The 143,482-nt window shown below is 50.4% G+C and overlaps 1 protein-coding gene across 1 annotated transcript; it reads right to left on the bottom strand.

Moving 5' to 3' along the window:
- Positions 1 to 39,465: 39,465 nt before the first annotated feature.
- On the bottom strand, positions 39,466 to 108,102 carry SYT17 (synaptotagmin 17; the record flags this gene model as incomplete). The annotated part of the gene is made up of 8 exons (XM_080703439.1): positions 108,018 to 108,102; positions 107,798 to 107,820; positions 107,013 to 107,161; positions 99,476 to 99,624; positions 94,610 to 95,229; positions 72,738 to 72,858; positions 70,619 to 70,774; positions 39,466 to 39,662 (listed from the first exon to the last, which is right to left on the bottom strand). Exons 4-8 carry the CDS (start codon positions 99,621 to 99,623, stop codon positions 39,466 to 39,468), a joined length of 1,242 nt encoding a protein of 413 aa, XP_080559565.1. The 5' UTR covers position 99,624; positions 107,013 to 107,161; positions 107,798 to 107,820; positions 108,018 to 108,102.
- Positions 108,103 to 143,482: the final 35,380 nt, after the last annotated feature.

Below are 143,482 nucleotides of genomic sequence, written 5' to 3'. Positions count from 1 at the left end.
GCCTACCGCGTGTCAACAGTGACCACCTAGGAAAGGTCGGGGTTTCTGCGGGCCGTCACAGGCTGGCACAGTGACACGCAGATATGACAGGAGACACAAACCCCGGAGTAGATGCAGCCCCGATGACCTGCCATCGCCAAGGAAAGGCAGGGCCTCTGGAGCATCTTCTGCCTAAGGATGCAGGGAGGTGGAGGACATGGCTTAGAAAGACTTCCTTCTGCAGTGGAAAATAGATAGCTGTGCTTCGAGGAAGACATTGTAGCTTTCTGAAGGAGTCACCTATGTAGAACTCCTCATTTCCTTAGTAAGCCAGAGTTAGAGCTGAGAGGGTCTGTGTTTCCATTTTACCTTGAAAATGAAGCTGGAAAGTCAAAGTCACTCCCCTGAGGCGGCACAGTAAGAGGCAGTGGTGGGATTCGAACCCGTGTCTTTTTGAGTTCATACGTGGTTAACGTGGAGAGGAGAGGGCAGAGTCCCAAGTCCTTTGGGATCAGCCTCAGCTGCAGAGAGCCACCGTAAGAGCTCCCTTTCTTTCTTTTTTTTTTTTTTTTTGCGGGTCTGGGGATGGAACCCAGGGACATTCGACCTCTGAGCTACACCCCCCTGCCCTATTTTTTATTCTTTATTTTGAAACAGGGTCTCATTGAATTGCAAAGGGCCTCACTCAGTAGCTGAGGCTGTCCGTGAACCTCGAGCCTCCAGTCTCAGCCTCCCGAATGCTGGGATTACAAGCGTGCCCCACCATGACCCTTTCTGAGAAAGCCTGTTTTAGAGACTGAGTGGCGCTTCAGAGCTCTGGGTCCACACGGATGGACAATATTCTCCCCGATCTCCTTGCCAGTTTGGTTGGGCGTTTGTCAACAGCATCTCTTCCTCTGCCTCTTCCTTTCACATGTATTAATCCCTAGTACACATCTTGCCCCCCACACCGTCTGAGCAGCTGCTTGCAGAGAAGCCCCCGGCAGTGCTGACCCCGGGAACAGCCAGAGGAAGCAGGTGAGAAGGAGGGGCGGGAGCTGGGCCGCTGGCTGCCCAGCTGACTATCAAAATCTCATCACTTGGCTCACACCTATAACCCCAGTACTTGGAAAGCTGAGACGGGGGGGATGGCAGGTTGAAGGCCAGCCTCAGCAACTTAGTGTGACCCTCAGCTACCTAGCCGAGACCCTGTTTCAAAACCAAAAATAAAAAGTAACTGGTAATAGGTGGAATGCAGACAGCCCCTGGCACAGGGTAAGGGTCCAATTGTGTTAATTTTCATGGGGTGAACTGGTGTGGAGGGTACCAGGCAGAGAAAATAAATGCTCTAGCAGGGTGAGTAGAAAAACTAGTAGCTATGAGAATGAAGAGATTGGACAGCCATCGCTGAAAGGCTTCGGAGCTCTCCGGGAAGAGAGTTAGCAGGCAAGGCACAGGGTGGATGATGGCTCCATGGCTGCCACGGAGCCCCTCTACCTGCAGACAAAGACGTGCTCCTCCGCGGGACAGCAGGGAAGACCAGGACCAGGGCTCCTAGTGACCGAACCTTGAAGGCATTGAGCTCCCAGCCAGAGCCGTGGCCAGACACATGGGAGGGCCATCTGGGTGGTGTCCCCCCAAACCTTCACTCTCAAGTCCCTTCAAAGCTTCTGAGGCTGCAGACATGGTCCTTGGTCCTCTGGCTTCCGGCTGGGTCCGTCCAATAGAAGTCACGGGGTGAAGGAAGGGAAGGAGGCGAGGCTGGGGGTCTGTTTCCCCAGCGCCCTTTCTGGGCTGGAGGTTGGCAGTGGCCCTTCCAGAGGACCCCGCCTACAGTGACAGCTCTCTCCCCTTCCCCTTCAAGCCCAGGGGTAATATCTTCCTGCTCTAGCTGGTTCTGAACCTCTATTGGCCCCCTTCACCCTGCTCCTCCCTTTGAAACATGGCCTCTATTCAAGCGTCTTCCGTGACTCTTTGGAGAATTCCATCTATTCTCAATCAAGACCACATAAGGGCTTTGGTATCAGAGAACCCGGGGTTGCAGTCCTACCTTCCTGGCTCCGCCATTTAGCTAGCTGCTGCAACCCTGCCACGCCCTCTGGATTCCCGGTCTTTCTCTCCTTACTATTCTTACTAAGTGAGAGAGCTTATGTCCAACACCAAGCATCATGTTGGCCCACAGGAAGCACCCAGTTAATGGCATAGCTACTTTCTCATTGTACCTACAGCGGACAGCATCACTTCCCCGACTCCGTGGGATCCCTGCAGCATTCCTGGGAACCAGGACAGTGTTCTACAGTAACTAAGTACTTCCCACCTTCCCTCATTGTCGGGGGTGACAAAATGATACACGCTGTCTCCGCTTATTGGGAGATTTTTTTTTTTTTTTTTTTTTGGTGGTACTGGGGTTCCTGGAAGCCCTCCTTCCTCCGGGCTACACTCCCAGACCTATTTTATATTTTTGAAACAGGGTCTCTTACGCCAGCACGGCTGGCTTCGAACCTGCGCGATCCTCCTGTCTCCGCCTCCCAAGCGCGGGGATTACAAGCGTGCGCCACCACGCCCGGCTGTTATTGGGAGATTTTGACAAATGAAATCCAAGGACTATTGAAGAGTATAGAAATATCAAAGTTTATTTGGAAGCCAAGGAAAAATAAAAAAACAAAAATAGCTCCCCCCGCATAGGGGAGAGGGTCCCCCAAAGAGAGTAGCCATGGAAGTTCTTGGGAGGTGAGCCTTTACACCTTCGTGTGGTTCCCCCACCTGCTCGTTCGTGATTGGTCAGTTGGGGTCTTGCGGGCCCAGTGTCTTTCCCCAGCTTCGGTCCTTAGTTTGAATCTCTCTTCCCCAGGGCAGCGGGCCCTCCTCACTCCTGGCTCATCTGTCTGCTTCACTCGTCCTTTTTTCTCTGGTCACTCTTAGGCTGAAGTGTTGCATTAACTCGCACTGTCATCCCTGTGGCGACCCTGGCTGCTGGCTGGCTGTCAGAATCTCCCCACTGGTAATGGGGAGAACACAGACAGCGCCTGGCGCACGGTCGTGGTCCAACTGTGAAAACCTTCATGGGATGAACTGTCCCTATTTTTGTTCTTTATACAGATTACTTTTTATTTTTATTTTTTTGTTTTTATTTTTTGGTGGTACTGGGGATGGAACCCAGAGGCTTTCTACCTTCGGGCTCTACTCCCAGACCTATTTTATATTTTATTTGGAAACAGGGTCTCACCAAGTTGCTGAGAGCCTCACTAAGTAGCTGAGGCTGGCTTCGAACCTGTGCGATTCTCCTACCTCAGCCTCCCCAGCGTTAGGATTACAAGTGTGCGCCACCACGCCCGGCCAGATGACCTCTTTTAACCCTTCCTACTCCCAGGTTCTCTGCCCTGTCTCTCTGTTAAACCCATTTGTCAGGTGAATAAGCTGAGACTCAAAGGGGTTTTCCAGGTACACGAGATCTCATATGAGCTGGAACAGAAGGTTTCCTGGAACCCAGTGACCCTGAAATTCATTCTCATAATTTTTTTTCTCTTCTGCCTTCCCTCTCTGCTTTCCCAGTGTAAGCCGTATAGGATGAAGGTCAGGAAATTATGGCCAAACCTGGCCCACCACCCGTTTGTACATGGCTTGAGTTAAGAGTAAACTTTACATGGTTGGAGAAAAACCTCAAGAGTCAAATGTTGTGACATGTGCTTATCCTATGAAATTCAGGTTTTAGTGACCATAAAGAGAGTTTTATTGGGACACATGGCCACACCCGCAGTGTCAGTGGCTTCACCCCACAGTGTCAGAGTTCAGTGGTTGCCATGGAGACTGTGCGGTGCATGAAGATGTAACGATTACTCTCTGTCCCTTTATAGGAAAGGTCGCTGATCCCTGGGACAGGAACTTGCTCCTCCAATCCTCTTTTATGTGTCGAGCGCAACCTGCATTTCTGGCGAGAAAACCTAGGAAGGCACACGTCGTGACCTCCATTAATGACAGCAACAGCTCCTGGGTACCGAGCTCCTGTCGCTGCCAGGCCTTTCCACTCACTGTCTCATTAAATCTTCACAACATGAAGATTCCTACCTACTGAACAGAGAAAGAGACTAAGGTTCTCAGAGGTGCCAAGATTTGCCTGAGGTCACATGACTGAGGGGAAGTAGAATTTAGGATTGAATTCAGTCTTTCAGGCTTTATGGCCCTCTTTGGTTTGTTAGAGCCCCACCCCTGACCCATACAGAACCATTCGTAACCTTTCCAAACATTTTATGTTATCTCTCAACCCAGGGCGTTATAAACAGACACTCCCCCAAAGACTTAGAGCTCTCAAGCACATCCAACCCATCTTTCTGTCCCGCCGTGACATCTTGGCCTAATTCCACAGCTTTCTAGTGATGTCCAGTTATTAAAAGGACAGAGCTGTCCCAGCCAATGCTTGAGAAGCAGGCTGATCTATGTATTTCACCTTCTCTCTGCAGCATAGGCCAGGCCATGGTAGGTGGGGCATGTACTTCTCCTCTGTGTCCCCATGGTCCAGTTCTGGGACCCCCCCCCCATTCCTTTATCCAGGCCCCGCTCCTCTGGCTGCACACTGGGAAGGCAGGTGTCTTCACTGACTCACCTCCTCCGGGTGGTGCAGAGGGGCCTGGCCTCTCTCTGGCTTCATCTGGACCCAGCAGGGCTCTCTGATGCTGGGTTCATTGCTCGGTAGATGGTGTGTGTGATTTTCTCAGCAATATCAGGTTTCACCCAGACCCGTCCATTCCTAAAGACCCCTCAGAGAGTGGCTCTGGTTGTTTGTTCCCTTCTTTGCCCAAAAGCAGAACATACATGTTTCTTTGTAACTGAGACAAAATTTACCTGTAAAAGTGTCCCTCTCCTGCTAGGCGTGTTGGTGCACGCTTGTAATCCCTGTGCTTGGGAGGCTGAGGCAGGAGGATCGCACAGGTTCGAAGCCAGCCTCAGCTACTTAGTGAGGCTCTCAGCAACTTAGTGAGACCCTGTTTCCAAATAAAATATAAAATAGGTCTGGGAGCATAGCCTAGAAGTAGAAAGACCCTTGGGTTCCACCCCCAGTACCACCAAAAAAACCCCCAAAACATCCCTCTCATAAACCAGGACAAAGTGACTCTGGATGACTTGAGTCAGCATAATGAATCTTCCTGAACAGCCCTCATCTGCCATACATTTCCTAGTCACCTGCCCACAATTCACGGGCACCAGAAATCCACCCCTAACCTTTTTCTTTGTCAAGTTGCTTTTCTGTCATTTATTGCCCTTTGTTAAAATGGTATATAAGCCCCCAAGGCTCTCAGCCCCTTTGGGTTTTTTACTTCTTTTCTTCAAAGCCCCTGCATACGCAAACGCATCAGTAAAATTCCTGTGCCTCGTGGGTACTGTGGTGCAGTCCTTGGGGGACTGGGTCAGGAAGATTACAGGTTGAGAGCCAGCATGTAGTAATGTAGCAAGATCCTGTTTCAAAAATGAAAAAATAAAAAGGGCCGGGGGTATAGCTCAGAGAGGTAATCTACCCCTGGGTTCAATCCCCAGTACTGAACATAAGTTTTTTTCTTTATTCTTATGCCTAGCTGAGCAAAGTGGCACACACCAATAATTCCAGCTACTTGGGAGGCAGAGGCAGAAGGATCATGAGTTTGAGGCCAGTCTTAACATAGCAAGACCCTGTTTCAAAATAAAAATTATTATGCCCTTTTCCCCATTAATCTGTCCTTTAATTCATAGGCCCCCCAGAAAAGAATAGAGAGGATATTAGAAATTATTAGAATAGAATATAGAGGATATGTAGAATTAAATTATTAGCATTAGATATTAGATATCTAATTAGATTAGATATCTAACTAGATATTAGATTATTAGAGGAGATTAGATATTATTCCTCCCCTATGCTCCCAGACTCCCAGGGGATCAGTGCAGAAATCTCTGGTGCAGTTCCTTTCTACTGGAGAAAAAAGGGGGTAGTAGTGGCCAAAACATAGTCATCCTCCAGCGTGAGAGGCCAGCCTCCCTTTCTTGTGGGCACCCCCAGTCTCTACAGCGCTTTCTTAGGTCTCTGCTGACTTGACATTAGAGGCATCCGCCCTTCTATGAGAAAGGAAGGTGAAAATCTCCTCCACTGTGAACACTCCATTCCCCACAAGGCCGAGGCCCTGGTCTTGGCTATTCCCACTTATGTGTTTGACCGTGGAAAGGCCCATCGTACGAACCATGGCAGGAACTCTAAGGGAAGGGGCCGGGCTGTTTGCTCACTGCTCCGGACAATGAAGGGTGATCAGTTCTTCCTGCGGTTTGAAGATGAGCAGTGTTCCCCAGGCAAAGGCCGCTCCCCAGGGTGGTACCACTGGGAGGTGCTGTTGACCTTTGAGGATGTGGGGCCCACTGGGAGGTCTACCCTGGACTGTGGGACTGGGCTGTACTGGCTCCTGAGGTGAGCAGTCTAGTCTACTCCACCGTGCGGATCTACCATGAAGTGCTGCCCTCGCCAGAGCCCAAATAGGGCTGCACCACCTGGGCCTGTGACCTCCAGAACCACAGACCAAGAGAAACCTTTCTTCTTTATACGTTAATTGCCTCAGATATTTCAGCATAGCAATAGAGAGCTGACCAATAGAGTGCCTGTCACTTCCAACTATAGGTCCCATGGCCTACCCTGGATCAGTTGCAAAGCTTTGCTTGCCTGCCTGCTTTCTTTCTTTCTTTCTTTCTTTCTTTCTTTCTTTCTTTCTTTCTTCTTTCTTTCTTTCTTTTTTCTTTATGGTGGTTCTGGGGTTCCTGGAATCCCTTCTAACTTAGGGCTACACTCCCGGACCTATTTTTATATTATTTTTTTTATTTGGAAACAGGGTTTCTTAAGCCAGCGAGGCTGGCTTCGAACCTGCACGATCCTCCTGTCTCCACCTTCCAAGCATGGGGATTACAAGCGTGCCCCACCACGCCCGGCTTCAAACCTGCACGATCCTCCTGTCTCCACCTTCCAAGCATGGGGATTACAAGCGTGCCCCACCACGCCCGGCTTCAGAAGGCTATTCTTACAAAAATATGAGAAGTAGCATAATTTACTAAGTATTAGTCGATGTGTTTTTGCAGTTTTCTTCTCCCTTTGCCCTCTCGTTGGTCCCCAGGGTACCGGAATTTTCGTTTTCTTCCCCCTCACTCCTGCCCAGCCCAAACCAAAGCAAAAACAAGGCTCAGGAAATCAGAATAGAAATAAGTCCTCCTGCCTCCCTGACCAGTATTCTTCCTATTAGTTTAAATATTTTTTCCTGTCTGGCCATTAATTTTAAAAAATTGAGCTAAGCAAGGCTCTGTGGCTCATACCTGTAATCTCAGTACTTGGGAGGCTGAGATGGGAGGATCACAGATTTGAGGACAAACTTAGCAATTTAGCAAGGTCCTCAGCAACTTAATGAGGCCTTGTTTAAAAAGAATTTTTTAAAATAGGGTGGGGGGATAGCTCAGCAGTCAAATGCCCCTATATTCAATTACCATGAACACACCACACACACACACACACACACACACACACACACACACACACACGGAACTAAAATTCATATAACATAAAACTCATCATTTTAACCATATTTAAGTGTACAATTCAGTACCTTCTGCACACCCACAATGCTCACAGCCATCAGAGCTTCAGAATGCACTGGTCTCTAAAAGGAAACCCCGGGCCTGTTGGCACCCATTTCTCATTCCCTCCTCTCACCTCCACAGCTGAAAACTAATCTACTTTCTGTCCCCACAGGTTCATCTCTTCCAGACATGTCACGGGGAGTCACACGTAGCTGGATGACGGAAGCATTCTGGGAAATCGGTCATGAGCTGATTCCATCAATGTGTGAACATCTAGAGTGTCCTCACCCAGACTGAGAAGCTATGATGTCACCAGGCAGTATACGCCATAGGGCCTCCATTGCCTTTGCGGTCCACTGTGGGCCAGAACTGCGCCACACAGCACAGGACTTGTTTATGGACATGTGCAATATGCAGCCCTTTGTGACGGGGTTCATTCAGCTGGTTGTAAGGGTCAGTATTCCACACCGTGTGTGTGTGTGTGTGTGTGTGTGTGTGTGTGTGTGTGTGTGTGTTACTGGAGATAGAACCCATAGCCCTATTTTATTTTTTATTTGGAAACAGAGTCTCACTAAATTGCCGAGGCTGCCTGCAAACCTATGATCCTCCTTTCTCAGTCTCCCAAGTACTGGGATTCTAGGTGTGGGCCACCGTGCCTGGCCTCCATTTCTTTTATGCCTGAATAATATTATGTTTTGTTCATTCATTTATCTGTTGGTGGACATTTGGGTTTCTCTCAATTTTTGCTATTAGGAATAATGCAACTTCGACCGTTTATGTCTGAATATCTGTTTTCAGGTAAAATGCTAGGAGTAGAATTGCTGGGTTACATGATAATTTTGTGTTAACTTTTTTTCTTTTTTTGGTACTGGTGATTGAACACAGGAGTCTTCTACCTCTGAGCTGAGCTATACCTCCAGCTGTTTTTATTTCTTATTTTGAATCAGGGTCTTGCTAAGTTGCTGGGGATGGTCTCTTTTCAAGGAAGTGACAAAGAGCTTCCCAGTCACCTCATTGCTTCACCCTCTCCCCAGCCACGCCTGAGCGTGCGGTGTGTTTGGCCACACACACACACACACACACACACACACATGCACACACACACGCATGCGCACACACATACACAAACACATATACACATACATATTTAACCATATATATATTCACACACATATATAGTCAATTTGTTTATTTTATTGAGATAAAATTGGCAAACTTTGTATATACAGTCATCCCTCCCCTAACTGTGGGTTTCACATCTGTAGATCCAGCCAATCGCAGATTGAAAATATTAAAGAAAAAAATGCATTTGTACTGAACATGTAGACATTTTTAGTCATTATTCCCTAAACAATACGGGATAGCAACCATTTACATAACATATAAGCAATCTAGAGATGATGTGAAGTATATGGGAGGATGTGGGTAGGTTTTATGCAAATGTTATACCCTTTTGGTGTGTGTGTGCGATACTGGGGGTTGAACTCAGTTACGTACACCCTCAGCCCTATTTTTTATTCTTTGTGTGTGTGTGTGTGTGTGTGTGTGTGTGTGTGTGTGTGGTATTGGGGATGGGACCCGGGGCCATTCTACCTCTGAGCTACATCCCCAGCCCTGTTTTTAACTCTTTATTTTGAAACAGAGTCTCACTAATTTGCAGAGGGCCTCACTAAGTAGCCGAGGTTGTCCTCGAACCACGGTCCTCCTGTCTCATCCTCCCAATTACTGGCATCATAAGTGTGTGTCACCACCCTGGGCTCAAATGTTACAAGCACCATTTTATATAAGGGGTCCTCAGAGTTTAGATTCTGCGGGAAGTCCCAGAACCAATCCATTAAACTGTATAATTCAGTGTTTTGATACACACTGTGAGTGATTGCTGCACCACGCTAGTTAATTGGCTTATCCGTCATGTCTCAGAGTGACCTTTTTGTGGGGGTGGGTGATAACACTGAACGATCTATCCTCTTGGCAAATTTCGGGTACACAGCATGACAGTATCCTGACCTCCCCAGGCTCCGCCCCGGGTGACGTCAGCTCCCAGCTCCCAGCCCAGGCGCTCAGCCAATCAGGCGGCGTCAAAGTGCCGCTTCGGGGAGGGCGGGAAGCCTGCGCCAGGCCAGTGGGATTCAACCCAGGAACCAGAGCTGCTGCCCCTGGACTTTTGCTACTTGGCCATTTAACCTCCACCCTTTCTGTGCATGAAGCCAGCTGGAGTTGGGTTCTTAAGCATTTTTGTTTATTAAGCCAGTCACTCGGCCAAGGGATGGCCGAAATAATTAAGGCTTGCTCTTGAAGGCTTGAATTAGGTTTGCATCTGGGCGATTTGCCTCCGGAGCCTTTCACAGCTCTTTGGCATCAGCTCCACATGGCTACAGGGAGAGGCAGGAGCCGAGTCCCCTCCTGGGCAGCGTCAGCGAGGGCTCCAAGAATGGGGTCTTGTAGACAAAGGGGGACTTCGACTGCAGGCGTTGGCACTCCACGACCTCAGGGCTGGGGGGGCGGGAGGAGCAGAGACCCTGGGTGAAGATCTGTGTAGCACAATAAAAGTAACCTCACTGTCCACTGGAGTGAAAGCCCTCTCCAGTAGGCCTCAGGTCTACACTGGCAGCCCTTTCTTGCCGTGTCTGGCAGGGCTGCTGTGTAGACTCACTGTCTCCCGAGGCTGGGCTTGATTTGTTCATGATAGGCCGGGCCAGCTCTGGTTATTGGGCTGCAAGATGGCTCCCAGGATAGTAAGTTACTTTTCCAAATAGCCCTTCTCTAGCCAGGAAAAGAGAAAGGAACCAAGAAGGAATCACAGTTAAATGCTTGGCCCGGAGTTCTGGAGATCTGGCTTTGAAACCTAGCTCCATTAGGTGCTTGCTGTGTGACCTTGAAGAAGTCGCTTGACTTCCCTGAGCCTCACCTTCCTTATCTGCAAAATGGGACTATTAATAGTTTTCACTTATTAAAATTGGTGCAAGTATTGTGATGTTGGTAATTACTAATGCATGCTAACCGTGGTAGCAATTTTATGTATATTATCTTCTTTCTGCTTCACATCGGCCCTGTGAGTTAAATATCCTGAGCCCCATTTTGAAGGGAAGAATCTGAAGAGGTCCAGGCATTCACCACGGGCTACACAATTCCCAAGAAGGGGACCTGGCGTCCAGACAAGGGCCGGCGGCCCCAGAGTCCACGCTGTCATCGCTTCATGTCAACTAGACCTGTCTTCATCCTCTTGACAGTTCTGTACTTAGGGACAATATTATTAAGCTCATTGTACGGGAGGGGAGAGAGTGTCCACAAGAATAAGTAATACCCCGCAAGGACACAGAGCTAGAGAGCTCTGTGAACTCTAGTAGCCCGGGTTCCTGCTGTTTGCCAACTGTGCGTCCCTGGGTGCAGCTGGTTCTGACATAAAAAGCACCTGCCTGGGCCAGGGGGTCAGCTCGAGTGTGTTGCAAGCTGACCAGAAGCAGCACCTTTGCTCTCTCTGAAAGTCTCCCCGCGCCCCATACTCCTACCTCTAATATATTTTTATTGAAAGCCTGCCTATTAACAACGAACCATTCGGTACTTTTTTTTAAAAAATCTTTTAGGTACTGGGATTGAACCCAGGGGCATTCTACCTCTGAGCTATACCCCAGCCCCATTTTTTTATTTTGATACAGAGTCTTGCTGAATTGCTGACGCCGGCCTTGAACCTGCAATCCTCCTGTCTTATCCTCTCACGTACTGGATTACAGGCATGCACCACCATGCCCAGCTTCCTTATCATTTGAAATCGGTGGAGGCTGGAGATGTAGCTCAGTGGTAGAGCACTTGCCTAGCATGTGTGCGGCCTTGGGTTCCATCCTCAGCACTGGAAAACCAAACCAAACCAAAACACACACACACAAAAGCATGTCTACTGTGAAGAGTGGCCACGCCTCCACGCCAGTGACCTCTTGGTCGCTCTCCAAGGTGCTGAAAAGCTCTCCAGCCTCCCTGTACCCCGTGGTCACTCCCCAGCACCCCTCCCTGCAAGAGCCTGGGTTTCAGGGGCACTCACCGTTCGTGGGCCAGTACCACATCTGCACACAGTCCTCCTCTTCCAGGAGTCCGTGGACACCATTGTCCAGCTGGTTTCCATCCCAGAAGCTGTAGTCATAGGAGAAGCTGTTGGTCCACTCAAACTGCCCTTCCTGTGATCCACGCAGAGGGAGAAAGCCGGCCAAGGAGAGGAAGGTCAGGCATTTAAGCCAGCTCCAGCTTTGAGAACACAGGCTGGCACCCCCATCCCCACCCCCTCTGCATAGACGCCCTTGTTTTAATCTAATACTATCGCTATTGCTGCTGCTGTTCTGATGACCTGTCGAGGGCCCCTTCCAGGCACTTGGCTCTTTTACCCCACCATCCTGCCCAGGAAACGTCATCAGCTCCATTGTACAGATGGGAAAACAGACTCAGAGAGGTCCACACCAATTTGTACAGCCAGCGAGACAACAGTGCCAGGGCTCAAAGCGGGCCTGGCTCCCTGGCTCCGGTACCCAGGACCTCAGCTACTGCACTCCACCTGAGCATGGCTGGGTTCCTTCACACCTCTGGTTCTCACTGTCTCTCTTACCGGGGAGTGAAACCAGAGGTGGTCTACCTCCAAGCTACACCCCACCCTGTTTTATTTATTTAACATTTTTGAAACAGGGGCTTACTAAGTTGCTGAGGTCCTTGCTAAATTGCTGAGACTGGCCTCAAACCCTCAATCCTCCTGTCTCAGTACTAAGATTATGGGCATGCACCACGGTGCCCAGCTTTCATCTCTTTACTTTTTTGTTTGTTTGTTTGTTTGTTTGTTTGTTTTTGCAGTACTGGGGATGGGACCCAGGGGCATTCTACCTCCAAGCTACACTTCCAACCCTATTTTTTATTCTTTATTTTGAAACAGGGTCCCACTGAGTTGCAGAGGGCCCAAGTAGCTGAGGCTATCTGGGGAATAGTCATCCTCCTGTCTCAGCCTCCCAAATGTTGGGATTACAAGTGTGCGCCACCATGTCTAGCTTCATCTCTCTCCCCCCCCTCTCTCCCCCTCCCTCCCTCTCCCCCTCCCTCTCTCCCCCTCCCTCTCAGTCCAAATAGCCCGTGTTTTTCTTTCCTGGTGGGGAATTACTGTCCAGTTGCAAGAAAAGTCCCGTTGGGAATTTGATTGATGTAGCAATAAAAGTGCAAATTAACTGAAAAGAACTACCGCGTCGCAACGTCCAGGAGCAGCAGCCATTCTCCATCCAGTCAGGGTTTGAGAAAAGCATCCCTCCAGACACTGATGGTTACCGAGCTCGTTTTGTGGGATGGGAGGAGCTACTTGCTTGGGGGGAGAGCGAGAGTCCGGAGCCTGCGGTTCCACCTCTTCCGCCCACTTCCGACCTCTGCAACCCTCACAAGTTGCTCGGCCTCTCCAACTCTGTGTCCACACTAGGTCATGGAGCTGCTATCTCCAGAGAGCCTGGAGGGTTGAATGAATGAAAGCATATGAAGGACTTCACAGAGCTTGGCGCATGGGGTGTACTCCCCCAAAGAAAAAACCAGGCGAGCACTTTTCATACACACACACACACACACACACATATACACACATAATATATATATACACAAAAATATATATATATACAAATATACATACATATATATACACATATACAAATATACATTTATATTTGTAGCACTGGGGATTGAACCCAGGAATGCTCTCTCTCTGAGCTATACCCCAGTCCTATTTTACTTTCTATTGGAAAAACAGGGTCTCTCTAAGTTTTTGAGGGTCTCACTAAATTGCTGAGGCTAGTTTCAAATCTGCAATCCTCCTGCCTCAGCCTCCCAAGTACTGGGATTACAAGCATATGCCACCGTGCCTGGCTTGAGAGACACTTTAAAAATGCCCCAAGTTACCTCCCAGCCAGTAAGAGGCAGAATAGGAACTGAAACTCTGTTCTGAGGCAGACAAGAGTGTCTGCGCAAAATAGACGTGAAGGCATTCGGCTTGTCTGGGGGAAGTTTAGGAATAAAACCTCCAGGAGGGGTGTGCTGTGATGTTGCTAGGTGACCTCTACCCACCCCATTCTCCATCCCATCTACAGTCGTCATCTTCAGCATCCTTGAGTGTGCTGTGACTCTCTCTACCACAGGACCTTGGCTTATGCTGTTCCTTCTACCTGGAATGCTCTCTCTCAGGGGCTGCAGCAGCCATAGACTTGTGCTGCTAGGTCATCTACGGCAGGACCAGCTGCAGGGGGTGGGGGTGACTGACAGCTGCAGGCTCCGCCTCTTTGTGTCTAGGATGTGCTTCTGCCCCTTGGGTCCACCGTGCACACCGAGGCCATGCTCCCTAGAGGCTGCGTTCAGCCAGTGGCTCGGCGTGTCAGGGGCACTGGTGCTGGCCCTTTCCCGCCTCAGACTCCCCACTGACCCCGCCAAGACGTCCTCAGAACTTTGCTGCGAGCTGAGACTCCTCCTGCTGGTGCTCCCCTCCCTCCCCTCTCACAGGTCCCAGCTTCCCCCGATGGCCTGAGGTCCTCCCTGTCTCCTTAGATCCAGTTCCTCTTATTTTCCCCTCAAGAATCCCCGGCACATGGAATCATGTTGGGGTGCCTGTATTTTTGGAGAACCCATATGTTCCCGTCAATTCCTCTGTCATGACATTTATCAGGTGCCCACTGTGCGCCATGGGGTCCGGTGTCTCCCCGTATCCTGGGTTTGAGGCACATATGTGACAGCTTTGTTCAGTAAAAGCGAGGTCTTGGCTGCAGTGTGCAGCAGCCTGCTGGCCAGTCCTCCGTCACCTGTCTGCAATCGTGAAGGCCCATCCAGATGTCAGTTGGGATGCCGGGGACACAGCTGTCCACCAGGTCAAACACGAAGGCAATCTCCTCCCAGCTGTGGAGGTAAGAAACAGAACAGCCTGTCACTCCTAAAATGGAGTTAGAAACAGACCACATCCTTGCTAACCTTTCCGCACCAGAACAGACAGAGAAGCTCAGATGCCATCCTGCTTTCTTTTTCTGGTTTCTTTCTTAATTAGGACACCCCATGTGGTCAGCCCCACGTGGGCATCTCTGGATTTGACCCAGGCCAGCTCAGAGAAGAACACAGCACAATTGCTATTTTTCTAAAAACTTCAAGCCATCTCCACAGCACGAGCAAACACGGTGAATTCTACTGAAGACAATCACGAGGAGACATGAAAGGAGCATAATTACATTGTGCGCACATCAACTAAGGAAATCTGCCGCCTCTTTGCTTCCCTCTAATGGCGCTCCTTGAGCTGCCCATCCCTACACACCCTTCTCTTCTAATCTTTCCCTGCACACGCCAGGCTCAATGGAGTAAACGTGTAGGCCCAGCCATTTGGAAGGCTGAGGCAAGAGGATCCCTTGAGCTGGGTGTGGTGGTGCACGCCTGTAATGTCAGTACTTGGGAGGCTGAGACAGGAGGGTCACTAGTTTGAGACCAGCCTCAGCAACTTAGTGAGAATCTCAGTAATGTAGCGAGACACTGTTTCAAAAATAAATAAATAAGCAGGGCGTGGTGGTGCACGCTTGTAATCCCAGCATTCGGGAGACTTAGACCGGAGGATCGTGGTTCACAGACAGCTTCAGCTACTTAGGCCGTTTGCAACTCAGTGAGACCCGGTTTCAAAATAAAGAATACAAAAATAGGGCAGGGGGTGTAGCTCGGAGGTCAAATGCCCCTGGGTTCCATCCCCAGACTCGCAAAAATAAATAAATAAATAAATAAATAAATAAATAATATCCTGGTGGGATGGCACACGCCTGTAATCCCAGCACTTGGGAGGCTGAGACAGGAGGATCGATGGATGGCCAGGCGTGGTGGCGCATGCTTGTAATCCTAGCATTCGGGAGGCAGAGACCAGAGGATCGTGGTTCGTGGACACCCTCAGCTGCTTAGCAGGGCCCTTCGCAACTCAGTGAAGACTTTTGTCTTCCGTTGGCCAGGGTTGCACAGAGAGTGTCCACAGGTTTCCTGGAAGGTCTGGTCCTGAGTCAGGATCCTGAAGGACTGAGAAGATTAGGGGATGAGGACATCAGGTGTCCCAAATGGAGGAAGCCGCGGGAGACATCGATGGAGAGCTTCCCACCTGTGTGATCTTGGCCAGGCCACATCAACCCCCCAAGGCGAAGGGCCCTCACCTGGGCATGGCAATATCCACTCTGACCTTTAAGAGGGAAGAACCTATGGTGCCGGGGTCCAGCCCTAGCAGAGTCGGGGTTCATGTGTTGGTGAGGGGGAAACTGAGGCCGATGAAAGAAAAAGCCACACGAGATCAAATCTTCCTCCCTCTTATTCAGGGTTTGTTACAGGTTTTTTTTTTTTTTTTTTTTTTTTGGTGGTACTGGGGTTCCTGGAAGCCCTTCTACCTCCGGGCTACACTCCCAGACCTATTTTTACATTTTTATTTGGAAACAGGGTCTCCTAAGCCAGCACACACGGCTGGCTTCGAACCTGCGCGATCCTCCTGTCTCCGCCTCCCAAGCGCGGGGATTACAAGCGTGCGCCACCACGCCCGGCTCACAGTTTTTATACTTTATTTTTTGGCAGAAAAGCAAGAGCATAGTCATGCAAGCAGGATTGCCAAGGACAGTAAAAGTTATTATTTTCTATAAAGTTTAGGGCAAGGGTGCCGGACATAGTATATTTTGTCTCACTTCCCAAGGCTGACTCAAACTCAATCTTATACAGTGGCTCTAACTAAGGTCAGTTTGAACTATTTGTTTGACCCAATAACTTTATCCTTGGGAAAAAATCTTTGCACAAGCCACTGCCCATCAGTTTTAGTTATAATGTTTATACATAAAATTTCAATTATACATATTAATCCAAATAATCCTAAAATAATTTTTTGAAGAAAGGAATGCCAGACATACTTCATGGGGGATCTGCGCCGTTGCGGATCCCCTGAGCGAGCTTTCTCAAGATCTGTAGAGATGTGGTAGCACCATAGCCTTTGAACTCCATCCAGAGCAGGGGACGCGGAGAAGCCTGGGCAGCTCTGGCAGGGCTGGGACAGAGAGGAAATGGACTGGGGGAGGTTGGTGGTGCTGAAATTGTTTCTACAGCTTGTTGTATATTTTCAGGAATGAAAACGAAACATACCCCATTATGACGAATGCAACGGTATGCCTGAGATCCAAACACCGCATGCATGCCTAAAGTTTTCAAAATAATGAAAGAAGCTGGGTGTGGTGTGCACACCTATAATCCTAGGACTTGGAAGGCTGAGACAGGTGGATCACAGGTTCAAGAACAGACTCAGCAATGTATCGGGACACTCAGTAACCTACAGAGAACCTGTTTCAAGACAGAAAAATAAAAATATGGTTGAAGGTGTAGTTCAGAGGTAGAACGCCCTGGATTCAATACCCAGTACCAAAAGGAAAAAAAGTAATATATGCTCATCACACTTGGAAGTTGTTGATACTTTGCCACATTTTTCCTGATGTTGGGTTTGTATATAGTGGTAGTAGTTTTTAATGCAATTATGATTATATATATATATATATATATATATATATATATATATATGTGTGTGTGTGTGTGTGTGTGTGTGTGTGTGTGTGTATCAGACATACATATTTGCATGTGTGTGTATATAGCAGGCACACACATATATATGTGCCAAGACATCCTGCTGCCTCGGCATCTATGTGTTGAGACCCCACTCCACATAGTAAAAATCGGCAAAAAGCCCCGAGAAGGGGGTGTCGTCTCTGGCCAAAGTACCCCCCACTTTTACTATTATCCTTTTAACTTTCTACACGAATTGCTCCGGTGATGTGAAATTAGGACTATAAAATTGAGTCCGTGGAAATAAACTCTCTAATAATTTGTCTAAACGTCCTTGGCTTTGCTCAATAGTAAGGAAAAAACTGGCCAGAACTCAGATGCTGTGATAAGCATTCCAGCTGCAGCAATCACAAAGGGTCTCCGACCCTCACTCCTATCACTAGGTTAAGCTATTAACTCCGGTAACCGGTAACCGATAGCTCAGTTTAAGGAAACTTTGTTTACCCTTGAGATCCTGCCTAGAGACAGAGAAGATAAAATTTTGTGTGTGACTTCGAAGCAATTTAGTTGATGAACAACTTAGTTGCCAAAATACAATAGAGCCAAGGAGAAAGATTGTTGACCTTTACGCCCAGTGTGAGCGTTCCCCGAAACAGGGAGAATGCAGCATGGCTAGAAATGAAAATGACAAAATAAAGGACAGATATTCTAAATATATATGTATGAAGGAAAGGAAATACCGTAAGAGTAAGAAAGCACTTTTTCATGAAGAAGAGCTTATCATAAGAATGTCCCGACTTGGAAAGAAAGGAATTATAAGGAAATGGATTATTAGAGACCAATAGGCCTTTAATAGGCTTTTTGTCTAAAAAAGAGTGTTCAGCAGTCAAGGAAATACATCTGACAACTAAATCCAAGAACTTCACAGTGTTATTTGTGGTGTCTTATTTGCCAAGCTGTGTTGTGAGTTTTTGTAAGCTTTCAGACTTCAGAAGGCAAAGCGGATGAGATCTGAGAGACTCCCATCGCATCTCCCTGGACCGCCACAGCCCCCCATGCTTGTCATATGGATATAGATGGAAACTTCAAAAAAGAAAGAAAAAGAAGATTCCATGAGAAGGCGTATTCTCCAAGCCCTGGGCCTTGGGCGTGCCTGTATTGCCTTTGGAATTTACCTTTGGACCTGCCCTGCTGCAATATCGGAAGAAAGATCCGGAGCTTATCTCCTAAATGCTGGACTAGTCATTTACTTTGTTTATATGTAATTCACTATTGTTTTGCTGTGATTGCCCCCCTTCCCTTTCCTTTTTCTCCTATTATTAATCTCACTGGTGAAGGGTATAAATTTTTCGGGGTTTTTGTAATAAAGTGTCATTGGCTCAAGAGGCCTTTGTCCATCTCAGATTCTTTCCCAAGCGCCGTACCTAAAAACTTAAGGAATTCATAGAGGGGAAAGAATTGCTGCAGATAAGTTTCTGCAGAACTCCACCTGCCTTTTGCCCCATCTTTCTGAGGATTTGACCGGGAGCTGACAATAACGACCCAACTGAGATTAGTCGGCAACATATATGTGTATAAATATATATCACAGTATTCTGAGTTTTAAAAATTAAAGCATATAAGCATCTCCTCCTATGTCATGATACCTTTTGTAAATTTATATTTTTTTCTTTTTGTAGTACCAGAGATTGAACTCAGGAGCATTATATCCCCATTCTATAACCTGGGATTTTAATATTTTTATTTTGAAATGGTTTCCCTAAGTTGCTGAGGGTCTCACTAAATTGCTGAGGCTGGCCTCGAACCTGCCATCCTCCTGTCTCAGCCTCACAAGTACTGGGATTGCAGGCATGCACCACTGTGCCTAGTTAAAATGTTGTTTAAAACAGCTCTTGAATACTTTCCTGCATGCTCCCCCTACTATTTATTTAATCATTCTCTTATTTGGGGGGATAATTAGATTGCTTCCCTTTTTTAAGAAACTATTACAAATAATGCAGAGATGAACAGCTTTGTGCATGAAGCTTTTTCAGCATTTCTGATTATTTTCTTTGAAGGCTTTGATCCAATTTGCTAAATTGCCTCCTGAAAGCAATTTATACTCCCACGGTCATGTCTGAGAGCGCCTATTTCGCTCTGGCCCGGCCAGCACCGAGCATCCTCCTTTCATGGCAATCTTTGCAAATTTTATAAGTGAAAAATGGTATCTTGTTTCCATTTGCAATTCTGGGCTATCTGGTGAGGGTGCACAGTTTTCCACATGTTTATTGACAAGTTAGAGCCAAGACTATATCTTTTGCCTATTAAGCTACCAGGGTTTCAGGACTTGCTGTTAATTCTAAAAAGGAACACATTAAAAAAAAAAAAAAAACCCATGTTTGAGACATAAAATGCTAAAGTCTCAGCCTCTCTGGACACTTCTTAGGAGAGGTTTTCTTGGAAACCACACCTGTGATGTCTTGGACAGGCAGGCATGCTGAGAACCTTCCTCCCCATGGACTGGGAGGCTCATCCTCCAGGACACACAGAAAACTGCAGGAGTAGGGAAATTTGTAGGCCTGGAGCTGGGAAGCCCCAGCCCTGTGCCTGACTTCTGAGACCTTGGCTCCATAACGCCTTCTTGGCCACCCAGTGGTGTAGAATCTTTGCCTCTAGGCCACGACTACCATGGCTGGCAGAGCCCATGGAAATATAAGGTAGAGGACTGTAACATTGAAATTGAATCAGGGGTTGCAAAGAAGGCAAAAGTCAGCCAAGTTTTTGTGTGAGACTAAGCCTCTTTAATTGGCACCTTTGGGCAAATTCTGCTGACCGTGGGGGAAGGACTGATGGCCAGTCAGCAGAGTCACGCCGCAGAGAGGACGTGAGGGTATTTATGTATCCGGGGTCTCAGGGTGGGGCCAGTAGCGTGGGAATGCCGGTCCTCTCACGACCTCTGGAGTCTTGCGACCTCTGGAGTCTCGAGACATCTTCGCTTCTGGCTTCCGGTGTCCCGCCTCCTGCCCTCGCTGCAGAGTCCCGTGGGGAAAGGGGAAGGGAGGGACCCGACCTATCAAGGATGACATTCACTGACCATTTAGGACGTGCCGAGTACATATAGAGAGACTGAGGCCTCCACAGGTTACGAGACTTGGCCAGGGCCATCCCGCTAGCAAGTAAGCGGCAGAGGAGGAATTCGAACCCAGGCCTCAGACTCCAAAGTCTTTATTTGCAAAGCGCATCTGATGGTTCCTCTTGAAATCTGCAGAGATGGGAACAGGAGCTAGTCCTTTTAACACCTACTTCATAGGGCTGCTGGGTCCAATAAATTCATCGAGTGCCGGCATCTATGGGTGGCTCCATAGTGGGCCGGTTACTAATGGCTGCCTGGGGGGTTTCATAATGGGCTGAGAGGCTGCAGGGGTCTCATAGTTTCCCTGAAATCTAATGCAAAGCCCAAAGCCTCTGTGCATCTTTCTGGGGGACAGAAAGAGACAGCTACTTTAACCGAGAGACCTATGCTAAGCAGGCAGGTTCCCAGAAACCTTTCTCAGGTCAGAGCCACTGGGTTTTCCTGTTGACCAGAGCCAGCCCCCGAGCCCCCTAAGAGCTGTGCCAGTCAGTCCTGGAGAATCCCGCCTTCTTGGTCAATCTAGTCAATTGTCTTTCAACCAGTGCCAGGATCCAAATTGGAACCTGTTGGTTTCGAATTTACTTTGTGGGGTGTGTGTGTTTTACTGGGGATTGAACCCAGGGACATTCTACCTCTGAGCTACACCTCCAGCCCTTTTTACTTGTTTTGAAACAGGGTCTAGCCATGTTGCTGAGGCTGGTCTCAAATCTGCAATCCTCCAGTCTCAGCCTCCCAAGTATGGAGATTACAGGTGCGCACCACTGTGCCTGGCTGGAATGTACTCAACCCTTTTCTACGGGAAAAGAAAAGGGCGATAGTTGGGGCAGTAAGCACCTCAGCCTGACCCTCCTCCCCATCTCTGGGTCTCAGTCTCTTCCTCTCTCAATAGAGAGCCTTAGTCTGGGAGGACTTTGCCTCAAGGCCTTAAAGTGACCTCAGTTGAGATTGTTGAAGGGCTGAGGTTTGAGCTTCTCCTGGAGACTTTTTCTGCACCAGCTACTCCATAGACAGAGCCAAGGGACTGGCCCTGGGTCTCCTTGGGGAGCAGTTTCCCCCTTGGTGTGAGTGAGGAGCAGGAATCATTCCCAGACTCATTCTACCTATCACTTATAGCCAAGGATGTTCATTGGTGCCCACAGCCTCCTGTTTACCTCCTGTCCCCCATCCCTTGTCTCTTCCTACTCTTTGCTCCAGATTCGTCCAAACTCCTGCCCATCATCAGCATTCCCTGGGAGCTAGCCGGAAGTGCAGGCCCCTCTTCATGACAGCAGTGCAGAAGCTGGACTTTAACAAGATCTCCCAGGTAATGGCACCGGGGTGCTTCCCTAGAATCCCAGTAATTGGGAGGCTGAGACAGGAGGATCACAGGTTCGAGGACAGCCTAGGCAACTTAGTGAGGCCCTCAGCAACTTAGCAAGACCCTGTTTCAAATTAAAAAATAGAAAACAGGGTTAGTGGTTGTAGCTCCGAGGTAGAATGCCCCTAGGTTCAATCCTAAGTACCAAAAACTAAAGAAAGAAATCCCCCAGGTGACTAGAGTGGAGGCGGAAGTCTGGTCTGCACTGGTCTGCAGTCTGCCAGATGGACAGAGCCTGTACAATTGCTTACCCACTCCTTCCTTCCTTCCTTCCTTCCTTCCTTCCTTCCTTCCTTTCTTTCTTCCTCCCTCCCTCCCTTCCTTCACTCGCTTGCTCACTAATAGGGTCTTAGTTAAGTGCAGGGGGCTGGAGAGGAGGCGGAAAGGGTCCTTTGTCCTATAGCTGAGTGGATACTTCAAAAAGAAGCCTCCTCCCCCTTCCCCAGTGTTGCAAACAAGCTCCGGATCTATTTGTACCCCTCCGCCAACGTCCCTTTCATCTTCTCCACTGGGCAAATGATGGTTCCGGATGCGGGGGTGGGGGGGGTGGGGGTGAAACCTACCAGAAAATGGGGCAGAGACGGGTCACTGCTCAATGGCTTCCTTTGCACCTGCACCTGGGCAGGCGAAAGCTTTTAATTAGGAGGGCCTGGGAGGCAAAGTGAGCGCTGGCTGGCTGGCGCGAGACTAGAAGCCCCCACCTGCCTGCGGCCCTCCTCCCCTGTACCTCCGGCATTTCAGAGGCTGGGGATAAAAGGCTTTTCATCCACCCGGTCCCCAGCCAGCCTTTGCTAGCCTGTCCCTTGTGCAGGGATGCCCACTGCTTCCTCGCTGGACCTCAGAAAAGGACGCAACACAGTGTGCCTGCTGTTAAGTGCTTTTCACACATTCATGGACTCTTTACACACCCTAGGATAGGGGTCACTTTACAAATCAAAGCACAGAGAGGTTGGCCCACTCCCCAAGGCCACCTTGCTCCTAAATGGCAGAGCTTTTTAAGGCCATCTACTGCTTTTCAACCATTTCTTTTGTATCGGATCCTTCATTCGTCCCTTTGCTTATTCATTGAGCACTATTTGAACACCTGCTTGGTCTCAGCAGCTGGCTACATTGTAGCAGGAGATGCTGTGGCCAGGTACCCAAATGCGGCTCCCGGCCCCGTTTGTCTTACTGTCTGTGGAGACAAGCATGAGAGAGATGGACGGAGAGATGAGGATGTTGTTAGGACGTGGGCTGTGGAGGTGTCGAGCATCTCCTATTTGTACCAGTATTGGGAAGAGGCTTCAAAATGTATTAATGTGCCAGTATTGGGAAATATTTCCAATTTTCAAAATGTATCTTTGGTAGTAAAAAGAGTCAGGAGCTTCAAAGAAAGGGCTGCAGATTTCCAGGTAATTAGAAAGAGAACAGAAGAAGCCCAAGAACCTAGGGCCTTTTTACATTTCTAGAGAGGCAAACTCCCTCAAGGATGTGGAGAAATCCCGGACTCCAGATAAGCAACTTAATGCACTTTGGAGTATAACAAAAGGGGTCTGGGCTGGAGTAGATGTGTGGAGCAGGTGGTCTACACATCAAAGGACCTGCCTGGGAGATCTAGTCAGTCAGAAGACTGGTTATAAAGATATTCTGTGTCCAGGAATCTCACCCCCTGTATTCTGTAATAGTATAGGGCTGTACCTGTATCCTCTATTTCTATCTTTATACTAATAAACTCATTTAAGTCTTCAACAAGAGTTCAGACTCGCATATATCAATCTTGGGTCCAGAACAAGAACCCACAGTTACTGGAATAGTTTCCAGGAGCCTAACAAAGGCCTCCGGGGACAGTTACCCCCCAGATGGCAACACCTACTCCAAACTGTAACGCTATTAGAGACTGGTTATAGGACCAATTCCTGGCTAGGACTAGTGGCCACCCTGTCTCTGTTGTCAAGGAGCCCACAGATGAGTAGGACACGGTATGTCACAAGCGTCCTTTCTGGCTGGGGGAATTATGGGGTGCTGCCACAGGAGCCCTCAAAGTGGCACATAGGCCAGACTTGAAGATCTGAGAGGTTTCCTAGAGGGGGTGATGTCTTAACCAAAGGGTGGTAAGTTAAAACAAGAGCATTCCAAGTGGTGTCCAGGTGGATCGCAGGCATGGTGGCACATGTCTGTAATCCCAGGGCTTAGGAGACTGAGACAGGTGAATCACAGGCTCAAAACCAGCCTAGGCAACTTTGTGACACTCTCAGCAACTTAGCTGTTTCAAAATAAAGAATAAAAAGGGCTGGGGGAGGGGTAGCTTGGAAGTTGAATGTCCTGGGACTCAATCTCCAGTACCTAAAAAAAAAAAAAAAAAAAAAAAAGGCAGTGTTCCAGGTGGAGGGCAGGCATGCGCAGAGTTCTGGCAGTGTGAGAGAGCGTGGAACATTTGGAGGACTGGAAATGGCTTAGCAGGGCTGGGAATTTGAAAAGGAGAGATCAGGTTGGAGGAGGGGGAGGGGAGGAGGGCAGGGAGTAGGGAGAGGGGAGGAGGGCAGGGAGGAGGGAGAGGGGAGGAGGGCAGGGAGTAGGGAGAGGGGAGGAGGGCAGGGAGGAGGGAGAGGGGAGGTGGAGGCAGGGAGTAGGGAGAGGGGAGGTGGAGGCAGGGAGTAGGGAGAGGGGAGGTGGAGGCAGGGAGTAGGGAGAGGGGAGGAGGGCAGGGAGTAGGGAGAGGGGAGGGGAGGAGGGCAGGGAGTAGGGAGAGGGGAGGTGGAGGCAGGGAGTAGGGAGAGGGGAGGTGGAGGCAGGGAGTAGGGAGAGGGGAGGAGGGCAGGGAGTAGGGAGAGGGGAGGTGGAGGCAGGGAGGAGGGAGAGGGGAGGAGGGCAGGGAGTAGGGAGAGGGGAGGGGAGGAGGGCAGGGAGTAGGGAGAGGGGAGGTGGAGGCAGGGAGTAGGGAGAGGGGAGGTGGAGGCAGGGAGTAGGGAGAGGGGAGGTGGAGGCAGGGAGTAGGGAGAGGGGAGGAGGGCAGGGAGTAGGGAGAGGGGAGGGGAGGAGGGCAGGGAGTAGGGAGAGGGGAGGTGGAGGCAGGGAGTAGGGAGAGGGGAGGTGGAGGGGCAGGGAGTAGGGAGAGGGGAGGAGGGCAGGGAGTAGGGAGAGGGGAGGTGGAGGCAGGGAGTAGGGAGAGGGGAGGAGGGCAGGGAGTAGGGAGAGGGGAGGAGGGCAGGGAGTAGGGAGAGGGGAGGAGGGCAGGGAGTAGGGAGAGGGGAGGAGGGCAGGGAGTAGGGAGAGGGGAGGTGGAGGCAGGGAGTAGGGAGAGGGGAGGTGGAGGCAGGGAGTAGGGAGAGGGGAGGAGGGCAGGGAGTAGGGAGAGGGGAGGTGGAGGCAGGGAGGAGGGAGAGGGGAGGAGGGCAGGGAGTAGGGAGAGGGGAGGGGAGGAGGGCAGGGAGTAGGGAGAGGGGAGGTGGAGGCAGGGAGTAGGGAGAGGGGAGGTGGAGGCAGGGAGTAGGGAGAGGGGAGGTGGAGGCAGGGAGTAGGGAGAGGGGAGGAGGGCAGGGAGTAGGGAGAGGGGAGGGGAGGAGGGCAGGGAGTAGGGAGAGGGGAGGTGGAGGCAGGGAGTAGGGAGAGGGGAGGTGGAGGCAGGGAGTAGGGAGAGGGGAGGGAGGGGCAGGGAGTAGGGAGAGGGGAGGTGGAGGCAGGGAGTAGGGAGAGGGGAGGTGGAGGCAGGGAGTAGGGAGAGGGGAGGGAGGGGCAGGGAGTAGGGAGAGGGGAGGTGGAGGCAGGGAGTAGGGAGAGGGGAGGTGGAGGCAGGGCTGCCCAAAGAAGCTCCTTTCTTTGGAAACCAAGAGGCCCAAATCCATGGTCTTTTACTTCATTGAGCAGCACCAGAGACCCCAGGTCTCCAGCCGGAGTGGGAATCAAAGCCTTTGGGAGCTCTGGGCTTGTTAGGGAAGGAAAACACACCAGTGGAATTCAGGGCCCTTTCCCCCCAACTCCCTCTCTCTTTTTATAAATTGTCATCTTCCTACTCAATTGGCTGCTGGCTCCCTGGCCCCCATCCAGCCGCCCACAGATGCACTGCTCCACGGCTCCTGCCCAGATCTGCCTTGGGACCCAGCCAGGGGAGGAGGTGGGGATGCTTGGGGGCCACATGTGTCTGCGGATCCCCTTAGAGGTCGGGAGGGTCAGTCATCTTCCTGTGCTCTTGATGCCTGGCTTTCCCACTGCCAGACAGTCCTTTGCAGGACTAGCCCTCTCCTTCTGAGCCCTGGCTTCCCTTCCCAGGGCTGCTCCTTGGACCACTGCTGACATCGCTTACAAAAGTGACCATTAGCTGGGCACTTAATCTTGAAACCAACCTAGGAGGGGCGTGAGTACCATTCCCATTTGACAGTTCAGGAAACTGAGGCTCAGAGATGCCGTGCCCTTGCTCCCTGGGCTAGGTGCCAGGGCTGACATTCTGCCCAACAGACTGAGAAGCTCCTAACTGGTGTATAATGCCTCTAGAGGATATTTTTTTTTCCCTGATTTTGTTTTTCTGATTTGTGAAATAAAAATCAGAATTTATTATGGAGTCGGCCCTCCGTAGCTGTGGATTCTGCATCCATGGATTTAACCAATCATGGGTAGAAGATATTTTGGGAAGCTGGGCGTGATGGTGCGTGCTTATAATCCCAGTACTTGGGAGGCTGAGACTGGGGGATCGCAGGGTTGAGATCAGCCTCGGCGACATAGCGAGACGTTCAACAACCTAATGAGACCTTGTTTCAAAACAATCAAAATAAAAAGGGCTGAAAATGTAGTTCAGAGGTAGAATGCACTTAGATTCAATCCCCAGCATCAGCACGCACGCTTGCGCGCACACACTGGTACTGGAGATGGGACCCAGGGGAATTCTACCTCTGAGCAGCACCCCCAGCCCTATTTTTTATTCTTTATTTTGAAACAGCATCTCACTGAGTTGCAGAGGGCCTCACTAAGTAGCTGAGGCTGTCCGCGAACCGCGATCCTCCTCCCTCAGCCTCCCGAATGCTGGGATGACAAGCGTGCGCCACCACGCCCGGCTCAGAAGTTCCTTTCTACAGACATGGAGCCTTTTCATCACCAGGGAACCGTGTCCTGCCCACTTCCACTATAGCATCAATAATGACAGAGGAAGATGTGGTGCTAGGAATAGCTTTGATTTTTTTCAAGTGCTTATCATGTGCTTAGCGCTTTAACCTGGATGATCTCACCCTTGGTCGGCACGAATGGTTATCCCCACTTTCTTGGTGAAGAAACTGAGGCTCAAAGAGGCTGGTGGGGCGCAAGCCAGGAGAAGGGGAAAACTCCCTTGTTCCCATTCAAACAGTCTCAGCTCCTCCCTGGTTTCAATGGGCAGAAAGGCACAATCCTGGGATATATAAGACAGCCTGTCGGTGTGTGTGTGTTTGGGTGTTTGGTGGTACTAGTGATTGAACTAGAAAACCTCTACCTCTGACTTACAACACCAGCACTATTTTATTTTCCTTTTGAAAAAGCATCACACTAAGTTGCTGAAAGCCTCACTAAGTTACTGAGGCTGGCCTCAAACCTGCGATCCTCCTGTCTCAGTCTCCCAAGTACTGGAATTACAGGTGTATGTGCACCACCATGCCTGGCCTCCAGGATATTTTGGCCAGTTCCTATCCTGCTTTCCCATGGCGTAGAAAGCCAAGACTCAAGAGAAGGGAAGTAAACACTGCTTTGGACTGGATGATCGTGACTCATTCCAAATTCAAATGTTGAAGACCCAACCCCCAATGCGATAGAACCAGGAGGTCAGGCCCTTGGGACGCAGTTAGGGTAGCCGAGGCTCGGAGTGAAGCATGCACGATGGAATTATAAGGAGAGGAAGAGAGACCGGAGCTCACTTTGCCTCCCGGGTCTTGGCACCGTGATGTAAAGTAACATGTGAGTCCGGCACAGCGTAAGGCACGGGAGAGATCCAGTATGCGTGATACCAACCTTTAATGGTACGGCTTTCCAGGGGATGGAGCTGGGCAGTTCCGGGGACCACGCCCCTCCAAGGCTAGAAGGGCAGGGCCCTCCTTTTAAGATATGCATCTGGGGAGGGACAAATGATTCTCCCCAGATGCTTCTTGGGAGGCAGACTTTTTCTGCCTCTGGGCTTCCAGCTCCTCCCCTGCCTGTGCAAAGGGGACCTCGGCTTATCAGAAAGGATGTGCCGAGAGAGCCCCCACCAGGAGCCAGATCTGCCTGCGCCCCAGTCTTGGACCTTCCAGACCCCAGACGTGAGGAAGCAGTGTCTGCGGTATTTTACCGTGGCAGCCCCAGTAGAGGTCAGGTGGAAGCAAAGTCCCTGCTCTGGTCTGTACACACCACTATCTCTCATCCTTATTAGGAGGAGGGGGGCAGAGTTGAAATAAAAACAAAAGGTTGCTTAGTGAAATTTGAGTTTCAGATCAACAAAAAATAATTCTTAGTATAAGTAGGTCCCATGTAATATGTGGGATATACTTATACTAGGAAGAGACTTACTGGTATCTACTGCTGTTTTAGCTGGCAACCTTAGCACCCACACTCTAACAGCACAACAGCTGGCCTCATAAGAATCGCCACCCAGGGACCTCATTATTAGTTTTACTTTAGTGAGGGCAAAAATGAGTATCTTTGCTAATAAATAAACAGCGCTAATAACTGTGGCTGGCACATTGAAAGGGCTGTGTCCGCCTCAATCGATATTGATAGTATTCTATATTTCCCACAATGTTTGGAAGAACCTAGGGAGAGGTTTGAGGCAGGAGCCTCAGCCACAAGAGAGTGTGGGATTGAGGACCCTGCCCATCCAGGCTGGGGTCCCCCTGGAGCCAGAACCCTGGCCAGTCTTTTTAAAAGTAGAATAAACCGAGCTCATCCGATTCTCCCACTCTTTGTATGGGACACAGGGAGGCCACATGCCGGAGGCTGAGGGGTCCCAGTACTTGGGGTCATCCTGCAAAACCCAAGTGCTGGGTGTCAGTGGCCCCAGGAGGATGCTAGGGGGATGGGCACTCTCTCCCTGCACATCCAGTCTCGAGTGGCCAGCGGTGGATATAAAAGCTGCCCTCTTGAGATCTAGCTGAAGAAAGGGCCCTATAGAAGAGCAATTAGGGTGACCAATCAGAGGGGATGGGATGGGGTAGGATGGAATCTCTTTAAAACTCATGATGTACGTAAACAAATGTATCAAAGTCAATCACCAATCAAGCATGGGATCGAGGGAGGGGAAGGGAATGGGATGGGGATTGGATGAGGGCTAATTGGATGCTGTGTGCTTGTATATCCTCACAAGTCTTGTATCCCTTTGTGATGCATGACTATAATGCACCAATAAATTATATACATATAAAAAGGTGGTCCCCCTGTGTTGAGGCACCTGGGGCTCACCGCTTTTCCAAGGGCACTGTTCCAGTGGCCCTCCTGGCCTCACGTAGGCCATGGTCTGATTGGTGGGCATGGCCTTGCCCCACTTGAAGCAGGCTCCTGGAGGTAGTCATCGTTGCTGTCCTCCACTCCTAGGTGGCGCTCCAGAGCTCCTAGGTGGCGCTTCAGCTTCCGACCGCTGAAGGGCAACTACCGGGGATCTGCCTTTTGGCGAAGTCGGAGTGTACACTCCATCTCCGCCTGTCCTCTCTGGAATTAAAACTTTAAATGCCTTGTTAACCAAATCTCGGATAGGCGTTTGAGGACCGTCCTCATCCATTCTAATTTTTTGAAAAGCCTCCTGAGTTGGTTCCTTAAGGGAGGATGTCAGGGAGAACAGAGAGGGTTAGAGTGGGAGGCTGTCCTGGGATAGGATGGTGACTGGGGCGGTGAGGAGAGAACCTGTAAACCAGTGTCCGCAGAGAGCGGCTCCTACAAGCCAGCTGGGTCAGATGCTGGCGTCCACGAGTCACCATAAGATGGTGACTGTGCCTGTGACTCAGCAAAATTGCAGGCTGGCGCAGGCCAAGATGGCGACTGCGTATAATATCAAAGATGTATAATGTCCCAAGATGGTGACCAAGATGGCGACTGTGACGTCACCAGGCAGCAACTACTCACCATCACAAAATGGCGGCTGGCGAATAGCAGCTGATGTGGGAGAGCATTTGGATGGATGGAATGCAGGGGGAAAAAAAACCTGGACATAAAGACTTCCGACCATTTACCAGACTGCTTACTAAAGTTCTTAACCGTTCTTGGGCCACCGCAACCCATTACCCAACTCGTATCGAGGCCAGACAGGCGCTCAGGGCATCTGCTAGTTTAAAGGTTCGACCTCCCATAATTGGTTCATGGGTGAAAACGAAGAACAGGAAACAGGCGTCCCCATTTTCCTGATCAATTGTTTGGAAACGGAGGTTAAGAGATCGGGAAGGACGTCTCCATCCCTTCTCAAAACCGGAGGATGACCTGGTCATCCAGAGGGTGGTTCCAGTGGACAGGGGGACAATGGGTCACCAAGCGCTTGGATTTTGGGGTCTCAGTGGACCGGAAGACCCAAGTCCGGAATCCGCTAACCAAGGGAAGGAGAGGGAGCTTACCAGAGTGAAGGGATGCCAGCCAGCGCCGGCTGTGGCAGAAGTGCTGAGAAGCTGCTGGGGGCAAGGTGGAGCTGGGGTGACATCGGTGCCTGTGCCTGGCGTGGGCGGCACTGGTGGAATCAAACCAGGGCACACAGGCATCATGGCTTGCCCGGCCCGTGGCATGGAAACAAAATGGCTTCCAGGTGCGCAGCAGATGCTGAGGCCAGGCCACAGGGCACACCGTCCAGCAAGCCTGGCTTGGGGATGGGTAGAACAGAGCGGCGGCAGCGTGTGGAGCTACGCCTGCAAGTCAAGCCTGGCATGGGTGACTGTGGCGGACGCCGAGGCCGGGCTGTGCGCCGCCCAATGAGCCTGGCTCAGGGCTGGCGGAACAGAATGGCCAGAGGTCCCAGTGGTGACCAGAGCGCCGAGCCGGAACGGCGGTTATAAGAGGTCCAAGCGGCGGGCAGAGGCCCTGCCCGTGCAGGTGGTCGGCAGGCAGAGCAGGCGCCAGCACCCTCCAAGGAGCCTGGCTCAGGGCGGGTGGAACTGGCAGCCTGGCGGCTGGTGGAGCCTGCATGCCGTGGTGGTGGTGGCCGCGGCAGCAGCAGCAGGCAGAGCCGCACCTGCAAGCCAAGCGCCAGCGCAGGACCTTGCGGTCGAGCTGCTGGCAGGTCGGAGAGTCCAGGGCTCAAAAAGAGAAAAAAAAAAAAGAAGAAAAAATCTGGGGGAATTAAAACCCCCAAACTCCTCCCAGGGTTGGCACCAGAATGTTAGGTTGAAAATAGAGTTAGGGGGTTTTGGAGGGAGGTAAAAACACCAACCGGGTTATCAGAGACCACTGTTTTATTCGGACCTGGCACCCTCCGGAGAGTCAGACGGCCGTGGGGGAAGGGACCTACGGGCCACGCGTCTGGAGAGTTGCGCATAGTCCTGATCGGCCGGCTGAGTCACGTGGCAGATCGGAGGCACCGCTGTTCTATAGGCACGCCAATTCTCTCCCGACATCTGTAGCATCGTGATGTTTGGAGTCTCGAGGCACCCGGAGTCTCACGCTATCTCCGCTTCTGGCTTCCTCTGCGAGATCACGCGGGGGAGGGACCCAACTTATCACCCAGGACTTTTAGGGTCTGGGTCTAGAGAACATCCCTATGCAGACTCAGCTCAGCTCCCCAACACTTTTGCCAGCCAGGCCTCACTGATGAACCCTCAGTCCTAGGGGTGTCCTCTTCCCCACCCCTCCTGGGCTGGGCCCCCTGCTCAGTTGGGCTGACACTGATGTCTGTGTGTGGAAAGGCCTGTGCAGAGAGGAAGGTCATGGAGGCTGCAGCCCACAGCACCCACCTCTGCTTGCTGAGTCCCAGCAAGCCTCCTCCTGGCTGGCAGGAGGCAGTGAGACTCTTCAGTGGGATCTTGGGTCCTGTATAGCTGTCCTAGAACCAGGTGGGCCTTCCAGGAGCAGAGACAGACCGGTGGACCCCAGTCCCCTCCTCCTCCCTCTCTATCTTCCTCCCTCCTCTCCCCACAGCTCAGAGTGACCGCTGAGAGCCAGCAGCCTCAGGACAGCCTACCTCAAGAACCTTCTGCAGCCACCATGTGCCCTTTGGGGTAGGTCTCTTCTCTGTGACCCTCTTTCCTCCTCTGTAAGATGGGATAATAAGGAAGCTCATATTCCAGCCTGTCCCAGGTCATAAAGGATCTCAGTCTCAGCCGGGCATGATGGCGCACGCTTGTAATCCCCGCGCTTGGGAGGCTGAGACAGGAGGAATCCCACGGGTTCAAAGCCAGCCTCAGCTACTTAGCGAGGCTCTCAGCAACTTAGTGAGACCCTGTTTTCAAAAAATATATAAAAAAAGGTCTGGGAGTATAGCCTGGAAATAGATAAGCTCCTGAGTTGCATCCCCAGTACCACACATATAAAAAAAACCTCAGACTCTTCAGAGTAAATATGTATCAGAAGGTGAACTGACAAGTCTATGTCAGGCTCAGAAGTCTCCTGAGCCATGGGTGTGATTTGTTTGGTTAACGCAGTGGTTTTTTGTTGTTGTTATCGATGTGTGTGTGTGTGTGTGTGTGTGTGTGTGTGTGTGTGTGTGTGTGTTACTCAGTGAGCCCAACGGCAGTCTACCCCTGAGCCACAGTACCCCAGCCTGATTTGTATTTTATTTTTGAAACCGGGTCTTATCTTGCTAAGCTGCTGAGAAGCTGAAAGTCTCTTTAAGTTTCTGAGGCTGCCTTGAACTTGTGATCCTTCTGTCTCAGCCTCCCAAGTTCTGGCATTACAGGCATGCATCACCACGCCTGGCTCGGGCAGTGTTGTTTTTTTTTTAAAGACCAGGATATAAACTCAAGAGATTTTAGGTATAAGTTCAGATTTCTGCCTTCTGTTAAAAATCTAAAGATCAGACCAGCATTTGCCCTTATTTCTCATTGCAAACAACTGCACCAAGCTGGGAGAGATACCTCCTTCAGGCAGAGCCCCCGGGCCTGGGTTCAGCAAGGCCCCACGGGCAGGTCTGACCCCAGGTGCATCTGGGTCTGCCAAGGCCCCTCCAGTGTTCATTCCAGGAGGCCTCTGTGGAAGGCTTGACCCCGAACAGGAGCTCAACAAAGCGCAATGTCATCATTGTGCCCAGCTCTGTTGGATGGTTTGCTCACACATAAATGTTTTTAAATCCATAGGTAGAGCCGGGCGTGGTGGCGCACGCTTGTAATGCCAGCATTTGAGAGGCTGAGACAGGAGGATCGTGGTTCGAGGACAGCCTCAGCTACTTAGTGAGGCCCTCTGCAACTCAGTGAGACCCAGTTTCAAAATAAAGAATCAAAAATAGGGCTGGGGGTGTAGCTTGGAGGTAGAATGCTCCTTGGTTCCATCCCCAGTACTGCCAAAGGGGGGGGGGAACCCACAGGTGTATTACAAAGGTGTCTTGTGTTGGTATCTCATTATATTCACGGGGAATTAACAGTTCTAAAAAAACCAGGATCTCAGCCGGGCGTGGTGGTGCACGCTTGTAATCCCAGCATTCAGGAGGCTGAGACCCGAAGATCGCGGTTTGAGGACAGCCTCAGATACTTAGTGAGGTCCTCTGCAAAATTAGTGAGACCCTGTTTCAAATGAAAGAATGCATAATAGGGCTGGGGGTGTAGCTCTGAGGTCGAATGAATACCCCTGGTTCCATTCCCAGACCTGCAAAAATAAAAATAAAAACCAAGATCTCTCTTCCATGTTGTGTCCCCAGGCATGCCACTTTGCCTCTCCGAGCCTCGCCTTCTTGCTCTATAGATGGGGGATAGGAAGAGTACAGACTACACAAAGATTACATGCAATAATTTACACGTAATACTGCTTAGCACAGACACTGGCCATTGGCGGGTGCTCCCCCAATGACAGCATATTTGCTATGATTGTCATTGAGCTGGGCCCAGCGTGTCTCTGGCGTCGCTCACATCTTGCCCACCTTGTGTTCTTCTTTTCTTCTCAAAAAGAGGCTCAGCCAGGTGCCCCGACACCCCATGCTGCCGGCATTCACAGGGAGGACTGGAGCGTGTCAATGTGATCTCCAAATTGCTCATTTTCCTCTCGGGAACACCCACCGCTGTGCTTGTGAGGAATAACTTAACTCGTGCCCACACAGCGCGTTCTGCCCCACCGACACCGAGGCTGCCGGCGAGCCAACGTCTGACTCAGGGTAGGGGCCCAGCTCAGGCCCAGCGCCAGCCTGCTGCGTGCCGTGGGTATACCAGTTGCCTCAAAACTCTTGCACTGGGGCGCACCCCCGCATGTACATTTATTTATTCCCAAGCAGCATGTAGTTATATATTTATAAGAGGCACTGCTGCCTGTACTAATGTATTTTGTCTGCTATGCACACAAATCCCCAAATCGACATGGTTACCGTTTGATGTAAAATATAAAAACTGCAGAGAAGAAACTTTGGCTATTTCCTCTCCACTGCCATCATCCTGGGGGCTGTGTTTCACAGGTGTCTGCTGTCAAGATCAGGGTTGCCTGGAGACTAAACACATCTGGCTCTGTCTATGTTATGCTGCTATAACAGGATGGACCAGACTTAGCCCGTCTGAGGTGGTTCACCAACTCCTGCTCTGGATCTCAAGCTTACTGGCCAGAAAATAAACAATTTCTTTACTTGGTAACTTAGTAACTACAATCTTTGCTGTCATCTGGAGGTTGTAAGGGTCTCTTTGTAAGATAATATAAATTTTCTGGCTTTTTAAAATTGCATTTATTGGGTGTTACTGTACACACACACACACACACACACACACACACACACACACACACAGAGAGTTTGTGTCAGCCTGAAGATTCAGTGATGATCTATAAACCATCTACCTATCTCTATGTCTATATATCTAACCATCTCTCCCTCCCTTAATTTTTTAGCTTAAAAAAATACTTTAACCAGGCATGGTGGTACACACCTATAATTCCAGTACTTGGGAGGCTGAGAGGCGAAGCCTAGAGGTTTGAGGCCAGCCTCAGAAACTTAAAAAGTCCTTAGCCAGGCGTGGTGGCACACACACTAATCCTAGCGTTTGGGAGGCTGAGACAAGAGGATTGTGGTTCGTGACCAGCCTCAGCTACTTAGTGAGGCTGTTTGCAATTCAATGAGACCCTGTTTCAAAAAATAAAAAATAGGGCTGGGGGTGTAGCTCGGAGGTAGAACACCCTGGGTTCTATCCCCAGTACCACAAAATAAATAAATAAAAAATAAAATAAAATAGGGCTGGGGGCATAGCTTGGAGGTAGAATGCTTCTGGGTTCAATCCCCAATACCAAAACCAAAACCATAATATTTATTTACCATTTAAACTTAGCCCCAACCCTTCACCACTATTATAAAGCATAATGGTGCACACTTGTAATCCCAGTACTTGGGAGGCTGAGCCAGGAGGATCACAGGTTCACAGTCAGCCTCAGCGACTTAGTGAGGAGCTGCAGTAACTTAATGAGCTCTTGTTTTCAAATAAAAAATAAAAAATCAGGCTGGGGTGTAGCTTGGAGGTAGAATGCCCCTGGGTTCCGTCCCCAGTTTCATGCCAAGAAAAAAAAAAAAAAAAAAAAAGAGCCCTCCCGTCTCACAGCTGTCAATTCAGCCGCCCCCACGCTCCGATTCTACACTCACGGCTGTGTGTTACACATCGAGTATTCAGCCCTTCAAAACCTCAGTTTTCTCATGTACAGAATGGGAACAAATCAACGCCTCTGTAATATAAGGGCTGAGGAAAACGCCTGACACGCCCTCTCCCCCAGTACGCTAGTGACCATTGGCTCACGCAGCAACCTGGGCGGAAGGGGTAAAGTTGAGCTGTAATTACCTGCTGGGGTTTGCGTGTCTCCCAGGGTCCCTGTGTTGGAAGCCTGGGCCTCGGGATGGCAGTAACCGGAGGTGGTGGGGCCTGTAACAGGAGAGGCCTACAGGAGGTCCTGGGGTCACTGGAATGGCTGCCCTTGAGAGGGACTAAGGTACTCTGTGACCCCTTGGGAGGGAAGAGGGATGTTAGGAAAGAAGCAGGCCTGGTCTTTCTCGCTCTCTCTCTCTCTCTCTCTCTGATGTGACCTCTTGCGCCGACACACACTCCTGCCCTAGCCCGTGGCTGTCCCTTGAACTTCTATCCTCTAAAGCTGTGAGCTGAATACACCTCTTTTCTTCCTAAGTATCTTGCCTCTGGTCTTTCATTATAATGACAGAAAGCTGATCAATGCAGCACCAGAGCTGCCCGCTGCTGGCCTTTAGGACCTTGCTCTCAGCCTTCTTTCTAGGTACTAGGTTTTCATTTTTACCTGCTAACCATTCCAGTTATTCCCAAACTCGTGTGTGTGTGTGTGTGTGTGTGTGTGTGTGTGTGTGTGTGTGTTACTGGTGATTGAACCCAGGGATATTCTACCTCTGAGCTACACCCCCAGCCCAATTTTATTTTTTATTTTGAAACACGGTCTCACTACGTTGCCGAGGGTCTTGTTAAGTTGCTGAGGCTGTCCTTGAACCTGCAATCCTCCTGTCTCAGCGTCCCAAGTACTGGGATTACAGGCATGCACTACTGTGCCTGGTTTTTCAAAGAGTATTCGTGAACGTAAAAGAGGACATACACCCCGTTAATGGCAGAAGACAGGCCACCCAGAGGGGCCGGAGTCTTTCTTTCTATCAGTACCTCCCAGCCTGCTGGGAGAGAAATGCCAGTTCTACAAACAGCTGGTGCTGGGCAGGGTCCATCTGAGCAGGGCCGGGCAGGGCTGGCAGCTCTGTTAAGGTTCGCGGCCAGGGTTGCTCTCCCGAGGGGCTCTGGAGTTGGCCAGAGGGCGGGCGAGGGCAGGCGAGGGCGGTACCTGCTCCTGTGTGAGACAGAGGACTCCAGCGGTCCTGGGAAGCAGCTGTCAGACCCCCAACCCTACCCAGTGCTCTGCTCCTCACCCACCTCTTTCCTTTGAACTCAGACCCAATGTCCCAAAGAAGATGTTTCTCTGGTCCGTGAACCGCTTTCCCGCCTCCTACAGGAGGCGGAGGCGGAGGACGATGCACCTGGCCCGGGTTTCCATGGAAACTCGATCTCCCTTCACCTCTCCACGCGTCTCCCTCATCTTCGGATCCCCGCTCTTCGTGGAGACACGGACGGCTGTGATGTGTCTCGCCAGGTTCCCTCTGTTCACAGCACAGCCCGGTGCGAGCCTGGGAAGGCCAGCTGCCCCCACCTTGCAGAAGCTGTGTGCAGACTGCACGCACCGTTCCAGCAACCTCCGTCAGTCCTCTGGGGCTGTCACCCGGCTTCTAGAGGAGACAGTCCATGGGGTGTTGGATCCAGGACCCCCAAAGACCCCCAAATCCACAGGCGCTCAAGTTCATATATAAAATGCCATTCTATTCACTTAGAACCTAGGCACTGCTTCCACTTTTTACTTTAAATAATGTCTAACCCAGGTGTGGTAGTGCATGCCTGTAGAATCCCAGTACTTGATTGAGGCCAAGAAAGGAGGATTGCAGTTTAAGGCCAGCCTCAGCAACTTAGTGAGAGCCTGTTTAAAAAAAAATAAAAAGGGCTGGCCGCCAGGCGTGGTGACACACGCTTGTAATCCCAGCACTTGGGAGGCTGAGGCAGGAGGATCGCACAGGTTCGAAGCCAGCCTCAGCTACTTAGTGAGGCTCTCAGCAACTTAGCGAGACCCTGTTTCCAAATAAAATATAAAATAGGTCTGGGAGTATAGCCCGGAGGTAGAAAGCCTCTGGGTTCCACCCTCAGTACCACCAAAAGATAGAGTGAGGAAACACAGCCCAGGAGGCATCAGTGAGCTCCTGGATCCAGCTGTGCCTGAAGCAAGAACTTCCTGTTGCTTAAACCAGTTGGCATCAATTTTCTGTTGCTTGCAAATGAAGAGGCTTAAATGAACCCTTGTTTTTTGTATGTTTTCTCTTCTCAGTCCTTGGACTAATATGCTTTAATGTTTTAACTGCTCTTCCTTGTGGGACCACGTGCTAATGTTACAGTCAGCGTGACTGCACCCACTGTGGCGGCCTGTAGTTTTCAAAGATGGCCGCACTGTATACCACGGCCTACCAGCTCTTCATAAAATGTAACTAACTCTCTCTCTTAATATGACAGAAAGGATTCCGTGGGATTTCTGAGGATAATGGACAGAAGCGGAAGGAGACAGCTTCTCCCTGGCCCTCTCGTTCTTGCGATGGCTGTGCCGGGAGCCCTGCCGCCATGCTGTGAGGAAGCCCAAGCTACTCCACAGGGAGGGGCCACAGAGAGCCGGAGCTCCCGCTGCCAGCCAGTGGCGACCACCAGACAGGGAGGGAAGAAGCCTACTACGAGGACTCCATGTCCCTGCCGGGGGAAGGGGGGGGGTTCCAGCTGAGGCCAGGAGCTTATCAAGGAGCAGAGATAAGCCTTCCCTGCTGGGTCTGCTCTGAATTCTATTGAGTCGCGGGGCTGGATAGTTACGCAGCAATGGTAGCTGGAGAGCCCTCCCGCCCTCCCATCCCGCACCTATGAAGGAAAAGATAACGCGAATGCATGGCACAAATAAATAATCTTTAATTTCAATAAATAGCTCCCTATCACACCAGACATTATGCTGCGGGAAGAGGTGGAGAAGCGTCCGACAGGGAAAGAGAGATCTATGCTAATTACACTAATTCCTTAGCACTTGAGACGCGACTAGGGTTCCCACGTAGACACAAGGCTCCCGGGAGGAGGGTTTCAGGAAGGGGCAACTGCAGAGGGGTTGGCCATTTTAATCCATGTACCAGGTCCTTGGTGGGTGATAATCGCCACGATTTGTCCCCAAAAATGTTAGCTACCTTTGCGTTTATCAGATTTTTTTTTTTTTTGTACTGGGGATTGAACTCAGGGCCATTCCACCTCCAAACTACATCCCCAGACCTATCTTATTTATTTATTTTTTATTTTGAAACAGGGTCTGGCTAAGTTGCCAGGAGCCTTGCCAAGCTGCTGAGGCTGGCCTCAAACCTGCAATCTTCCTGTCTCAGCCTCCCAAGTACTGGGATTATAGGCCTGTGCCACCACACCTGGCTTGCTCTATCAGATTCTATATTCGCTCGACACGCACACACACTACTGTTACCCAAGGTGGAGTTTTGGACAGACGGGAGGACTCTGGTGAAATCTCACTGAATGGGCGAGGCAGAGAAAAGGGAGGGTTGAGGATGGAAGTCCTGGGCTTCACCGTGCTCCCCGGGAGGACACAGAGACACACAGTGTTCACCCATGACATCACATGCAGAACGAAACACACACACACACACACACACACACACACACACACACACACACACGGAGGCTCCTGGCATAAGCTATCAGGAGGATGAGTTCAGTGAAGCCAGGAGTGGTTTCTTACTCCGGGATATTTTTTTTTTTTTTGTAGCTATTTGGTTTCTCCAAATAGTTCTAATCTGTTTATCACATTTACTAAAGAGGAGATGGCAATACTTACACCTTTGGAGAAAGTATCGGGCTGGAAAAGACCCCAGGGAACAGCAGCCCGTCCAGCAGCTTCCTGGTGGCCCCGCGTTTGGGCGCCGGGGAACCAAGCCCCCCACACACTGGCCACACTCGGGGTCAGTTTAGTGTGGATGGAGAGTGGCTCCCTTTGGGAGGCCCCTTCTCCCCGGAGGGTTGAAAGTGCGCCTTGGGCCAAGGCTTCTGGACAAGAGCAGGCACCGCCACCAAGTGCCCCGCAGAGCCCGCTCAGCTTGGGACCTACCGATGGGGCTCCTGGAGAGTCGCACGGCCTCCCTCTCATGTGATCAGGAGCCAGCGTCCTCTCCGTTCTGAGAGGACTGGGGTGCATGTGTGGAGATGGAGTGTGTGCAGATGTGGATGGACAGGGACGCGACGGGTCTTATTCTGTCTTTTTTTTTTTTTTTTTTAGAGCACGGAAGCGGCCCTCGGCCTCAGGTCACCTCCAGGGAGGCGGGGGACACGCGGTCGCACTCGGCGCGGGTCCTCAGGCTGTGCCACTGCTCCACGGCCGTGCGGTGCGCGCTGAGCATCCGGCGCCAGTGGTTGGACTCCGAGGGCCCCGAGGAGTACTGGCCGATCACGATCCTCCCGATGAAGTCGTTACTGGTCTTCATGTTGTGGCCGAACACTGGCGAGGGAGGAGGAGGAGGAGGCAGGGAGGACAGAGGCCGTTAGTCCGCACGCTCGTGTACACAGTCACCGCTCTGCGGTGGACGCTGTTTCTTTTCATGGTGACAATCCCCTGACTCATCTTTCTGCTTGTCTCTCTGCAATGGCCGCGTGGCCCTCACCACCTCAGCCCTCTCCCACTTCCAGCCCTCGGGGGGCTGCTCCTCCCGCCACGCTGACCACACACTGAGGTTCCGCCCGCGCTGCCCGGGCTTCTCTAGGAACAGGGAGCTGCGGCCCAGTCAGTGGAGCAGTTTCTCACCAGCAGCACCGCTGGCATTAGTGGGGAATCCTCTGCTGTTCTGTGCATCTTAGGGTACTTAGCTGCCTCTTTGGGCTCTACCTGTCAGATGCTAGTGGCACCCTCTTTCTTAAACTGCGGCATCCCAAGATGTCTCCCGACATGGCCACATGTCTCTTGGGACGGGAAATTCATCCGAGACCCGCTCTTAAGCTCTGAGGTCCGACATCCTGAGGGGAATCTCAACTCCATCACTCGACAGCTCAGGGACTCTGAGATGAGCAAGGGAATGTCTCTGAGCCTCGGTCTGCTCGTTGGTTCAAGGGGATCTTAAATCATGTTTTTCTCACAAGTTATTAAAGCTCTCGGCACACAGAGCCCGGCGAGTGCAGGCCGCCCAGGAAAGGTTATATTGACATTTTGATCCTAAGTTTCTGTTGATTCTTTATAAAAGAGATCCTGGATTCCCCTGTTCTGTGCAACAGAGGCAGGTTTGCTGGGAGGCACGGCAGAGCCAATTTCGTCCACCCTGTGTGGATCTGCCTGCCCCGTGGAAGGCTTCTCTGTTAATTCCAGCGCAAGCTTAATTTGTGTCTTTTGAGCCCTAATGAGATGGTTGGTCTGATTTATCTTCCTGGCCAAGTGCTGCCTCGTTCTCTATCTGCATGTGGGTAGCCCACACGTGCCATCTTCCTAGTGGGGAAGCAGGCTGTGTCTGTGTTACAAATGAAGGGCCAGGGAGAGGGAACTAGCTGGGATTCACCCAGCGTGAGCTGAGCAAAGGCAGGCTGGACCCCAGGAGGGATGCCCATTATCAAATAAAAAGGCTAGGATGTGCAGCTCTGAGCGTGGTGTTAACGAGCCTCCGCTCTCCCCTGTGGGGGTCACACCAAGAGTTTTCCAAAAGAGAAAAATGAGGGGCGGGGGGGGGGGGCGGGGAGTGTGAAAACAAAAACAAGAATCCCAGATTAGTGAACCAGGACGAGATGGACACTAAGCCACCGGGAGTGCCCTGGACTTTTCGGCTCAGTGGGGAAAAATTGGACTGTGTATATTTTTTGTACATTTGGTAATGTGCTCAATATGCCTAGACGGACCTCATTTACGTGAAAATCCCTTAGGACACAAAGGAAATACAGAAATGGAATCTTTGCCTAATAAGGGAAATTGTTAAGGACTCTAATGCATTTGAAAAACGTCTAAAAAATAGGTGGCACTCAGGACTTTTCTGAACCACGCCTGCGGGTAATGAGTCTCACCAAGTGAGAACAAGTTAGCAGCGTCTCCCTCCCTGTGGACTTCGCATCTAAAATGAGATACTATTATGAGACCATTTTAGGCTCCACTCCGTTTTCTCCTCTGGGGGCCGCATGTTCTGTCCTTCTCTGTCTCTCTAAAGCTCAAGAATAACAAGAAACAGCAACATCCCTGCTAAACAAGCAAAGGTTTTATATCCTTGGGAAAGGGGTTTTAAGAAAGAAAGGAAATCTTGAGCCAGCGTGGTGGCGCATGTGTGTAATCCTAGGACTTGGGAGGCTGAGACAGGAGGATTGCAGGTTTGGGGATAGCCTCAGCAAGTAGTAAGACTCTCATCAACCTAGCAAGACCCTGTTTAAAATAATAATGATGATGATGATAATAGGGCTGGGGGTGTAGCTCAGAGGTAGAATGCCCCTGGGTTCAATCCTCAGCACCACAAACAAGCAGTCAAACAAACAAAAAGACAAAGGAAATCTCAAGCATCCTCATATGCTGTTGGTAGAAGACCAAGTTCGATTCCACTTTTGGGGTATCTGTTCCAAATAAAAATGTCATAACTTGTGACCCAACATACCCACTTCTGTAAGAACGTGTCCCACTGAACTGTCTGAACCCGTGGACAGAGATCCACAACGGACAAGGATATTCTGTACAGCAGGAGGTGGCCGAGTAGAACCTCTAGACCAAATGTGGTCCATCGCCTGTTTTTGTAAGTAAAGTTTTATTGGAACCCAGTCAAACCTATTTACTCACATAATGTGTTTTCTACACAGGGCTGCTGTGCAGGGCTGTGTTGATGTCTTAGTCTGTTTGGGCTGCATAAACAACAGAAATTCATTTTCCGTAGTCCTGGAGGCTGGGAAGTTCAGGGTCAAGGGGCTGACAAATGTGGACTCCGGTGAGGGTCCCTCACAGAGGGCATCTTCTCCTGTGTCCCGATGTGGAGGGAGGAGCAGGCTAGCTTTCTGGGGTTTCTTTTAAAAGGGCATTAATCCCTTTCACCTCCCAAAGGTCCCAATTCCTAATACCATTGCCTTGGGGTTAGGATTTCAGTGTATGAAAGGGGGTGGGGCCAGAGAAACATTTAGACCATAGAGTAATTCAAGTGATATTATGTGACCCTCAAACCTTCAACTATTTACTATCTGGCCCTTTATAGAGAAGTTTGTTGAGCCCTGATATAGGGCATTGTCTGTAGGAACGAAAAACTGGAAATGAGAAAGTCTCGCCAGGAAGTGTAGCTCAGGCTGTCACCCCAGTCTCCCTGGGCACCCAGGAAGTCTAATATCCTAATGTTCTGTGGACACGTCCCACCTCGAGCACCTGTAGCCCGGTCCGGGCCATGACAGCCTGTCTCTGCAGACAGTGCGTTGATGGTGGACCACTCGATATCAGCCTGACCTCAGAGGGGGCTGGAGACCAGGGTGGACACTGAGATGGTCAGCCATGCCTGTGTGACCAATCCCATTAAATGTCCTGGATGCTAAGGTGGGAGTGAACTTCCCTGGCTGGTCACACTTTGACCAGCGCGTGGCCAGCCACCATCACTGGGAGATGGAAGCACTGTTATCTCCAGTGGCAGAGGATGACAGGCCGCTCTTACACCGTCTCTCCTTGGCTTTGTCCTGTACACCTGTCTCGAGCTGTCTGGGCAACTCTCACAAAGTGCCATAAACCAGCAGCTCATAGACGACAGACACTGATCTCTCACAATTCTGAGGCGTCCAGGGTCGAGGTGCCAGCACGTTTGGTGTCTGGGGAGGGTCAGCTTTCTGCTGCATAGCTGGCGCCCTCTTACCGGGTCCTCCCACGGTGGACAGGCAACCTCTTTTTTTTTTTTTAATTTTTGGTAGAACTGGAGATTGAACCCAGGGGTATTCAATCTCCAAACTATACCCTCACCACTTTCTTTTTTTGTGTGTGTGGTACTGGGGATGGAACCCAGGGGCCTTCAACCCCCGGGCTACACTCCCAGACCTATTTTGTATTTTATTTGGAAACAGAGTCTCTTAAACCAGCTGAGGCTGGCTTCGAACCTGCGCGATCCTCCTGTCTCCGCCTCCCAAGTGCGGGGATTACAAGCATGCGCCACCACGCCCGGCTCTATTTTTTATTTTGAAACAGGGTCTTGCTAGGCTGTTGAGAGTCACGTTTCGTTGCTGAGGCTGTCCTCAAACCTGCGATCCTCCCGTCTCAGCCTCCCAAGTAGTGGGATTACAGGTGTGCACCACCACACCCAGCTCAGGAGGCTCTTTTGAAAGGCACTAGTCCCGGGCGTGAGGGGGGAGCCCTCACAGTTTAATCACCACGGAGTGTGTCCTATTGATGATTAGGATTCAACAAGAATTGGGGAAATAAACATCCAACCACAGCAGCAGCCTTTCACTTGCCGAGTTTCACCTGAATCCTTCTGCCATCATAAACTTGCTGTGCGTGCAGTAGCTTTGCTGAGGTCTGTGAATCCTTTTAGCGAAGCGTTGAATCTCAGGATGGTTTAAGGACCTCCGGGACCGCAGACCCCATTCACCAAGGGTCTCTGCTCTTCCTCCGTCTCTGACCTCACTTCCCCTCTCCTGGGGTCACCTCCCTACCCGCTCCCTCGTATCTGAGGATCTGTGGACAGGAGGCTCCAACGGGGAGCCTGGGGAGGGCTGGGCCAATCGTTCTGATATCACGGCACCACGGAAATCCACAGTACTGTCAAAAATGAAACAGATCTACAGACCCGAAAGGGAAAAATCTCCAAGATACACTGCTAGGAGACAGAGGCGGGTTGCACAACAGTATATGTAAGCACAATCTCTTTTCGTTGGAAGGAATGTTAACAGACACAAAGAAAACAGTATCTGGAGAAACAGCAGTTCGCCCAACTGCGCAGAGTGGCTCTCTCTAGTCGGAAATTTCCACTTTCTGCATTACATAAGCATGTACAGTTTGAACTTCTTATAACAAGTACATATTATTTTGGAAGAGAAACAAAAGAAAAAAAAAAGTTGGTATTAGAGAATCCACATCTAAATCGCCAGAAGGGAAAGAGACGGAAAGGAAGCCTAATATCCTACGCGCCTCATCCCAGTTTGCAAAGTAACTTGGCTGGTGAATCATTTGGCCCAGGGAGGTGGGAGCCTTCCAGTGACTCAGCCTGTGGAACGGGAAGCCGTCCCCGCTCCGGCCCTCCGAGTTAACTGGCAGGCATCGCCACTTGCAAACGACTTGGTAAAGTTACCAGCACTCTTTATTTTTATTTTATTTTTTTTGCAAAAGCCCACGGTCTCCAAGCCTCTTTCCAGTGTCTGTATAACTAATCTTAATTCTCTGTTCTGTCTAACCACATACTCCTTCGAATTTACAGGGATGGAAAATCTTGAAATTCTCCCAGGCAACTTTTATTATAGAAGTCATTAGTTTTTGTCAGCTTCGGCTTATAATTTGCATTTTTAAACTGTGGGCTTTTGCAAAAAAAAAAAAAAAAAAAAAAAAAAAAGAGTGCTGGTAACTTTACCAAGCCAGATACCCTGCCGTCTCCGGGCCTGGTTTAAGGAAACCAAGTCCCATGGCCAGTGGGGATAAAATTTGCGTTATTTGAAGCAAATAGCCTGTGAAGGAAGCCGATTCCTTGTAAACAGATCCCCACATTCCTTCTCTTTGGAAACATTTATAAGTAAAAACTTTAAGACATCTCCTTGGCAAATAATTTCTGCTGATTGTTACGGGCCCTCCCCTCATTGGAACAGAGACATTAATATATTACGGCTTAGTGGAAATGCTCTAAGTCTACTCTAAGTCTTCTGGAAGAAGTTTTCCAACAGTCTGTGGGACCCAGAATAGGGGAAAAAATCTGGTCAGAACGGATGTCACATAGTCCATGGAGACGAATCCACAGGACTTCTCTAAGAACCTGTTTGCTCTTCCTGGGTGCAGACATAATCTGAGAACACTTGTTGCTGTGGCTTCCTGTGGGGAAACTTGTTCCTTGGCGCATGGGTGTTGAGTTGGCGGGACCTTTAAAGGGCGGGGCTTAATGGGAGGCTTTTAGGTCACCGGAGGAGGGGTTGCCTTCGGAAAGGAGTAATAGTTCTCATGGGACCTCTGTTAGCTCCCGCAAGGCTGAGTTGTTAGAAGAAAGGAGGCCCGATCCCTGAAGCTCTCTGGCTTCCTGTGACCCTCACTAGAGGGTACACAAATGTGGGCACTTGATCTTGGACTTTTTGCCTTACAAAACTGTGAGCCAACAAACCTCTTTTCTTTACAAAGCCCTCAGGCTCAGGTATTTTGTTATAGCCATAGAAAATGGACTAAATATATTTGGTTATCTGGCTTCTCCATCTGGAGAAATTTAATATAGCAGGCTGTGAGTATCAAATACAAACAGGTACAATACAGTGGGGCCATTTGGGAAAGGGAAGGCACCCCTTTACGTCTTCAGAGAGTTGGAGGATATTTGCTGGTAACAAATTATTTTTTTGATTATGACTTTTGGCCGGGCGTGGTGGTGCACGCTTGTCATCCCCGCGCTTGGGAGGCGGAGACAGGAGGATCGCGCAGGTTCGAAGCCAGCCTCGCTGGCTTAAGAGACCCTGTTTTCAAATAAAAATATAAAATAGGTCTGGGAGTGTAGCCCAGAGGTAGAAGGGCTTCCAGGAACCCCAGTACCACCAAAAAAAAAAAAAAAAAATTTATAACTTTTGAGTGGGGTTCAGTGGCAAATTCATGTGATTCCAATTCTTGGGAGGCTGAGGCAGGAGGCTCACAGACTCCAGGACAAACTTAGCAATTTAGCAAGACCCTCATCAACTTAGCGAAACCCTGTTTCAAAGTAAAAGTTGAAGCCGGGCGTGGTGGCGCACGCTTGTAATCCCAGCATTCGGGAGGCTGAGACCGGAGGATCGCGGTTCGCGGCCAGCCTCAGCTACTTAGTGAGGCCCTCCGCAACTCAGTGAGACCCTGTTTCAAAATAAAGAATAAAAAACAAAACTAAAAATAGGGCAGGGGGCGTAGCTCGGAGGTCGAATGTCCCTGAGTTCCAACCCCAGACCCACAAAAAATAAAAAAAATAATAAAAGTTGAAAAGGGATGGGGTATAGCTTAGAGGTAGACTGCTCCTGAGGTTCAACCCCCCCCCCCAGTACAAAAAAATAAAGGAAAGAAAAAATATAACTCTGAACTTATAAGGAAGCTCAGTGTTCCACTAACTGGGTCAAAATAAGTCTGAAAAGTTTTATATTAAATACCTTAACATTTTTAAGCATTTTCCCCCTTTTGGTACTGGGGATTAAACCCAGGGGCATTCTACTACCAAGCTACACTCCAAGCCATATTTTATTTTTAATTTTGAAAAAGGGTCTCACTGAGTTGCTGATGCTGGCCTAAAACCTGTGGTCCTCCTGCCTCAGCTTCTCAAGTACTGGGATTACCGGGTCTGTGTCACCAGGTCTGGCCATTTTAGGCCTTTTTAAAGTTTAAGGGGAAAGTGTCCCATATAAAGAAAATTCTCTCATGCAAAACTCTTCTAGTGCCCCTCCTCCAGTGATTATAAAATAATCCACAGGAAAATGTTGTCCATTACCAGTATTGTCTCTCTAAAGTGTGTGTGTGTGTTATTGGAGACTGAACACAGGAGCATTCTACCTCAGAGTGAGTGACACTCCAGCCATTTTTATTTTTAATTTTGAAACAGGGTCTCACTGGGTTACTGAGGGCCTCACCGAACTGCTGAGGCTGGCCTCCAATCTGAGATCCTCCTGCGTCAGCCTCTCAAGTACTGGGATTACAGACACGGGCCACCACTCCAGGCTCTCCCCAATCTTTATGAATCTCACCACCCTGAAGGCTACAGTCTCAGAGAATCGCACTCCGTGGATGTGGGTACACCCAAACCCAGTTCCCTTCCCCAGTGTATGGATGGACACAGCCTGGCTGTTCCACCTTCTGGAATTTTGACCGACATACCTCTACAGAGTTGCTCACAATCTGTCTCCTTCTGTAGTGCCAATCACCATAGCAACTCAGGTTAGGGAAACAGCCGGCGAGGCAAAGGCACCTGCCAGGTGCCGACAAGCCTCAAAGGAGTCACCTTGCTTTATTAAGCACCTACCATGTGCCTGGCCCAGGGCTGTGGACTAATCACAGAATCTTCACAAGGGAGAAAGGTTCTTTCTTTTCCTCTCTCTTCCTCCTCCCCTCTCTTCCTTCCCTTCTTTTTTGTGACACTGGGGACTGAACCCAGGGGCATTCTACCTCTGAGCTACACCCCCAGACCTATTTTATTTTGAAGGAGGGTCTCACTAAATTCCAGAGGGCTCTGCTAAGTAGCTGAGCCTGGCCTCGAACCTGTGATCCTCCTGTCTCAGCTTCCCAGGTACTGGAATTACAGCCAGCATGCCCATCTAGAAAGGTTATCATTGTTAGCACGGTGGACATTCTGGGCCAGGCCATTGGGTGTTGTGAGACGTTGTCCCGAGCAGCACTTCTGGCCACTGTCCACCGGCCACGAAAGGCCAGTAACACACACGCACATGCACGCACACGCACACGCACACACTATCATAACAACCCACAGTATCTCTGACACTGGCACCCAGTGGACAGCCCCTGATCCAAGGCAGATGCTTGGAAAGACAGAGGCCCAGCGGGTGAGGGGAGTCCACACGTTCCAGACAGACGTGAGCCCGAGTGAATCAGGAGCAAGCCGAGGCTCTCACATTTTATATCTGCTGTAAAAATGAATTTGTTCTTCCCTGCAGGAGCTAAACTCTTTGGGTTGCTAATTTCGTTTGCCAAGGCAGACGGTTCTGGAAGAAAAGCTGGATGACTTTGAATGTGGGTGTGATAAACACTGCAAATTAAAAAAAAAAAAAAGCCTCGATTTTACCATTGGGATTGACTCCTCATTTTGCAAGTGGGGTTCATGAAGTAATGCTAAACTCTCTTTTCACCCCGGCTGACTCCCCCATCGTGTACCTTTGGGCATGCCATCACGTGTAGGGACACCCCCGGATCCCGGTTGGAACCCCAAACCTGAAAGCTATTCCCTGAAACCCAGCTCTTGGGGGCAGGGCAAATTGATCCCCCACTTCTGAGAAAAAAATATGCTAAGACAGCTAGATCCATCCTGGGCTATTTTAAGATCCTTCCTGAGCTGGGTGTGGTGGCACAGGCCTGTAATCCCAGTACCTGGGAGGCTGAAACAGGAGGATCACAGGTTTGGGGCCAGCCTCAGCAACTTAGTGAGATACTGTTTCAAAAAAATAAATAAATAAAATAAAAAGGACTGGGGGTAGCTGGGCGTGGTGGCGCACGCTTGTAATCCCCACGCTTGGGAGGCTGAGACAGGAGGATCGCACAGGTTTGAAGCCAGCCTCGGCTACTTAGTGAGGCTCTCAGCAACTTAGTGAGACCCTGTTTCCAAATAAAATATAGAATAGGTCTGGGAGGTAGAAATCCCCTGGGTTCCACCTCCAGTATCCACCCCAAACCTGCTCAGCGTGTGCGTGAGGTGCTGCTGGAGGAGACCCACGGAGACCGGAGCATCCTGCGTCCTCCCTCCCCTCCCCTTCCACGGGCCAGCTCTGACCCCAAAAAGGTGGTCCTCATTCTCCTCGTGACTCTTGCAAAACTCCCTCAATCAACAGCGCTCCCCTCTTTCTTTCTGAAACGCAGAGGTTGTTTCTTCAGAACAAGGCAGAGCTGAGCCTCCCCTCGCCTCAGTTTCCCCGTCTACACAAAGGGGGGGCCTGCGTCGGCCTCGAGCCCCCCTTCCGCTGTGACATTTCTTTGGTTCTAAGAAGTTTCAGCCGTGACTTAAGGGTGATGTTTTTCAAGCTTTCTTGGCTCATTCTGTGATTCGCAGCAGCTGCTCGGACAGAACTTATTCCCACCCCCCATGTTTTTCTTTCCAACAGTCATAATGACAATTTAGATAACCACACTGTCGTAAGTAAAAACCAGCAATATTGAATCCTGAGCTCTGTGTACTCGGCACCGCGCAAAGCACTTTGAAGAACGTTGGACAGCACCCTGTGTGCTACGTGCTACACCCCAAATCCAGGTAGAAATCTCTCCAGGCCTTGCCAGCTTTGGGAGACAAGATTGCACCAGTTAAGAACCACTGCATTAAAAATTCAATAATTCACTCCAAGCCATGGTTGCCTGCAGACCTAGGTGAAGGGGACCCAATGCTTTAAGTGTGCGCGCGTTTGTGTGTGTGTGTGTGTGTGTGTGTGTGTGTGTGTGTGTGTGTGTTGGTACTAGGGATTGAACCCAGAGACATTCTCTGAGTTACATTCCCCAACCCTTTTCACTTTATTTTTTTATTTTTGAAACAGAATTCACTAAACTGTGGAAGGCCTTGATAAATTGCTGAGGCTGGCAGTGAACTGCGATCCTTCTGTTAGCCTCTCGAATACTGGGCTTAACAAGCATGTGCTACCGTGCCCATATATAAATAATTATATTTTGTGGTACTAGGGATTGAACTTGGGGGCGTTCTACTTCCAAGCTACATTCCCCAGCCCTATTTTTTATTCTTTATTTTGAAACGGGGCCTCACTAAGTTGCAAAGGGCCTCATTAAGTAGCTGAGGCTGGCCACGAACCACAATCCTCATGTCTCAGCCTCCCAAGTACTGGGATTACAAGTGTGCGCTACCACGCCCAGCCTCATATATAGCTATTTTTAATTCAACCTACACCACAATCCTATCAAGGAAGATACCATTCATATCCCCATTTTGCAGGTAGGAAGGTCAAGGCACCGAGGGCTTAAGAGATTAAATATCCGAAGTCATTTCCGGGCGTGGTGGCGCACGCTTGTAATCCCAGCATTTGGGAGGCTGAGACAGGAGGATCGCAGTTCAGGAACAGCCTCAGCTACTTAGTGAGGCTCTTTGCAACTCAGTGAGATCCTGTTTCAAAATAATAAAATATAGGGCTAGGGGTGTAGCTCAAAGGTAGAATGTCCCTGGGTTCCATCCCCAGTACTGCAAAAAAAAAAAAAAAAAAAGAAAAGAAAAGAAAAAAGAAGAAAAAAAGGCACCCCAGCCCCCATGTGGCCCAGTAGGAACTGAAACTCAGCAGCTTCTCCTTGGCCATCCGCGGCAGAGTGTCACCGGCTCCGTCTTCACTAGAGCCTCCAACGTAATAAGGCCAAGATTCGGAGAAGAGATACACAGAGCTTCCTCAATTTATGATGGGACTCTATCCCAATACATGCCTCATACGTCAGAATATCATAAATAAAGAACACATTTAATACGCCTCGCCCACCTCGGGTGTGCTCAGCGCACATCTGTTAGCCCGCGGCACGGCCAACTCCCATGAAGCCTGCATCCTGGTTAAGGGTGGACTCCTGCTGTCTTTTGTGGAACACTGAACCGGAAGTGGACATTCCAGCGGTTTATGAGTTTGCTTTCCCGTCATCATAAAGGCGGGAAAATCATGAATTTGAACCATCGTAAATCATATACATACTGCACCATCTGCAGTGCGTGTGAAAAGGAGTCGGGGCCCCCACCCAGCATGTACGCTGGAAGACGCCCACAGTCAGGAGAGCCCGGGAGAAGCCCAGGCCGGGCCCTCCCAGAGGCGCCACCCGGAGACCGCACACCACGCGCACAGCGGGTTGGATTCCGGACTTCAAATGAGTGTCAGATAGGACCAGAGACTGCCATAGGTGCAGGGGATACTGAGGGCAAAACACTGCCAGAGTAATAGCTCCTAACACTTCCACGGTGATTTCCACGTAGCAGTCCCCATCTGTGAACTTTCTGTACACTACCGAATCCACACACCTTCCTGAAGAGGCGAGGACTACGATGACCTCCATTTTACCACGTCCAAAGGCGCACGCGGGCACCTCCCAGGGGTTCTACCTGCCAGGCACTGTGAAGGCCCTGAAACAGTCTTGGGCGGGAAATTCTGAGGACACAGGATGCCAAGGTGATCTAGAAAGATGCGGACGCCTTCCTGCCTTGGACCCCTCACCCCACTTAAAGCACGGGGTCCCCTTCACCTAGGTCTGCAGGCAACCCTGGCTTGGAGTGAACTGTTGAATTTTATTTAATACGGTGCTTCTTAACTGGGGCCAATTTTGTCTCCCTAAGTGGGCAAGACCCGGAGAGATTTTTATCTGGATTTGGGGTGTAGCACATAGCACACAAGGTGCTGTTCAACAATGCACAAGACAAACCCCCAAATTACCCAGCCCAAGAGGCCAACGTGTGTCGAGGTGGGAGAATTCTACCTTGATACCAAATCCTCCCTCAGGTCACCCCTCAAAGGAAAGAAGCCACTGGTACCAGGAGGCGGTGCAGACCTAAGGGAAAAGGAGCCAAGAGGCTTGGAAGGGGAGTCGCATCACCTGAGGTAGAGTCTGCAGCTCAGCACAGAAGAGATTCCAGAATCAACCAGGCGAGAGAAAATGGGGGAGTGGAGGAAATCATTACGAATTGGACGTGGCTTATGCATTAGATCTCTTTCTCCTTCCTTAAGAGATGGAAGTCAAGATTAGAGTTTACGTTAAAATCCTATTGGGTGAGCTGGGTAGGGTGACACAGGCCTGTAATCCCAGTACTCAGAAGGCTGAGACAGGAGGATCGCAGGTTCGAGGCCAGCCTCAGTAACTCAGCAAGACGCTCAGAAACTTAGGAAGACCCTATTTCAATAAATAATTAAGTAAGAAAGTAAATAAGTAAGTAAGTAGGTAGGTAAGTAAGTAAGTAGGTAAGTAAAACGGCCTGGGAGTGTAGCTTAGATATAGAATATCTCTGGGTTTACTCCCCAGGAAACACACACACACACACACACACACACACACACACACACACACACACAATTTCAGGGCGTTGCTGGACCACTTTTTTTCCCTTGGTGTGGAGACTGAGCCACATGGAGGCTGCGTTTATCAAGATGACACATGGGCTGCAGACTCTCTTTCAGATCTGGGTGTGATTCACACCATCTTGGAGGAAGCGTTTAAAGGTGTGACTATAAAGCATGTGCTTGTTTTTACATGAACTACCAAAATGTATCCATCTAACGAGCACCGTCTCTACACATTTGTTTCGGAGAGACGCTGGCACGGCTCTGGGGAAAATGTTCTCTACAAACTGTCTCCCGAGCTGGTTTCAAGACACCTGTTGAAGCTGCGGGGGGAGAAGGAATCCCGGCTGCCCCTGCTCAGCGCCCGGCGGATTCTGTTGAGGGGTTAGCCGCTCGCTTTGTCTCAGATGTTCCCGGGGAGCTTCGCGGCACGGTGGGGGTGTCCGCTGGACTGGGCACTGAGCTGGCTCGAGAGGCACGAGGCCGGCCTCTCTGCCTCACTGAGTCTGACCGCGATTGTGCAGGTCTTGTTCCTGGCAGTGTGGCGTCTGACCCGTGGTTCATAGGAGTTGCAGAGAAGGCTCCCGTGATGAGCAGGCAGGAGACCTGCCAGAGAGAAGAGGAGGGCAGGGGACCTCTAACACTTCCATCCCACCCAGCAGAGGACTGGGGACCTCTGTGAGCAAACTCGCCATGTGCCCCAGCAGGCGAGGCGACTCTCCTCGGGCAGTGGATAAAGGATTGAAAGATCCAGAGATGCTACTTTAAGCCACAAACGACCAGACAGTAAATATTTTAGGCTTTGGGGATGACCCAAGGTCTCTGTTACAAGTTCGCCAATTTGCTCTTGTAGCACAAAGCAGCCACAGATAGTATGTCAATGGATGGGCATGGCTGCATTTCAATAAAACTTTATTTACAAAGCAGGAAGCGGGCCGGATTCGGCATAGGGGCCGCAGTGTGTCACAGCAGTGGCTCTCCAAGTGTGGTCCCCGTACCTGCAGCATCAGCTTCACCAGGGATCCTGTTAGAAATGCCAATTCTCAGGCCTGCCCAGAACTACTCGATGACAAAGATCCCCTGGGCAGGAGGCTCAGTCATCGGCTTTAGCAGACCTCCAGCTTGATGCGCAACCCAATCGCACCTTATAATCACTAGGAGCTTTTATTTTTTATATTTATTTATTTTGCAGTACTAGGGGTGGAACCCAGGGGCATTCCACCTCTGAGCCACACCCCCAGCCCTATTTTTTATTCTTTATTTAACAAGGTCTCACTGAGTTGCGAAGGGCCTCACTAAGTAGCTGAGGCTGTGAACCGCGATCCTCCTGTCTCAGTCTCCCGAATGCTGGGATTACAAGTGTGGGCCATCACGCCCAGCGGAGCTTTTAAAACTATTATGATGGAGGAAGGGATATATGTTCATGGCCAACTGCTATGATCTCTGCAGGTGGTGCTCAGGCACCTGTAGTGTGTGTGTGTGTGTGTGTGTGTGTGTGTGTGTGTGTGTGTGTGAATGGGGATTGAACCCAGGAGCATTCTATCTCGGGCACTCTACCCCCAGCCCTATTTTATTTTTATTTTGAAACAGGGTCTCACTAAGTTGCTGAGGGCCTTGCTAAATTGCTGAGACTGGCCTCCAACCTGTGGTCCTCCTGTCTCAGCCTCCCAAATCCTTGGATTACAGGCATGTACCACCACACCCGGTTTGTATTTTTAAAAAGTTTCCTTCGGTAGCCCTAATGCGCAGCCAGGTTCCGGATCCGCTGGCCTAGGGTGAGCACGCTCTTATAGACGTTACATTGGGGATTCGAATCTCCTAAAAACGCCCCATTTCTTTAGAATGACGCGGCATTTCTGCTTTTTATAAAAAGGCACTGAGCTTGATCTACAGAATCATTTACTTTTCCGTGACCCAAGCTGTGATAAATGACATATGTCTCACTTCAAGGGATGAACAGTTCTGCCACAGATATTTATGTTTCCCCTTAACATGGGGCGCCCTTCAGGGGTGCATTCAAAAGAGAATTCTCAGGGTCCTTCTGCAGAGCAGGGACGTCATTTATAAACAGCGGCCAGGGCCTCTCCGAGGCTCTGCGGCCCTTGTGTATACAAGATCCTGCTGTGTCCTCACAGCGACCCCGTGAGGGTTTGGATACTCTCCTGCTTTTAAGATAAGGAGTGTCGAGGCTCGGGGTATAGGTGCAATGAGCAAAGGTGTCCCAAAGCGACCCAGAAGCTCGCGGCTGCTGGGCGATGAGCTGCCTGGAGCGGCTCCCCCAACCCTGAGGGCTTCCCCACCGGAAAGCAGGGAGCGTCATTTCCCATGGGCTCTACTACTATCTCTGGTTGCTGGCACCCCCAGACTCCTTGTCAGAATGCAGACCTCCAGCCCCATCAGGGCCCCACCAGCAGGACTGGCTGCTCACGCGCCTGCTCACAGTGGCAGCCGGGCGGCCAGAGTCCTGGTGCTGGGGATCGGAGGCCCGGCTGGCCCGGCACCTCTCAGGAAGGAGGAGGAGGAGGAGGAGGAGGAGGAGGAGGAGGAGGAGGAGGAGGAGGAGGAAGGGGAAGGGGAAGGAGAAGGAGGAGGAAGGGGAAGGGGAAGGAGAAGGAGAAGGAGAAGGAGAAGGAGGAGAAGGAGGAGGAGGAGATAATCCCCAAGGCCACAGCCCAGGGCCCCTCCTTAGCAACCAAGGCCACTTCCAACATTGCTACCCTGTTTCCTGAGGCCCAAGGGGACAGTCTACATCCAGACCATCCCAGAATTCAAGCCTCCCCCCTTCTCGCCAACGCTTGACCTACGTAATTGTTCCTTATGCCCAGGCCGAGTCTGCGCCTTGACCTATGATGTGGGTCTCTGGGGCGTTCGTCTTGGATCCTTGAGCAAGCCAAGGTGTGAGGTCCAGGTAGAGGCAGAGGTGAGGCTGGGACCCTGTGTGCGTGGTCAGGTTGGGTTTGAACTCAGGTCCCGATGGCCCTCCATACCCAAGTCCCTCCTCTTCACCGGGCTGCCTAGCACCGGCAGCATCCCACATGATACTTGGAAAGAAATGACACTTATCTTGATGGGTACACTCCAGTGTGTTTGCGAATCATCCCCCTTCTAAGACCGATGTGATGGCCCACGCCCATAATCCCAGTATTTGAGAGGCTGAGACAGGAGGGTTGCAGGTTTGAGACCAGCCTTAGAAACTTAACGAGACCCTGTTTCAAAATAAAAAGTAACACAGGCTGGGGTGTAGCGTGGAGGTGGCACACCCTCTGGGCTCAACCCCCAGTATAAAAAAAAAATCATGTAACTCCTAGAAGAAACGCATACAGTGTGTGTGTGTGTGTGTGTGTGTGTGTGTGTGTGTGTGTAGTACAGTCACACACTGAAACACTACCCCAAAAATGTGAATGAAAGGACTATAACACAAAGGGACATACGTCAATTTCACAAAAACACTGAGTGAAAGGACAGCCGGGGTTCCCTGTATGCAGAGATCAGGAAGAGGCCAAGCAAACGCGGGGTGAGACACCCAGACGGTGGTTATCCCAGCGGACCGGGGTAGGAGGGAATTTCTGGAAACATTCTGTTTCCTAATCTGGGTGCATGGGTGTGTTCGTTTTGTGAAAATACGTGCATGACTCAAGGAGACACGAAAAAGCTGAAACTGTTGTGCAAGCCTTCCTTCCCCTCCGATGGCGAGTTTTGACAGTGGCTATCAAACTTGACAAATACGCGTGCTTTGAGCAAGCCGTCCTATTGCCAGGATCTTAGTTCATGGGACATTTTGGACACGTCAGCAAAGACGTGTCCAAACAATGTTTCTACACACACGCATACACACAGACACACACTCACCCCTAACTCCATGCTTACCAACAGGACTGCTGGCGGGAATTAGCCTTCATCGACTCAGTGGAATATCATACAGCCATTAAGAATAATGAGGAAACTTGATCCTTCCCATTAGGAACGTGGTCTCTGCTGTCTCTCAACAGGGCCTTGGCAGTTTCTATTCCCTTTGGCTGGAACGCTCTCCCCACAAACACCCATGTGCCCCGGCCCCTTCAAGTCTGGGCTCCAAAGTTACCTTCTCCATGAGACCTTGGCGGCCCTGTAGAACCCTCAGCCCGCCCCCACGCTCCCCTTCCCCGGCTTCCATTAATCGCCCAGTTCAGCCACTCGCCTGCGTTTTTGCCTGTCTTCCCCAGTTCAAGCCTAAACCTGCTGTTCCAGGGACTGGGGTCTGATCTGTTCACCATCAGAGGTACTGATGGGTGCACCAACGTACGCTGATACAGACAACTGCCCAAGACACCTTCAGAGAAAAGAGCAAGTGTAATAAAGTAATACATTCTGGATGCTAACGAGAGACGGGAATACAGACACACAGTCACATATGTGCACACACAAACACACATGCGTGTGAGCGCGTTCCTTTCTGGAAGGAGGCTACAGTGAACCGCTGAACACTGTTACCTCTAAGTAGGGGAAATCGGGGGCTTTGAGCTTTATTCTGTACTTTCTCTTTTATGGTTGCGCATATGTGTATGTGGGTCTTAATATTTATATGATATTATATATTATATAAATGTAAATTTCAATGTAAATATTTCAATGTAAATATCACCCATATATTTATTATTAATACCAACTAGCATTTATTAACATATTAATAATGGCATGGACCTATTTGCAGAAATATCATATAATTATATATATAAAATAAAGTATACAAAGTGTATCTAAAGAGCGTGTATATGTATATGCATATATACATGTATACTTATATAGTATTTATAAATATATATAGTTTTGTGGTACTGGGGATTAAGTCTAGGAGCATTCTACCTTCAAGCTATGCCCCCAGCCTTTTTGACTTTTTATTTTGAAACAAGGTCTTGCTAAGTTGCCGAGGGTCTCACTGAGTGGCTGAGGCTGACCTCAGGCCTGTGATTCTCCTGTCTTGACCTCCCAAGATTACAGGGATTACAGGCAAGTGCTACTATGCTTGGCTGATAAGTACCTTTTTTTTTTTTTGCCATACTGGGGATGGAACTCAGGGGTATTCTACCTCTGAGCTACACCCCCAGTCCTATTTTTTATTCATTATTTTGAAACAGGGTCTCACTGAGTTGCAGAGGGCCTCACTAAGTAGCTGAGGCTGTCCATGAACCGCGATCCTCCTGTCTCAGCCTCCCAAATGCTGGGATTACAGGTGTGCGCCACCAGCCCGGCTGCTAAGTACCTTTTATAATCACAACGGTGACTAGCCCTCAGTGCTCCTCCTTCCCCCCGGGGCCCTTCAGGTCACTACAGGATGTGCCATATGCCCATAAACCACAAGGTGGGGGGCAGATGCCTCTCCCCTTCTGCTGCCCGGCCACGCTACAGTCTGCCTGCTCAGGCATATCAAGGGGTGGATGGGGCTGGTTTGTGGAGCAAGAGACAGCGAAGCCAATCCATACAGAGGCATGTTCTCCTACACACAACCCTGAATTCTTCACACTCATACACTAGAGGCAAACCACGGGGAACCACAGAGAGTAAACAAGCCTCAGGCCTGTGCAGGACAGGAGACCGCAGTCTGCGCTTCTCAGCTCTGGTGGGGTGACTGCAGACCCCACTGTGCTGGCCCAGGGCCTCCCAGCCTGGAACACGGACACTGGAGCCACCGCTGTGACCAGGACCACCCTGCGCAGCACAGGACGAGACAGCACCCCTGGCTTCCACCCATCCGTTGCCAGGAGCATCCTGAACCGCCTGTCTACCTGTGTTCATAAGTCCGCGGGTGCCTGGGCTGCCTGGGGGGATGGGGGAGGCGTTTCGGGTTATTGCCAACCTGGGACTTGGGGAGCTGGGGCTCCCCCCCATCCCTGATCCTGAACGCAGAGGCAGAGCTGCTCGGGTGGGCAGCGGGGTGAGCGTGTCTGCGGCACAGGCTGGCTCTGCTCTCTGCCCACTTGGGCACGTGTAGCAGAGATGGCTCTGTGGTCCCCAAAGCCCGTTTGCGGTCTCCCTGGACACATACACGGAAGGACTACACTTCCCAGCCTCCCCTGCAATGATCTACGTTTCCTCCAGGCCTGACCCATAAAACCTTCCCAGGCAACCCTCGGCATCCTCCCTCTGCAGGTCCCATCCTCCTACTGGAGGCAACAAACCTCCCAGGCCTGAGAAGATGGCAGGGCTGCAGAGTCTCTGATTCTTGCAGGGAAGGCCACGTGCGGATGGAATATTACTGCGCAAGGAAGATGTAAGTTTCTACTGGGCCAGACCACTGAACCTGGGCGGCTGACCTTGCGGAGCGACCAGAGGTAGCTTGGCCACACCCCCAGCCCTTTTTACTTTTTTTTTTTTTCATTTTGAAACAGGGTCTTGTTAAGTTGCTGAAGTTGGCTTCGAACCTGCGATCCTCCTGCCTCAGCCTCCCAAGTACTGGGATTCACAGGCGTGCCCTACCACGCCCGGCTCATAGTAAGCCTTTACTAAGGGCTGGCTGTTGCTATCATTAATCATGGGACAAAGAGTGACCACTGAATTCCTGTCTCTCCAGTGGAAAACCTTCCCTGGGAGCCCTGGTTTTGCCTTCCTTCTCTAACCACACTCAGTACCTTAGAAAAGTAAGATTTTTCCCTGGTCCTCAAATGTCTTAGGGACTCACTGGGTCTTAGGGACATTTCTGTAACCAGGATGGAGGCTCCCATTTTACATGGTCCAGGCATATGTAAAGTGTCCCGGCCCCTCATTGCCAAAGAGGCCAAGAATGACCTTGAAGGGGGCGGAAGAGGAGCCCACCCACCCATCATCCACAGAGCAATCTCTCCTGCTTCTCCAGCCTCGATGAGCTAAGCAGAATGCAATCTCTCAGCACACCCGTAATGGGGATTTCGGCAGCCATGACAGTGGACACTGTCCTCGTCCCTGGGCCTCTTCTGCAACCCGGGATCCTAAACAGGGTGTCAGGCAGTCACGCCCCAAAGCCCCTCCCTGGCCGGTGGCGGCGCGGGGACCTGCTCGGGAACACAGGGGTCACAAACTTCCGCCCACCACCACCCTGTGTAATTTTCACCCTTCTGTCCCTTTGCTTTGCTTTGCCTGATGAATAATGCCCTTCCCTGAAGCCATCTCTAAAATAATCCCCATTAGAAGCCACCTACATTTTTGTGCTGTTCTAAGGCAGGGGGAGGGGGGGGAGGCAGAAGCCCAGAGAAGTTTTCATAATGACTTACAAACTGGAAAAGAGAGAAAATCACACCCACGGAGCATCTGCCGTGTGCTAAGCCCTTGCACGCCTATCATTGCACCCAGTCCTTCAGGGAGCCGCAGCCACGTGTTCCCCGGCGCCTAGCAGCCTTGGCACACAGGAGGCGCTCAATAAGTGCTTATCATCTGAACCCCTTCCCCGGGGCCTCTCTCATTGCTCTGACCTCCTCCTACAATTCACTCTCTTAGTTAAATATATTCAGGGCATCTTGGCTTTCTTTCTTTTCTTTGAACAAAACAAGCTCATTCCTGTCCCAGGGCCTTTGCACTTGCCCTTTCCTCTGGTTAGCATATTCCATTCTCTCTCTCTCTCTCTCTCTCTCTCTCTCTCTCTCTCTCTCTCTCCCTCTCTCCCTCTCTCCCTCTCTCCCTCTCTCCCTCTCTCCCCCTCGCACACAGCTAGCCCTTTCTCAGCTTCTCAGCTTAGATTATCCATTTTAAAGTCATTCTCCTGGCCCTCTCGGGTGCCTTATTATTATTTAGGTGTTTATTTATAATTTCTCACCCCAACTTGAATGCCAGCACCGAGGAAGGATGGAATATTTCTGTCTTTCTGCTCTTTCTTCAGCAACGGATGCTCCCTTGAACACAGTGAGAGCTGGGTACGCGTAGAGACCGTATAACCCGGCGCTGAGTGCAGATTCTGGTCCAGGCGACCTGGGTTTGGATCTTGGCTTCGGGACCTTGGACACGCCGTTTACCCTGTCACTGCCATCGATGGGGACGAGATGAGTTAACGCAGAAGGAACACTTGGCGCAGCGCCTGGCACGGAGGAAGCGCGTTCTGTGTGTCTGCTATTAGCACGGTCAAATACTGCACGAACAACCCCGAGATAGATTTTGTTTGCCTCTGGTAGATGAAAATCCAGGGCCAGAGAGATGAAAAGGTTCTGCTCAGAATGACTCTGCAGCTAAGATCTGGGAGTGCAGCTTTCTGATGTCCAAAGGTTTCCTTGAAATGTCAGCAGACAGGTGGCAGGGTGGCCTGTGCCCTGCGGGCACTGGTGTCTGAAAGGTCAAGCCTTCTCCGGCTGCCGGGAAGCTCTGGGGCAGTGGAGTCGAGACGAGGTGATGGGTGGAGGGGTGTCTGGAAACGATGCTCTCAGCTTGTGACTTTGGCCCATGTTCAAGCCATACCCAGGCATCGGTCTTGTTTGCAGAGCCTAAGCTGGCTTCTAGCTCACAGCAAGGCTGAAATCTGGCCCCCGCTGGCTCCTCCGCAGGGGCTCATGTGGCTGGATAAATCCTCAGCTCCCTGGCTGTCTCCTGCCACAGGATGCACCTGGATACATCCCTGTGGAATAAAAGTCCCCAGGAGCCCTGGCAGCGAAGGCTGCTTTGCAACTCAAAACGAAGGCTGAAGATCCAGCCAAGTATTACTGCCCGGGTTCTGTTGACTCTGCTCCAACATTACATTGCCTGAGTGACTGCTCTGAATCGCTCTGCCGCCTCCCTGGTCCGAGCCACCATCATGGACCTCACGCGCAATTCTCCTCCTGCAGGTCCTTCTCCTTCTCTTGCTTTCCTACGACCCCCCCAGGCAACAGTTAGATTGTTTTTTTCCAAACATGATCTAGGTCAGTTCAGGCTCAAAACCCACCAAAGACTTCTTAATGCACTTAGGAAAAAACACAGACGTTTCCTCCGGGTCCTGCTTCGACTGTTTCTGCGAACTCCAGGGTCTCCGGCTCTGGCCATATTGGGGTCCCACGGGAGAGCAGAGAGAGGGTCTTCTTGCTATTCTACATGTGTCCTTTTGGGTCTCGGTGTCACCTGAACCTCATTAGAAAACAGATGCTCGGGTGCCAACCAGACTTACTGACCCAGGTGCTCATTCTCAGGAGGTTTCTGGAGGGTCCGCGGCTCCCGGCGCAGTGGCGGGGTGAGGAGGGCTTCGGGACTGCCCAGCTCTTGTTGGACCCTGGGTACAGCTGCTGGCTTTGCTAAGTGACAAGTTACTTCCTGGCTGCATGGTGAGGAATTAACGTCACCAAAGAGAGCTCTGGCCTTCACTGGGCGCTGAGCGATGCCCTCTGAGCTCCTGGAATGTCCTGCCTAAGGGGAGAGTCTGGAAAAAGGAGCTCTGTACTCATGAAACTCCAGGGACCAAGGCTGGGTGCTATCCTCGGTATTGACACCCATGGGGGACCAGGAGGAGGCGACAGTGTCCGCGCCTCACCAGGAGCCTGGCGTTTAGACCCCTCCTGGGCTCTGCCCTAGCGCCACCGCTCCTGGCTGATTCTCATCTGTACCTCTTGCTGCAATAAAATTGTAGGAAAAGAGCTTCCTGGGTTCCGGGAGTCATTCTAGCAAGTCATTCACCTGAGGGTGGTCGTGGAGATGCCAAATTTGCAGGTAGTGTGGGTGAGCTGGGGCCCAGGAGTCTGGTGAGGAAGCCAGTGGTCCCTGGGGTAAGATGCTCGCCGTGTCCTGAGATGCACGGGAGGAGCGGCAGCCTTGGTACCTCTGCGGGCTCTCTCCACCCCCGGAGGCTTCTTCCCGGTCTTTTTGATTTCTGTTGTCTGGATTGTACCGTTCCTCTTGGCCTGTCTTCCAGCTCACCAACTCCTTCCAGTGTCACCACCGTTCAGCTGCTGAGCCCATCCAGACCGTGACTTGTCTCAGTTCTGGGATTTCCTCAGTTCTAAGATTCCCATTTGGGTCTTTTCCTCCATCTTCCACCCCTCTGCTGACATTCTGTGTCTCGCCACTGTTCTCAAGACGGTCCACGGGTACTTCTTGGAGCCTGGTTATCACAGCTGCTTTGAAGTCTGAATATTCCAACGTCTGGGCCATCTTGGGGTTGGTGTCAGCCGATCAGATGTTCGCTAAAACTGTCTTGGCTTTGCCTGGTTCTTCGTAAATCAATTCATTTGAGAATGGATCCTGCACATTTTGAATTTTATGTTACAAGATTCTGGGTCTTGTTTAAATCCAACTGAAGACATTGATGTTTGATGTTTTAGACTTTTTCAAGGTCAGGCTCCGATCATGGGTTCTAGCTTGTTTTCTCGGTGCTGTGACGATGTCAGCTCAGCTTTCTAAATCCGACGTAGCGCCAGGCCCGCCTGCTCCCCTGATGTGCCCGAGTGGCCAGCTTAGGACCGCCCTGCAGTTCTGCTTAAAGATGAACTCAGGGGTTATGCCCAGGCTTAGGGGGCTCCTTCCCTTTGCAACCACGCCCACACTCTGGCTACCTGCTCCTCAGGCTAGACAGCAAGGGCTACAGCCCACTCTGCTGTCCCCATGGCCAGGTCAGGGTCCCGAGCTCAGTGCCCATGCCAGCTCTTGCTCTGACCTGACTCCCACGCTGCCAAGCCGAGGAAACCAGCCTGGCCCTGGTGCTGGGCTGGCATAGATTTAGCGTATCAGTCCCTTGCTGCTGGACACAGAACCAGCTTGCAGATTTGGGGTGATGGTGATTAGGGGAGGGAGATGTGGGGGAGGCGGCTGCAGGCAGCTGGGCCCAGCCGTTCATCTCCAAAGGCCGCCATCTTGGCTCTCACACACTGTGATGATTAGGACAGCAGATAGGACTTTTCAAGTGGCCACTTCGGGGCTGGACGGGTCCACAGGCTGATTTGTCCTTCATTCGAATAATAGGAACAATCTGCTACACTTTACATGAGAGGCAGCTGGGGCTCCGAGAGGTGGAGTCATCTGCTTGAGGTCACCCAGCTGGCTAACAGTGGGGCCAAAACTCAAGCCTAAGTCTACATATTCCCAGGGTTTGGCCCTCTATGGCAGGGCCCATCATTACCAGCATCAGCATCAGCATCAGCATCATCAGCATCAGTATCACCATCACCACCATCAGCATCATCATCACCACCATCAGTATCACCATCACCACCATCAGCATCAGCATCACCACCATCAGCATCATCATCACCACCATCATCAGCATCAGTATCAGCATCAGTATCACCATCACCACCATCAGCATCATCATCACCACCATCAGCATCATCAGCATCAGTATCAGCATCAGTATCACCATCACCACCATCAGCATCATCATCACCACCATCAGTATCACCATCACCACCATCAGCATCACCACCATCAGCATCATCATCACCACCATCAGCATCAGTATCACCATCACCACCATCAGCATCATCAGCATCAGTATCACCATCACCACCATCAGCATCATTATCACCACCATCAGTATCATCATCACCACCATCAGCATCAGTATCACCACCATCAGCATCACCATCACCAGCATCATCATTATCAGCAGCAGCAGCAGCAGCAGCAGCAGCAGTGGCATGGGATCTGCTATTTCTCCAGCACTGTGTGCGAGGCACAGTCAAAAGCTGATGCCATAAAGTACCGAGATGGGAAGCTCCTCACAGAGGGAGAACCTGGGTTTAGTCCAGGGGTATCATTAGCCCAGCGTCACACACTTGCTTCCTGGTAAAGGCACCACTGGAACTAGATCACGGCCTGCTCTGAGCCATATGCCGACTGGCCTGCGACCCTCTCTCAGGGTGGCGGAGCTGGGTGGGGCCGCCCATCAGAGCAGGCCGGGAGAAGGCAGAGGCCGCTGGGCAGCTGCAGGAGGAGGCGTGGCAGGTGGGCTGAGGCAGGGGCAGGGCTCTGGGGAGACACCTGTGCCCCAGGACCAGCCCACAACACCACCTGAGAATGGCTGTGCCCCTCTCTGAGGGCTTCCTCCTCCCTCCCTCCCTCCTCTGCTGTCCCCGGTCCCGCTTCCCAAACCCCGCTGTGCACCCAGCTCATTGCCCGGCAGATTCAATTAACCAATTCCGTGCTCTGGCTGCAGAGAGGCAAGTCGTCAGAGTGAGCAGGCCAGGCTCCAACATCATCCTCCAACAGGCAGCTGGCGGGCAGGGAGACAGAACAGTCTAGGCCAAGGCTGGCCAGCGCAGCCCGGGAGGGAGCGCCGCCTGGCCAGCTTTGAAAGATACGGACGCCTTTCAAAGAACAAAACAGAAACAAGATGCCCAGGCTGCTCAGTTACTGTGGCCTGGGCCTCAGGATTTTTTTTTTTTTTTAAGTCCTTGTTATTGCATTTGCTGTTACTATAACAGGATACCTCAAGCAGGGAAATTTATTACGCATAAAGGTTTAAATGGCTCAGGGCTCTGGAGGCTGGAAGCCCAACAGCCTGGTGTTGGCACCTGGTGAGGGCTTTGTTGGGGCCATGGGGATTCCAATACAAGGACTTCTGGGGGACACACGCACACCCTATGTAACCCCAGGGTGCAGGTAGTTTTGGGGAGTTGAATGCTGTCAGGGCCAAGGCCCTGGGCTAGAGAACCGAATTCTTTTTCACACACGTGGAAAGGTCGCCACTCACCCTGATGCGCTTCTGGCTCTTGTATTTTGCACCCCAGATGGTGATCTGCAGATGCACGGTGTGAGTCTCGCCCGAGAACGGTTGTAAATGCAGAATCCCAGGCCCCACTTCCAACCCGCTGGGCGAGAACCTACATTTTATTATTTATTTATTTATTTATTTATTTATTTATTTATTTTGGTGGTACTGGGGATGGAACCCTTCTACCTCTGGGCTCCACTCCCAGACCTATTTTATATTTTACTTGGAAACAGGGTCTCTTAAGCCAGCGAGGCTGGCTTTGAACCTGCGCGATCCTCCTGTCTCCGTCTCCCAAGCACGGAGATTACAAGCGTGCGCCACCACGCCCGGCTGAGAACCTCTATTTTAACAAGTGCCAGGGAGCCGCCTATGCAAGCGGAGAGTTGGGAGGCCGTCTTCCGTAGTCCTGGTTAGACACACCCAGGGTTGGCCCCCACCGAGTCGGGCCCAGTATGGCCCGGTGTCTTTCCCCAGCGGCCCCCAGCTGCCCAGCACCGCTTACCGCTGGCGCGTCTCCACAGAAGCCTGCGCCCCTGAGGCACTCACAGGGCAGCGCAGGAGGGCGCGGGCTCCTCTGCTGACCTCGGGCAGCCCATCTTCGCATGGGCTGAAGGATGGAGTCGATTTCCTGAGCTCTCTCTTCTAAGCTACGCTTTTTAAGGATTATGGTCACCGCCGCAGGAAAAGCTGGCTAGCATCCCTCATCTACGAGACATTCTGTGACATGCCCCGCGTCTCTCCTTCTAACCCTGAGACCCATCCTTGATGGCTACCACTGTGGCATCTCATTCACGTCCGCTGTCCCCCTGCGGGGACAAAGCTCTGTGACAACATGGCCCCTGGACATCCTCTCTCTTTGAACCCACAGCGTCTAGCACAGTGCCGGGTACGCCACAGGGTCTCAAGAATAATCTATGCGGATGGACACCTGGCCGGCGCCGCCCCAGGGAGCTGAATCCCATCCGCAGCCCCTCCTGCCATAGCAAGCTGTCTGCAAGCAGTCGTGGCCCGGGAACACTCTGCAGCCAAGTGCCTCTGATAAGTGTGTCGCGGGGGATGCGTGTGGAGTGACTTTTGGAAAGCCAGGAAGCCCCGGACCTTTAGGGGAGACTGAAGGACAGAGGGGGCTAGAAGGAAATGATGTGACATTTGGTCCCTTTAACTTAGGGATTCCCCAAAACCTCATCTCCAAGAAGACAGAGGGAGGGAGGGAGGCAGGAAGGAGAGACCTGACCTCCCTCAGGAAAGCCTCAAGCTGGCGCCTGCTGTCCTTCGGGTAATAACAGCTGCGGCGCAGGGGAGCTTTCTCTGAGCCTAATACATGGAAGCCTTTCCATGTATTAACCCAACTGGACTTTATAACAACCCACCGAAGTAAATACCGGTCTCCCCATTTCGCAGATGAGGAAGCTGAGACAGACCAAGCGATGTGCTGGGATGACAGAGCGAGCAGGTGGCAAATACGAGCCCCTGACCACTGCGCGACCCTCGTGCAGGGACAAGGAGGGGAGGGGCAGTGTCTTCTCAGGAGGAGAATGTCTGCTGTCAACGCAGGCCTCCCGGCCTCGAGTTGGTTCAGAACAGCTCAAAGTGCCTGCCTGCCTGCCTGCATTTTTATTTCATTTTATTTTACTTAGTACTGGGGATTGAATCCAGGGGCACGCTACCTCTGATGTACACCTCCAGCCATATATATAATTTCTTTTTAATTTGTAAACAGGGCCTCACTAAGTTCCTGGGGGGTTTCACTAAGTTGTGGAGGCTGGCCTCTAACACAGATCTTCCTGTCTCAGCCTCTCAAATAGTGGGATTAGAGGCATGTGCCACCATGCCCAGTCTCTTTTTTACTTTTTTTAAAGTAGTAAAACATACATACAATTTTACCATCTTAACCATTTTCAGATATACAACTTGGAGGCCTTAAATATGTTCTCATTGTTGTGCAACCACCACCACCGTCCACATCTAGAGTGTTTTCATCTTCCCAAATTGGAGCCCTGTGTCTGTTAAATTATAATACCCTATGTGTTTCTGCTGCCAGGCCCCCAAGGACCCCATTCTACTCCCTACGACTTGACTACTTTGGAAACTGAATATAAATGGAACCATACAGCATGTGCCCTTTCCTGACCGCTTACTTCACCTGCCACGTCTTCAAGATTCACCCACGTTGTAGCAGGTGTCAGAATTTCCTTCCTTTTCAAGGCTGAGTAATAGTCCACGGTTAGGATTGATGACAGTCTCTTCACCCATTCATCCACAGTTGGACACCCGGGTTGTGCCCACCCTTTTGCTATTGTGAATAGCGCTGCTCTGGACACTGGCGTATAAATAAGAGAGTCTCTGCTTCTCATTCTTTTGGGTCTACGCTTAGAAATGGAATCACTGGATCATATGGCAATTCTATTTCTGATTTTTTGAAGAATTGTCACTGAGCTACATTCTTTTTTCCTCTCATGCCTTCTATATTTTTTCCTCCTTCCGATAATGGCCCAGACACCTCAGTGGCCAGCTCTACTTTGCTTTGGGCCAGTAAGCCTTCCTGGACTTCTCAGAGGGCCACGTGTTGCTACCTTGGGAGTCAAAAAGCAATTTCCCCATCGTTTCTTTCCCTTTTTTTAAACCTCAGCTGCAGAACTCACCTAATTGAAAGTTGCAGGGAAAGAACCCTCCTCCCCACTCCCCACGGGGAAGGGAACAGAAAGCCCAGCCGCACAGCTAATTACAGGCTTTAGGAGAGATTCTCCTCAAATGCTTAAATTGCAGACAACCTGGCTTTTGTTGTGAAGTGTTTGGAAACACGGGAATGGGCTGGCTTTCGGCGCCTCAGCCTGGAGGTGACAGCGCTTTCCTTCTGTTGACAAATAAAGCCAGGTGGGACCTTAAGGATTTGCATCAGGATGACAGCTTTGCCCAGAATGTTTGGACAGGAGCCCCATCTACGCTTCCATCTACGTTTCTTCTGTTATTCGAGAGCTCAAGCCCTTTTCTGTAAAATGTCAGCCAGCTGCGATTCCCACTCACAGCTGTGGTTCTGAACTGGGACCAAACAGTAGAGATATCTGGGTGTCTTAAAAATATACTTATCCTTAGCCAGGCGCGATGGTGCATGCTTGTAATCCCAGCATTCAGAAGGCTAAAACAGGAGGATCGCGGTTCGAGGACAGCCTCAGCTACTTAGTGAGACCCTTTGAAACTCAGTGAGACCCTGTTTCAAAATAAAGAATAAAAAATAGGACTGGGGGTGTAGCTCAGAGGTAGAATGCCCCTGGGTTCCATCCCTAGTACTGCAAAAAAATAATAATAATAATAAATAATAATAGTTGTTGCAAGCCAGCTGCAGTGTTGCATACATATAATCCCAGCTAGCCGGGCGTGATGGCGCACACTTGTAATCTTAGCACTTGGGAAGCTGAGACAGGAGGATCGCACAGGTTCAAAGCCAGCCTCAGCTGCTTAGTGAGGCTCTCAGCAACTTGGTGAGACCCTGTCTCCAAATAAAATATAAAATAGGTCTGGGAGTATAGCCCAAAGGATTCTACTCTCAGTACCAAACACGCACACAAAAATCAACATATAATCCCATCTACTCAGGAGGCTGAGGCAGGAGGATCACAGGTGCGAGGCCAGGCTCCGCAACTTAGCGAGACCCTGTCTTAAAATAAAAATAAAGAGGCGTGCAGATGTGGCTTCGTGGTAGAGCACTTGCCAAGCATGCGTGAGGGTTAGGGTTTGATCCCCAGGACCACAAGGAAAACAAATCGTTGTAGGGATGGTTTTCTGTGTTGCTCTCACTTGACCCCACAGCCATCCTTTGAGGACCCTTGTTTTGTTTCTCCCATTTCACAGATAAGAAAACCGAAGCCTAAGATCTTGCCCAAGGCCACCAGGGCGCCTGCGCGGCGGCGCCGGGATCCATGCACTTCACCCCTCGGCCCCACACACCTCTCTGCGTGCCACTCATAACGAGCATGTGCTGATGCTGCCATGAGGACTTTAGGTAAAATATGAAAGCATGAGAGCTTTCGAGGCCGGCTGAGGTCTCCTCCTCGTCCAAGCACACCACAGGAAGCCCTCGACTCTCAGTAGAGACGTAGAGATGTGTCACGCTTTGATCTGTGTCTTAGTTCACTATCATTCCCGTCGCCTGCCTGCGGCCATTGAAGGATCAGACAGAGTCACTGTCTCCTGTCTGGGCCTGAAACCTTGGAGAACAAGCACAGCCCTCCGCTGTCTGTCTGGATCTGCGCAGTAGCTGGTACAGGCTGATCAGTTAGGATCGTTACCCGTGATTGGACGCGGACTCCACAGCCCCGGGGATAGTCCAGACCAGTGCCTTGGTGGGGCATCCGAGGATGCACAGGCACAGTCTTGGTGATGACAAGCAATGAGCGTGTGCAGAGGGAGCCTGAGGGCCAGGGTTCTTTGATCTTGGCCTGAGCTCCGGGGAGACCAGAGTCCAAGCATCCTAGGCCAGGTCTAAACAGGAGAGTTTCCAGGATTCCCAGAGCAGGACTCCTGAGTGGGTAAAGTTGGATCCCCAGTGCCGGCAGCACTGCCTGGTGCTTGAGGAAGTATAGACCCTGGACCTTTGGCGTTGGCAAGACCAGAGCTTGCATCCTGCCTCTTTTTGTTTGAGGCCTTGGGCAGGATGCTTGGGTTTTAAGCCTCAGACTCTAGGCCTGTAACTTGAGGATGACAATATTGATTTGACAGGGTGGGTTATGGTGAATATTCTCCAAGACACAGCCAAGTACCTCCTGCGATATGGACACAGAAAACAGTAACTATTACCTGCACAACACTAACTCCACCACGTGGGCTGCTTCTAAGTTGGTGCTCACTGATCCCTACCTCACACCACTTACACACTTGTGATTTCACCTGGACCGCCTGTGTCGCCCTAATGAACAAAACGGGGCAAACATGTTAGGATGGCAGCTCCAGTATCAGATCACAAAAAGACTCCTCCTTCACTTGACCATTATGATTGAAGCCATCGGCCACACTGTGAGATGCCCCACGGATAAGCTCAAGTGGAAAGAGACTGAGGAAGGTCACCGCCAGCAAACAGGAAGAAACCAAGCCTCCCCTACCTTCCCACCCAACAGCCCGCATGGAACTGAATCCTGCCAACAACCGTGAGAAAGCCTGAAAATAGACCCTCCCCGGTTGGGCCTTCAGATAAGAATGTAGCCCAGTCTCCACCTCAAATGCAGCCTGGTCAGAGATATTCACCCAGAATCACACAGCAAAGTGCTGCCTGCATTCCTGAGCACAGGAACTGTGGGGTAATACACACAATACATATCACTGATTATTGCTTTAAGCTAGCAGATTTTAGGGTGATTTGTTACACAGCAATAGGTGACTAATATATTCTAGAGACAAAAGGTTAAAGAACACCCTTGGAAGACTGACTAAATTCTATCAGAAAGTGGTCACGATGTCTCTACTTAACATTCTATCCTTTAGGAAGCCTTGCAAAATCCTCCTCTCTGAATTAGGTGGACCTGTTTTCTCATATGCTTTCCTATTAGACTAATCAGCTTGAAATATCATCATCATCGTCATCATCGTCATCACTAACATACAGTGAGTATTTACTATGCACAAGGTACTATTCCTCGGTCATATAGTTAATTCATCACAATAGCCTATGGCCCGAGTACTATTATTGTCTCCATTTTATACACGAGGACACCGAGGCTCAGAGGAGTTAAGTAACTGGCCAAAGATCTCAGTTATTATCTGGCAGTTTCAGGAAATCTAGCTCCTGAGTCATATCTGTAACAATTGAGTGACATCTTTTCTTACATAGCTCTATGAGTCTTGTCCAAGCTCACAGATGGTAAATGAATTTAAGCCCTGGTAGCTGAATATTAGACATGAAGGTCTCAAGCATAACTTTCTCTAGATGCCTTCTGTCTCTAGGACAAAGAGTTGAACCTCACCTGGGGCTCATCAGAGTCCGTGACGCAACCCACCTGTGAACACTAGGCTGGCATTTTCCAGTTCTTCTTGGGGAACTTTGAAGCTGAAGGATTCATTGTAGAAAGGATCGATTGTGCCTCTTAAGAAGGAGGTCTTCTTGGTTTTCACAAGCTTGAGTCCGTGCACCAGCTGGATTTTCACAAATGGGTCTGAGATTTGAACACAGCATCACAGGGTGTTGGGGGTCATGAAACCGATCCATCTGACCATGAATTCACCCAACTTCCCGTCTATCCATCCACCCCTTCATCCATACATTCTTCTACTCATCCACCCAGCCATTCAATATTTCACACATCTCTTACTCCATCCATCCATCCATCTTTCCATCCATCTATTGGGTCATCTGTCCACTCACCATTTGTTTATTCATTCTGCCTGCCATCCATCCATCCATCCATCCATCCATCCATCCATCCATCCATGTTCCATCTATCCAACAGCCCAACCAGCCATCCATCCTTTCATCTCTCTATTTTTCCATCCATCTATCCACCAGCTTCTAATCATTTATCCATCCACCACCATCCATCTGCCTTCCCTTTCATTTATTTATTCTCTCATCCCTCCATGTAGGGATGATATATGTATCATTTCCCGATCCATCTCCTTTTTCACTCATCTCTTTATCTTTCCCCTCTGACATCTATTTTTAAACCCCTCCCATGTTTCAGGCACTGATAAGAAAACCAAGGACTCAAGAAGAAAAATGGCGTGCTGAAGGCAGAACCCGACTCAGAGCCTATCTTCATCTCTGTCTCTTGAATTCCATTATCATGAGCTTCTAGTCCATACACGGGAGAATAGCGATCACAGAATTATACCTATCCTCCTTAGATCCTTCGATAATTTAGAAAGGGATTCGTGTGTATTATCCAATTTAATTGCTCAACACAAGGAGTTGACTACTAATACGTCAATTTTTGAGATGGAGACAGAGTTGTGTAAAGGTTAAGTAACCTCCCGTCGACCACATCATTTGCAAGCAGAAGAACTGGGATCTGGTGTCGGGCAGTTTAACTCCAGAATCCTTAATCATGCTGTCCCCCTGACTCTCCCACTGAGGCCAGTGTGCAGCTCTCCAGCCTTTAAACCACTCTCCCACTGAGGCCAGTGTGCAGCTCTCCAGCCTTTAAACCACTGCCCCACCGGTCCCTTTGGAACCTGCTTCATTCTGTGCTTTTCAGCCTGCAAGGTATCTTCTGGATTCAGCTGTCACTTTATTGCAAAAGTAATTTATTTGGGCTATTGCACTGAGAGAAGACAATATTTTAACCACTGAGCTGAAGAGATTCCAGTGACCGTGGCTACTGTCACGTCACACCCTTTGCTGTCAGCGGAGAAGCTATGTACAAATTGAATGGACCCAGTTCCCTTCATTACGAGTCACGTTTGAGTTGGCTTTGCTATGGATGAGACACTTCACACAGCAGTCCTTTCAGAGCTGAGATTTATAAAGACTGACGGTATATGCGAAATGAGCTGGGAAAAAACCTCTGGCGGTGCCTACCAAGCCCTTGAGAAGAATGCATAGTCACCGCACACTACCGCCACCTGGAGCCTGGTGTCTCTATTGCAGGCATGCTATTTGGAAAGCAAGTCGCTTTTTCTGGGGCTTCGTGTGTTTAAAGAAGATGTAGATTTTTAGTAGTGCTCACACCCGGTCACAGTCCACTCCCCGGTCCAAATAAGGCTTCTAAGAAGGTCTCTTTTACCTGCTAATCCTAAGAACTATCTGATCATTTATATTCCTTTGAGGGGGTACTAGGGATTGAACCCATGCACATTCTACGTCTGAGCTATACCCCCAGCCCTGTTTCATTTTTTATTTTGAAACAGCAGCTCACTAAGTTGTGGAAGGCCTCAGTAAAAGTTGCTGAGGCTGGCTGCGAACCTGCGATCCTCCCGTCTCAGCCAAGTACTGGGATTACAGGGGTGCGCCACCATGCCCGGCTTCTTATATTTTGTCTTGACCTGGCATCCTAATTCAGAATGCTCTCCGCTCTCACAGGGTCTTATCAGTCATAGCCAGGATACAGGAAAAAAAATGGGTCATCCAAATGAACACGGATGTCCCCTTAAAGATGGGGGGCGAAGGGGAGCTCGCTATACCTGATCCTTGGCTCACGTCTGTCTGAAGGAGTTGCTTGGCTCGAATGATATCTACATTCAGTCTCCCGGCACTCGGAAGATAATTCAGCGACAGCAGCAGCTCCCCCAGCTCCACTTCATTCTGCAGAGGAAGAAAAGGGTCAGACGTCGCCTTCTTCTTTCATTACTCTTGGCCCACTGTGCAGGAGATTGACTCCAGCAGCTCACAAGTGAGTTGCGTGGGTGGATCCGCTGACAGTGGGGGCCCCTTTCTTTGACTTCTTTAACTTCTGCCTCCAATTATTTTCTTCGGTCTATCTCAGAACGTTATTTTTCTGCCCTTTACATGTTCAACAGCAGCAACCCCAATTATGAAAAAACAAAAGCATTAATAATTTTTTTATAAGTTTAACATGCCAGGTACTATGCTAAGTGCTTTGCAGGTGATCACGAATTGAATCTGCATAATGAGCCCACGAGGTATTAGTATTAACTGAGCTTAATAGATGAGGAGACGGAGGCTCAGAGGGGTTAAATAACGTGTCCAGGGCCCTCAGCTGGAAAGGTTGAGTTGGTCTTTGGACCTGGAGGCTGATTCCAGATATCCTAACCGCTGTATTACCCTGACTCCCAGGAGAATACCCTGCAGGGAAGTAAAATGGGTGAGATGCGGTTCTGAGCCTGCATCCCACAGCTCAGCCCACGCTGCTAGCTTCCCCGTGGCGAGGCTCCGCACGCGGCCTCCCAATGTCAGTGCGGTCGCACCTGGGGAAAACCCACGTAAGTACCAGTAAGTACCAACTGCACAGCTCCTGCTGCACAGAGCACCTAGAGAACAGGGGCCCCCACTTTTCTGTCTCTCCATAAAAAACCGTAGGGAAGTTCAACCATTTCAAACCAATAGACTAGCGTAACTACACCCACTTGTAAGAATTATCAACATTTGGCCAAATAATGTTTCATCTATACCCCTATTTTGTGTGTGTGTGTGTGTGTGTGTGTGTGTGTGTGTGTGTGTGTGTTTTCATTCCACCTCTGAGCTATAGCCAGCCCTATTTTTTTATTCTTTATTTTGAAACAGAGTATCACTGAGTTGGAAAGGGCCTCATAAATAGCTCAGGCTGTCAGTGAACTGTGATCCTCCTGTCTCAGCCTCCCAAATGCTGGGATTATAAGCACATGCTACCATACCCGGCCTATACCCCATTTGCAAAAAAATAAAATAGTAGAGCATTATAAAAGTCCCAAACATGATGCCATTTTATCTGTAGACCCTTTTGAATGCATCTCTAGCTGATAAAGAGATTAAGCAGACATTATTATCAACTCCATATATCATTCTTTTAGTAACTCCTAGACATCACATTATTTTATCTGTAATTTTTCAGTGTGTATTTATAAAGATCTATCACCATCTATCTACCCACCATCCATCCATCCATCCATCCACCCTTCCATCTTCCCATCCATCCATCTACCCTTCCATCTTCTCATCCATCCATCCACTCTTCCATCATCCCATCTATCCATCTCTCCATCCATCCATCCACCCATCCCTTCATCCATCTCTCCATCCATCCATCCATCTATCCATCCATCCCTTCATCCATCTCTCCATCCATCCATCCATCCATCCATCCATCCATCCATCCATCCACATATCCATCCCTCCCTCCCCTCTCCGCCTTTTGGTGATAACCATTTGGCAACTTAATGCCAAGTGATTGCTCTAGAACAATGCTCGGCACAGGGCACTCAATAAACATTTGTTGATCCAATGAACAGTCAAACCAAAAGATCCCTGTATGGAGCAAGCTAGTCCCCAAACGAACAAGACAGCACCTCACACATTAATTTCAGGTTGCAAACTGGCAGCCTGCAGATGTGTTTTGTTTGGCTCTCACTGTGTTGAAACAGATCATTACTTGCTAATTATTATGTAATTCAAGAATCAAGACATTTTATTATTTTTTTAAAATATGGGTTTCTTGCCTTGCTCGAAAAACAGGAAGGTCTGGCAATGCTGGGCCCATGTTCCCATCTGGCAATTGACTGAGATCCTTTGCTTGGCCAAACTTTACTCTGGCTTCTAAACCTTCTCCTGAGCCCATCTGTCCGTTCCTTATAAAAGCCAGGTTGCACAGAGAACTCTAAGTGTTTTAATAAGATTCCCTCGCCCTCCACATCTGATCGCCCTCTACGAGCTCCTCCTCCTCCTCCACGATCTCCCGGTGATGCCTGATCACGGTGGCCCATCTTCAGCAAGCGTCCTGCTAGGTTGATGTGGCCAGAACCTCCCTTACCTGTGGAACTTCCTCTTAGTAACTTTCCGTTCATGACTCCCCACTCTACTCTTGGGATACAGATTCCCACTTACACGTGTCAACTTCGGAGTTGAGCCCAATCTCTCTCCCTCTGCAAAATCCCATCACCATGGTCATAGACCTATCATGATGCTCCATAGGAAGTCTGACTTGTACTTTTTTTTTTTTTTTTTGGTGGTACTGGGGTTCCTGGAAACCCTTCCTCAGGGCTACACTCCCAAACCTATATATATATATATTGTTTGTTTGGAAACAGGGTCTCTTTAAGTCAGTGAGGCTGGCTTCGAACCTGTGATCCTCCTGTCTCCGCTTCCCAAGTGCGGGGATTACAAGCATGCACCACCACGCCTGGCTGACTTGTACTTTAAAAAGTGTCAGATGAGCTGGGTTGTGGTGGTGCGCACGTAACCCCAGCACTTGGGAGGCTGAGACAGGAGGATCGCACAGGTTCTAAGCCAGCCTCAGTTACTTAGTGAGGTTCTCAGCAACTTAGTGAGACCCTGTTTCCAAATAAAATATAAAATAGGTCTGGGAGAGTAGCCCAGAAGTAGAAGGTCCCTGGGTTCCATCCCCAGTACTACAAAAAAAAAAAAAAAAAAAAAAAAGTGTCAGATGCCAGGCATAGTGGTGCATATTTATAATCCCAGTACTTGGGAGGCTAAGACAGGAGGATTGCAGGTTTAAGGCCAGCTTCAGAAACCTAATGAGACTCTCAGCAACCTAGTGAGACCCTGTATCAAAAAAAAAAAAAAAAAAAATGAAGCCGGGCGTGGTGCTGCACACTTGTAATCCCCGCGCTTGGGAGGCGGGGACAAGAGGACTGCGCAGGTTCGAAGCCAGCGTGCTGGCTTAAGAGACCCTGTTTCCAAATAAAAAAATTAAAAAGACATAAAAATAGGTCTGGGAGTGTAGCCTGGAGGTAGAAGGGCTTCCAGGAACCCCAGTACCACAAAAGAAAGAAAGAAAGAAAGAAAGAAAGAAAGAAAGAGAGAGAGAGAAAGAGAGAGAGAGAGAGAGAGAGAGAGAGAGAGAGAGAGAGAGAGAGAGAAAGAAAGGAAGAAAGAGGGGCTGAGGGTATATAGAGCTCAGAGGTAGAATGCGTCTAGGGCCCATCCCCACTACCACAAAAACAAAACAAAACAAAAAAGTGTCACATCTCCAAGACTGAAACAAAAAGATAGGCCTGGATATATAGCCCTGGATTCAATCTCCAACACACACACACACACACACACACACACACACACACACACACACACACACACACACCGTAAATAAACAAGGTAATTCTGGATAATGTTAAATATTAGGAGGAACAATATAGCAATGGGAAGGAACTTACCATTCGATCCAGCAATACCACTTCTGGGTATCTACCCAGAAGAAAGGAAACTGAACTACCAAACTAATGCATGCGTATCTACTTTCATAGCTGCACAATTCACCATAGCCAAACTGTGGAACCAGCCGAGATGTCCATCAACAGATGAATGGATTACAAAACTGTGGGATATGGACACAATGGAATTTTGCTCAGCCATAAAGAAGAACACAATTACATCATTTTCAGGGAAATGGATGGAACTGGAGGACATTATGCTAAGCGAGATTAGTCAGGCACAAAAAATAAGAAACCGGATGCTCTCCCTAATATGTGAGAGCTAGGGAGAGAATGGGTCACAGGAGGAACTCTGGATGAAGAAGGAGATCCTATAGATGAGCACACAAGGCGCCTAACTGAGGGGATGGGGGAGGGAAATCCTCTAATGCACGTGATCTGCTTTAACAAAGTCTACCACTAAGCCAAACGTGAGGAGGAGGGAGGGGGAGGGCAGGGGCGGGAACTGGGTAAGGGCTGATTGGGCGGTGTGCGCATGTGTGCCTCCACCATCCTGCGCCCCATTAAGACGCGTGACTACAATGCGCCAATAAAAAATTAAAAAAAAAACATATAGCGGGTTGGGAGAGAAGGGCCTTTCTTGGATGCTGGCCAAGAAAGTGTGTAACATTTCACGCGTTAACTGCAGGGTGATGACGATGCAGGTGCGTTTGCTCCAAATCGACCAACTGGACCCTTAAAACGTGTGACTTTATTGTACGTAAGTTCTACTTCAAATAAAAGTTGATTAAAAGCACCGAAGTAAGCAAATCCATCAAAATATCGGCAGCTTTTCAAATCTGGGGGATGGATACATGGGCGTGTTTGTTTTATTATTTATTTTTTTGCTAGAAATATGTCCACTAAAATATAAAATTACTATGAAAGAAGCAGACGAATCAGGCAGGGTGGGACAGTGGGGAAGGGTGGGCACCTGTGCGGATCTGAGAGGTCAGGTTTGAGCTGGATCTGAACGAGAAGAGAGAGAAAAAGGTACGTGGAATTTTGTCCAGCCTATCCTATTGCCACGAAGTGTTGCTGGGAGGGGCATCCCGCGCAGAAGGAGCAGAAGACGGGAACCCTCTGCAGCAGCCCCTCTTGCCTTTGCCGCTCTGAACCTCTCGACTGCGTAATACAAAAGCCCAAGTAACTTGTCACAGGCCACAGAAGTAGCCAACGGTGGCTGATAACTTCCATTTTTAAGATAAATTCGGGTTTTTCTCACAAATGGCATCATCTTGAGTCCTTCACATCCTCCGTGGTTTTCCCGTTGGTTAAAGGGAAGGAAAGCTGGCTTCCCTCCTCGGCAGCACAGCGTGTGCTCTGGACCCTTGAAAGCAGGTGAGGTCCCTGCCTTCACTTCAGATAAGAGAGAAATCTCTTCGGGGGCGAGACTTTGACATTTCAGAAATAATGTGGAAGGAATCATATGAGAGCCTCGCTGAGATTTACAGTGGAGAACTGTTATTACTTTGAATGGCAGGGGGTAGGAATTGGGGTCTCGAGGTCTTTATCTTAACCTGGCCTTGGAGAAAGTGCGGAGGCCTCTACTTCAGTATCTGTCCCAGCACAAAGGCATGCCAGCATCTGCCTGGACACCAGAAACCCTAGCTTTGGGCTGGGGTGCAGCTTGGGCAGGAGCACCCGCCTGGCACCTGTGAGGCTCTGGGTTCTACCTCCAGCATCTTCAAAAGAAAAATCAACTGGCCAGCCAACAAACCAAACAAACAATCAACCCCCGTAGCTCTAAAACCCCAAGGACGAAAATGTCCCTGGGGGGGGGTTCCTAGAGCCTGAAACCCTTCCCTAGATGAAGTTTCTGATGCTCCATTTAAAAGCTGTCCAGCAGCCAGTGGATAGGGAACTTTGAATGTGGAAACAGAAAGCAGAACCACCTCATCCAGGAGCCCCCCCCAACCTGTTGCCCCCAAGAAAGATCACGGCATCAGTAGAAATCTTTGCAGATTTCCACGATACATTGGCTCATTACGTATGCATCATCTCAGGGAAATTCTGCCCTTTCCTCACCATCTCCAGGGATATTTGGCAAGGTCTAGAGTTTGGTGTGTCACCAATGGGAAGGGATGAGGGTGCTATTGGTACTTGGTGTTACAGGTCAGGGATGCGGCTAACCCTCTCTACACAGTAGAAGCCAGTCCTCTTCTTCCTAACCCCCAACAGAGAATGAGCTGGCCCAAAATACTAACAGTGCCTGAGCTGAGAAATCCTCAGCTCCATCTCTGAGTCTTGGGCACATTCAGAATTTTCTCTTGAATGGGATTCTGGCTGACAAACTATTCATAGGAACCAGACTTTGGACTCTTCCCCAGCAGAGATCAGAAAAGTCTCTTCATTGCTTGGGCCGAGCCTGCATTCAGCCTCTTCCAGCTCAGAAGCGGCCCCAGCATCAGCCACAAGCCAAGACCTAGAGAAACAGAATGAAGATTCCCTTCCTTTGCCCACTCCTGAGCCTTTCTTCTTTGCTACAAGGCAGAAATGCAAATAACAAATACAAAAATCTCTGCCGGGCCTGGTGGCGCACACCGGTAATCCCAGCACCTGGGAGGCTGAGAGGAGGATCTCAGGCCCAAGATCAGCCTCAGCAAAGCAGTGAGATTCTCAGAAACCTAGTGAGACCCTGTTTCAAAACAATAAAATAAAATGGGCTGGAGGGTGTAGCTTAGAGGCAGAATGCTCCTGTATTCAATCCCTAGTACAAAACAAAAGCAAAAAACACTCCAGGAAGAGGGCTCAACTCTCCCAAGGAGAACGGACACTTCTTTTGGGAGGATCTCCAATTCCACAGTCTCCTTTCTCTTATCCAAACTTAGTTCAAAGGTCAGAGCTGAAAAAAAAATACTGGAATACTCTGGGTTTATAGGAGAAAACCTACCTGTGTTTAAAATCAATTCACTCCTTTGATTCACTCTTAGAATACCATCGAAGGCCCCCAGCTTCGTCTGCAATGGGACTTGCCCACCTAAGCCTAATCCGGGGCATCGAGACTCTGTGTTTCAGGGGCCGTCCTGCGGGCTAAGTTCAGCGGCATCTCTGGCCTCTACCCACAGGAAGCCAGCAGCGTCCCCTTCCCCAGCTGAGACAACCCAAGCATCTCCAGTGCGACGTCCCCTGAGGGCAAACGCACCCAGACTAGAACCGTGGTCCAGAAGGATCCAGGATCTACACAGGTTGAGAGACTCCACTGACCACATCTGCCCGCCTACTAGTGTTTGAAAACACAGGCTATTCCTGCTGCGGTAACGGCACCTGCGGTCTCCTGGGCATCTCGGCTCAAATGTCGCCTTGTCCTCAAAGCTTTCCAGGACCTTCTGCCTCCTTCCCATCGCCTCATCTTACTTCCCTCATGCACTCGATTCTTACCTGACATTTTCTTGCTCTTTATAAAGGCCGAGACAGTGCCCATCTGCCCACTACTATATAGATAATCCTCAATTTATGACGGTTTGACTTGTATTTTTTTTTTCAACTTTAAGGTGGTACAAAAGCAATAACACTCAGTGGATACCATCCTTTGAATTTTGACTTTTGATCTTCTCCCAACCTAATCATACATGATCTCCCAGTCCCACGTGATCACCAGGGAGACGACTGGCATTCTACGGTGCGCTGTGCCGCTAAGCGGTCATGCTCGGTAGGTTACGTGGTATGTCAGGCAGCTTTCCACCACTGTAACAAAACACCTGACAATCAACTTATAAAGAGAAAAAGGTTATTCAGGCTCACCATAGCTTTGAGCTTCCAGTACCTGATGGCGGGCTCCTGTGCTTTGGGCCTGTGGTAACAGTGCGTGGCACCAAAACCACTCATGTCATGGCTGGGAGGTGAGGGACTGGAAGAGGCAGAGGTAGGGGCTTGTGCTTCCTTCTAGTGGCACGCCCCCAAAGACCTGAAGACCTCCCCCTAGGCCCCACCTCTTAAAGGTTCCACCACCTCCCAACAGTGCTACCCTGGGGAGCGAGTCTTTATCACATGGACCTCTAAGGGGCACTTATGGGCCAAACTATAGAGGGCAGAGTAGACGCACTTTTGACTTGCGATTTTTCAATTTCCACTGGGCTCATGGGAACGTAAGAACATAACTGTCCTGTAAGTCAAGGCATATCTATTGACAGCACCTGGCGCAACTTCGATCCAGGTGGCCCTGAGGACGAGCTGAGCATCCCTGACACGGCGGCTGAGCCGACGCCACTCCATGGTCCCAGAGGGGACGTCAGCATGACATTCTGCCACCTGCTCCAGCCTCAAGAGAATCAAACCGAGAGGAGAAGGGACCTGGGGTCCGATGTGTCTTTCTACCTTTTCTCTTTTCCAGGCGATGTCACAAACAAACAAGACTCGCTTCCTTTTTTTTGTAAGAGCCTGATGAGCTTAATTTGGCTGAGCCACGTGGGGTGGGCCGGGGAGAACCGAAATAGAGCGTCTGTAAATTACTCAAATGCACCCAACAGCCACCCTGCAAGCTGCCGGCAGCCAGCTCTCCAAAAGCCTCTCTCCCCGCACCTTTGAATACAGTTCCGCTCCCTCCCATCAATAAAGAGGAAATCAGAGCAAACCATCTGGGACAAAAGACATTTTCTGGGGAAAACAAGAGCCTGGCTCTCCTCCTAACCGGCTTCCTCTGAAGTGCTTCTAAATGGCACTTTTGCAGGCTCTCACCTAGCAGAAGGTTTCAGATGTGTGCACACAACTTCTAAGGAGGTCCCAGCACAGCTGCTCCGGACCTGCGGGGGGCCGGGGGGTTTGTCTCTTAATTTACTGGACAAGCAACCTTGCAATCGAAATGGATAAAAGCAAAATCCAACCACAATCTCAGCATTTTATACATTTCATCAGATGCTTTAAGTTTTTTTTTCCTTTTTTTAAACCCAGCCCTTGTCAGTACTCCAAATATTTGCATAGCTGCCATTAGTAGCCCATGAAAATTCTGAAATTCTCTTTTAAAGAATTTAAATAAACACAAACATGTTTGCCGTGTTATGACCTAAACATCAGAAGTATCATTTTTATTATTTATTATTTATCTATTTATTTACTTATCTGTTTGTTTATCTATTTATTTTCTGGTACTGGGAATTGAACCCAGGGACATTCTATTTATTTATTTATTTATTTATTTATTTATTTATTTATTTATTTTAGTGTGAACAGGACCTTGCTAAGTTGCCGAGGCTGGCCTGGAACCTGAAATCCTTCTATCTCAACTTCCCAAGTACTGTGTCCTGGTGCCTGGCTAGAAATATTATTAATGTCCACATACAATGCTCCATTGGACTGAAACATGGTCACAGACTAACTATTGCTGGGTACTGGAGTTATTTTTAATGACCTCAGTTGGGCATTTAGATATTTTTTTATTCTTCTTTTAGATTCCATTTTCTCATAAAACCTAGGCCTGGGATCACTAGCTCAAGGAACACCAGGGTCCTTTTCTGCCATTCACTTCCTGAATTTCCAGAATGATCGCCAGGGGGCTGAACCAACTTCACAGCCACCGGCAGGGGGCAGCACAGAGGCCTCGAGGCCAGCCCTGGGCAGCAACACTGCAGCCAATGGACGTGAGCTCTGTGTGTCTGCTTCAGAGGCAGGTGTAAGATGGCATTTCTCTGATCGAATATCCAATCATGTATCAATTTAACGGTGCAGGGGTCCCCGCTTTATCTCTTACTCGTGGAGGATATGCCCCAAAACCCTCAGCGGACGCCTGAAACCACAGCCAATATGAAACCCGATAGATAGATACTGTCTTTTCTTAGACGGGCATACCTCTGGTAAAGTTTAATTGATAAACTAAGCTTTAGAGCGAGTAGGAGAGCAGCCGTAATCGTACTAATAACTAATAACTATAATAACTACAGAGACCAGAGGCGAGAAGGCAGCCATCTATAACTCATACTGAAACAGAACGAGTGTAACTCTAGACGGCAATACAAGTTATTTAAAACCTATGAGTTATTTCTGGAGTTTTCCAACCATGGTTGGTCCTGTTCACACAAGGCAGGGAAAGCCAGACTGTGGATAAAGTGGGAGGATTCTATTTCCTTTTTTGTTCAGAAATGCTGCCTTTCTGACTTTCTGTGTTACGTCCAGTGCCCTCTGCCTGCCCACAGTGTGGCTGACAAACTGAATTTCACCCGAGGTTCTATTTGCCATCGTCAGGCTTTCATGTTATTCCTGTCCAACAGATATCTTAGCGAGGGTTAAGTTTAAAAAGGCAAAATCCTGCCGGGCGCGGTGGGCACGCTTGTAATCCCCGCGCTTGGGAGGCGGAGACAGGAGGATCGCGCAGGTTCGAAGTCAGCCGCGCTGGCTTAAGAGACCCTGTTTCCAAATAAAAATATAAAAACGGGTCTGGGAGTGTAGCCTGGAGGTAGAAGGGCTTTCAGGAACCCCAGTACCACCAAAAATAAAAATAAAAAATAAAAAGGCAAAATCCTGCTAAAGACAGCCAGGCGGGGTGGCACATTTGTAATCCCAGAACTTGGGAGGCTGAGACAGGAGGATTGCAGGTTTGCGGCCAGCCTCAGCAACTTGTGGGCCCCCCCCCCAACTTAGTAACACCTGTTTCAAAATAAAGAATAAAACAAGGTCGGGGTGTAGCTCAGAGGGAGAACGCCCCTGGGTTCTATCCCCAGTGCCATGCGCGTGCACGTAACACATACAATCCCACTAAAGAAAGCAAGCACCTTTCATGCTTAGTAGCTTTCTAATCTTTCTCTCCTAGAAAGATGCCGGTCATTTCTTTTTGCCCATTTTTTCTAACGTTTTTTAATTAATTACAAAAGGGCCTAAGTATTGTAGATACTAGCTGGATGCGGTGGCACATGCCTGTAATCCTAGTACTTGGGAGGCTGAGACAGGAGGATCGCGGGTTCGAGGTCAGCCTCAGCAACTTAGGGAGGCCCTTAGCAACTTAGTGAGAACCTGTTTCCAAATAAAAAATAAAATAGATCTGGGGGTTCAACCCCCACTACCACTATAGATACTAATTACTCAGCAATTCTGTGTTTCTGTGGGTTGGATTATGCCCTCCCCAATCGGCTTATGTTTATCCTATTTAAGTTTCAACCCCCAGCATCTCAGCATATGATCTCATTTGGAAATAGGGTCATGACAGAATAACTTAAGATGAAGTCACACTGAAGTAGGGGAGGCCCCTAATCTAGTAGGACTGACATCCCTGCAAGAAAGGAAAGAATATTACGTGGAGACAAAACCAAAGAACACCAGGAATTGCCAGGAAATCCCCAGAAGCAAGGACGGAGGCACAGGACCGACCCTTCCCTGCACGCACGCACCAGCAGCTCGGCGTCTGTCCTCTGAGCCACCGGTGTGTGGTCCGTGGTTATGCTGGCCCTCGCACGCGAACACATGTGCAGAGCAAATATATTCTCCCAGCCCGTGTCTTGCTTTTTAACCTTCCTTGCCAAGCTTTCTAGTAAACAGACATGTTCATAACATTAGCATGGTAAATAATTTCCCTCTATGCTGTGCAGTTTATCTTAAGACTATTTAAAGAGACGTTTAGCTACGCTGTACAAAGGCCATAAAGATATTCTCCTTTCTTCCTTCTAAAACTGAAAGCCAAGCCGGGCGTTGGTGGTGCACAACTATAATCCCAGTACTTGGGAGGCTGGGTCAGGAGAAATGCAGGTTCAAGGACAGCCTCGGCAAGGAGTGAAACTCTCAGCGACCTAGTGAGATGCTGTTTCAAAAATAAATAAATAAATAAATAAATAAATAAATAAATAAATAAATGAGGGTGTATCTCAGAGGTAGAATGGCCCTGGGTCCAATCCCCAGTATCACAAAAATAAATAAATAAATAAATAAAAATAAATAAACAGAGCTGAAAGCCCACCTTCTTGAGTGTAAGTGCTTGACAGCATGGACTTGCTTTGGTGAGTGGCGTGAGGTAGGGCTCTATTTTCATTTGGAGGCAGTGGCCACCTCTTCTCCTGTCTTTCTGCTCCAGGCAGCTGGGAGCTCAAGGAAGACAGAGCAAAGCTTCCCGGTGCCGATCAGACCCCCAGTGAAAGAGGGTGCGGTGAAATGGTTAGCTATACCCCGTGTGAAGCTCAACTCTCCAGGAAGCTTGGAGAGCCCAGCGGGCTTTCATGTCCAACTTTATTTCTTGGGCTCAGTGGCTGTGCAGCTGTGATCAATCTACTCCAGCCGCAGAGCCACTCCAGCACCTTGAAAGAAGGAGTGTGTGTGTGTGTGTGTGTGTGTGTGTGTGGTACTGGGGTTCCTGGAAACCCTTCTACCTCCGGGCTACACTCCCAGACCCATTTTTATATTTTTTATTTGGAAACAGGGTCTCTTACGCCAGTGCGGCTGGCTTCGAACCTTCACGATCCTCCTGTCTCTGCTTTTATACTTTATTTGGAAACAGGTTAAGTTGCCAAGAGCCTCACTAAGTAGCTGAGGCTGGCTTAGAACCTGTGCGATCCTCCTGTCTCAGCCTCCCAAGAGCGGGGATTACAAGCGTGCGCCACCACGCCCGGCCCTGTGCTGCGGTTTTCAAGTCTATAAAACAGAGACGTTGGTCTAAGTTGTCTCTGCCTCCCCTTCGAGTATGTGTTATAACTAGGACTCAAACACTCGTGCTGAGGTCTAAATCGATTTTTATTTGAGGAAGAGGTCAACAGGAAGAAGCATGTGAAAGGGACCTTGCAGTTGATGGTTGCTTTGGAAGGCTCTTGCCTGGGCCCAGCCCTGGCTGTGGGGAGTGGCTGAGATATTGCTGTCCAGCAGAACCCGGACAGGAGACATCTGAACACACACAGCCAGAGGCCAGGATGCTACGGAGAGGGTCAGGGCTGACAGCAGCCGGGGCAAGTCAGAGATGATCGTCATTAAACACTGCCATCCGCCGTGTCACGGCCTCACTGGGCCAGGGTCAGCTGGCAGGCGGCCTCCAGACACAAAACGCTGTCAGGAGGCTCCATTTACTGGGTTGTTTTTTGTTTTGTTTTGTTTCTTTTTTTGTTTTTTGGTGGTACTGGGGATGGAACCCTTCTACCTCCGGGCTACACTCCCAGACCTATTTTATATTTTTCTAAATATATATATTTTTTCCAAATATATATATTTGGAAACAGGGTCTCTTCAGCCAGCGAAGCCGGCCTCGAACCTGCACGATCCTCCTGTCTCCGCCTCCCAAGCGCGGGGATTACAAACGTGCGCCACCACATCCGGCTACTGGGCTGTTTTTAACAGCGGGGGGTGTCTGTAGCTCCAGACCATTCCCAAGTACCCAGTCCGAGCACCCAGAACTCTGAGCAGCCCCTCAAGCTATTTCTACTTTGCAAACAAGCCCCAGCGAGCCAACGCCAGATAATACTCTAATGGTGAGTACGTGTCGTGTGCATTTGTCCAAAGCCCCAGGCTAAATGCACGACGCCAGGCCTGCTCTCGGATGTAAACTAAGGCTCTGGGATGGTGGATGTGTCCGCGTAGGCCCAGCGATCTGTACCAAATGCGCCACACCAGTGAGGGACGCCGACAGTCGAGGCTGCGTGTATAGGACAAACGGTCAAGAGGGAATCAAAATTGCCCTACAAAAATAAAGCCATATTAACTAAGTCCTAAATTCCTTCTCTCTACCATCTGCCCAGGCATAGTTAAGACCAAAGAAGTGTGCGTTGAGACCCGAGTGGGATTCTAGGCACGCTTCCTCCCGGCCTCGACCTCCTTTGCTCCCGAGCTCCTCTGGGCTTCTCGGCCTCCTTCCTGCAGCCTCCCAGGGCCTGGGTTCCCAGTCACCATTTCCTTAGTGTACATTGTGAGCCAGGTGCACTGGCTGACTGGCTCTGGTTGATTAAGAGCTGGCGCAGCGGAGGAGAGGGCTGGGTGGACTGAGTTTGAGCCCCAGCACCCCAGTCTTGGTCATTTGCTTAATGCCGGCCCCAGTTTCCTCATCTATAAAATAGGATGCTGATAACAGTTACCACTGAGAATCTGAACTCTGAAGCTTTCTGGGTGATGCTACAGTGGAAAGCTCCACTTCTGACTGCACATAAGCTGCAGTCAAAACGCAGGTGTGAGCCGGGCCTGGTGGCGCAGGCCTGTAATCCCAGGACCAGGTAGGCTGACACAGGAGGATTCCGAGTTTGAAACCAGCCTCAGTAACTTAGCAAAACCCTGTTTCCAAAATAAAAAAAATAAAATAGGGCTGCGGATGTAGCTCAGAGGTAGAACAGCCCTGAGTCCAATTCCCCACGCCACAAAACAAAACACAGGTGTGCCGCGCATGGTGGCACATGCCTGCAATCCCAGGGCATGGAGGCCAGGTGAGACAGGAGGATCCAGGGCAAGGCCAGTGCCTGGTAACTTAGTGAGACCTTGTTTTATTTTTATTTTTATTTTTGGTGGTACGGGGGTTCCTGGAAACCCTTCTACCTCTGGGCTACACTCCTAGACCTATTTTTTTTTATATTTTTATTTGGAAACAGGGTCTCCTAAGCCAGCGAGCCTGGCTCCAAACCTGCGCGATCCTCCTGTCTCTGCCTCCCAAGTGCAGGGATTACAAGCGTGCTTCACCACGCCCGGCCGATCTAGTGAGACCTTGTTTTAAAAAGGGGGGAGAAGCTAGGAGTATAACTCAGAGACACCCCTGGGTTTAATTCCCAGAGCCATAAAACAACAACAGCAAAAACACAAGTATACTAATATTGCAAAAAAAAAATATTGCAAAAATATTGCAAAAAATTACTCCAGGCTATATGTGTCTAAGGTATAAATGGAAGTGTGTGTGTGTGTGTGTGTGTGTGTGTGTGTGTGTGATGGGATGGAATCCAGGGCCTCGCACACGCTAGGCAAGCTCGACCACTGAGCTGCCCCCCAGCCCTATGAGATGTCTACGAGACACATATTTTTAAATAAGGGACATTGAACAGGACCGATGGAAGAAAGTACTTAGCAAAGGACCTGGCGCACAGCGGCTGCTGTGTGAAGTCAGCCATCACCATCTCCATCTTTACCATCTGACCCCAAATCCCCGCACAGTAAGACCGTTATCCTTGACCTAGGAGTTGGCCCCGGTTCACACGGCCAGCAGATGGTGATCCCGGACTCTAACCAGGCCAGCCCAATTCCAAAGCTGACGCGTTCCACACAACAGTACTTCTTTAATTCAAAACACATCTGCCGAGTTCCTCCTAGGTGCTAAAGACTCTGAGAATGAGCAGCGACACAAGCTGATACCCATGCAGGAGGTGCTCTGGCCAAGCGGTCCCTGTGCCCTGCCAGGGAGGACGTTTCCCGCTGATGTCACAACTGGCTGGCAGGCCCAAGGCCGAGGCCCAGGGAGAGGTGCCAAGCTGCCAGCCACGGCCGGGGCCCCGCCTTTTCAAGGGGTTGGAGAGGTAGACACCTGCTGGTTCTGCAATATTCATGCCTTCCCTGTCCCTGGTCTTCAAAAGTTAAAGGTGGGGAAGGGAGGCGCCGGCTGAGTGGCAGAGCTAGGGGTCCTCTCTGCCCTCTCTTCCTCTCCCCCGACCCTCAGCTCAAAAGCTGAGAGCCACTTGCAAAGACCAGTTCCTCTGCAAGAGAGGGAGACCGGCATGGTTTCCTTTATGGACATCTGCTTTGCAGGGTCTTGCTCATTGCCTCTGTGCCTTTTTATTAGAGTTGTAGAGGAATGACGGCAGGCACCAAGCAGAGAGAAGCGGGAGGGGCTGCACCCGGAGCCCTGACCTGGCAGGGGTGCACACGGAGAAGTCAAAGGTGCCCATCCCGGCCCCTCGCCCTCACACTGAGTCCATTAAACTCCAGCCCTCCATCTCTGCTGTGGGTTTCTCTACTCATGTCCACAAGACGGAGGTACCCAGGGAGTTAGGATTTCTGGGAGAACCCCAAAAGCCATGCCTTCTGGGAGCTGGTGAACACATACCCCAGCTCTCTCATCCCCAAGGTAGACTGTGCTGGGTTCCCCAAAGGACTTAGGTCCTATTGCCCAGAATGGAGACTTGCAGATCACACACCCTTTAATTGGTCTCTCGTACATCATCTCCAAATAAAATTCTTGCGCCTACATCTTTGCTACGAAGTCTGTTTCTAGGGAAGCCCAAGGTAGAACGGTGAGTGATAGTCCTACACGTCACCGGCCACCACAGGAGACAGCTCAGCCGGAGACGATGTGCATGGATTCCCCCTCCTGGGTGCAGAATGCTATCATCAAAGGTCTATGCGGTTCTCCTCTGGACGGCAAATCCCAGGTGAATGCAATTTTCAGAAACATAAATATCCAGCCTTCCAGTGGGCAAATATCGCTTCTGTCTAAACACATTTCTCCTTCTTCTGGGACCAAATGAAACTTCCTCCTCAGTGGGCAATCTGGCTTTGTAAAACAAGATACAACCGCCAGACATGACTCAGAATTATCCCCCGTGAGCTTCTGAGAGAGTCTGCCTCCTTCCAGAAGAGCCCCAGGGGCTGTACCCTATACTCCAGACACTTGATCCATCTCATTAAACCACCACCAGTCCAACTCAGAAGAGCCCTGAGTCTGTTCAGCTCGAGTGACCGGATCCTTTCCACCCTCCACCACCACCCGGGGTTCTCAAAGGAAGTGCAGAGCTCAGGGGCATCTCCCACCACACTGGCTGCGGGCAGGCAGGTGGGCTCCCCCGCGGCTTAGGAATCAGAATCGGGGCTCTCCCTTTCCCCAGTCTGTCTTGTTCCCTCCCCTGTACAGTTTTCTCCAATACCCCATTAATGGGTTGAATTATGTCCCCCCAAAACATGTTTCAAAGTCCTAACCCACAGTACCCCAAAATGTGATCTTCAGAAATAAGATCATTGTAGATGCACAGACTTAAAAAGGTCTGACTTCATTTTCTCAGCTTTATAATGGTGTGACATGTACCCATAAAACCATCCTGTTTCTTATTTTCAGCATAGGAGTCAATAAAGTACCCGAGCTATGATTGGACACTTTCTCATAAAATGAAATTCGCACGGGAGGATTTTGCCCAACTGCAAGCTGCTGTAAATGCCCTGTGCACTTTAAGGTTGGCTGGGCTGAGCCGGGGCGCTCTGCGGATTTTGTGTATTAACTGCGCTTTTGAGTCACGCTGAGTTTGTGGGGATGGAGCCCCTCCTAAGTCCGGGAGCATCTGTGATTATTTAAGATGCGGTCCCGCCGGAGGACAGGTGTCCTGATAAAGAAAGGAGACGGAGGTGCATGCAGGGAGAAGTCGGCCATGTGACAGGCAGAGATTAAAGTGATACAGCCCAAGACAAGAAGGCTGGGGATTGCAGGGAGAAAGCCAGAAAGCAAGGACCGCCCTGCAGGAGCGTGGCCGCCAAGTCCTTAATCCTGTGCCCCAGGCCCCCAGGACGCTTGAGACAATACATGTCTGTCCCTCCAAATCATCTAATTCATGGAACTTTGTTGCAGCCACCCCAGGAAACGAACCCACACCTGCATCTCTCTCTCAGGTGTACGGGGAATCTCACCTAAAACAACCAGTCTTTCCACCCAGAAAACACAAAGTCCAGAAGACGCAGGAGATGGGCGCCAGGGGCCACTCTTCCCTCGAGCGTCCCTGAGCCTCCCTTCGTGGGAGCTCTGGACCTCCCTAAGTAGGATTCTGGTATTCAAAGAAAAATTCATACAACATGACCCCACCCCCAGCAGATTTCACTAGTACTAAAACTCCCACTTGAAATGTATTTGTTAGCCGGGCGTGGTGGCGCACGCGTGTAATCCCCGCACTTGGGAGGCGGATATAGGAAGATTGCGCATGTTCGAAGCCAGCCGCGCTGGCTTAAGAGACCCTGTTTCCAAAAAATAAAAATATAAAATAGGTCTGGGAGTGTAGCCTGGAGGTAGAAGGGTTTCCAAGAACCCCAGTATTTGTTAGCTGGACACATGCATTTAGGAGGCTGAGACAGGAGGATCACAGGTTCAAGGACAGCCTCAGCTACTTAGTAAGGCCCTCCGCAATTTAGTGAGACCTGTTTCAAAATAAATAATTAGGGCCGGGCATGGTGTCCCACACTTGTTATCCCCGTGCTTGGGAGGCAGAGACAGGAGGATCACGAAGGTTCGAAGCCAGTCACATGCGCTGGCTTAAGAAACCCTGTTTCCAAATAAAAAAGTATAAAAATAGGTACTGGGAGTGTACCCTGGAGGCAGAAGGGTTTCCAGGAAACCCAGTAGCACTAAATAAATAAATAAATAAATAAGCCAGGCGTGGAGGTGCATGCTTGTAATCCCAGCATTTGAGAGGCTGAGACGGGTAGATCATGGTCCGCAGACAGCCTCTGCTACTTAGTGAGGGCCTCTGCAACTCAGTAAGACCCTGTTACAAAATAAAGAATTAAAAAAATAGGGCTGGGGGGCGGAGCTCAGTGGTAGACTGCCCCTGGGTCCCATCCCCAGTGCGTACCATCAAAAAATAGAAATAAATAAATAATAAAAAAAATAGGACTGGGAATGTAGCTCGGAGGTAGAATGCCGCTGGGTTCAATCTCCAGCAACACACACACACACACACACACACACACACACACACACTTGTTTCCCAAATGCAATGAAGTGTATCCAGAGGACATACTGTGTCACCATCACAGAGAGGTGGGACCTCTCCTTAGGAAGATGGTAAACTGCTGAAGGATTCTTCAAGGGCGAATTTGACCCTTCTTGAAAATGTCTGTCTTTATCATCTCTTTATTACTCCACGGGGCGTAGAGCCCTATGGTTCGCTATTTTCAAACCTGCCTTCTGCACTAGTCTGGGAATCCCCGCTGATGGGAATTATCTGAGCTTTATTGTATCAGTCCATCTAGAGATCGTAAGTAAAATAGAAAGAAAAACTGAGAGAACCAGAAAAGAAGACTTAAAAAGAGTAAGAAAGATGGATGAAGAAGAAGAAAGAAAGTACCTGCAAGGCCTCGATGATTCTTCCAGAAATTACCATGAGCAGTTATAAGAAAACAGCTATCTTAATCACAAAGTTAGAGTTCACAGCCAGGACATAAGAGCCCAAACCGCAGAGACAGGAGTCAGGAGCCACCATCTACCTCACAGCAGCTCCGGCCACAGGGTTCAAGTCTCAGCGCGACAGAGTACAAGTGTGATGTGTGACCAGAGTGGGTAACCCGCCTGAGAGGTTTCAATTTTATACACGCTTTTTTTTTTTTAATATTGAGATTCAAACCCAGTAGCATTCTATCTCCAAGCTACACCCCAGTTCTATTTCATTTTCTATTGGGAAACAGGGTCTTGGTAAGTTGCAAAGGGTCTTACTTGGTTGTTGAAGCTGGCCTTGAACCCACGACCCGGCTAGTTTTCTACACTCTTCATTCGTGGGGTGCCCAGAGGTCCCCTGTGGAACTAAGACACTCTCTGCAGTTCATACCAAGGATGAAGAGCCAACCCACTGGCTGGGGAGGGAACTGCTCTCATGGTGACAGAAGACACACCTGTTATCCTGCTTCAGTCGGAGGAGGCTGGCGGTACTGAGAACAGCTCTGTTCTCTGGCTTCCAGAAGTCAGAAATGACCAGAAACCCTCTCTGCCCCTGGCCTGCCCCGTTAGCTATGCAAGCAGGTGTCAGTACTGCAGAGGATGCTGGGAAATCATGGTCCACAGGCTTGCTCCCAAGAGGCCAAGATAAGCCATGGGAGAGGTGGGCAGGCCAGGCCCATGATCACTCCCTTTACCTCTTCACTTCTCTTCCTACAAAGGGCCCCTGCAGTAGGCAACTCTGAGCAGACCAGCGGTGGCCAAGTGCCCGTCCCCTGTGCTTCCCCGTCTCCGACCCTGTGTGCACCAGGCCGCCCCACAAGACTAGGAAGAATATATCAAATGTCCCCTAAAGAATTCACTTATTAATGCTTGGAACCGATGTAATTGGGCCAGGAGGGTAAAATCCTAGAAGTGGATAATCCATTGTAATAGATTTGCCCGGGTGGTGCCCTGTAGGCTGGTGGGGTGCGGCTGGGGGGCGGGTCCCTGGCAGTGCTGCCCTGGCGATTACAGATGGGTCCTCCTCCCCGGCTTTCTCTCTTGCTTCCAGCCTCCATGATGTGAGAAGCGCAACCCATGTGCTCCGCCTCTCTCTGCCTCCCTCCGCCATGACCTGAGAGCCGCGATCCCCGGCCTCACGTGGACTGAACCCGAAACCGTAAGAAAATAAATCTTATTTCCTCTGAGTTATGCGTCCATCTTTTAGATTATAGCTGCGGGAATGCTGACCGGAACAGGAAGGAATAGAGAGAGGAGTCTAAACCACACTAAGGGCCAGGAAGGCTTTGCTGAAAAGGAGACATTTGCGCCAAGACGTGTGGGGTGTAGGGTGAGGCTCAGGGATGACTGATGCTAGCCTCTCCAGGGCGGAGCGAAGCTTGCTAAGACAGAGTTGATTTTGTCTAATCGGTCTCTCTTTAAACTGTAAATGTGCTCTAGACAGCTGAGATAGGGCGATTCTTTGAAAAGCCAGCGCTATCCAATAGTATGGAAGATCCACAGAGAATACCAGCCGCATTTCGAGGGCGTGCTGGGAGGGGCGGCAGATGCAGGCACCAGCTCCCACCCGCGCAGGCCTGCACGAAATTTTCATTTGTGGCCACTGGAGGCCTTTTTGCCGACTAGCAACACAGTCCAGAGGTCTCAGGGAACTGTCCCCGCCATTCAGTGTCCAGCAAAAGCCAGTGCAGACACAAGCTGCTGCCTACCCAGGTGTATTTTATAACAGCTCCCAGTCTCCACGGCAGGTGGCCCACGTGGCAGCCAGGTCAAGCTTCTCTGTGCTTTCCTGCTCCTTCCTGGGTTTTCTTACCAGTGTCACCTACCTAGAAAATGACTTACTTTGCCTCAGTCTCCTCTCGGGGAATCCAAACTTAACAGAGGGAAAAACCCGTCATGTTGAAGATGGACAGGTGCAGAGACTCACAGATAATGGGACAGTCTCACTTGCACCCCAGCCCTGGGGATGGAACTCACACATGTGACCTTGAGGTGCATTTCCCAGCACTCCCCAAAAAACTGCACCCCAAATGTGGTGCTGGGTCATCAAGTTTTTGGCCAAAAAAGTGCAGATCTGAGATGCATTTGGTATGTTCAGTGAAAGTAATCCTGCCTGTATCATGGGGCTGGGCCGGTGTGACGGGCTGGACGGCCTCCAGCTGGCTGGGTCTGTCCCTCTCTGCTACCCACAGTGGGTGCAGACAGGGGATGCATCCAAAAACCTGCAGGAGATACAGCCCGGCCAGCAGGTGGCCTCCCCAGGAGCCAATCCTGTCTCCCTGGACTGGATGGAAGAAGGAAGCCAATCTGACAATTTACCTGAAAAATCTCCAGTCATCATCTGATTCCTCGCCCTCATTTTTTCTTTCCCCCTAAATCAATTTCTGAAAGTCAAGATGACTAATAGCTTTATGTCCTGGACAATCATTCTCCTGATTAAATATCTCAGTATCAATGACAGGAAGCTCCCAGGGTGGTGGTGGTTACAGAAACCTCTGCCTGTGATAAGATTTCCCAGAACCGGGCATGGTGGCGCACACCTAAAATCCCAGTACTTGGGAGGCTGAGACAGGAGGAGCACAAGTTTGAGATCGGCCTCAGCAACTTAGTGAGACCTTCAGCAATCTAAAGAGACCATGTTTCGAAATTAAAATAAAATAAAATAAAAAGGGCTGGGGCTGTAGCTCAGAGGTAGAATGTTCCTGGGCTCTATCCCCAGTAACACACACACACACACACACACACACACACACACACACACACACCAGTGCATGTGAAAGCCGGTGAAATCTGAACAAGGTCTCTATGAGATGTAAGATGTTCTCACTGAGTTAAACTGAATAAGGACAGGAGAACTCCCTGTGCTATTTTGACAACTTTTTGTGAGTCACAAATTATTTATTTACTTACCGATTGCAGTACTGGGGATAGAACCCAGGGGCTTTCTACCTCTGAGATACACTTTCAGCCCTATTTTTTTCTTATTCTTCATTTTGAAACAGGGTCTCACTGAGTTGCCAAGGGCCTCACTAAGTAGCTGAGGCTGACCACGAACTGCGATCCTCCTGCCTCAGCCTCCCAAAGGTTGGGCGCAAATTATTTATAAGAACATTTTTTTTAAACAGCAAAATAGAACTGCACCCGTCCCGTTCTTTCAGCCCCCAGGAGGAGCCCCCACGCGCCAGCCCCTTACCTGAGTGCTGGGGAGCAGGGCCTTCCACCAGTGCCCGCCCTTCACCAGGTCCACCTCGCACAGCGGCACGGACACCTTCCCGATGACGCAGTGGCGCGAGAACTTATCGAAGTCCAGCACGGTCAGGAGCAGGGTCCTCCTCTGCGCTTCCAGGAAGGGGATGTCGAAGGTGTAGCGTTCCTCGAACACGGGCTTCTGCGTCTTGCGCTTGACGCCCGTCTGCTTCGAGTTCTTCTGGTCGGGCAGGAGGCAGATCTTGACGTAGGGGTTGGAGTGCGCCATGTCCTGGCGCGCGCTGTCGTGGGAGATGGGGGGCGGCAGGTCCCGGGCCTCGATCACCCTCACGGTGAGGTGGTTGTGCAGCAGGTCGTACTGTGTGCTGAAGTGCAGCATGCCCAGCTGGTACTTGGACAAGATCTCCTCGTCCGTCAGAGAGTCCACGTCGTCGCTGTTGGAGTCCAGGGAGTAGAGCCGAGGCTCGAACTTGCGGAAATAGTCATCGGGGGTATAGGTCCTCCTGAGCACGGAGGGCTGCAGGGGCTCCTTCTTGGTACCCAGAACTCCAAACTCAATGGGCTTGAGGTCGATGAGGGGGGAGCTGGGGCGTCTGGAGTCAAGACCTAAAGAGTCCCCAAAAATAGCAGTAAGTACGGACACCCAGGTCGCTAGGTGACATCGCAGTGGCTGAGGATGCTCAGCATGTTACTCTGTTTCAAAGTGCTCTTCTCTGCACCCTGGGAAACACCGCTGCCCCTCTACCCCTGGGGGTTCCAGGGCCCTTGCAGATACCGATAGCAGAGGATGTTCGAGCCCCTGATATAAAGCGGTGTCGTATTTGCACAGAATCTATGTACATTCCCGTGTGCTTTTAATCACCGTTAGGTCACTTACAATCCCTTTTTCCATGGCAATGCGGTACAAACCATTCTTCTACTGTATTGTTACGGAAATAATGACAAAAATGTACGCGTTCGTGACTGACGTGGTTTTTTCTGAGTACTTCTGATCCGCGGTCGGTTGAATCTGAGTATGCAGGACCTCTGGACGCAGAGCACTGCTGCGCTGGTGTTTCCTCTAACAGGCAGCGTGCCTGGGTTACGTCACTGTCACCAGTATCACAGCACCCAGGGGCACTGCTCCAAGCGGACAGCATGTCCCACGTTATCTGACCTCATGTTAGAGTTAGATATGGGATGTCCCCTGGAGAGCTTATGGATAACATTTCATAGCGATGTCATTAGCCATGAGGGTTGTACTCTCAGCAGTGGGTAATCTACTGTAATGGATTCACTAGGTGGTAACCTAGGCCGCTGGGGTGTACCTCTAGGCTGCACCCCCAGTCCTTTTTTCAATTTTTGAAACAGAGTCTTTCTAAATTGCTAAGGGCCTCACTAAGTTTGCTGAAGCTGGCCTCAAACCTGCGGTGCTCCTGACTCAGCCCCCCAAGTACTGGGATGACGGGCGTGCTCCACCAAGCTCAAGTTATTTATTAGCCAATCCCTCTCATCCCCACTTTACAGATGAGGAAACAGAAACTTTCAGTCACTTCTCAAAGGTCGCCCACATCAGTGGGGTCTCCGGGAGTCGAGCCTGCTCGGTCCGGCCCTGACCAGGGCCCTGTGCCGCCTCCACAGTCCACGGGGCCAGCGTGCCTGGCTCAGATTCCAACACAGCTACTTGTCCACGAGCCCTGTGACTCTGGAAACATTCTTAAAATTCTCTGGGATCCAGTTTCCCCACCTGTAAAATGGAGTCAGTAATGGCACCTGTCCCAAAGACGGTGGCGAGGGTTTACTGAGCCAGTGCGTGGAAGGGACTTGGCACAGAAAGTACCATGGCAAGAGCTGGATAAGTGGGAGCTGCTGGACCTCTTCACAGCTCAGATTCCAACCTGCGCTCAGGGGCCGCCTCTCCCCCCTCAGCCAGCAGAGTCCTTCTTCCCGACCTTGTTCCTCCCTGTTAATTGTCTGTTTTGCCACTAACATCACAGGACTCTAGCCCGAAGCTGAAAAACGTGTGTTAACTGAAAGTCCCCTGTGCTCGGAGCTGGGCGTGAGACTTAGAAGTCACCTAGACCAACACTGTGCACGGAAAGATGATGAGAGCTAGGAACGTGAGCCCTGCAGCTGACTGAGCAGTGTTTCAGCAGCCACAGTTTTAAACACGCGCAAAGAAACAGGTGAACTTTAATTTTAATAATTTACCGTATTTAACCTACTAGTTGAGTGTCCCCGATCATCCCCAAATCTGAGATCAATCTGAAATGCTCTAAAATCCAAAACGTCTTGAGCACTGCCAATCTAAGGTCACGAGTGGGACATTATACCTGACCACAGGGACGGGGGCAGTCAAAACTCAGGCGCTCTGAAGATACCACGTAACATCGCCTTCGGCTGTGTGCAGAAGGCGTGCGCAAAGCATAAATAAATTTCATTTGGGGACTTGGTCCTCGCCGCAGGGTCATTCGCAATGTGTGTGCAAATGTTCTGAAATCTGAAATTCTGGTTGAGAGATATTCAATCTGCATATCCAAAGTATCATTTTGCCATATAACTAATATATAGACATTTTATTTATTTGTTTGTTTGTTTGTTTGTTTGTTTGTTTTTGGTGGTACTGGGGGTGGAACCCAGGGGCTTTCTACCTCCCGGCTATACTCCCAGCCTATTTTATATTTTATTTGGAAACTGGGTCTCACTAGTTTGCTGAGAGCCTCACTGAGTAGCTGAGGCTGGCTTCGAACCTGTGCGATCCTCCTGTCTCAGCCTCCCAAGCGCTGGGATTACAAGTGTGTGACACCACACCCGGCTATAAAGACATTTTAATGAGATGCTTTATATTTTCTTTTGCATGCTGTCTTCGAAGACCGGGGAGAGCCAGACATGGCGGAAGGAGGACCTGGGAGGCGGAGACAGGAGGATCACAGGTTCAAGCCAGCCTCAGCGAGACTCTTGTTTCTAAATAAGAAATAAAACTGGGCCGGGCGTGGTGGCGCACGCTTGTAATCCCCACGCTTGGGAGGCAGAGACAGGAGGATCGCGCAGGTTCGAAGCCAGCCGTGCTGGCTTAGGAGATCTTGTTTCCAAATAAAAAAGTATAAAAATAGGTCTGGGAGTGTAGCCCAGAGGTAGAAGGGCTTCCAGGAACCCCAGTACCACCAAAAAATGAAAGAAAGAAAGAAAGAAAGAAAGAAAGAAAGAAAGAAAGAAAGAAAGAATAAAGCCGGGCATGGTGGCGCACCCATGTAATCCCCGCGCTTGGGAGGCGGAGACAGGAGGATGGCACAGGTTCGAAGCCAGCCATGCTGGCTTAAGAGACCCTGTTTCCAAATAAAAATATAAAATAGGTCTGGGAGTGTAGTAGCCCGGAAGTAGAAGGGTTTCCAGGAACCCCAGTACCACCAGAAAGAAAGAAAGAAAGAAAGAAAGAAAGAAAGAAAGAAAGAAAGAAAGAAAGAAAGAAAGAAAGAAAGAAGAGAAACTGGGCCGGGGATGTAGCTTGGAGGCAGAATGCCTCTGAGTTCAATCCCCAGAGTATCACAAAATAAATTAAAATAAATACAATGAAGTAAATACACGTCGGGGCCTTGCACTTACAGCGCTCGTGCTGCGCCCACGCCCCCATCCCATGGACTACCTGCACTTTTGTGTTCTGTGACGGCCCTCAGCGGCCGTGCTGATGGCCAGGTCCACAGCGGCCTCCGTGGACGGGGCAGGAGGGAAGCCTCAGGAGCTCCGGGGCCGCGGCCTCCCTAAGGCCGCCCTGCGCTTTTCTCTCTTACGTTCTCCCTCCATCTATCTCCAGGGAGGACCAGACACCCCTTGTTTACAAAACATTTTGGAACCTGGGTGGATCCTTCTCTTCAAAACTTCAAGCTCTTCCCCTTTGTTCAGAGACTCGGGGAGGCCCTGGGCGCACTGGGGGTCTGGGGTCTTCGGGCTCGCCCCTCCTTCCTCCTCCTTGGCCAGATCACGCTATTTGGCCAAGCGCACTTGCTACACAGAGTAGACAGTGTGGGCAGCCAAGATGGACCTATATATACATTTTGTTTAGGTTTAAATGTAAAGAAATTTCATATAGAATCCCACATTACCCGTTTGTCTTTAGAAAGACCAGGAAACACTGGGTCACAGTCCTACGCAGCCACCAACCATTAGACCAGAAAAGTAGCCACCGGCTCCTTTCTCTTCTTCTCTCTCTCTCTCTCTCTCTCTCTCTCTCTCTCTCTCTCTCTCTCTCTCTCTCTCTCTCCCTTCCTTTTTCTTTTTCTTTCATAGTCCTGGGAATTGAACCCTGGGGTGTTCTACCTCCTAGTTAACTCCCAACCTTTTTTATTTTTCTAAATTTGAAATGGGGTCTCGCTAAGTTGCTGAGAACCTCACTAAGTTGCAGCGGCTGGCCTTGAACCTGCAATCCTCCTGTTTCAGCCTCCCAAGTACTGGGATGACAGGTGTGCGCCACCACACCCAACTACCCGGTTCCTTTCAATGGGGCTTCAGCTTTCTGGTTGGCCACAGTCCTCACTCCGCCCTAGTACCTGTCCAGTACAAATTGACATTTGTCACTGCATGGGGACAGTTAACCTCTATCCAGCCCTCTAGACTCAGCTATGACACAACCCTAGGGGCCCCTGGAAGTCAGCTGAATTAACAACCCTGTCCTAAAGCGTGAAAAGCTCTCCTTTTCATATCCAAAATGATCCCTGTGACCATGCGGGCCAACTGAGAATATCAAAATGACCAGTTTGGACTGAACTCTGCAGGCGTCCAGTAGGCGCGACACACTCGTCTGCCACCGGTCTCCTGGACAGTCGCCCCAGTCTGCCCCCCACAGCGGCCCTCCTGCCTCTCCTGGGGCGACACTCACTGGAAATCCTCCGGGTCAGGCTGTACGTGGACTTGGACGTGTCGGAGGACGAGCGCCTCCCATCCGGGGAGTTGGTCCTGGGGGTGAGCGGGATTCCACTGGCCGTGTGCACGGAGTCGCTGTCCTTGTCGCTGCCGCGGCTGGTCATCCTGCAGGAGGGGGAGAGACAGCGGTGGCTTGGGGAGCCCCCAGAGACAAGTCTATGCCCCCCCATGTCCCTACCTGCACTTTCCCCCCCCCCAGTACTGGGGATGAAACCCAGGGACATTCTATCTCCGAGCTACACCCCCAGCCCTATATTTCATCTTTACTTTTTTGTGTGTGTGGTATGGGGTGGGGGTAGAAAACAGAGGCTTTCTACCTCTGGGATACGCCCCCAGCCCTATTTTATAACTTATGTGGAAACAGGGTCTCACTGAGTTGCTGAGAGCCTCACTAAGTAGCTGAGGCTGGCTTCGAACCTGTGCGATCCTCCTGTCTCAGCCTCCCAAGCGCGGGGATTACAAGCGTGTGCCACCACGCCCGGCCCAGTCTTTACTCTGAAACAGGGTCCCACTAGGTTGTGAAGGGCCTAAGTAGCTGAGGCTGGCTAGGAACCTGCGATCCTCCTGTCTCAGCCTCCCAAGTACTGAGATGACAAGTGTGTGCCACGATGCCCAGTGGCTACCTGCAATATTTATTTATTTATTTATTTATTTATTTATTTATTTATTTTGCAGTACTAGGGATGGAACCTAGGGGCATCTTCCTCCGAGATATAACCCCAGTCCTATTTTTTATTCTTTAATTTGAAGCAAGATCTCACTGAGTTGCAAAGGGCTTCACTAAGTACCTGAGGCTGGCCTCGAACCATGATCCTCCTGTCTCAGCCTTCCAAATGCCGGGATTGCAAGCATGCAAGCAAGGAAAGATCTTTGTGGAGGGCAGGGACCAGCTGAAGCCACAGGATTTGACAGCACTTGGAAGACCGCCCATTTGCAGTTCTGTGCTCCCCTTCGATTCCCAATAGAGCCTTGCTTTATGCACAAAGCGCGAAGTAATACAAAGGAATATTCTCCAATTTAAAATGATTTGTCAAGAATTTGCATAATTTCAGCTGAGTGTGGTGGTGCATGCCTGTAATCCTAGTACTCGGGAGGCTGTGACAGGAGGATTGCAGGTCCAAGGCCAGCCTCAGCAATTTAGCAAACCCTATATCAAAATAAAAGATAGAGCCGGGCGTGGTGGCGCACGCTTCTAATTCCAGCATTCGGGAGGCTGAGACTGGAGGATCACACTTCGAGGACAGCCTCAGCTACTTAGTGAGGCCCTCTGCAACTTAGTGAGACCCCGTTTCAAATTTAAAAAAGAATAAAAAAAAAAGGCAGGGGGGCCGGGCATGGTGGCGCATGTTTGTAATCCCTGTGCTTGGGAGGCAGAGACAGGAGGATCGCAGAGGTTCGAAGCCAGCCTTGCTGGCTTAAAGAGACCCTGTTTCCAAATAAAAACATAAAATAGGTCTGGGAGTGTAGCCCGGAGGTAGAAGTGTTTCCAGGAACCCTAGTACCACCAAAAAAAAAAAAAAAAAAAGGGCAGGGGGTGTAGCTTGGAGGTTGAATGCCCCGGGTTCCATCCCCAGAACCACACACGAAATAAATAAATAAATAAATAAATAAATAAATAAATAATAAAAAGAACTGGGGGTGTAGCCTGGAGGCAGAATGCCTCAGCTCTTGGGTTTAATCCTCAGTCCCCAAAAAGAAAAAAAATTTTTTTTTGTTTGCATTGTTTCAAAGCAGCAGTTGGGTGGAGGGACGGGTAAACTTGGGCTATGGCCACACGGGGGCGCCACGTCGTCTAAGCGAAGCCGGAGACCTGTCACAGGGGCTGGAATGAACCACGTGGTTGTTCCAGCGCCTCCAAACTTCCCCAGGGGGCTCTGGTGTGAGGCTCCTACCACCCCACAGACACGTGTCCATAATTTAACACCTTTCAAAACTACTCTCCAACCGCGTCACTCAAGGGTTCATTGAGTGGCGGGGCTCCAGCCACAGAACAGCCTTGAGAATCAGTTTTTTAAGAAGGGAAATTGGAAGACATTAGCCGCAGTCTCAGAAACAGATGGAGGAGACGCACTCTGAGCCTGGGGGGAGCGGAGGCCAGGGAGAAAGCCAGGTGGTCTCAGGCAAGTCCCTTCTCCCTCTGTGACTCCATTTCCCCATCTAGAAAACAGGGGCGCTGACGGTGCCCACCCCCTACGGCTTCTGTATGCTCGGAAAGAGTCAGCACACGTGAGCTGCTGGGTCATGGCCCACACCTGCAATCCCAGTACTTAGGGGGCTGAGACGGGAGGACGGCAGGTTTGAAGCCAGCCTCAGCGATTTAGCGAGACCCTCCGCAACTTAAACAGACCCTGTCTTAAAATTTGAAAAAAATAAAATTGGGCTGGGGGTGTAGCTCGGAGGTTGAACATCCCTGGGGGTTCTCTCTCTCTCTCGCTCTCCCTCTCTCTCTCTCTCTCTCTCTCTCACACACACACACACACACACACACACACACACACACACACACTGCTTGGCACATCAAAGGTAGATAGATGCCTCATACATTTTAGCCAGCATACACCAGGGGCAGCTTTAAGACCCCCTCCTGGACCTGGGAGGATGCTGAGGGGAGGGGAGGGGCAAGGCTGCTCCGTGCCTGTGTGAGCGCCGTGTGTCAGAGTGGCCGCGGACTCAGGCCTTCGCAGCCGCCTCCCCTCCACATGACATTTAAGCCTGCGGGGAAACTCGCCTGGGAAAATGTACACTTTGAATTCTACGAGGTCTTCAGATGCATTCTGTGCATGAAATGAGACCGATCGGATGTGCTTCGAGAGCGACAGGCGGGTTGCAACGGGGACAAGACTGGGGCATCGGGAAGGGAGAAATAAGGCATCCAGAGATCCAGAGGGGCGGGTGTGACGCCGGGGCGGGCAGCAGGATCCAGCCACCGCACATCTCCCCTCTCTCCCTCAGATGGAAGAGGCAGCCTCCTCCGGGGAAGCACCTGCGCCCCGGGCTGTCTCCTCCCGGGGGGGCCCCCACCGGCCCCAACGGGTCAGCTAGGTGACCCGTGCCCTGAAGCCTCTGAGTCACAATTGCGGGGCCTCTGCCTCGGGAACCTTCCTCTAATACCTGAGCGGTCCCTCTGCCGGGAGGCGCTTACCATCCCCGCCACCCTTCTGGTTCCTTCTCGCGTCCGAGCTTCTGCCCGGATGTCTCCTTAGAGGGGCCCCGTCCCATCCCCGGAGCTCGTCTTTTCAGGCACTAAGCCCCTGGCCCCAGCATGCTGGGACGTGTCTCATTTTTCTCCAGGAATGAATATGGGATGGATGGCTGCTCCCTTCTCGGGGTTCCTATCTGATTCTTCTTGGGTCACAATTATCGGGGTGCTTGTGTCGTGGTCCCCGAGTGGTGGGATCAGAGGCCCCGGGTGTAATGTGTGCCTTCGCCCAATGCTCCATCTACCGCTCCTGACGTCGGGGGACGTGGCGCGGAGCTCTCCTCTCCAGCCTCAGTGGAAGCCCTGGGGTAGGGTCGGGAGGCGTGGCTAGCTGACTCGCACCACTATCAAAAGGCAGAACCCCGATTGAGCCCCAAACGTGGGCAGCATGTTCTGCATCATAGGCTGGGCCTCCCCTGCAGGACCTGTGAGAGCCGTGTAGACAGGAGGTACTCAGTATATGCCCATAAACAAATAACTCGGCTGGAAATCACTCCCCAATAGGGATTCTTCTGGCATGGCCCGAGGCAGCCAATCAGCAGGTAGCTTTCTGACCCAGCAGCTCAGCCCCACAGTGTCACAGGCCGAGTGCACAGAGGGCCAGCTTTCAGAGGCCGCCCCTGATCCCTGGCTCAGGTCACAGTAGGACGGAATCCCAAAGCCTGAATACTTGACATTTGCGTTCCCCGCCTGTTGGATAACATGCCACTGCCCACTTGGTAAATAAATCTGGAGAAACCCAAGCTGCAAGTGCGCTCTCGGAAGGACTTCACCCGCCTCCCCTCCACAGATTTCTTTTACCGATTTGCACTATGTTGAGGGCTAAACACGGGTTAAGTGTTGCCTGGGGCTCGGGGGAAACCTGGTCCTGGGAGGCATGGAGGTCGCGGACAGTTGTTCGCACCGCAGACTGTGCGGGCGGCCGTGTCGGTGGTGCCATTGGGAGTGGTGTGGTGGTGGCTGCCTAGAGGATCCCAGCCCCTCGGCCCCTGCAAATGAATCCCCTGCTCGCCACAGGCTCAGCAGTCAGAGCCAAACACGGCTGTCCTCCAACACGGTGTTAGAACGAGGTGGCCCCATGTGATGCTCGGCATCCGGGTATCTGGGGACCAACAGGTGCCTGGCCTTGGTCTTCCAGGTTGGGGGTGGGTCTGTTGGTACAGAGAAAATCCAGGCTCCTGAACCTGGCTTTCAAGGCCCTACACGACCACGCCCCGATCGTCCACTGCCCGAGGCAGCATGCGACACAGCCACGTCCCCGGCCAACTGAAACTGACGTCTTGTTGGAGCCCAGCCAGGTCCCCTCACTTCCGTGTGGTCTGCGGCCGTCGCACAGCTAGAGGAGGAGTAAGTAGCTGCCGCAGAGGCCATCTGTCCCACGAGGTTAAATATTTACTATCTGGCCCTTTACGGGGAAACTTTGCTGAGCCTGGTCCACCAGCTTAGTTCATGGGGTCGCTGTGGGTCCGGGGAGGGCAGGTAGCCCAGCACCATCCGGCATCATTTCCTCCAAGCAACATGATTGGTCAAGGGGCTGGTTACCTGACATGAGTCAGGCCAATGAAAGTCTCTCTCTCTCTCTCCCTCTATTTTTTTTTTTAATTTTCTGCAAAAACCATAAAACTTCAATCTAGTGCTACCACATAGAAAAAGCAAGCTCCAGAATGAAGCTAATTCAGAAGAAATGGGAAAGAGGGAGGACTCCATGTGAGCCTCCAGATCTGGCCATGCCCGAAGCCATCATCTCTGAATTTTCCCAGAACAAGACCCTATGGTGCTTGGGAGGCTGAGACAGGAGGACCACGGGTTTGAGATCAGCCTCAGCAACTTAGGCTGACTCTCTGCAAGCTAAAAAGGCCCTTTTCAAACCAAAGAATGAAAAGGGCTGCGGTGTGGCTCAGTAGAATACCCCTGGGTTCAATTCTGAGTGCCAGAAAAAAAGATCGTAAGGTGAACTGTCGTATTTGATGTACAGGATACGTGTGCACAACTCCAGACGGCAGCTGGGCTCCCGTACCTGACTTAAACCCCCGCCCACGGAATTTCAAATCCCCCGAGCACAGCACCTGACTCCGTCTCCCCCGATGCCCCATGGCGCCCGCACACAGTGTGCACTCCGGCGAGAAAAAACAAAGAGACTGAGATGAATTTCCAGCCGGACAGCTGGGACTTTCAGGGTCAATCCCCGCCTGTAGGTTAGTCTGTTTTGCCGAGTGAACGAGAGAAACAAAACCGCTGCCCTTGCGAAGGGGCCATTCTGCTGATCCTAGCTCTAACAGTATCAGAGGGGAAGCTGAGTGTAGCGGTGCATGCCTGTAATCCCAGTACTTGGGAGGCTGAAACAGGAGGACCTCAGGTTCGAGGCCAGTTTCAGCAGGTTAATGCGACTCTCAGCGACCTAGTAAGACCCTGTTTCAAAGTAAAAAAAAACAAAACAAAACATTTTTTTAAAGGGTAGAGTATAGCTCAAAGGGAGAATGCCCCTGGTTTCAATCCCCAGTATCACGCACACACACACACACACACACACACACACACACACACACCAGAAGGGCTGAGGCACTCTGCCAGAGACCACAAGGAAGTAAGAATCACCTCTTCACTAATGAGTAGCTGTCACCAAACACCTCCCCTCTACACGCACCTGTCGGATTCAGACTCTAACTTATAAACAACGGACACGCCTTAGCATTTCCTTCGCATTGGCTTAAATAGCTAATAAAGCCAGAAATGACACTTGAGAGAGCGCTTGGAACTGTGGGACGCACATTAGCTGTACGCTCATTTAATCACAACCCCGACGTTCTTGAGCCATCCCACTTTCCAGAGGAGACTACTGAGGCCAGAACAGGGTAAAAGGAATAATCTGAAGCCAGGCATGTGATCCCAGCATTCGGGAGGCTGAGACAGGAGGGTCGTGATTCATGAACAGCCTCAGCTACTTACTGAGGCCCTTTGCAACTCAGTGAGACCCTGTTTCAAAATTAAGAATAAAAAACACGACTGGAGGGGTAGCTTGCAGGGAGAACGGCTCCGGGTTCCGTCCCCAGTTCACACACACAAACAAAAAGAATATGATAATCACCAGGGGCTTAGCATCCCTGAGTACTGGGCCACATACACCTCCGTCGAATCCCCGCAACGACCTTAGGAGATCAAGGCCACTTTATCATCCCACTCTACAGATGGGGAATCGAGGCCCAGAGAGGCTAAGCAACTTGCCCAAGGCCACTGGCCTAGCAAATTAGAGCAGAAATAGGATTTGAACTCTTACAGCCTGGACCAGAGGCGCTTTGCTATGGGGATAATAATACTTGCTTCTAAGACGAAAATATTGAGAGGTTCAAGGGATGATCCCCAACTGGGTGGGGTGGGGGGAACGGACACCAGAAGCTTCTAGAATCTCTGCCCAGGATTTGGCTGAGATGGCTCTAGGTATCCGCCCGGAGGGCTGTGTGCCCTGGCGCCATCTCTGCCCCTCTCTGGTCCCTCTGCGCTGCGTGGTGAGAAGCTTCCCTGGGCCATCCAGGTCTTTCCCCCGACTCTGACCACCTCCTTCTGCCAGCCACAGAGAGGTGGACCAGACACATGGCTGAGAAGCTTCGAAACCGCGTGCCCAAAATATCTCAGCAACTGGCAGATGGAGATGTTGTATGCCGGTGCGGGAGGCAAGCGGATTAGAAACAAAACGAAAGTTGCCAGGGAGAGCGTAGACAGCGTTGGAGGGCAGACTCGAGGTGCTTTCCTGCCTCCCCGCGGCTGACGTTCTTGTTCAGACCAGCAAAAAGGCCCTTGTACGCACATTACCCCCACCGCACACGGGACGGATATTTATTGAGCATCTACTAGGTGCTGACCCTGGGCTGAGCACCAGAAACACTTTGTCACGCTGCCCCGGGGGCAGGGGGCGGGACCAAAACCCTGAGAATCTGGTCATCTTTTGAAGAACACGGAGACGCAGAGCCCGGATCTCGTTTTCTGTTCAAAACGACCAAGTGACCCAAAGCGCCCACGAGATTAGCATCCACGGCTTGGCCGGCATCTCAGAGAGAAGCCCGGGCATGAAAGGGGCTGAACTAGAACCCGTCGCCGCCGACCTGCTGTCTCCCACTGGCCAGATGAGACAGGAGCTCCGCACACACCCCCATCGCGGCCAAGCTGCCGGTGGAAACGGGGCCTTCCCCTCTCTTGCACCCCCAGGTCCTGTCTTCCGGGCCAGGACCCCCACTCCCACCCCGGCTCAGAGAAGCGCAGCTTTTGAGTTCGAGACCACGGTGGCAGTGGCGGTACTTACAGCCAGGGAGGAGTCTGGGCCGGGAAGGGTCCCAAGATTTCAACTTCATCCTCGCTGGATTGGCAACAGCTGGAGTCGTAGCAGCGCTGGCAGCAGTGCCGGCAGGTCCACCTGCACAGTAGCAGGTCGGAAATTCTAGAAAGAAAACCCTGAGGCCGAGGGCGGGGGGGGGGGGCAGCAATGGGGAGGGGGCGAGAGGGGGAGAAGGAACATCCGGAATTAAGAGCGGCTGATCTATCGGAGGGGAAGCAAAGACACTCACGAGTCCCGTCTCTGACACTGAGCCTTTACAACGAAATGTTTTTCACTTCTGTTTACCAACCGCGGGCACAAAAGTGGCAGAGGTCAACTCGCCGGAGCCATCCAGACAAGCTAAGCCCTCGCAGGTATCTCTTTTTGGAGTTTCTTGGCATTTGGGTGTTTTATACGGCACCGCGAGGGCTAGACAATATGTTCTCGAAACACAATGAATGTTACTCTTCTTCTTGCAGGCAAAGAAACACATTTTTAAAAAATCATCTCGGTGACATGAAATTAAACACCGATAGTCGGCAGGACGTGGAGAGGGGTAAGGGAGGGAGGGACACCTGTCTTGCTAGATTAGTGTCCGCTACCGGGGGGCTCCTTTCCGTAGAAAGGAGGAAAAACATGCCCGTCTCGATATCTGATTATTGTTTCATACTCAAAAGCCCCCCAGCCCGGCATAACACTTCAAAACAAAAGGCAAGCATTTCTTGGTTAGAAGCCACGCCAGACACATCAGACACATCGCTGGATGGACCCACCTCGTTTAATGGTTCCAACTGCCCTTTTAGAGATCCGGGATGAGGCCGAGGGGCGGGAGGTGTGCGAAGGGAGAGAGAGAGAGAGAGAGAGAGAGAGAGAGAGAGAGAGAGAGAGAGAGAGAGAGAGAGAGAGAGAGAGAGAGAGAGACCAATTTAGCAATATCCTAGGAACTCCAGAGAGAAAAGGAATCCACAGCATATCCTGGGTCTTTCCACTTACCATCCCGGGCAGGGAGCTGACTTCTTAACAAAGTATTGCTATTTTCAGGGCTGCTGGTAGCCTCCCGGTTAACCAACACCGAATGAATGGGCAATGTGAGCGTTTCCATAGGATTTACACCGTACGCTGTTATGAAGCAGAGCGGGCGGATAGACAGTCATGCTATCCAACGCAGCCACACTTCAGGAGAACCGCAAGCCTTCCTCTACAGAAATAGCCACGAAGCCAGCCCAAAGGACGTGATTAGCCAACGTGCAGGCACGCATGGGTGGCCTCGGCTCCCCGCCCTCCGGGAAGCCCTACCTTCTAATTCTGCTCCGACGCAGGGGGTGGTGGCGAGCTTCCGGTGACCACCCCTGAGAGCAGGAAGGAGACAGGGACCCCGGATGGGGTCCCCATATAGAGGGCGGACCTCCCTCCCTCTCTCTTTCAGCCCCAGCCCCACTCCCATCTTTTAGCAGGTTTTCAAGGCACAGACTCCCTCGCCCTCTTGCAGACTTTTTTCCTAAATGAGCCGGGGAATCGGGAAGATCAGGGGTCATGCATCCAGCCAGGGATGCTTCCAGAGGTGAGGCCCCAACTCAGAACTTTAAAATGAAGAGGGAGAAGTCACTGTTGTTTTCAGGTGTCCTACAAGGAGGACAAAGTCTCCATCTGGTCTTGTTGGCGTTAGGACATCTTTTTCACACCTGTTGGCTCCCAGGCATCCTTTAAAACAAAGGCAGCGGGCCTGGCCTGGCCTGAGAATCCCGTCCGGCCAGAACACAGCAGCACTCAGCGTCCCTGGTGTTTATTTTTCCAGTTGCCTTCTGCCTACATCATGTGATCCCCGTTCCCTATTAAGGCAGCAACATAAAATTTCTCCTTCATAGGATTTTTTTTAAGGTTAAAAAGTCAGTTTATAGAGAAAAATTAAGCTAATAACAGCACAGGTGGTACACGGCTTGTGAAAAATTCAGAATCTTCCAAGTGGCAAAGGATTAACGGCAGCCTGAGAAACAGCCCAGGGCAGGGACCACAGACTCCTCCAAAACCAACATGCAAAGGACACGCGGAAGACCCGGAGGCGCTGAGCGGCCACAGGACTAACCCTGGCCTCCGCGCCGACCGGGCCTGTGGCTTGGCGGCCGGGGACCTCTCTGAGCCTCTGGGACTTCCCCTCTTTAGTGGAACAGCTACTCCCCTCCTAAACGGGAGCTGTTGGGATAGGCTGGGACGCTAAGGGTGAAAATGCTCATGTGCTGCCCGGCTGCGGCACAAAACGTGCCCTTTCTGTGGCGTCAGAGAACAAAGTGGTTATCGGAACCCACTGGGTGAGGCCCTTTGCAATTTAGTGAGACCCTGCTTCAAAATAAAAAATAGGGCTGGGGGCACCTAGCCATCCCCAGTACCGCAAAAAGAATGTTTGGGATAAAGTGATGTGTATCCAAAGAACCCATTCATTCTCTTCTCTTTTCTCTTCTCTTCTCTCTCTCTCTCTCTCTCTCTCTCTCTCTCTCTCTCTCTTCCTCTACCCCTCTCCCTCTCCCTCTCTCGCTCTTTTTCTCTCCTCTCCATACTGAGAATTGAACCCAGGGGCATTCTACCTCTGAGCTACACCCCTAGCCCTATTCTTTTTTTTTTTTTTTTTTTTTCTAATTTTGAAACAGGGCCTCTCAAAGTTGCTCAGGCTGTCCTCAAACCTGCGACCCTCCCATTTCAGCCTCCCAAGTAACGGGACAGACATGCACGTGCCACTGAGCCCAGCAGCCATCATCCTAATTTAGGCAATTGTTTCCTGGGCATGAGGCGGTCAGAAGGGAGCCATCCAAAGTCTATGATGGGGCCAGCTCTCGCCCCAGCGAGGATGCATGGCTTTCTCAGGACCCAGGTACAAGATGAGAGTCTTGAGCCTGGCATGGTGGAATATGCCTGTAATCCTTGTACTTGGGAAGCCGAGACAGGAGGATCCCAGGCTCAGGGCCAGCCTCAGCAACTGAGTGGGGCCCTCTGCAGCTTAGTGAGACCCTGTTTCAAAACAAAAAAGTAAAACAGGACTGAGTGTAGCTCAGCATCAGAATGCCCCTGGGTTCAAGCCCCATACTCTCCCCCGAGAGGACAAGGAAGGGATCAAAGCGTGTAGTAAAGGAAGAGGCTGGGATGCGCCAGGCTCCTGAGTTGCTCCCCACACGGGGGTCTCTGGGATCACAGCGTCATCACTGATGCAGAACGGATTCAAGCCCCAACGCAGGAGGGAGCAGACCCCAGCTGGTCTACAGAGAGGTCACAAATAAGGCTCATAGACCAATCCAGCTCGAGGCTGTTCCTATAGCCCTGCTGCTGAGAACGATGGGTCCGTTTTAAAACGGTAGGGGAAAAAATCAAAAGAAGACTACTACTTATTGGCTCATCCAAAGTGTATAAAAATCAAACATCAGTGTCCACTGCAGGTCCTCTTCCGGGACACACCCACTCCTTTCCGGCCGCCGGTGGCTGCCCGAGCGCTCGGGAGCGTGAAAGAGGCCACGTGGGCCTCCAAGGAAAAAAAAAACAACACATTTGCTATCTGGCACTTCACAAAGAAAGTTCAACAGCTTGTTCTAGAAGGAGAGCCGGGATCATGAGCCATCTATACGTGAGGTGCTTGAGATGGCTTCCCTGTACTTTCCAGGCTCCAAAGTCCTGCCGTGGCCTCCAGGCATATGTGTGGCTTAATTTCTGTGCTGAAGCTAGTCATTAACACCCGAAGAAGCCCGATTTAATGTTCCCTGCTCCCCCCACGGCGCATCCGGAGGGGCAGGGACTGGGCCGTTGCATCCCCAGGGCTACCATGGAGTTGGCGATCACCCAAGTGTTTGCGGAGTGGCTAATGTGCAGATTCCCCCCCCAACAACCTTTGGCACACAGCAGATGCATAGTAAATATGACCTTCATTGAACTTGAAACGAGGACCTAGGGATTCCAGGAACAGGAAGCCAAACCCGGAGACTTAGAGCCAGAGGGGACAGAGGGAGGTTCTCCAGGTGACAGATCAGAGCTCCTGGCTGACGAGATAAAGGGCTGTGTGAGCCAGAGGGGACGAGGGCACCAGCAGCACCCCTGCCCGGCTGAGCTGAAGGAAGGGACTCCAGGTGCCTGGGATGTGGAAGCCTGTTGGCTTCACCGCCCAGCTACCAGGAGCCATCCCCAGCACCCAGCTGCTCCACCGCGAGGCTGTGACCTTGGCGCTGACCTGTAGCCGCTTCCCTCCTAGCCAGGAGGATGGGGTAGCCCCGCCCACCCCTCACCCTCCGCCCCTAAAAACGGTGCTTGGAAATTATTTCAACCCAAGAATTCTTGGTGGGGAGCCTCTTCAAGGCGATAGGGGTCCACAAGTCCCAGACCCCAATGCAATGGACCCAAGTACCAGGCTGCCCACCCTGGCCAGTGCGCTCCGGGTCCCCCAGCCCTCCCGCTCAGTGCCCGGGAGAGGCGACGTCCTTGTCCCTCCTGGCCCGAACAGCTGCCTCCAGCCTGCTCGCCGGCCAATTAGCCCGAGAGCCGTAGCCACGGCAACCGCAGCTGGCGGGCCGGGCGGCCGGCGGCCCCGGGCCCTCCCCGCCGCCCCTCCCCTGGGGTGGGGTGCCGGGGGTGGAGGGGCGCGGGAGGGCGGGCTGGGGGAGAGCGCCCGCCCCTCCCCCACGTCCTGCCCCGGAGCCGAGGGCGCGCGCGGACCCACCGAGGGCCCCCATCCCGGGGGTCGGGGGTCCCCTGCCTCTTCTCCCGGGGCGCACCAGCGCTGCTGCGCGGGTCGCTGGCGCTCGGGCACCCGACCTCTCCGGGCAAGTTAGTGGGAGCCGGGCCGTGCGCCCCGGTCCGGCGTGCGCCCGGGAGGGGCGCGGCACCTCGGCGCGGCCCTCGCCCCCAGCCTCAGCCCTACCTGGATGTACGCCATCTTCGCCCGCGCGCACTCACTCCGGCCCGGGCATGGCGCCGCCACCGCCACTTTGCCCTCGCCAACCGGGGAGGGGGGACCGAGCGCCGGGGGGGAGGCAGAAAAAGGCAGCCGGGTGGCCCCAGACGTGACTGGCGTGGCTGATGAGCGGCGCCCGCCCCTCCGCCGGCCGCCCCGTCCTCGGGCCCCCGGGCGCTCGGGGCCGCCCCCCCCTGGGGAGAGCGGGGGCGCCCAGGGCCCCCGCCTGGGTCTCGATCGCCGTCCCGCTCCCCCCGAGGCGCTCCCCAGGCTGGAGCGAGGCCCGGGCCGCGCGGGGACTGCGGCGACCCCGGCGCGGGCGGGGCTGCAGCGCGGGCGGGGGGAGGGGGCCGGGCGGGGGGGCGGCGCCCGGGTCAGCCCAGCCCGCGGCCACCGGCGCCCGCACCTCCCGAGCGCCGGGCCCCGGGGCGGCGGCGCCGCGCGCAGCGCCAGGTCCGGCCCGCAGCGGGGTCCGGGGCGGGGAGGGTCCTGCGCATCCAGCCCTCTCCCCACACCGGCTTGGAAAAACTTTATTCCCGCCCCACCCGACGAGCCTAGGACGGCTGAGGGGCCGCGGGGCCCGAGGGGAGCGCCACGTTAAGGCGGGCGGGGGCGCCGGGGAGCGGGGCTGCGGCCGGGGCTGCAGGGGGCGCGCGGGGAGCGCGGGGCGCCCCTTACCCTAAACCCGCCGGAGTTGCGCCCCGGACGCAACAGGTCCGCTCGGGGCGGCCCCGCAGCGCCACCCAGCGGCCGGCCCGCCCGCTGCGCGCTGCTGCCCTCCGCCGAGCCCGCGCCGCGGGGCGGGTCCACCGCTGGCCTCGCCTGCCCACCCCGGGGCGCCCTGGACCCAGAGCCTCGCCCAGGCTCGGCCCCAGGCCACAGAGCTCCGCGTGGCTTTGCACCGAGGCGTTTGACGGGGAACATTGCCCTCCGCTGGCGCTCCGTTTTAATGCCTCGCTGTCTCCTTGCTGGTCACCAGCTTGTGGGCCTTGTGATTTTAACCTGACAGCATCTCTGCCCTTTCACCCGCGAAAGGGGGAGAAAACCCTTTGCCTGCCTACCCTCCAGGCCTGTTTTGTGGGAATAAATGAGAAGATGAATGCGGAAGGAATACACGTGATACGCACAGGTGTGTTTGTTTTGTGTGAAATCGAGCAGACGTGGGCATTTTTGAGCGTGGTCTGTTTCGTCTGGAGCGCGGCGTTGAGACTCATAACGGTGCAGGCGTACACGCAACACCCCACCTGGTCCTCACGCACCATGCCCACCTCGTGGGCCGCTAGCGAGAGCCTGAGTAGGTACTCAGCAAGGAGTTCTGTCGTTGCTGCTGACTCCAAAAGTGGGGTGCTGTGTTACCCCCAGTTTACAGAGGAGAAGGCTGAGGTGCAGAGACGGCAAGCCACCGCCCCAGGGCTGGCCACCAACCACTTTACCCGGCTGATCAGCAGGGTTTCGCCAGCACCCCTGGGAAACGGTGCTTAGCGGAGTGGACTCCGTCCAGGTGCCTAAGGAGGTGGGCACTCCATGTGGGTATTGCAGGGAGGTGAAGGAGTTGGCTAGGTATTTCCAGGAATGGTAGGCAACTTTTCTAAAGAACCATGTGTCTGGCGCTGTTTCCGTCGTTTGTTTGTTTGTTTGTTTTGCAGTGTTGGGGATGGAACCCAGGGGCATTCTACCTCCAGCCCTATTTTTTTTTTATTATTCTTTATTTTGAAACAGGGTCTCGCTGAGTTGTGGAGGGCCTAAGTAGCTGAGGCTGGCTGTGAACCAGTGATCCTCTGTCTCAGCCTCCCAAGTCCTGGGATTATGTGTGCCACCACGCCTGGCTGTTTTCAGCCTTTTGTATGTATTCCATCTTTGGGTTCTCAGATAATCAGGAGGGAGGTGCCGTTACTGTCCCACTCTGTAGAGATGTGAAGAGGTGAAGTAATTTGCCCAGGGCCCAGGGTGTAGACAGCTTCCAGAAGCTGGGGTTCAGCCTGAGTCCTTCCCCTGGCCACTCCCCTGCCCCGGAGTGCCTGATCTCAGGGAAGGGGCCCTGAACCCTTTAGGGTTGGTCTGGTACATGCTGACTCTGTGTGTGTGTGTGTGTGTTGCTGGGAATTGAACCCAGGAGCATTCTGACCCCAACCTTATTTTATTTCTTATTTTGAAACAGGATCTCAGTAAGTTGCAGAGGGCCTCACTAAGTTGCAGAGGCTGGTCACAAACCTGCCATCCTCCTTTCTCAGCCTCCCAAGTACTGGTGTAACAGGTGAGCACCACCATACCCAGCTTAATTCCTTAAGATCTGAAAAGTTTCACTACCAGTCTCACTAACACGCATGGAAAGGAAAGAAGGGGGACCGTGGAGGGAGGGGGGAGGACTTCTACAGAGGGAAATACACAAATGATATTTGTAGCACATCAGATCTCACTAATGTCTGATTACATTGCATCTAGTATTGAAAAAATGTTTTAAGAACTGAGGTTGGGAATACTAAGCGTCCCTCCCCTAAGAGAAGAAATTTTATAGCATATATAAAACCTGCCTCTGGTATTATCTGGTGCATAATTAATGTTGGTTGAGTGACAGGGACAGTAATGACAGCTCACCCAATGGTTCCACCTCGCAAGTCAAGCGGTTGCCATGCGTGGATGCTGAGCCCTCCGCACTGATCCGGCTGAACCCTCGTTGGAGCTCTGTAAGGTGGGTACCATCAGTGCCCCTGTTTCCCAGGCGAGGAAGCTGAAGTTCTGAGGTGAGAGGCAGTTAGTTGTCCCAGGTAAACAGGCAAAAGAGATGGGGACAGGATTAAAGTGCAGATCTGTTCAGTGACATAAGCCCAGCTCTTCCACCTGCCCCATCCTCAGATCAAAGACCATGCCAGTGATCACCGTAAATCCTTCCCCAGCGGAGTGTCCCAGGTCCCTGGATTCCAGGTCCTGTGGCGCTTTGACCACTGCCGTGTCCCTCACAGGGACCTGCAGGGATCTGCAGGGATCTGGCTTTGAGGTGTGACCTGGACTCAGACCCAGGTTGCTGGCTGTTGGCACGAGTCTGCTGGCCCCTCTGCAGAGCTGGGTGGGGGAGTCGTGAGTCCAGGCGACTGACAGATGCAGAGAATCACACCTGGCCTCTGGTGTGATGCAGGGAGGCTCAGGGGTCTTCGCGACCAACTTAGAAAGAGGTCGCAGAAGGCTTTTTCAAAAGGGCTGGCATTAAACTGGGTGCCAAAGAACTGGGGGTGTGGGGATTCCTCTAGAATCCAGTGGTGCTTAACTTGGGAGATCCATGGAGAGATTGCTACAGGATCCACGTACTTAGAAAGGAGGATAAATTACATCTCCATTGTCACTAGCCTGTACCCGAAACTCAATATTGCCTTCCATTACAAATGCAGGCAACACTTTAAAACAATATGAGCACCCGCCCGGGACTTTGTCAGCCACAAAACATCATGTATGTTCATATCACATTACAGTTGTTACAAATAGCTCAGAACTTCATTTATACCCTGCACTCCTTGAAAATTGCAATTTTTGCTGGCTGAGGCGGTGCATGCCTGGAATCTTAGTACTTGGGAAGCTGAGACTGGAGGGTCGCCAGTTTGAGGTGAGTCTCAGTGATTTAGCCAGACCCTCACCAACCTTAGCAAGACTGTTGCAAAATGAAAACCAAAAAGGGCTTGGGGGTGCTCGAAGGTTGAATGCCTCTGGGTTCAATCCCCAGTACCAAAATAAAAACATTTTAGAAAAGAAAAGAAGACAGAAAGTTACAATAGTTATTAGGCCCAGCGCCAGAGCTTTCTACTTAATGCGTTAATAAAGAAGGGCACATTGCGGTACTTCGAATTGTTTAAACATTTTGATGATTACTATCTGAGCAACTCTAATTTTATTATTCTACGCATTCTATTCTCTGATTTTAAAAACATTATTCTAAGATATGTATATAGGCTTCAACAGACTCCTAGGATCCTATGGCTCAGAAAAAGATTAAGAAGAACCCCTGGAAGTGGCTTGTGTGCTCGCTTGGAAGAGAGACAGGGAACTACGAGTCGCTCTCAGGCTGGCGCGGTGCGGGGTGGACTTCCAAAGGTAAAGGGAGCTGAGCCGGGCGGGGTGGGCACGCTTGTCATCCCCATGCTTGGGAGGCGGAGACAGGAGGATCGCGCTGGTTCGAAGCCAGCCGCGCTGGTTTAAGAGGGCCTGTTTCTAAATAAAAATATAAAATAGGTCTGGGAGTGTAGCCCGGAGGTAGAAGGGCTTCCAGGAACCCCAGTACCACCAAAAACAAAAAAGGTAGAAGGGGCCAGATGTCAGGAGCCTCCTGCATGGAAGAACAGGAAGAGGCATACTTGGAAAGGTTTGGGTAGAGGTGTGTGTGTGTGTGTGTGTCTGTCTGTCTGTCTGTCGGTCGGTCTGTCTTTTTCCCTGGAGTCGGGGAGGCTGGGGGAGGCTGTTGCAATAACCCAGGTCAGACATGGTACGAGTGTTAACCAAGGCAATGGCGGTGCCTGGACGGCAGTGGCGTGGGCATGGAGCAGTTGTGAGGGGAAGGAAGGGGTGGAGGCGGGCAGGCTGGCTTGTGGGATGGGAGGAGACCTTTTATGTCTGGATATTTTGAGCCTCAAAATTGGAAGAAAGCAAATACAATCCAGCTTGAGCAGAAAAAGAATGTATGGACTCATTGAGCGGGATGTCCAAGGGTAGGTGCTACGGGCATAGCTGGAATTAGAGATGCCGTCAAAGTCATAAAGACGCTCCCTCTATGGCTCACCTCTTCAGGGCTTCTCTCTAAACACTTAAAAAAAAAATTCTTGGAGTAGACTCGCTTCGGTCTTGGTTTGTATTTTCTTAGTTGTGCTGCAAAGGGAGACTATCATATCTGATGGAGAACTTCTTGCCATCAGTTCACCTGCCCACAGCACCCAAAGGACCCGCGCTCTGTGCTAATGAGCCTGAGCGCATGACCAGAGATGCGTGGGCATCGTGAACCGTGACTGCAAGGACCACAGGAAGGGGCTCGCTCTCTAACAAGATGCCGGGAGACAAAAACATCAGGCCCCAAAGAGGTGCTGCGGACCATCCAGGCGGAAATCTCCAGCGAGCAAAAGAGATGGTTCTGGAATTCGTCCTCTCCCGGGGCAGAATGACACTCAGAGCTGATGATCAGGAAATGGAGTTCAGTCCCCTCCTGTGGGCACCGCCGGTAGGTCCATCTTTCGCGTCTGAAGCTAGCTAGCCCTCTGGCTCCTCCCCTGAGCCCAGCCCGGGGCAGCCGATGTGTGCACTGAACGGTCTTCTCTTCTGGACTCTTCAGAAGGTGGATAAAGGTGAGAATGCAAACCGCAGGCCTCAGAATACCTATTACACAGACGGTTACCGGCACCGTGAGGGCCACACAGATTCTGGGGAGATGACTTCCTATTTCTGCCATTCTGGCTTATGACTCGCCTCCCAAGTCAGTTTTAATTATAAGACTCCCAAACACACCATCCAGGTCCTGTTTTCGCTAGCCCTGTAACCCTGGGTGGTGTTTCTGGATGTTAACGAAGTGAAAAAAAAAAAAAAAGGCTCCAGGCTAATTAAATTGCTGGTCTGAAATAGGAAAGGTGGCCACCTGGTAAATATAGTCCCCAGAGCCCAAGTTAACATGCGGGCCTGGGCGTTCACTGTAACAGCCACGGTTTCAGGGAAGGGAGAAGTCAACCTATGTTTATCTCATGGCACTGGACCGGCACCAAAGAATAAACGTTACTACTGTTTTCTGTCTGTCTGTCTGTCTGTCTGTCTGTCTGTCTGTCTGTCTGTCTGTCTCTCTCTCTGTGCTACTGGGGATGGAACTCAGGGGTATTCTACCTCCAAACTATACCCCCAGCCCTAGTTTTTATTTTTTATTTTGAAACAGGGTCCCACTAGTTGCCAAGGGCCTCACTAAGTAGCTGAGGCTGTTCGCAGACCCAGACCCTCCTGTCCCAGCTTCCCAAATGCTGGGATTACAAACGAGTGCCACCGTGCTCGGCTTATTGTTATTTCTTATTTTTGAAATATAAACAAATCACACAGACCAAGCCGCCATTTCTATTTCAGACGAGCTACTTATTAATTACTAGTAACTGCGCTAGGCGCTGTACTGACTATGAAAGGTTTTCCTTCTTTGTTTGTGGCCAACCTTGAGAAGAGAGAGCCGCGTCAGACACAAGGACGGTTGTTCTCCAACTGGATTAGGCATAAAAGGGGGACGCTAGGCGGTCCTGTTAAACTCTTTTCTCAGACTCCTCCCCGACCTGGAGATTCCAAGGCCACAGATTGAGGGGCGGAGGCTGGGGATCTGCAGCTCCTAACAAGCTTCCAGGAGATACAGAGGCGGGTGGTTCCAAGTGTGACCTTGACCTTAGAGACATGGCCCTGTGATGTTCCCACAGTTGCCATGGAGAAGGTGCTGGGGGGGGGGGCGTGAGTGGTGCTCCATCGCTACAGGGGACGGGGTAGAAAATGATGCTGAGGTAGGGGAGGAGCCTAATGATGCCCACAAGCCCCAAAGATGTCGGACTCACCCGGGCATCTCATCAGAGGTCTCTTTCTCGCGCGCACTGTCTGCGGGCATCCCCCCCCACCCAGGATCTCGCTCAGATGAAGCGGGGCTGTCAGCCTGGCCTTGGACACCTCCCGAAGCCCCACACTTGTTTAAGAACTTCCTCCCCATGTGCTCCCCGACTGAGGCTGGCAGCTACAGTCTGCCATCCGCTCTCTACCCCACAATTCAGAAAAGGGTAGCTCATAATTTATTCTTCCAGAAGAAAAATCTGAGGGTGATTTAATAATGGGCCACAAACATAAGAAGGAAGCTGGTGACCACCTGTTTCCTCTCTCCCTGCTACAGCGGAGAGAAACGGAGATGGGACTTCACTGCAGAAATGGAAGAGCGTGCCGGGTAGGCTTCAGCATGGCAGCCCTGGTGTGGTTCCATGGGGCAGCATGTAAGGTCAGTTTTCCTAGGACTTATTTATTTCTTTATTCATTCATTTGTTCATTCAATTATTTATTTATTTTTGTGGTACGGGAGATTGAACTCAGAGGCATTCTACCTCTGAGTTACATCCTCTGATGTAATTTTATTCTTTTTTGCTGATCTATTTTATTCTTTTATTTTGAAACAGGGCCGGTCACACTAAATTGCAGAGGGCCTCACAAGGTTGCCAAACCCGCGATCCTCCTGTCTCACCTCCCAAGTACTGGGATTATAGGCTCGGCCACCTCGCCTGGCTTTTTCTAGGATTTCTGTTGTGTCACCCCCTCCCCAACCCACCCACCTCGGGGCCAGGAGGGAGGACCGGAGGTCAGGAGTGACTTGGAGACAGAAATTTCGGCTTTTTCAGCTCCGATCCCTGGCACCTTATGCGCTGTGCCGTGGAGCAGTGGTTCTCAAAGCACAGCCCCTGCACCAACAGCTGAGACCTTGCCAGAAACGCAGAGTCTCAGGCCCCACCCCACATGGACAGAATGGAAAACGGGATGGGGACCAGAAGGCTGTGTCAGCGACCCCTCCAGGTGGTTCGATGCTGGCGGAAGGGTGAGAACCCCCGAGGCGTCCACTTCACAATGTGTTTCTCGCCTGGGGACCTTGCTCAGTGCAAGTTTCTGGTTGAGTAGGTCCGGGGCAGGGCCTGGCACCCTGCATGTCTAACAAACTGTAAATGACGCTGCCGCAGTTGGGATATTGAATGTGGGCATGGTGGTACATACCTGTGATCCCAGTACCTGGGAGGCTGAGACAGGAGGATCGTAGGTTTCATAACCAGTCGCAGCAAATTAGACTCTGTTTCAAAATAAAATAGAATTGGGGGCGTAGCTTGGAGGTAAAATGTCCCTGGGTTCAATCCCCAGCACGTGCTGAAATGCTTTTCCGTCATATAAGCTAAGGACTCCACAGATCCTGAGTTGAGGAGTTGACCAAAACTCTGCCGAGGGTCATGTAAGCTTAGAAGCAGATTCTTCCCTGTGGGCGCCTCAGATGCATTCTCACCCTAGCCAACACCAAGACCCTGAGACAGAATCCGGCAGAGCCCCACTCAGACTCCTGAGCCCCAGAAACTGTGAGAAATGTATCTTATTAAGTAGCCAAGTATGTAGTTCTAAGTTATACCGCACTGGACGCTATAGGCTGGGCATTCATAACCCCCAAATCCCCAATCTGAAATGCTCCAAAATCTGAACCTTTTGGGGCTCCAATTCGATACCACAAGTGGAAAAGTCCACTCCTGACCTCATGTGACGGTCACAGTCAGAACAAAAACACCCTTAAAAAGATCATATCAGGCCGGGCGTGGTGGCGCACGCTTGTAATCCCCGCGCTTGGGAGGCAGAGACAGGAGGATCGCGCAGGTTCGAAGCCAGCCGCGCATGCTGGCTTAGGAGACCCTGTTTCCAAATAAAAATATAAAATAGGTCTGGGAGTGTAGCCCGGAGGGAGAGGGGCTTCCAGGAACCCCAGTACCACCAAAATAATAATAATAATAATCTTTGGGCTGTGTGTACAGGTGTATGGGACACTTAAAAGTGAATTTTGTGTTTCGACTTGGATCCCAGCCCCAAGATATCTCATATATACACAAATATTCCCAAACTCAACACATTTCTGGTTCCAACCATCTCGGTTAAGGGATAGGCACTCGACGTGTGCTTCCTGTCTGCTAAGAGATCACCTTCCCAGGCCGATCTTCCTTGGTTTGTCTCTTTGGAACAGCAATGTCTCCTCACAGTAACTCCCGACTGCCCTGCCTGCTTCGTCTTTCTCCACAGTACTCAGCCCTGTGTGACATAGCTTTTATTTCTCATATTGTTTATGGTCTCTCTTCCCAACCAGGAGTGAGCTCTCTGAGCTTAGGAGTATTTTGTCTGTGTCTTTCATAGCCGAATCCCTAATACCTAGAACAGGACCCGGAACACAGAAGACAGTAATATTGTAAAATGAATGAATGAATAAATTAATCAATTCTGCCAAATCTCCCTACACATAAGTTGACAAATGAGTGTGGTGTCAACTTTATATTTCTTGAATGAAAAAAAGAGATCTTTTTCGGACATGGATATAAAAGAGTCCAGAGAAAGACCAATGAACCCGATTTGGGTGCTGTCCCTCCTTGTTAAGGGAAATGTGGGGAATCTGTGACGGAGCCTGAGACCATCGAGCCTCTCCTGGAACAATTTCGCCTTCTCAGGGAAGCACTCGATTTACTGGGTTTCTTTTTGTTTGTTTGTTTTTTGTTTTAGTACTAGGGATGGAATCCAGAGGCATACTACCTCTGAGCTACACCCCCAGCCCTATTTTTGTATTCTTTATATTGAAATAGGGTCTCACTGAGTTGCAGAGGGCCTCACTAAGTAGCTGAGGCTGGCCGTGAACCTCGATCCTCCCGTCTCAGCCTCGCAATTGCTGGGATTGCAAGCATGCGCCACCACGCCCAGCTATGTTTACTTTTTTCAAATAAGGTTCACCAAGGTCTGTGTACTAGTCCAAGAAAGAACTTGCTCTCTGTGGTAAGAAGAATTCTGCCTTGTCTACGGAGCCACAGGAAGGTTTATTTGCCAACGTTCACGACTGCATTACTCGTAATTACCAAAAAGTGACTATACTACACATGTCTGTGAATGGAGGCATGGATAAATAAAATGTGTGAAGCCATTCAATGGACACGAGTCTGCACTAAGAAGGAATGGGCGGCTCGACGCACGCCACAGCGTGGGTAACCTCAAGGCCGTTAAGTCAGACAAAGAAGTCCACGGATGAGGTGACTCCATCTACACGAAGTCTTCAGCATAGGAAAGCCACAGAGACAGAGAGTCGTGGTTTCTTGGGCCAGGATTGCAAAAGGGGGGGAGAGACAGAAATGTCCTCAGACTGTGGCAATGATTTCATGACTCTATGAATCACTAAGAATCATTTAATTATACACTTAAAGTGAGTTAATTTTATAGTATGCAAACTGTCAACAAAAGTGTTTTTAAAGAGAAGTAAAATACACAAAGTGATGCATGCATGTATGATGGTCACTCTGAATCTTTCTATGATGTATAATTACAATGCCCCCAATAATAGCATTAAATAAAAAAGTAAAAGTATATTTATTTATTTTTGTGATACTGGGGATGGAACCCAGGGGCTTTTCTACCTCCGGGCTATACTCCCAGACCTTTTTAATATTTTATTTGGAAACAGGGTCTCACTGAGTTGCTGAGAGCCTCACTAAGTAGCTGAGGCTGGCTTCGAACCTGCGCGATCCTCCTGTCTCCGCCTCCCAAGCGCGGGGATCACAAGCGTGCGCCTGGCGTGTAAAAGTATCTTTAAAAGAAGTAAAATTATGGCTGGGCGTGGTGGTGCACGCTTGTAATCCCCGCACTTGGGAGGCGGAGACAGGAGGATCGCGCAGGTTCGAAGCCAGCCGCGCTGGCGTAAGAGACCCTGTTTCAAAAATATAAAATAGGTCTGGGACTGTAGCCCGGAGGTAGAAGGGCTTCCAGGAACCCCAGTACCACCAAAAAAAAAAAAAAAAAAAAAAAAGAAGTAAAATTATTAAAAAAGAAATAAAATAAAAAGCCCTTACTAAACATTTTTGGGTTTGCCTTTGGCACCACATCTAAAGGATGTTCTGTTAAATTTTGTTTGCGAAGCTTTGTTCCTCGGTTTGTAAATGTTTCTATAAAAGAGCAATGAACAACCCCAAGTGTGCCAAGTAATAGAAATGAGATTTATACCAAATACATTCACACATTAAGTTGGCCTGATTTTTGTCGAGTAAGGCGGTAAAAGAGGTCACGGTGTTCTGACCTTTCGAGACGGCTTCCCTGTCACAGTCTCAGGAACTTTGCTGTCTGACCTTGTCACTGAGTGAACTGCACCAGCTCCAGGGATCACTGCCCACCCATCCCAGCAGCTGACAAATGCCACATTCGCAGAAGGAGCAGGAGCACTGTGACTGCAGGAGCTGGAGGCAGAGTGAAATAGCCCTGATTAGCCTGTCTCTTGGTGACCTGCAATTTCCATTTCAATGCAATCAAAGGAGGCCTGAGGTAGCCTCAATTTGGGTAGCTTCTAAATCTCCAACCTAGATCAATCACAGGTGCAGCGGTGGCAGGGAATGTGGTACCAGGATTGGTCCAGCCTGGGTCATGTGCCCTGGGGGGGGAGCAGTGTGCCATGATTGGCAGTCCCGCTAGAAACATATAGAACAAGAGAAGGGCAGTTCCTACAAAGGAAATGAGATGATGAGAAGACAGAACACCAGGTGGCTTGTATTATTCCCATGTGCAGGGAAATCATGAGTCCAGATGTCCTGTGATTAAGGACAGCTTGTGTCATAAGTGACAGTTTAATAGATGCTCCATTTTTTTTTTTTTTTTTATTGGCAGTACTGGGAATGGAACTCAGGGGCAATCTACCTCCGAGCTACACCCCCAGCCCTAATTTTTTTTAATTCTTTATTTTGAAACAGGGTCTCACTGAGTTGCAAAGGGCCTCACTAAGTAGCTGAGGCTGTCCACGAACCGCAGTCCTCCTGTTTCAGCCCCCGCCCCCATTGCTGGGATTATGTGCCACCACACCCAGCTATTCCGACCCTTTCTGAAGGTCAGTTTAATACCCATCTAAGCCGGGCATAGTGGTGCACGCTTGTAATCCCAGCACTTGGGAGGCTGAGACAGGAGGATCGCGCAGGTTCAAAGCCAGCCTCGGCTACTTAGTGAGGCTCTCAACAACGTAGTGAGACCTTGTTTCCAAATAAAATATAAAATAGGTCTGGGAGTATAGCCCAGAGGTAGAAGGACCCTGGGTTCCATACTCAGCACCAAAAAAAAAAAAAAAAAAATCTAAGTCCTCTCTCTACACAAGGGAACTTGCAAGTGAAGGTCTGAGGACAGCCTCAGGAATTTAGCAAGACCCTGCTTCAAAATAAAAAATAAAAGTAGCTTGGAGGGGTATAGCTCAGAGGTAGAATGACTGTGGATTCAATCCCCAATATCCAAAAGATCCCCCTGGTAAGAGAAGGAGGCCCCCCTCCACACCCAGAAAAGATGCCATCCAGTACCCAAGCAGGTACCCCTCACCCTTCATATTAGGTAAGTTTAGCCAGTAACTCTAGGCCTTCCCCCTGGATATGGTGTGACCCAGAAAGGAACTGTCCCCACCCTCCTTCTCCAAAGAAAGCCTGCAGTGCGGAGCCGGGTAATTACTAAGTAGGGCTGGCTGCCTCCCGTCCAGGCCTGCTCGCAAGCCACAGAGTCAGCCAGTTAATCAGAAAGAGCCACAGATAACCCCTCGGAGCAGCCTTAAATGGGGTCCTCATTAAGCACAGCCTAACCTCCTGCCGATGCCCTACCCAAGCCCTAGGAAACCCACACCCTTCCTTGTCTCAGGCAGATCTCCGTTTGTCAAAGCCCTTTGATGTAACTCAGGGCGACTGTGAAATTCCCAGTAGCACCTGACACTTAGGTGTAGTCGTCCCTAGGTGTCCATGGGAGAGACCCAGGACCCCTGCAGGTACCGAAGTCTGTGAATTACCCAAGTCCCTTACGGAAAATGGCGTCGTATTTACGTCCATCGCACGCACGTCATCCTGTGTACTTTAAATAATCTTCAGACTGCTTGGAACACTTCTCATAATGCAAATAATATGTAAATAGTCACTAGACTGTATTGCTTAGGAAACAACTAGGAGGAGGCCTGGATATGTTCTGTTCACTCGCAATTGCTTTCCAAATATTTTCAATCCAAGGTGGGTTGAGTCCGTAGATGTGACCCCAATATACGGAGAACCAGCTCTACTAAGATTCAGTAATGCAGAATGAGCTGGATAATTTACCCGATGACTCTCACCTGGGTCTGGAAGCCCCTTCCTGGTTCAGGAAACTTAATCATTCACACAATAATTTTATCATCTCTGATTTATAATTCACTGGGGATTAAACCCATGGACATTCTACTTCTTCTTCTTTTTTTTTTTTTTTTTGGTGGTACTGGGGTTCCTGGAAGCCCTTCTACCTCCGGGCTACACTCCCAGACCTATTTTTACATTTTTATTTGGAAACAGGGTCTCTTAAACAAGCGTAGCTGGCTTCGAACCTGCGCGATCCTCCTGTCTCTGCCTCCCAAGCGTGGGGATGACAAGCGTGCGCCACCAAGCCCGGCATGGACATTCTACTTCTGAGCTACACTCTGTCTTTTATTTATTTATTTATTTATTTATTTATTTATTTATTTATTTTAATTTTGAAGCAGAGTCTTGCTAAATTGCTGAGGCTGGCCTCAGACCTGGGATTCTCCTGTCTCAGCCTTCCAAATATGAGGATTATAGGGGTGTGCCACCTCGCCCAGCCCATTACCTCTGATTTTATTTTATTTTAATTTTTTGCAGGTCTGGGATGGAACCCAGGGGCATTTGACCTCTGAGCTACACCCCCTGCCCTATTTTTTGTTCTTTATTTTGAAACAGGGTCTCACTAAGTTGTGGACAACCTTACCAAGTAGCTGAGGCTGTCCATGAACCGTGGTCCTTTGGCCTCAGCCTCCTGAATGCTGGGATCACAAGCGTGCACCACCACGCCCACCTATCCTCTAATTTAAATGCATCTTTTTTCAGGAAGCAAAGTGAACAGAGCCCAAAGGTTGACCCCCTCCAGAGGCGGGTGGAGAACCCAGAGATAGAGTCAAGAATCCCAACAGCATTCTGGGATAGCTCTTGAGGCTATAGGTCCTCCGCTAAGGGGGGTCTCATCCCATCTGTCTTTGTGCCAGGATGAAGCTGACCTTGAACTTGTGCCACCCTTCAGTTTGGAGTTGAGGTGCGCCCCTTACTTTCTCTTGGCCCCAGCTGCCTTGGCCGTAGGCTGCTGTTCTTGCTGGTCTGCACTGGCTTGCTGGTCTACCCTGGTCTGCACTGGCTTGCTGGTCTACCCTGGTCTGCACTGGCTTGCTGGTCTGCCCTGGTCTATACTGGCTTGCTGGTCGACCCTGGTCTGCACTGGCTTGCTGGTCGACCCTGGTCTGCACTGGCTTGCTGGTCGACCCTGGTCTGCACTGGCTTGCTGGTCTACCCTGGTCTGCACTGGCTTGCTGGTCTACCCTGGTCTGCACTGGCTTGCTGGTCTACCCTGGTCTGCACTGGCTTGCTGGTCTACCCTGGTCTGCACTGGCTTGCTGGTCTACCCTGGTCTATACTGGCTTGCTGGTCTACCCTGGTCTGCACTGGCTTGCTGGTCTACCCTGGTCTGCACTGGCTTGCTGGTCGACCCTGGTCTGCACTGGCTTGCTGGTCGACCCTGGTCTGCACTGGCTTGCTGGTCTACCCTGGTCTGCACTGGCTTGCTGGTCTACCCTGGTCTATACTGGCTTGCTGGTCTACCCTGGTCTGCACTGGCTTGCTGGTCGACCCTGGTCTGCACTGGCTTGCTGGTCGACCCTGGTCTGCACTGGCTTGCTGGTCGACCCTGGTCTGCACTGGCTTGCTGGTCGACCCTGGTCTGCACTGGCTTGCTGGTCTACCCTGGTCTGCACTGGCTTGCTGGTCTACCCTGGTCTATACTGGCTTGCTGGTCTACCCTGGTCTGCACTGGCTTGCTGGTCTACCCTGGTCTGCACTGGCTTGGTTCCCGGATGTCATGTAGAAATCTGCTACTGATAATCACGCTCCTGCTACCCTCTCCATCTTCCAGTCCCTGAGACTGCTTCTGCCCAGCCCTAGAGTAAATTTTACACCCTGAAAGGAAGGGGCTGTTGTAAGCCCCTGTGTTGTTTTGTTTTGTTTTCTGCACCAACCAGGACATGGGAAGGCAGCTCTTAAATTCACATGCAGAGTGAGGGCTCTTGAATCTAATGTCTTACCTCCCTTCCCCTCGGCCTCCAAGGACGTTCTACTCCTCCAGGTGTCCTGTAAGAATCCCCTTTCTTGCTGGGAGTGGTGGTGCACACTTGTAATCCCGCACTTGGGAGGTGGAGACAGGAGGATCGCACAGGTTCAAAGCCAGCCGTGCTGGCTTAAGAGACCCTGTTTCCAAATAAAAATATTAAAAAAAATAGGTCCAGGCGTGTAACCCAGAGGTAGAAGGGCTTCCAGGAACCCCAGTACCACCAAAAAATAAAAAATAAGAATCCCCTTTCTTCATTGCCTTGCAACTATTTCCTTTCTGTGCAATGGTTCTCAAAATGTGGTTCCCAGGCCAGCAGGGTCAGAATCACGTGGGAACTTGTAAAAAAAAAAATTAGACTCTTAGGAGCCAACCCAAACCTTCTGAATCACAAACTCTGGGGGTGGAGCCCAGCAATCTGTATTTTAACAAGCCCCTCAGGGGAGCCAATGAGCACCCAAGTGTGAGAACCACTGTTCTAGGCTCTGAACCAATGGTTGTCCATCCTGGCAGGCCTAGAGTCACCAGGGGAGCACTCAAAAGTTACCTATTTTTAAATCACAAATCAATCAAATCAGAGTCCCAGCCAAAATCAGCCTCGTGGAGTCTAGATCAGCAGAACTGTCCTGCTGTCCTGCAGTCATGTAAGCAATAACAAAGGGCTGCTGCTTTAGGCAGCTAAATTTTGGGGGCATTTGTTCTTCAGCAGTAGCTAACCAACACACAGCATTCATGTGACCTTTTGGTGGTACAATTACTGATGTCTTTACTTCCTGAACCTGGCTCTCAGTTCTGTTCCATTGCTGCCTTCCTGGTATAGGCCTGGGGTTGGGGGGGGCTGAGCACACCCTAGCATAAGCCTCAGGGTGGGGGCCTTCCCACTGACCCCATCCCCACTTTCAGCAAGACAATCAGTCAGGAGCAGAAGATGGCTCCAACCCAGTGTTGGCTGATAAAAATATAATATAGGCCAGGTATTCAATCAAAAAAGGTCCAAGCCTGCTGTGGTGGTACACATTTGTAATCCCAGTATGTGGGAGGCTGAGATAGGAGGATCACAAGTTCCAGGTCAGGCTCAGCAGTTTGGTGAGACTCCCAGCAACCAAGTGAGACCTGTTTCCAAAACTTAAAAGTGTTGGGGCTGTAGCTCAGAGATAGAATGCCCCTTGGGTTCAATTTTCATTACCAAAAAGTGAGGGGAAAGAGTGAAAAGAAACAGTGAGATTAATTTTGATACTATATCTTTTGCACGTTTTATTTTATTTGCTGTTTTCATTGACAGAGTGTATCTAAAATAGTATCATCTCAACTCACCTGGCCGCTGTCGGGTCCCACGTTGGACAGAACAAATTCCTATTTGTGTTCCTTCTACAGTAACGGTGACAGCAGGGATGAGTAAGAAACAGAAGACGCGGGAAGAACCGACCTGCTGTCACATCGTGTCTTCACCACGGACAGCCATGCCCAGCACACTGCCAGTCATGACACATCTGCTCATGCCGCCCTCTTGACTTATATTCTCCCCATTCCGATTGACTCAGTACAAATGTCACCACCCCCCGCGAAGCCTTCCTTAGACGTCCCTAGCACCAACTTCAGAATTCTCAAATAATTCCTGCGTGCATGCGTGCATGCATGTGTGCATGTGTGTGTGTGCGTGCGTGCGTGCGTGTGTGTGTGTGTGTGTGTGTGTGTGTGTGTGTGCCTGTGGCCTTAGAGGCTGAACCCAGGGTCATTCTACCTCTGGGCCATACCCTCTGCCCTTTTCTGTTATTTTTTCTTTTGAAACAGGGTCTTGCTAAGTTGCTGAGGCTGGTCTTGAACCTGTGATCCCCCTAAGGACTGGAATCACAGGCGTGTGCCACCAAGCCCAGCTTCAAATCTTGATAGATAGTTGAGCCCAATAGCAGTTACTGTTTGTTGAGCGATTACTATGTGTCGGGCACTAAATTGAAGGCTTAACCTCATGCACGCTAGCATGAAGTAAGGATTACTGTTTCCATTATAGAGGGGAGGGAACCAAGGCTTAGGGAGGGAAAAGGGCTCCCCCAAGCTCGCGCAGCAAGCGGAGGGGCCAGGATGTGCCTCCAGGATGATCAGGCCCTGTGGTCCATTCTCCAACACACGGCTCCCGGCCAATCAAAGTGGGACCCTGGGACCAACAGCATCAACATCGCCTGATAACCCGAGAGAGAGGCAGGATCCCAGGTCCCATCTCAAACCTACTGAGCTGGAATCTGTGTGTTAACAAGACCCCAGGTGGTTAATGGGGGTGTAAAATCATGAGGAGCGCCGGGCGGGGTCAGCCTGCCTGCTTGCGTGTGTGACTGACCCGCCCATAGGCCACCAGCCTTTCAAAGCCAACAACTGCATCTTTCCATCTCTGTTTCTTGACCACCTACTAGAAAGCGTGGCATAGTAGACTGCCAGGAATAGCATGTCACCAGGTTCTTATTCCATCATTTACATGTTGGGTTTTCTGCTAACTGGCCCTCCTCCTCCTCCTCCTCCTCCTCCTCCTCCTCCTCCTCCTTTCAGTCCTGCCTGGGGAAAAGAACAAGGATACACTGCGTACAGTCAATTTAAAACATCTGTCTGTGTCCTCCACAATAGCCTGTTCTACTTTAGAAGTGCAAGGTGTGCCAACGCCCCGAGGCCCTGGGAACCAAGATACACTGTACCAACTATGGAGCTACCGCCCCCCAGAGCTGCTGGGAGCCAGGGCCAGGGTGGAGCAGAGGCTTTCGGGAAAGTATTCTTTCCAAGTAGTATTCTTTCTGAAAATCTTCCAGCTATTTTAGGAAGTCTGGGGCCTACTCAGCAGGGAGAGTTCCAGAATTTCCCCACGAGAAGGAACTTGGAATTGGGACTCTGGTAGGAAGGAGAATTTGGAGATGAGGATTTGGCACCACATTAGATTAAGAAAGCATCAGCCGAGATAGGCGGCGCAAGCCTATGAGCCTAGTACTTGGGAGGCCGAGACTGGAGCATCACAGGTTTAAGGACAGCAGCAGCAACTTAGCAAGACTTTGTTTCAAAATAAAAAAATAAGGCTGGGGGTGTAGCTCAGAGGTAGAATGCCTCAGGATTCAATCTCTAGTACTGCAAAAAGAAAGGGAGGACGGAGGAAGAAAAGAAAGAAAAAAAGAAAGTGCCCGGGGGCAGTATTAAAGATGGCGTAGACTGGGTGGGGAAGGCCGGAGGCCCCTGTGGGCTGTCCCCGTGGAGCCATAACTGCTGTTTACATCTCAGGAGAACGACTACAAACGACTGAGGAGATGGGAACCTGGAGTTCAGTGCTGGTTCCCTGCAAGGTAGCAGCATTTCAGGGCCTCAGAGTCAGGGCTGGCGGTCATCCCTGGGCACCAGATGGGTGTTTCAGAAACACTTGTTTCCAGTTCAGCAGATCAGAGCCCTTAAACTCTAGACTAAAACAGACTCCTTCATCCCACCTCTAGTTCATGTAGGAGAGCTCAGGCAGGTCATTAGGTCAGAGCACTATCAGAGTCCCGGGGTGCATGGCACAGTGTCCAACACTCCAGCGTGGAGACCAGTACTCTCCTCCCCCTTGGAGAGGAGCTAAAAGGGTGTGGGCAGAGGGTGGCAAGGCATGAGGTCTGAGGAGTTCTCTCTGCCCATAAAGTGAATCAAATAACTTCCCACCAGCCAGCCTTCCTCAAGTTTATAGGTAAGAAAGCCAAGATTCTCAACAGGAAAGTGGCTGGCCCAGGGTCACTCAATGAGACCTGGGCAGCTGATGTCTAATTTGGAGCTTGGTAGATGGATTCTCTTTCCACTTGGACCTAGCCTTTAAGATCTAGCCAATTCTGCTAAAGAATGAAATGAGCTTGAGTGTAATGGAATTACTTGGAATTGAACGCAATATTCTCATTGGCCCAGACAGGATCACATGGTCAGGTCACCTTTAGCTGCAAAGGAGTCTGGGAAAGCAAGGAACAGGATGGTCAAATTGATTAACTTAGTGACTAGCTATGATCTGTAGCCTAAGGTAAGCCTCGTACTATCCAGAACGAATAATTTAGAATAGAAAAAGTGAGAGGAATGGTAAATATTCCTCCTCCTCCTCCTCCTCCTCCTCCTCCTCCTCCTCCTCCTCCTCCTCTTTCTCCTTTTCCTCCTTCTTCTATAAAACCTAGGGGCATTTTACTTCCAAGTTACACCTCCAGTGCTTTAAAAAAATTTTTTTTAAAAGGTCTTACTAGGTTGCTAAGAATCTAGCTAAATTGCTGAGGCTGGCCCCAAACCTGAGACCCTCCTAGCTCAGCCTTTCAAGTACTGAGATTGCCGTGTATGCCACCATGCCCAGCAGGGGAGAGTAATTTGCAAGTCACATTATCCAAACCAAAGATAATATTGTGTTCATATTATTAACCAAGAGACTGTTGTCAGAGCCGAAGTGAACTGCCTAAGGTCAGAGCTAATTAATGGTCCAGTCACATTTCTGCCTCATTCCAGACCCCGAGCTTGTAGCTGCAGTGAAATATTGGTTTTCAGAGGCAACACAAAAATCTGGAGCTCTCCAAGAATTTGATGGGCCGGGGAGGAGGGTGCAACTCAGGGGTAGAGCACTTGTCTGGCATATGCAAAGTCCTGGGTTCCATCCCTAACACAGAAAAAAAAAATTGATAATGACACTATAAATATATGGTAATGTCTCTAAATCAGATCACTTGAAGGAGACTTAAAATTCACATGCATTTGTTTTCAAAGCAATAAGAGGTCATTTTTAAACATGTAACATCGAAGCCAGGCATAGTGGTGCACGCTTGTATACCCAGTACTTGAGAGTCTGAGACAGGAGGATCACAGGTTCACAGACAGCCTCAGCTACTTAGTGAGGCCCTCCTCAACTTAGTGAGACCCTGTTTCAAAAAGTAAAGAAGAAAAATATAGGGCTGGGGATGTAGCTCAGAGGTAGAATACCCCAGGGTTCAATCCCTGATATTATAAAAAAAAAAAGTAACATCTTAAATCACTCTGTCTTCATAACAGAAGCACATGGGACCAACAAGTGATATGATTTCAGAAGGCACCAGTGTCACGGCCCCTCAGAGAACTGTGCAGTTCACACAGCTCAGCCATAGATATTCATTCATGCTAAATTTAACCGGCCAGGTCCTCGACACCCTCATCCATCAATTGAGCTGATGCTTTAAAATGATTCTGCAGTCCTCTGGTGAGACCCTGTGTAATACTGTAACAAACCATGTGTAATTTACACAGGAGGATAATATATAGTCTAGAACACAAAAAGCACCTTATGCCTTCTCAGAAAATTGTGTTGTTTTGAAAGGTTGCAGAAGAGAGATGGTTCTGAAATAGTCCCCATAATTCAGATGTTTTCTTTCCTTTTCTTCCTTTCTTCCTTTCTTTCTCTCCCTTCCTTCCTTCCTTCCTTCCTTCCTTCCTTCCTTCCTTCCTTCCTTCCTTCCTTCCTGACATCCTTGTTGAACACCCTGAAGCCAGATTTCTTCGGAAGCCAAGCATGTCCTTTGGGTGGCATAACAGCATGCCCTCTTCCTCAGCAGACTGACAGCAGGTAGGGCGCTGTCCTGGGAGGACACCGCTGCTGGGCAGCGTGCCCGCCATGAGTCGGCATGACCTTTTTCCCCATATCTGTCTCGTCCCTGGAGGGACAAGGCCCTGTTATTACATTTTCCCAGCCTGGAGTTGAGCTCCACAGGCAACCTCCTGCCATTTGTTTGTCTGATGGGTATTATTTCTTCTAAGAATCTAATTAGGATCTTTTAAAGAGTTCAGCCCGGGAGCAAGGGAATTAAATATGACTCACAGCGCGCGCCGCCCAAAGCCAGGCGAAAAGTGAGACGATCGGTCGTGGATGTATCCACCCATGTTTCAGTCCGCAGCCCTGGCAACGTGTCCTTTGGGTGCCAACCTGTGCCCGGGGGTCAAGGGGAGGAGATGGCAGGGGCAGATGTCTGTGTGGGAGGAATGTGGCCATGGACCACAGAGAGGGCGCCACTTAATGGAAAATAATCAAACTTGTAATGGAGGCACTAAACCATGTCCACCAAGTCTCCCTCCCTTCCTTTCTTCCTTCCTTCCTTCCTTCCTTCCTTCCTTCCTTCCTTCCTTCCTTCCTTCTTTCTTTCTTTCTTTCTTCCTTTTGGCTGTCTGACTTTCTATTTCTTTCATCTGAATTTATCTTCCTTCCTTCCTTCCTTTCTCTCATTTCTTCTTTCTTTCTTTCCTTCCTTTTTTCTTTCTTTCCTTCTTTCTTTCGTGGTACTGGGGATTAAACCCAAGTTTTTTCTACCTGCAAGCTATACTCCCAGCTCTATTAACTTATTTACTTTATTTATTTATTTGATACTGGGAATTGAACAACCCAGGGGGATTCTACCTCCAAGCCACTTTTTTATTCTATCCCCCAGTCCTTTTTTATTTTTATTTTTTCGTTGTTGCTTTCTTGGGAACAGGAGTCTCACTGGGTTGCTATTGCTAAGGCTGTCCTCCAGCCTTTGATCCTCCTGTCCCAGCCTTCCGAGCACTAGGATTACAGGCATGCTCCACCAAGCCTGGCTTTATTTGTTTGTTTTGAAACAAGGTCTCACTAAGTTGCTGAGGGCCTAGGTAAGTTGCCAAGGCTGCCCTCAAACCTGTGATCCTCCCATCTTGGCTTCCCATATGCTGGAATTCCAGGCATGTACCACTATGCCCAGCTCATTTTTATGTTTTAGAGGTCAAAGGAAGACTATATTTTACAGTCCCCTTGCAGTGGGGTGAGGCCTTATAACTAGTTCTAACCAATGGGCTGTAGCAGAAGTAGCCAGTGTGTTTCAGAACCCGGATCCAAGGGCGCCCTCTGCCTCTCTCTCTCTCTGTCTCTGTCTCTGTCTCTGTCTCTCTCTCTCTCTGTCTCTCTCCCTCTCCCTCTCCCTCTCCCTCTCCCTCTCCCTCTCCCTCTCCCTCTCCCTCTCCCTCTCTCTCCACTCTCTTTGGTACTTTCTACCTTCAAGCTATACCCCCAGCCCTTTTTAATTTTTTTTTTCTTTTGAAACAGGGTCATGCTAAGTTCTAAGAGTCTCACTGCATTGCTGAAGCCAGCCTGGAACCTGTGATCCTCCTGTCTCAGCCTCCCCAGTACTGAGGCCACAGGCATGCACCATCATGCCCAGCTCCTTCGGCTGTCTCTTACTCTGCCTTGGGCACCAACAATGCCGGCACTGTATTACAAAACTACCCAAACATCCCCAAAAGCTGAAGGACTATCCAGTGGTGACGGAGACCTGCCATCAGCACCTCGCTCTCCCCCGTCTCCGCATCCCACACCCCGGCCCTTGGTCTATCCCGCTTTCTGCTGTATCTCAAAGGAAGTTGCAGGCATCTGTTCACATCCTGCTAAATCCCGCAGAAGGCTGCCATTCCCTGGGGCTCCCAGTGTGTTAACAGACAGCGGCTACAGGTGAGGATCTGCACAAATCTCAGGTCCCCTGGTGGACGGATTCCGACAAGGCGCAGCCGTGCGACCCAAACTCTGTTCCAGGCTATGCCACGCGGAACATCACCAGTGCCCACAAAGGACTCTCACTCTGGTGCTCTTTCTACTGTGGCCTGCCGTCTTAGTGAAACCATCTCCACAGGGAAGACGGAAAGCAGAAGCATAGAATCCTAAGGTGCAACTCCAAGTCCCCCAAGCCACAGTGGAGAGCCAGGAGGGGACAGGTGGCCTTGGTCCCTATGGGTCCCAGGCCTGGGGTAGCTCTCTACCCAAAAAGCATCGAAGCACCCTCTCTTTTTCTCGTGTTTAGGAGGGAACAGTGATGCCATTCAAGGGAGAGGCAAAATCCTTGTCTCCTCTGAGACACGGATGGAACTGGAGGTCATTCTGTTAAGTGAAATAAGCCAGGAACAGAAGGAGAAGAGCCGGAGGATCAGACGCTGAGTGTGAGAGAGAGCAGGATGGTGGTACCAGAGGCCAGGGCGGGAGAGGAAGGCAGGGAGGAAGGCTGGTCGGCCGGTACCAAGAAGCTCCAGCCAAGAGTGGAGGCGCATGCCTGTGACTCCGGTACCTGGGAGACTGAGGTAGGAGGATCGCAGGTTCAAGGCCAGTTTTGGCAACTTAGAGAAACCCTCAGTAACTTAGCAAATTAAGAAACCCTCAGCAAGACCCATTTCCAAATACAAAATAAAATAGGGCTTGGGGTGTAACTCAGAGTCAGAATGCTCCGTGATTCAATCCCCAGTCCACACACACACACACACACACACACACACACACACGAGTTGTGGGAGGGGAGAGGTGTATAGATGTGTCAGTGCGCATGCGGGTGAGTGTATGAGTTTGCTCACGTCGCCATGACAAAACTCCACAGGCTGGATGGCTTGAGGCTGGAAGTCCAAGACCCAGGTGTGTGCACAGCGACCTTCTTTCTTGTCCTCACGCCATCGCCGCCTGCTGCTGTGTCGTCTGGGTCCTAATCTTGGGAGCACGTGAGTTGCACTGTGTTAGGCCTGCCCATGGGACCCGCGTCACCTTCATTACCTCTTAGGGGTCCCAGTTCCAAATGCGGTCACATTCTGAGACCCTGGGCTTTAGGAGCACAGCGTTTGGGTTTGGAGGCTACACGTCAGTCCATAATAGTGAGTGAGTTAATTAAATAATTAATTAACCAACAAAAATTAAAAGGGCTAGAAGTGTAGCTCAGAGGTAGAATGCCCCTGGGTTCAGTCGGCCACTTATACAAAGTGTTTGAGTAGGCAGGAAAGGCTAGCTCTGTGCTTTAGATAGGATCTGTTTCTCTTCTCCTTTCTCTCTCTCTTTTCCTTCCTCTCCTCCTCCTTCTTCTTCCTCTCTCTCAATTATCTTCTTTCTTTCTTTCTCTCTTTCTTTCTTTCTTTCTTTCTTCCTTCTTTCTTTCTCTTACACATGGGGGTGCTCTACCATCAAGCTAGATCCCCAACCTTTTTAGTTTATTTTGAAGTCTGAGACAGGGTCCTGCTGAGCAGCCGAGGCTGGCCCCGAACCTGTGGTCCCTGCTGCTTTGCTCTGGGTACCAGAGTGCAGCAGCCAGAAAACAACAGGACCGGAGCACTGGGGTGGGGGCGAGTAGCCACATCAGAGGAGAAGCCAGGGGTTTTGACACGTGTTGTTATTCAATTCCCTCTTGGCCAACTCAGTGTTTTCCCAGCCCTGGTTCTTAAGTATTTCCGGAAACAGTTTTATGAGCCGCTGGTCGGCAGCAGGATGCAGTAGAGAAACTTGGAGCCAGGAGGAGCGGGCCCTGCCCTGCGGGCGACGTCAGGGAGTCTCAGTCTCTCCGAACCGCCTTTCCTTTATCTGAAACCTGGGGAACCTCTGCCCCTTCGCACAACTTTTGAAGAGGCTCAGGGCGGGTAAGTGGCAGGCAGCGGAGGGCTTTAGAGATAAACATGACATAAATAAAATGATAAGGTATCACCGTGAGCTTGCGGTGGTGACTGCAGGACAGCTCCTTCCTGGCCAAGGCAAAGAGAATTTATTCTTGACATTTTAGCACCTGCTTTTATTTTTCCCTTTCAGTTCCCAGGACAATCGCAGACTGGAAGAATTCAGGGCTGTGGAAAAGAAAGCCTTAGAAAGGGAAGCAAGCCGTCTGGAATCCCAGCCACCCAGGAGGCTAAGGCAGGAGGAGACAAGGCCTCAGAATAAAATATAAACAGAGCTGGGGATGGCCGTGCGTGCTGGTGCATGCCTGTAATCGGTGTTTGGGAGGCTGAGATGGGAGGATCAGGGTTCAAGGCCAGCCTTGACGATTTAACGAGACTCTCAGCAACTTAGCAAGACCCTATTTCACAAACAAAAACAAATTTTTTAAAGGGTTGGTGATATAGATCAGAAGTAGGGTGCCCCTGGGTTCAGTCCCCAGTACTAAAGTGTGTGTGTGGGGGGAAGCTGTGGGTGTGGATCCAAACTCCTGTACTTCCTTCCCGGAAGGAAGGAAGAAGGGAGGGAGGGAGGAAGGAAGGAAAGAGGGAGGGAAAAGACTGGGCGGAGGGAAGCAGATCCCTCTAAGGCACAGAGCTGGCCATTCTGCCTCCTAAGCGTTTCTGAGGACCCCGACGGCACCTGACCTTGACGTTGGCGTTGACATCGCAGCCTCCTTTTCACGCAGAGCTAAGCCCTCCCAAGACATCAGCTCTCTGAGTTTCCACAGCGTTCTCTGGAGTTGGGTGTACCATCCACCCATTTTGCCGATGAAGAAATCGAAGCCCAGGGGAGTTAGGTAACTTCCCAGCATCGTCTGGTTAGTAAGAGGCAGATAGGGGCGGGGAGGGTAGCTCAGTGGTAGAGCACTTGCCTAGCGTGGGATCCCCAGCACCGCGAAATAGGTTAGAGTGAGGTGTGTTCTTACAGTGCTCCACTGCCAGTCACACTAACATGTATAGGGAGAAAGGGGAGGGGCAGGGATATGGAGGGAAATACACCGAGATGTATGCACGTATGCTCATATCACTTTAAATCTCACAATGTATAACAACATTATACCAATAAAAAATATAAAAACTAGCCGGGCGTGGTGGCGCACGCTTGTAATCGCCGCGCTTGGGAGGCAGAGACAGGAGGATCGCGCAGGTTTGAAGCCAGCCTTGCTGGCTTAAGAGACCCTGTTTCCAAATAAAAAAAATATATAAAATAGGTCTGGGAGTGTAGCCCGGAGATAGAAGGGTTTCCAGGAACCTCAGTACCACCAATATCTATAGATACAGATATAGATAGGGGCAAAAGGTAGCCCAAATCTGATAGTTACATTCTTAACCTACAGTCGTGTGTGTGTGTGTGTGTGTGTGTGTGTGTGTGTGTGTGTGTGTGTATGTGTGTGTGTGTGTGACTGGGGTGGAACCCAGGTGTCTTCTACCTCCGGTCTACACCCCAGACCTATTTTATATTTTATTTGGAAACAGGGTCTCACTAAGTTGCTGATGCTGGCCGTGAACTTGGGATCCTACTATCTCAGTCTACCAAATACTGGGATTACAAGCGTGCATCACCATGCCCAGCCCGACCTATATATAGTCTTTGTAATCTCTTAAATGTGCCTGGCACTGAGTAGGTTCTAAAGACATTTGGGATCTCTAAATTCTCTAATATTTACTTATTTATTTATTTATTTATTATTTTTTTTTAGAAATTTTTTTTAATTTTCTCTTCTTGGTGCACTGTATTCATACATCATAGTGGGATACAAACTTTTGTAGACATATATGCACACATCGCCCAGTCAGCCCCCACCCGATCCCCACCCCATTCTCTCCCCATCCCTCCATCCCATGCTTGGCTTAGTGGTTGACATCTAGTATTATAGCAATTTATCCAAAATTAAAAATGATAATCTCACATAACAGTTTCATTTGTCTGATACCAAGCGTTTGATGATTTAAAGATAGCATTTCAATATTTCTTTTTGCTTTCTTTCTTACTAGAGCATATTTTTTTCTGTTTTTTTAGGTGAAACTATCATATATTTATATATTTATTCTTCAGAAAAAAATCTATCCTAATATGGAATATGGACTCTAGATACCCAAAACGATCTTGAAAAAGAAGAAAGCTAGCAGATATATATTTTCTGATTTCAAACCATATAAAGCTACAATAATTGAAACAGTGTAGTACTGTTCTAAAGGCAGATATATAGACCATTGGAGTTAAATACAAGCCTAGAGCTAAATTCTTCCCTATATTGTCAAGTTATTTTTGACAAGGTTTCCACGAACATTTGGTGGTGGAAATAATAATCTTTTAACTAAATATTGTTGAAAAATAATAATTACATGGAAAAGAATAAAATTGGACCTTTACCTAATCCCATATACAAGTATTAACTCAAAATAGATAAAAGACCTAAATATAAATCTTAAGACTATAAACTTTTAGAAGAAAATCTGGGTCATAAAACCTCACAACATTGAAATTGGCAGTGATTTCTTGGATATGATTTCAATGGCACAGGCAACAGAAGAATATACAAACTCCCTAAAAAATAAAAGAAAATATTGTATATCCAAAGACAATGTAAACAGAGTTAAAAGTTACTAATAGAATTGGATAAAATATTTCCAAATGCTATATCTGAAGGTATATTAATATTCCAACTAGAAATCCTAAAAATTAACAACAATAAAGGCAAACAATACAACTTAGAGATAGGTAAAAGACTAACATAAATAATGAATCTCCACAGATAACCAATCTTAGTTGTCTGTTGGATGGAAACTCTTGTTTCTCTGGTTCTGGTGAGTGTTACCTATTTCTTCTTTGTAGTTAATCTCTTTGAGTATTTTCTCTAGCGCTGGTTTTGAAGACATAAATTCCTTCAGTTTCTGTTTGTCATGGAAGCTTCTTATTTCTCCATCTAATTTGATAGAAAGTTTTGCTGGATAGGAAATTTTTGGCTGGAAGTTGTTTTCTTTCAGAGTTTGGAATATGTTACTCCAAGCCCTTCTGGCTCTCATGACTTGGTTTGGGAAGTCTGGAGTGATTCTAATTGGTTTGCCTCTGAATGTCAGTTGGCCCTTTGTTTTTGTTGCCTTTAAGATTCTCTGCTTGGCTTCCACATTGGTCATTTTGACAATTATATGGCGTGGGGATCCTCTTCTCGGATCCTGTCTAAAGGGAGTTCTATAAGTTTCCTGGATCTGTGCATCAACCTCCTGCTCTATATTTGGAAAATTTTCTGCTATTACTTCCTTGAAGAGATTGTTGATCCCTTTGGTATCACTTTCTTTTCCCTCCTCTATTCCAATTATTCTTAGGTTAGCTCTCTTAAAACGGGCCCATATTTCTTCAATATCAGATTCCTGCTGTTGGATATTTTTTTCTAGATTAGAAACTATGCATTCATTTTTGGATTGCTCATCTTCTAAGAGCGAGATTCTGTTCCCCATGTGGTCTAATCGGTTGTTTGTGCTTTGAATTGAGGCCTTTACTTCATTAATTGCATCCTTTATCTCTTTTTGGCTCTCTCTGAGTTCTTTTCGAAGCACCTCTATTATTTCTACAGTTATTTTCCTGATTTGATCTTCTAGAAATCTCTGATTTTCTGTTTTATCAGGTTCTGATGTTGTGGGGTTGTGCACATTCATTGCTCCAGTGTTATTCCTCTTTCCCATGATTTCGGAGGTTTGTGCCTTCTCTGGGTTCTTCCCTTGGGTCACTATGGCTTCACTTAAGGTGCTCTGGATCTCGAGTCTGTATTATCTCAGACCCCACTACTCCTTTACTGGGTTGTATCACAGAGTCTCCGACCCAGGGAGTCGATAGAGGCTGCTTTAAACTATGGGGGGTGCCAGGTTGCACGTTCTCCTATGGTGTGATAACTCTGTCACCACCACTCCCTCACTGGGTCAAGTCCCAGGAGGCCCAATACTGCGATTTCTCCTCTGTGGCCCGCAATTTGACTCACTGTTCTTGAGTACGCAGATGTAGCTGTACTGGACTCCGTGAATTCACTGCTGCTGCCACCGCCGGTGGCAATATGGCGCCTCTGCCACGCCCTCGGCCATGAGGCTGGCGTATTTTTTCTTCTCTGGTTTTGATTTCCACTCTGAATCCCTGCAGCGTGTGCTGAGCTCAGCCACTGGGAGCTTTAAATGCTGTCTGCGCCGAAAGATCCCGCCTGGCTGTTCCGCAGCGGCTCTCCTGGCTTGCTGTAGCCGTCCGTTGAGTTCGCCGCTGCCGCCGGCAGTATGGCGCTGCTGCCGCGTCCTCGGGCGCGTGTGTCTCTTCTGTGGTCCTGAGCTCTGTTCTCAGTCCGCTTTCTCTCTGGAGCCTGGTGGTTTTTTTTGTTTTTCTGGTGATGGTGTTTTCTGGCTATGAAAGGCGCTCTTTTTGTGGTAATGGAGATTGGTTGTTAGCGGGACTCTTAAGCCCCGCTTTTCTCGGTCGCCATCTTCCCGGAAGTCCACTATTTATTTATTTATTGTACTAGGAATTGAACCAAGGGGCATTCTACCTCTGGGCTATAATACCCCTAGCCCTTTATTTATTTTTTATGTGGAAATGGGGGTGTCACTAAGTTGCTGAGGCTGGCTTTGAACCTGCGAGCTTCCTGTCTCAGCCTCCCAAGTACTAGGAGCTCAGGTGAGAGCCACCACGCCCAGCTTCAACTCTCTAATTCCCAGCTCTGGCTCTAGCTGGGTAGGTTTGGCTAACTGATTTATCTTTTCAGAGGACAGTGACATCTGCCCCGCCCGCCTCACAGCGGCTTTTCCTGCCCAGTGTGAGCTGGGGATTGATGTTACTTAACCTCTTGGAATCTCAGTTCCCTTTCTGTCCAACATGGAGGAAAGCAGTTCCTCCCCAGCACAGGGCCTGGTACCAGACACACAGGAGGAGCCGGCCAGGCAGCGGTCACTTGACGAGAGCAGGGACGCAGCATCCCCTGCACTCCAGCAGAGCCCGCAAAAAGACCAGGTGCAGAAGCACAGATGGAGACCACGTCCTACAGGCATGGTTCAGAACTCCCATCCAGGGGGAGATGACCCAGCCGAAGCCGCGTAGACTCCCTCTGATTAGTAAATAGGAAATGATGTGCGGCCCTTTCTGCGGTCTTTCTGCTGCTTCGCAAGAAAGTGCTAAATCTAGGGTCTGGTCTTCCTTAAAGGGGTATGTGCTTCGCAATTTCTATTCTGCTAACTTTACCCTTCTGGTGGCCTTAAGAGTTAACTATAAAGATATCGTTAACATGGCTTTTTGAAAAATCGGTGAGATGAAATGGTTGCTGGGCATCACCATTTTACTACATCTGGAAGCCAGGCGTGGTGGCACACACTTGTAATCCCAGTGCTTGGGAGGCTGAGACAGGAGGAGCACAGGTTCTTGGCCAGCCTCCGGCATCTTAGTGAGGCCCTCTACAACTTAGTGAGACCCTGTTTCAATATAAAGAATAAAAAAATAGGGCCGAAGGTGTAGCTTGGAGGTAGAATGCCCTTGGGTTCAAGCTCCAGTTCCGCCAAAAAATAAAAACATAAGATAAAATAGGTGGCTCAGAGGTAGAATGCCCCTGGATCAATCCCTAGCACCAAAAATGAATGAATGAATGAAGTTAGTACATTTGGAGTCCAAGCATTACCCAAACTTAATTTCTTGCAGCACTGGGGATGGAACCCAGGGGCATTAAACCTCCGAGCTACACCCCCAGCCCTATTTTTTATTCTTTATTTTGAAACAGGGTCTCACTACGTTGCAAAGGGCCTCACTAAGTAGCTGAGGCTGTCCGCGAATCACGATCCTCCTGTCTCAGCCTCCCGAATGCTGACCCAAACTTAAATCTTATATTTTTAGTGTTTGGTATGGGAAATCCCACCCAGGGGCTTTCTACATCCAACCCCAGCACCCCCCCCCTTTTTTATTTTGAAGCAGCGTTGTACTAAGTTGCTGAGGGTCTCAAGTACAAAGTCTCCGAGATGCCAGAGATCCATTTCAAAGTGGAATTAGTTCACAGGAAACAATTAAGGAGAAAAAAATGGCAAATTCTCCCCAGAGCTGGCCGGGCCCATCTGCAGGCCAGAGTGTCCAGCGCCAGGCCCTGGGCTCCTCCCCGGCGGACACTCAACTTCTCTGAGTCCTGGCTCCCGAGGAGCAGAGGTCCGGCCTACTTTCCCGGCTGGGAGGGATTTCCTGTTTATCTTTCCAGCTACCGTATCCACATACACAAGACGTGAATCCAGGGCAGAAGCCAAGATGACAAGCACTGTTTCTGTAAGCCAGTTCCACGTTAAACATGCAGGGACTGAAGGAAATTTACATTTAAATTTAATTTGCCAGCGTGCCCCGATTGGCCGGGACCTCCAGAAAGAGTGTGGTTGGCGTGTGGGTGAGACGGTGCGCATGTGTGTACAGCCAAATATGATCTCTCTACATAGACTAGTGCGGGTTTCCGTGTGGGCGCTGGTGTGATGGCTGTGGGATAGGAAAGAGTTAATCGGCGGGGACTGGTAAAATGGCGAATTCCCAACCTGCAGCCCTGGGACCCTGGACATCAGGGCTCACTCCGTTCCCTGTTGGAAGGGGCCGTCCTCTGCAGCGTCTTCAGCCTCTGCCCCCTCAATGCCAGGGACACCCCGCTGCTGCAAGTCGTGACAACCCAGGACGTCTCCAGGCACTGCCAAAATGTCCCTGCATGCAACGGCATGGCTAGAGCTCGCCAAAATGGTGTCAGGTGGAAGGAGCCATGCACACGCATGCATGCCCATGCATGCACACACAGGCTTGCTTGCACACACACACACACGCATGCACACACACAAACACACAGACACACGCATGCACACGGAGGGGTCCTGTATTTACGAAGCCAGTTTGGCCAGGGGAGGGAAGGGACGGGCAGGGAGCTTCTGGAATGAAGGTAATGTTTTGCTTCTGGATTAAAAGTAATGATTTTTTTGAGTGATTATTGACTCTGTGCTGAGTACTGTCCTGTGATTATGTTTGTAATTCAATAAGATGATTAGAGAATGAGGCACAACTGGATGGGTTGCTGGGGAAGATTCCAGTACGTATGATAAGTGGAAAAAAAGCCAGTGGAAGGACATGCATCCCGCAATGCCCCTTTTCTTTTTTGCAGTACTGGGGATCAACGCCAGGGGCTTTGTACCTCTGAGCCACACCCCCAGCCCTATTGTTTAG

Source organism: Muscardinus avellanarius, assembly GCF_963383645.1.
Source record: "Muscardinus avellanarius genome assembly, chromosome: 10".
In the NCBI taxonomy this organism is placed as follows: domain Eukaryota; kingdom Metazoa; phylum Chordata; class Mammalia; order Rodentia; family Gliridae; genus Muscardinus; species Muscardinus avellanarius.
The sequence above is the reverse complement of the archived record's forward strand: the minus strand, read 5'-3'. Positions and strand labels throughout refer to the sequence as shown.